General features: G+C 41.6%; 3 protein-coding genes across 3 annotated transcripts; 2 read left to right on the forward strand and 1 right to left on the reverse strand.

The window, feature by feature from the left end:
- Positions 1 to 30,526: 30,526 nt before the first annotated feature.
- DHRS7C (dehydrogenase/reductase 7C) lies at positions 30,527 to 41,668 on the forward strand. Its single transcript, XM_075720039.1, has 6 exons — positions 30,527 to 30,680; positions 34,687 to 34,799; positions 36,229 to 36,439; positions 37,013 to 37,105; positions 40,800 to 40,955; positions 41,460 to 41,668. Exons 1-6 carry the CDS (start codon positions 30,527 to 30,529, stop codon positions 41,666 to 41,668), a joined length of 936 nt encoding a protein of 311 aa, XP_075576154.1.
- Positions 41,669 to 55,934: 14,266 nt separating this feature from the next.
- Positions 55,935 to 68,449, reverse strand: GSG1L2 (GSG1 like 2). The gene is made up of 5 exons (XM_075719918.1): positions 68,134 to 68,449; positions 66,504 to 66,551; positions 63,941 to 64,093; positions 60,803 to 60,914; positions 55,935 to 56,190 (listed from the first exon to the last, which is right to left on the reverse strand). The coding sequence occupies exons 1-5, from the start codon at positions 68,441 to 68,443 to the stop codon at positions 55,935 to 55,937; spliced, it is 879 nt and encodes a 292-aa protein (XP_075576033.1). The 5' UTR covers positions 68,444 to 68,449.
- A 4,981-nt stretch (positions 68,450 to 73,430) lies between these two features.
- Positions 73,431 to 120,304, forward strand: GLP2R (glucagon like peptide 2 receptor). The gene is made up of 14 exons (XM_075719917.1): positions 73,431 to 73,535; positions 85,268 to 85,361; positions 90,531 to 90,635; positions 92,762 to 92,887; positions 95,356 to 95,458; positions 95,693 to 95,849; positions 96,787 to 96,946; positions 100,972 to 101,032; positions 102,264 to 102,333; positions 109,572 to 109,660; positions 111,250 to 111,388; positions 117,750 to 117,791; positions 119,966 to 120,179; positions 120,222 to 120,304. Exons 1-14 carry the CDS (start codon positions 73,431 to 73,433, stop codon positions 120,302 to 120,304), a joined length of 1,548 nt encoding a protein of 515 aa, XP_075576032.1.
- Positions 120,305 to 133,652: the final 13,348 nt, after the last annotated feature.

Here is a 133,652-nt window from a genome sequence, read left to right on the forward strand (position 1 = left end):
GCAGCATTGGGAGCTTGTTTATCTTGTGCGCAAAAAGAAATTAAAAAGTTCCTTCCCCCCAAATGAAATGCAGATGTAGAATATGCTGCTTTCAAGTCAGAAAATGAAGTATTAAAGACATCATTGACCTTTGAAAAGGAGAACTGTGAGAAATTGGGCACACGAGTAGATACCCTCATGACTGAAAAACAAAACTCAAAAACTGAAAATAGGGAACTTAAAATGCTATTAGCCTCAGCTGAAAGGCGAGAAAAACAACTGCAGGAAAAGTTAAATCTCTTACTAAATCAAATGCCATCCTCAGTCTCAGCTAAACAAATCCACAAATTAATACATTGTGCAGATCCTGAGACATGGGATGGAGACATCTGGTATGATAATGACAATGATGAACTGGTGGAAGGTCCTGATCTTACCCCAGACCCATACCTATACAATCAATGATCAAAATCAAAACCACAAATGAGGGAGACAATGATGTTTGTATTACTGTACAAACTGTCCCATGATCTCCTGCTGAATTAACAAAGTTACATGAAAAGTATTCCAGGTGTCTGGAGGAATCTGAGATGGAATATGTGTGGTGAGTCTCCCTTACAGAGGGGGATCAAATCTTATTAAGCAAGGAAGAAACAGAAGGCTATTGGGGCCCTGGAATGTTTTTAACCATTGCGCCGGGTGATCATAATTACTCATTGATTACATAGGCTGCCTATTGACAGCATAGACCAGCAAGAAAGAGGAGATTCCCTTGTTATTAAGACTTCAGGGTTCTCAGATTTGGCTGCATCTGTACGAAAGGCAGCCTGCATACACGCAATGTATGAGAGACGTGTTAAGGAGATCCAGTGCTAGCCCCTATTGATTCAGCAAGACTAACTCCCCTCATCCATGGCCTCCCAGATAGCCTGAAAACATATGTAGTTAATCCCCAGGACTGCATACAAACTACCTGTGCTATGAATGCTGCTACAGCTGCCACGCAGCCCCCACGGGAGCAGGTCCATGTAACCACCTGGAGCGAGTTTGTGCAAAAGATAGTGAATTATGGGCACTGCCTGGGTTGGATCAGATTGACAGGGAGCTTTTGCTGGGACTCAGGGAAAAAAGGGAGAGTTTACCACCTTTGGAAGAAGGGGCAGGTAACTCAAGAAGAGTACAGGGATCTTGTTAGGTCATGCAGAGAGGAAATTAGAAAGGCAAAAGGCCAGCTAGAACTCAATCTGGCCACTGTTGTAAAAGATAATTAAAAATGTTTTTACAAGTACATTAACAACAAAAAGAGAGCCAAGGAGAATCTCCACCCTTTGCTGGATGTGGGGGGGAACATTGTCACCAAGGATGAGGAAAAGGCTGAGGTACTTAATGCCTTCTTTGCCTCTGTCTTTAATAGCCAGACCTGTTATCCCCAGGGTTTTCAGCCCCCTGAGCTGGAAGACAGGGACAGGGAGTGGAATGGAGCCCCCATAATCCAGGATGAAGCAGTTAATGACCTGCTACACCACCTGGATGCTCACAAGTCTATGGGGCCAGATGGGATCCACCCGAGAGTATTGAGGGAGCTGGCAGGGGAGCTCGCCAAGCCACTTTCCTCTGTCAGCAGACCTGGTTAACAGGGGAGGTCCCTGATGACTGGAGGCTTGCCAATGTGACGCCCATCTACAAGAAGGGCCGGAAGGCAGACCCGGGGAACTACAAGCCTGTCAGCCTGACCTCAGTGCCAGGAAAGATTATGGAGCCGTTCATATTGAGTGCACTCAACAGGCATGTGCAGGTCAACCAGGGGATCGGGCCCAGTCAGCATGGGTTCATGAAAGGCAGGTCCTGCTTGACCAACCTGATCTCCTTTTATGACCTGGTGAGCCGCCTGGTGGATGATGGAAAGGCTGTGGATGTCATCTACCTGGACTTCAGCAAAGCCTTTGACACCATCTCCCACAGCATTCTACTTAGGAAGGTGGTGGCTCATGGCTTGGGCGGGCGTACTGGGTAAAAAACTGGTTGGGTGGTTGAGCCCAGAGAGTAGTGGTGAATGGAGTTAAATCCAGTTGGCGACCAGTCACGAGCAGTGTTCCCCAGGGCTCTGTTTTGGGGCCAGCCTTGTTTAATATATTTATCGATGATCTGGATGAGGGGATTGAGTGCACCCTCAGTAAGTTTGCAGATGACACCAAATTGGGCAGGAGTGTCGGCCTGCTCAAGGGTAGGATGGCCCTGCAGAAGGACCTGGACAGGCTGGATCGATGGGCTGAGGTCAGTTCTATGAGGTTTAACAAGGCCAAGTGCTGGGTCCTGCACTTGGGTCACAACAACCCCATGCAACGCTACAGGCTTGGGGAAGAGTGGCTGGAAAGCTGCCTGCCGGAAAAGGACCTGGGGGTGTTGGTTGACAGGCGGCTGAACATGAGCCAGCAGTGTGCCCAGGTGGCCAAGAAGGCCAACAGTATCCTGGCTTGTATCAGGAATAGCGTGGCCAGCAGGAGCAGGGAGGTGATTGTCCCCCTGTACTCGGTGCTGGTGAGGCCGCACCTGGAATACTGTGTCCAGTTTTGGGCCCCTCAACACAAGAAGGACATTGAGGTGCTGGAGCATGCTCAGAGAAGGGCAACGAAGCTGGTGAAGGGTCTGGAGCACAGGCCTTATGAGGAGTGGCTGAGGGAACTGGGGTTGTTTAGCCTGGAGAAGAGGAGGCTGAGGGTGGACCCTATTGCTCTCTACAACTACCTGAAAGGAGGTTGTAGTGAGGTGGGTGCTGGCCTCTTCTCCCAAGTAGTTAGCGATAGTACGAGAGGAAATGGGCTCAAGCTGCGCCAGGGGAGGTTTGGGTTGGATATTAGGAGAAATTTCTTCATGGAAGGGGTAGTCAAGCATTGGAACAGGCTGCCCAGAGAGGTGGTGGAGTCACCATCCCTGGAAGTGTTCAAAAAAGGGCTAGATGTGGCACTTTGGGACATGGTTTAGTCTAGTCTACCCTTGATTGGCTTAGTGTGGACTTGGTAGTGTAGGTTAATGGTTGGACTGGATGACCTTAAAGGTCTTTTCCAACCTAAACGATTCTATGATTCTATGTATGCTGGCTCCTCTAGGTGAGTATTCTCAGGCTTTTCATGATCTCAGTCACGCAGATGAGACTGAACACGTGCAATGTGGCACAGGAATAATGCCTCAGCATTCAGGGCCTGGATGCCATACCATGCCATTTCTTCCAGAATTAGGATCTGAGCACCAAGACTGAGGCCAACTGCAGTTTAACTATCCCTTAGAAAATCATGCGAGTCCTCTATAATGGTTTTGTTCCTTCTCTCCTCAATCCAACCCCATATCCCTTTGAAGTCTCTGTAGATATAGGCAGATCCTGGAGAGGGACACGCCAACAAGGGCCCTTGCTGAGAGCCCTGCCGCTGCAGGCTGCCCCTCTGGCTGGTGCACAGCTTGTTTCAGAGTGCAGCCAGCAGCTACAGGGGTCCTTTACTCTGGAAACTTGTCCCAGAGAAGTAAGAAGGGAGAGCAGGAAGAGGTACCTCCTAAATGTTAGTAGGATCCCCAAGGGATGAAGGTATAAAAACTCAAAGTCCAGTGATCACACTGTGCTCCAATGAGGGTTCCTGGTAATGCTGGCACTGTTGACCTCAAGACTTAGAGGAACAGAAGAGGAATGAGCACAGCTGCAGAGAATGGGGTGGATACCAGGGAGCACGTGAAAAACAATCACAACTATCTTTATTATCAAAACTTCTTCTGTTATAGTACCCTGTATTTTGTTTTTCTTTCTTTTTCTGTAATGATTACATCAGGATTTACAGTGATTCTTGGGGAGGACTGTTACCACTTCAATTATACCAACAATGAAGTCTTGGCCTTATATGTAAGATATGTTTCCCTTTGTGCCTCTAGGACGATTGTTTAAAATAACCCAGCCAGGATGTCTTCCACAGGGGCAGGTTCTGCTTGCTTAGCCTGACAGCCCTCTCTCAGGAGGTGACTGACTGTGTGCACAAGGAGAGACTGGTGGATCTTGTTTGCCTTGACTCCAGCAAGGCCTTCAGCAGAGATTACTACAGGATCCTGTAGCTGTATCTGTGAGGTGGGGACTGGGGAAGTGGCCTAACTTCAAGCCAGGCCACAGACATCTGTGTGAACTTGTTCTTTCACCCTGATGCGCCATAAGTGGCAGGGGCTGTCACTGCTGATGAGGGTGGCCAGTCTGTCTGCTGAGCCAGCTCCATGGGGCTGAAAGCAGAGCTGCAAACTGCTTCCACACAGCCAGTGGGCATGGCAATTCCTACAGCATGGCTTGCAGGATTTCTTCATGTGCAGAGCTGCTGTGAGAGGGGGATGCTGTTGCCCCCTTAGAGTCCACCAGGTTCAGCCCCTTCCCTGGTTTGTCCTGTTTAGGTTCTGGTGGTATATCTCCCATCCCTTCCCTGTGACTGTGTGGAGCATCAAGTCAAGGTCCCCATGGGGCCCATGGGATACTGGACATCCAGCACAGGCGTGACACACTGCTCCCAGGTCAGCCATCAAGCCACTCTGCAGTGTAGGGTTCACCAGGTGGGAAACACCATCCTGAAACCTCCTCAGCAGTTAACTAAGGCAAATCTTACTTCAGCCCATGCTCAGGGTCCCCTTAAGTCTGTTCCTCATGTATTTTTCAAATCTAAGGCCAATACCAAATCCTGTTTCTGACATCTGCTGAGGGCATGTGAGGTCAAGTTTTTCCTCTCAGGTGTCCTAATGGCTCTCTTGTCATCCACCAGATTGCACTTCGGATGTCTGGAGATCCAACACTATCAGCTGTACAGAGAAGCTGTCTTAGGTCACCCCAGTCCCATGCTGCTGCCCAAGGATCCCTTACCCGCAGTTAGCTCCTTACCCAGACTGCAGCAATGTCATTACTGGGGTTTAGTCCCTGTCTCTCAGGGCTGCTCAGGTTTCTTCTGTGATCAGTTCTTGTCTCTGAACTCTGCTAAGGGGGCACCTATGGACAAAACCTATCTCTTTGCCTCTGCTGCCAACAGGGGCAATCCTCTGATGCACACTGACTTTCTGGAGACATGGTATGTCAAATCTCCCTTCACTGTAGTGGGTGGTGGGGTCATCCTAGGTGAAACTAAGCTCCCATGTGCTGTCAGTGGTGTCAACTTCTGCGTCTGCAGGGTTCACTGGAAGGCAACTACTGACACAATCTCACACCTTCCTCAGGAGCCACACAATATCAGTCAGCCCAGGATTGCTGTGCTGGGGTTGCTGGAGGTTAGACCCTCCCAATTAGCAGCATGCAAGGGACAAAGCAAGCCCAAGTATGTTGCTAAGGGACTTTCCAAAGTCAAATGCTGCCTCTGAAACTTGCCTGAGGTCAGCTGAAATCTCAAAGCTCTTTAAAACTCTATTCCAGGCTCAAGGGATTGTAAAGGCAGGTCCTGAAGCAGCTTATGGCACATGAATGTCAGGTTAATTGAAAGCTCAGTTCCTGAGTATCTTGGTTTCGGCTGGGATAGAGTTAATTTTCTTCCTAGTAGCTGCCATAGTGTTGTGTTTTGGATTTAGTATGAGAATAATGTTGACAACGCAGTGATGTTTTAGTTGTTGCTAAGTACTGCTTATGCTAGTCAAGGACTTTTCAGCTTCCCATGCTCTGCCAGGTGCACAAGAAACTGGGAGGGGGCACAGCCAAACAAACTGACCTCATGACGTCATGCTCAGTATATAAACTGGAGGGAGTTGGCCAGGGAGCAGCGATCACTGCTCGGGAACTGGCTGGGTGGTCAGCTGGTGGTGAGCAATTGTATTGTGCATCACTTGCTTTGTATATTATTATTACTGTTATTATTATATTGTTTTTATTACTACTCCTATTTTACTTTATTTCCATTATTAAACTGTTCTTATCTCAACCCAGGAGTTTTTTCTCACTCTTACTCTTCCGATTCTCTCCCCCATCCCATTGGGGTAGGGGGAGTGAGTGAGCAGCTGCGTGGTGCTTAGTTGCTGGCTGGGGCTAAACCACGACAGTCCTTTCTGGCGCCCAACATGGAGCCCGAAGGGTTTGAGATAATAACAGATTAAACAGAGGGTATTAAGGAATCTGTTAACAGTTGCCGGTCACGATATTAGTTCATCTGATCTGCACCATGTTCTTTTTTTTGCAGTACATATTAAAGCTTGGTGTTGGTTTGTGCGGTGTGCTATGCTCTGCAGTGTTTGATCATATTTTGCTTGGGAGGTTCCTTATCAAAACCCTGACTTTGAGCATTCTTTGGTGTTTGAGTTTCATACAGAAGTCATTACTGTACTTCGGGTACCACTTCATGGAGAGAGTTAGCAATTATACTTCTTCCTCTGAGAGGTTTGTTGTGGAGGAAACATAGAATGGCACCTTCGCTGCTTTCTTCTAAATGTTTCCTCCTTCATTGCAACAACTTTTCAGTATCTTGAACATCCCTGGGCAGTTAAGATACTTCTATTGATACTTCTTGGCAATACTGTTTTGGTTTTGACAAAGGTTAGTAAGCAATTTAAGAATATCATCCAGAGATTTGCCCCAAGGCTGGATAGTTATGAGTGGCAGGGTGTGTGGGATAGTATGGGCAAGTACCTAGGACAGTGGGCACCTCCAGTGTTTTGGAACTTCACCCCTGAACAAGTGCAGAATCCTGAAAAACTAGTAAAGTATTTGGGAAAAGTATGTTGTCACCCTGTCAACTCGAGAGAGACACAAATCATTGCAACATGCTGGGGGCTGGCCCATGCCTATTGAGCCGTGGTCAACACTATTCAGTACCCTCAAAAGAAAGAGGGTCTCTGGATCTGATGACAAAACAACAAGCACTGTGGCTACTCAAACCCCCGCCACAGGCACTGCAGCTACTCCAACCCCGGCCACAGGCACTGCGGCTACTCCAACTGCAGCCATGGGCACTGCGACTACTCAAACCCCTGCCACAGGCACCTCTGCCACTCCAACCACAGCCACAGGCACTGCAGCCACTCCAACCCCAATGACAGGCACTGTGGCTAAACCAGAGAACAAACCCATGCCAGTATCAGTTGCCCCTGATAATAATATTATTGTGATTGCCCCTAACAATATTATTATTATTATTAATATTATTATATAGTATATATTATATTTAATAACAAAATTGTTATTTATCGATTTATTATACATTTATTATATTGATATTATACATTTTTATATTATATATTTATTATATTATTAATTATTATTATTATTATAATACTTAATTTCATTTATTAAACTGTTCTTATCTCAACCCAGGAATTTTTGTCACTCTTACCCCTCCGATTCTCTCCCCCATCCCATTGGGGTAGGGGGAGTGAGTGAGCGGCTGCGTGGTGCTTACTTGCTGGCTGGGGCTAAACCACAACACTGAGAAACATTGGAAGTGCAAGACAAGGTATCAATTGGGGCTTTCAGGGTAGAGGAGAAATAGATAAATACACACATTTGCACACATAAAATTATATACACACATACATATCTAGAATCACAGAATATCTCAAGTTGAAAGGGACCCATAAGGATCACACATATATACATACGTATATATAAAAGATAAAAAAACTAGCCTGACAGTAAAGACATAATTTTTCTCTGTTTTAAATTGATAGAAAATCTTGCTAGAAAATTAGGCAAGTATTGAGAGGGACTTTCCAGCAGAAGTGATACCAGCATGCAAGCTAATGTAACTGCTGGTATCAGTGGAACTACAGCTACACAGCACTGACAGCATGGTAACCAGGAGGCTGTAGCTGTTTGTTTGTTTTCTTTTGTTTTCAGTGATTATTTACTGCTCATTTTTCATATTGTTTCCTGTTCATTTTCTGTGCAATAATGTCTCTTTTGGCCACTTGCAACAGGTTTCGTGGGCGTGATGGTGTTGGGTTGATGGTTGGACTGATGATTTTAGAGATGCTTTCCAACCTTAATGATTCCTAGTTTTTACTTTCATTAAAAAGTAATCCAGCCACCAAGCCAGGAAACATGAAATTATTACTCTACCCTTAATTGTTTTAGTGGTGGACTTGGTAGTGTTAGGTTAATGGTTGGACTGGATGATCTTAAAGGTCTTTTCCAACCTAAATGATGCTATGATTCTATGATTCTATGATTTTGTGTAATAATTGCTGTTAACTCACAGCTTGTGTTGTGTCCCTTCATCTTAACCGCTCCTTCTGCTTATTAGCTTATAATTTAATTTTCATTTCATTTATATTTTTATTTATACTGTTGTTTAGTGGTGTTCCTGCTAGTTGGTCATTTCGCTCTAGCAAAGAAGTACTCAATATTTTATACACTGTTTTTTTGTTCATTTCTGCTTGAGAGAGTAGGATTCATTTCTGATGTTTGTGATTCATTAACAATGTTGCTCTTCATTAACACAGTACTTACTGGTCATGTATGGCACTTCTTGCTGTACTTTCTTTGCCTGATGCTTATTTTGCTCTTTGCTCTTAATCTTGCTTGAAACAGTTTATTGCTACTTGCTAATTTTCCTTTCCTTTTTTTTTTTTTTTTTTTTTTGAGTGATGGTCTTTGTTCATGTGCTGTCTGGTTTCTCACAGGGTGATCATTATCTCTATTTTCCTTTTTTTCCTGCTATTACCTGATTTCATGGTTAAATGCTTTCGTTTGTCTTTGCATCATTTCCTCACTGTAATTTATTTTGCCACCCACTAATTGCTCATTTTTCTCTTCATTTACTGTTCCTGTTATTTCAACACATATTTTTTAATCCTTCTGCTTTTATAATTGCTAGTAGGAATTTGTTTAGTATTTCTTGTTCTTCCTTACTGTTTTTGTTCATGTGGCTGGCCAATTACTCATTGCTTTTCAGTTTTCTTTAAAGTTCGAACTTTGCTATAGGCTTTCATTTTTTTTTCTTTTTACTTGTTTTGGGAAAACTGTTGTTCGTCTAGCCTACCACTCACTGCTGATCTTATTTGAGGTATTTGTTCAATATTTTTTTCTTGTCTCAATTAATGGGTTTTCTTTTTGCTCATTTTCTTTGATGCTGACTGGGGTTTCTCATCTCTTCCTTTTTCATTATGATACTATTTAGGTATTGATTTTATGAAGATCAGTATAAAAATATTTAAGATGGATAATTTCTTTTGTTTCTGATTAATTTTCTTACTTTTATATATACTCTTCTTTTTGTTGGTTTTGCTGTTATCACAGTTCTTCTCCTGTCTTTCCTTTCCAGTGGAATATTGTTCTGCATCTTTCTCATGTATTAGTTCTTTTTTTTCCCCTAATTTATGTTCATGGACTTTTTAGTTATCAGACATCAGCTTTAATTTTATATTTCATAGAACCATAGAAAGACTCAATTTGGAGGGGACCTGTTAAAGACATCTTGTGCATGAACTTCCTTTTTTTTCAACCACAGATATTTTATGCACGTATTTGCCCATTTGCAAACCCCACTGTTGTGCTGTAACATGTAAGCTGCATATGCAATATTGCTTTTCCTTTATTTGTATACAATTTTGGAACACTTACTCTCTCCCTGTCCCTCTTTATACAAAACTTCTCTTTAAAAAACAAGATTTGACAGATACTCATGGAACAGAAAAAAAAAAAAAAAAGAAAGAATTACCTGGAATTTTTTGAGTCATGCAGGAAGAAAAAAAAAAAAAACTTATATTTTAGCTAGAAAGACATGAGCAGATCCACATTGGTGGTGAGCAGCCACGTGCACGCGGGGAGTTCTGCAGATGCTCTGACCACAGATCTGTAATCTGATACTGTTACCTGGAAATAAAGCTCCCGAAACCAAAAATGGTTTTGAAAGGAGACACTTCTTTATTCTGCACAGGGTGCAAGGTGGAAGAATTCCTCAAATCAAGCACACCAAGTTTGGATTCTATTCCCTTATTTATACATTGAATATACAATCTCCACACCTTTCTAATATATAATCATTAACCTGTCTTCGTGCGCTCATCTTCATTGGTTAACAGTTTACTCACATAGTCTTTAAAGCTATAGTGTCTTTTTAATTCACAGGAGGGGGGGGGGGGGTACTTTCTTCAGTCCTTAGTTGGGTCGGTGGTTGCGATCTCCCCCTGCCCGAATTACCTCTTACCCAGTTTCTCCTATTTTGTGCATGCCCGTTTGTTTTACTGTCCCCTTATCTTTGAAGGTCAGCAACCAGTCGTTTAGCCATCCTCCCTTCCTCCTTCAGTGTAGCAAAATATGCATTACTTCACTACTACTCAAGGACTATATTTCATTAGTATAACAAGATCTACTGCTTAAAGGCAACAATAGCTGTCTGTGAGAACATACCTATACAGTTTCAAGCGGTGCAGGTAGCATTGTGGCACAAGTACTGTTTGCTATTTCGCTATGCAAAGAGTGCCCATTCTCATAATGTCTCATAGGAATTCTACATTTACTAGCATTATTGACTGACCAGATGGTAATGTGGTCAGGATCCACCTCCTTTTTAGAACCTAGTGCTGGCTCAGGGATTGTAGCCCTATAATTATGACACAGACATATACTCCTTAAGGCATGATAGAGGTCTGAGGCAAACCATACCCATAGATAATCATCAGTATTGGAGCAATTTATCTTGTTGGCACAATTCCATAGTCTGACTGGTCCAACAGTGTTGTATATTGAGGTCTTCTCACCCATTTTTTAAAATGTTTTTGATGATCCGAATTGGTCCATATGCAAGATGAATTATTAGATTGTGGGCCACATTCAGATCCATACTTGGAGGGAAAGTCAATACACTATTCAGCATTTATTGGGATACTATATTTGAATGTAATGGGTAGGCCCCAGAATGGTCAAGGAGGTTGGTTAAGCCAAGGCACCTCAGTGCAACTGATATTTGTAAGTGCATTGTATGAGTTTATCCAGCGGTTTTTTGGCCAATATTGCATAGTGCAATTGGTATTCCATATGTTGCTAAGGTTAAGGTCCAAAGGATATGTATAATTTAAAGTAGTAGTATTCTCTACACCCATCCATGTTAAGTCTTGTGTTAATGTGTCATTTCTTTTCCATAAATCAGATAGTGCTCCACTCAGGTCAAGTGGAATCACCAGAAAAGGAAGTCCCTCCACAGGGGTTGTTGGCATCATTAGGCAAGTAGTATCCTGGGTCCAATTCATCATCCTAAGAAATCCTTGTAACATCTTAAAAGCTGTATTTTCTTGCAGCATTTCTGAGGTTCTCTTACCTCTTTGATCATCATCTCTATGGATCACGCACACAATTACTGTACCTAATGCATGTTAAACATACACACCTTCCTAAAACTATTCACACATAATAATAGGCTCATACTGATGCACTCAACAATCAACAGTACAAACAGAACAACAGTAATGATAAATGCAGCTAACCTTGGAATATATTCCAAATTAACATCTCAGTAAACACAAGTTATTTCAACTATGGAAAATGGTGGTATTGCTTCTGATTCTCACACTTATCTGGAAACCAAAGCACCACACCTGGGGATTAGAATCTTGGCTTCCAGACAAGTATGAGGGCTAGAAACAAAAATGCCCAACAAATAAAAATTAGTAATCCTTGAGGGCACTCTAGATCAGTATAGGGGAGTCGTTGATTCCAGGTGCAGTTTTCTGGCATTTGGAGTACCTGTGAACACAAAAGAAGAGGTCCTCAGTTGTTAGTTAACTGGCAGACATTAGGTTAGAAGGAGGGTACTACCCATATAGTACTGATTCGATGGAGTTTTCCGGAGCTATCTTTCGCTTCCAAAGCGTAAATGTTCTTTGGGGTTGTTAATACCATTGCCACTGTCCCAATCTGAGGTATTTTAACCAGCACAGACTGGCCTGCATAAAAGCCAGTAGGGTATTCCCCCAGTTTATATCTGCCTTCGGCACCAAAATTGTGGCAGAAGCGCAGAAAGCTTTCATCTTTGGACAACCCTCTCTCTGCTTCATCTATTGTTTAATTGATAGATAGCATTGGACAATCACAGATGCCACCCAGATTCATGGGTTTTAGCAAATTGTTTGACCAATCCATTTGTTTGCTCAACAATACTGTTGGCTTGGGGGTAGTATGGAGTATGGAGTACTCATCATATTCCTTCTTCCTTTGCCCAGTCTTGTACTCTTGTAGCTGAAGAATGCAACCTGTTATCACTTGGAATCTCTTCAGGAAGGGGGAGTGTACTAAACCATTCCTTCAGACTACGGACTGTATTTTCCCCAGTGGCAGCTCTAACGGCTGTAGCCATGGTAACTCCTGAAATGAATTCCACTTCTACCAGTATGTATTTTTTGCCTCCTGAGGGCCATAGTGGGCCTATGCAGTTGATCTGCCAGGTATGCCACAACATTTTCCTGTTCTGGATATGCATGGGAGGTGCCTTACTTGGATGGTCTTTCTTAAGTCACAACCGATATTGTGAACAGGCAGTTACCACTTGTTCACACAGTTTTACCAATACAGGCCTTCCTCAGTCTATACCTTCTCGATACAAATTGGCTCGTCCAGTGTGGCCTCATTTTATGTGCAACCATTTGAGTAAGCGTTCCCATTCATGGTGATCACTCACAACATCAATTTTTTGTAGTCATGTGAGGCTATCAACTTGTTGATTAAACTGGGCAGCGACAGAAGCTGACCTGTCATGCCCTTTTACCCAACCAATATGCAGCACCCTTTGTTCCCCTATTTTCAGCAATTGTTTCCAATGGTCAGTTTGCCAGACTGGGACTCTTATTTACCTGCCAGTCGGCTGCCCAGTCGCCTACCCACTCTGTGGATCCCTTAAAAACAGTGTATGAGTCAGTATAGATACAGATGACCCCCTGTTGTACAGCTAGTAGGACTGCCCTAAGTTCCCCTACTTGTGCACTTCCCTTGCCTGTTTCGCTTAACTTTTCCCTCATCACCAATTCCAGTGCCACAGCCTTATAATTCCACTCATGGTTTTGCCTGTAAGATGATGCATTGGTGAACCATACCCCCTTAAGGTCACTGTCTTTCCTCAGAGGAGGTGCCTCCTGAATTGGAGATGGTTTGCTTGGCGGGGTTTGAAATAACAAAGTGTTGTCTGTATCTTTCTGCAGTTTAGATATTTTAATGTTGCCTTCTTTAAGGGGCATAATTTCATTGATAGGGATAGACTTACAGACTGTAGATTTCTGGGCAATACCTGCAGGTGGCGCCGTACCTTTGTGAACTGTATCTGGGAGACTCAAAGGCCTCCAAATGATCATGCACTGTCCTTTTCTTATCTGTTCCACTCGCTTCACTGCTCACACTAGGGACAGCAAGCCTTTTTCAAAATCTGAATATCTCATTTCAGTGTCATTGAAAGAGTGGGAGCTAAACTCTAGTGGTGTCTCCAGCCCTTCTAGTCCCTTTTGCCGTAGATTACAATGGGAACCATATTCACTGAATCCCCATTCTACATGGATAGGGTCGGTCAGGTGTATGGGGCCTAACAGTTGGAATAGCCTCAGTTCTCTTATTAATAATTCTAAAGCTTTCTCGTGCTGTCTAGTCCATTCCCATGATTTTTCTTTTCTGAGCAAATTGTATAAGGGACAGGCAATAATAGAAAAAACAGGGATATGTTCATGCCAATAGCCTAAAGTTCCCAGAACTTGCTGTAACTTCTTAATGCTAGATGGGTTCTGCTCATGCACTATTTTTTCCAGGGTATCTGGCGGAATAGAAACGGCTCCTTTGATCCACCAGACCCCCAGGAACTTAACTTCCTGTGTGGGTCCCTGGCATTTGGATGGAGGAATGTCTAGTCCCAAGGTTATCAATTTTTCTCATACACCTTTCATGGTATACCTGACTTTTTCTGAGTTTTCTCCTCCTGTCAGTATGTCATTGAAATATTGATATATCATGACTCCTGGTGGGGGTGGAAAATTGCTGTTAAAACTTTGCCAAGGCATTGTGGGCAATGGTGGTGGTGGGGGTGTTTATATACCTATGGCAGCCTGTTAAAGGTGTACTGTATCCCTTTCCAAATAAATGCGAATTGGACCTTATCGTGTTCCTGGAGTGGGATCATGAAAAACATATCCTTTACATCTAGGGTTGCTACCCATGAGTGAGATGCTCCCAGAATTTGAGTTACCAGTTCCACGATATTTGGCACAGAGGCAGTTAAAGGTGTGGTATTGGCATTCAGTTTCGTGTAATCAATTGTAAGTCTCCATTGTCCATTTCATTTTTTCACTGGCCAGACAGGAGAGTTATATGGGGAGTGTGCACAGGTAATGATGTCTGTTTTCTAAATCTTTCACCACCCTGTCAACACATGATAGTGTGGATGCTGGCAAGGGGTATGGCTTTATATTTGTAATTTTTGATGGGGGGAAAGGTATAGACACCTCTAACAAATATATAGTTTTAGGCTCATCACCCTCAAGCCATGCTATTCTTCCATCACTTCATCCAGCAAAACTCCAGACTGACCCATCAGGGAGTTTCCATGTTCTACCGTACAACAAACCAAACCCTAAAATATTGGTATTAGCAGCACCAATCTACACTTCAGCATGAGATAATTTCTGCTCACCAGGGAACCATAAGGTGATTTTTGCTGTGGGGCATTCTCTTATAATTCCATCGATCCCTGTAAATTTAATTTTACAGTGACCAGACCTTATATTTAGGTCCTTGGCTGTTTTTTTTAGTAATTACTAACATCTGTGCCCCTGTGTCAACAAGAAAGTCTAGAAAAATTCTCTTTGGTCCTATTGGGATGGTAATAACAGGTTCATGGTGTTTATCAAAGAGCCATTGTATAGCTAACACCCAACAGGCAGGGAGGCTCACTGCCCTCCCTGGGGATGAAAGGATTTTGTTAGGGTATCTGCTAGATCAATTAAATGTTGTTGCAGGGCTGAGGGCATCGGTCTGATAGTAATCAATTTATTTCCTGCCATTTTACTTTTCCCTGCTGAATCTATTCTTTTGGCTTAGCGATTGTACCAGAGCTCGGAGGTCAGTGGTAGATATGCCATACAGTAACTGTTGTGGCATTCCCATTGCCAAGGCTCTATGCCAAAGATCGTTGCATTCCTTGTCAAACTTTGGTTGAAAGTCTGGTTTATGCTTAGTGGTGTGGACCTGACGAACCCGTCGTGGGGGTTCTGGTGGTTTCCCAGCAGTCATAGAATCATAGAATCGTACAATCATTTAGGTTGGAAAAGACCTTTAAGATCATCCAGTCCAACCATTAACCTACACTACCAAGTCCACCACTAAACCAGTTAAGGGTAGAGTAGCAATTCCATGTTTCCTGGCTTGGTGGCTGGATTAATTTTAATGACAGTAAAAACTAGGAATCATTAAGGTTGGAAAGGACATTTAAGGTCATCAGTCTGACCATCAACCCAACACCACCATGTCCACTAAACCATGTCCCAAAGTGCCACATCTAGCCCTTTTTTGAACACTTCCAGGGATGGTGACTCCACCACCTCTCTGGGCAGCCTGTTCCAATGCTTGACTACCCCTTCCATGAAGAAATTTTTCCTAATATCTAACCCAAACCTCCCCTGGCGCAGCTTGAGCCCATTTCCTCTCGTACTATCGCTAACTACTTGGGAGAAGAGGCCAGCACCCACCTCACTACAACCTCCTTTCAGGTAGTTGTAGAGAGCAATAGGGTCCACCCTCAGCCTCCTCTTCTCCAGGCTAAACAACCCCAGTTCCCTCAGCCACTCCTCATAAGGCCTGTGCTCCAGACCCTTCACCAGCTTCGTTGCCCTTCTCTGAGCATGCTCCAGCACCTCAATGTCCTTCTTGTGTTGAGGGGCCCAAAACTGGACACAGTATTCCAGGTGCGGCCTCACCAGCACCGAGTACAGGGGGACAATCACCTCCCTGCTCCTGCTGGCCACGCTATTCCTGATACAAGCCAGGATACTGTTGGCCTTCTTGGCCACCTGGGCACACTGCTGGCTCATGTTCAGCCGCCTGTCAACCAACACCCCCAGGTCCTTTTCCGGCAGGCAGCTTTCCAGCCACTCTTCCCCAAGCCTGTAGCGTTGCATGGGGTTGTTGTGACCCAAGTGCAGGACCCAGCACTTGGCCTTGTTAAACCTCATACAACTGACCTCAGCCCATCGATCCAGCCTGTCCAGGTCCTTCTGCAGGGCCATCCTACCCTTGAGCAGGCCGACACTCCTGCCCAATTTGGTGTCATCTGCAAACTTACTGAGGGTGCACTCAATCCCCTCATTCAGATCATCGATAAATATATTAAACAAGGCTGGCCCCAAAACAGAGCCCTGGGGAACACTACTCGTGACCGGCTGCCACCTGGACTTAACTCCATTTGCCACAACTCTCTGGGCTTGGCCACCCAACCAGTTTTTTACCCAGCGAAGACTACACCCATCCAAGCCATGAGCTGCCAGCTTTCCCAGGAGAATATTATGGGACACGGTGTCAAAGGCTTTGCTGAAGTCCAGGTAAATGACATCCACAGCCTTTCCATCATCTACCAGGCGGCTCACCAGGTCATAAAAGGAGATCAGGTTGGTCAAGCAGGACCTGCCTTTCATGAACCCATGCTGGCTGGGCCTGATCCCCTGGTTGACCCGCACTTGCCTGTTGAGTTCACTCAATATGAACCTCTCCATAATCTTTCCCTTCTAGGCGTGTTTTGAGACAGAAAAATATCTTTGGCCAAGATGGTATTCAAAGCCATGCACTGTTTATTAGCTGTCACAATAACTTCTTGGCCATCATGTGTTGTTCCTGTCATACCACATTAGGACTCCAATTGTTTAGAGACCTGAGCTGGAACTGCCCCCCCTTTTGTTTCAGAAGAGTACACAAAAAGATGCTGAAGGGTCTTTGCTCTTCAAAGATACATTTTTATAAAGACAAACTAGAACAGAACAACACTGTAAATAGATAAAACTCAGATCTGAGGCAGACAGATTAAAATAAAAATGTCTGAAAATCATTATTTCTCTGCCATCTGGAGCCAATACATCAACTTGCACGCTTGAGCAAACTTAATTCAGTCATCACTAGGAACCTTCTCTTCCACTTGGCTGTAGTTTGGCTGCAAATCTGCCCTCTGCTTCAAATAAGCCCTTTGCTCTTCCTGCAATGTCCCAGTTGCAATCACACTGCAGCTCTCCTGTCTGCTCTCCCCTCACCTCCAGTCAGCCCAGTCCTGCCCCTTCACTCCCATGATGTGCCTGCCAAGCTGTTTTGGGGAAATCAACAAACTCCTCTCCCTCCACAGGGGTGGTTCAAACCCCCAAGAACAGCCAGGAGAAGCCAACCAGGCAGCCTCCTGTTTGTGAACAACAGCTTTTCAACAGAACAAGGATAGGATTTTATCCAGTCCACTCTAAGCAAATGCATTAAAAAAACATGTATTTTTTTTCCCAGGCCTGGCAGATTGTTCCTTTAACAAGTGCTCTCCTCATTTTTCCTGAGTGAAAGATGTTCCCTAATGCCATTAGGGTTTCACATCTATCTATGCAGATATCTATACAGATGGGGCGCCAAAAGTATCTTACAGTTGTGAGTTCTTCCTATACATCCAGTGAAATTATGATTATTATAAATGAAAATGAAAGCTCTTCAACTTTTGGAGGTTTATTGCAGTAATAGTTCACACAATTCACCTGCTAGAATTTTATGGTAAACTATGAGTAACTTTTTCTAATTTATTATAATAATTCCTGTAACATACCAAGTAGCAACTTGGTCTGAATGCTTCTAAATTTTACTACTTACTTTTATAGAACTGTAAATAACTCTGCTTATTCCAAGAATATTTACTGAGTTAGCCCAACAATCTTTAAAAATGTCTAAGACTGAAATCTTCCAGATTTACAGAAAGCTATGTTGACCATTCATGCAGAGTTCTGGGTAATTCTGAAAAATAAAAAGAAAGAGTATATGCTTGATTTATTCTAATTCTATGTTATGAAAGCCTCTGTATCTTTTAATTTTCAGCTGAGTTCTGCTCATCATTCTCAAAGAATGCTGCAGCTTCTGGGGCATATCTTGTCTCTCAATTTTTCCCAGGCCACTTGATACATGCAAAACATTTAAAAGCTTCTGAAGCTTTTGTGAATACTTTTCCTTTTCTTAGAGTATATTTATGCAGTTGTATTCATTTAAAAAAATATTTATGTTTTGCTAGTTCAGTATGACAGCACTTTGTCAGATTTTGCAAAGCTTTTACCTCTACCGTAGGCTAACTGTGTCCTGGGCTGCATTAGGAGGAGTGTTGCCAGCAGGTTGAGGGAGGTGATCCTTCCCTTCTGCTCAGCACTGATGAGGTCATACCCAGAGTACTTGTTCAGTTCTGGGCTCCCCAGTACAAGAAAGACATGGTCATACTGGAGAGAGTTCAGTAAAGGGCCACCAAGATGACTAATGGACTGGAACATCTCTTTTATGAGAGAGCTGGGACTGTTCAGCCTGGAGAAGATAAGATTCAGGGGGAATCTTATCAATGTATATAAATATATCTCCTTCTATGATCTGGTGATCCACTTAGTGGATGAGGGAAAGGCTGTGGATGTCATCTACCTGGACTTTAGTAAAGCCTTTGACGCTGTCTCCCACAGCATTCTCCTAGGCGAGCTGGCGGCTCATGGCTTAGGTGGGTGTACTCTTTGCTGGGTAAAAAACTGGCTGGATGGCTGAACCCAGAGAGTTGTGGCAAATGGAGTTAAATCCAGTTGGCAAGTGGTCACAAGCGGTGTTCCCCAGGGCTCAGTTTTGGGGCCAGGCTTGTGTTTTAGAGTGGTTTCGAGGATGCCCGGGGAAAGAATGGCACGCACACAGACTATCTAGCAGCACAAAAGACTTTATTAACTACACTACAAGCGTTTAGCAAAGCAATAGTCTTACTGACCTGAGGACTGTGAGGAAGATGGTCCATCCGTACAATCTTGTGCTGTCTTGCGCTGCAAGCTTGGCCCAGCAGTTGGTAGGTGCCAGCTTTACATGGGCGTCCCCATGGAGGCAATGGTGACCTCGCCGTACACCTGCCAAGCCCTCTTCAGTAAATCCCGGTATTTGTATGGCAGAGGAAACCTGTTTCGACACAGGTGGCCAGCGAGTGCTGAAAACACGCCTCGGTTGCAACAAAGGGAGCCTATGGCACATGCGCCCGCTGGCCAGGCGCGCTGCACGTGACACAGTCATCCCGTCTATTAGTTCATGGGATTTGTTCACACGGCATATTACCATAATCCAGCAGTCACGTATCGTCTATGCTCAAGCCAATAACAGGATGCTTGCAAAGCAAGCAAAATTGTGAGCTGTACCTTGTATCTTCACAGCTGCACATCCTCCCTAACATTTCTCTGCTTTTTATATCTATGGTCAGCATTTCAAACAATTAGTTATCTGTCTCTTGTGCTAACTGCATTCTTTGGCTATCCACTTCTCACCCAGTGTCCATCCATGAACCAAAATTGCATCTTTTAACCCTTCCATACACAGCTTGTTTAATATCTTTATCAATTATCTGGATGAGGGGATTGAGTGCACCCTCAGTAAGTTTGCAGATGACACCAAATTGGGCAGGAGTGTCGGCCTGCTCAAGGGTAGGATGGCCCTGCAGAAGGACCTGGACAGGCTGGATCGATGGGCCGAGGCCAACTGTATGAGGTTTAACAAGGCCAAGTGCTGGGTCCTGCACTTGGGTCACAACAACCCCATGCAACGCTACAGGCTTGGGGAAGAGTGGCTGGAAAGCTGCCTGCCGGAAAAGGACCTGGGGGTGTTGGTTGACAGGCGGCTGAACATGAGCCAGCAGTGTGCCCAGGTGGCCAAGAAGGCCAACAGTATCCTGGCTTGTATCAGGAATAGCGTGGCCAGCAGGAGCAGGGAGGTGATTGTCCCCCTGTACTCAGTGCTGGTGAGGCCGCACCTGGAATACTGTGTCCAGTTTTGGGCCCCTCAACACAAGAAGGACATTGAGGTGCTGGAGCATGCTCAGAGAAGGGCAACGAAGCTGGTGAAGGGTCTGGAGCACAGGCCTTATGAGGAGTGGCTGAGGGAACTGGGGTTGTTTAGCCTGGAGAAGAGGAGGCTGAGGGTGGACCCTATTGCTCTCTACAACTACCTGAAAGGAGGTTGTAGTGAGGTGGGTGCTGGCCTCTTCTCCCAAGTAGTTAGCGATAGTACGAGAGGAAATGGGCTCAAGCTGCGCCAGGGGAGATTTAGGTTGGTGTCGTGGTTTAGCCCCAGCCAACAACTAAGCACCATGCAGCCGCTACCTAACTCCCCCTACCCCGATGGGATGGGGAAGAGAATCGGAAGAGTAAGAGTGAGAAACACTCCTGGGTTGAGATAAGAACAGTTTAATAATTGAAATAAAATAAAGTAAAATAATAATAATAGCAATATAATAATAACAGTAATAATAATATACAAAGCAAGTGATGCACAATGCAATTGCTCACCACCCGCTGACCGATACCCAGACAGTTCCTGAGCAGTGATCGCTGCTCCCCGGCCAACCCCCCCCAGTTTATATAACCCCCCCCAGTTTATATACTGAGCATGACGTCATATGGTATGGAATAGCCCTTTGGTCAGTTTGGATCAGCTATCCTGGCTGTGCCCCCCCCTCAGTTTCTTGTGCACCTGGCAGAGCATGGGAAGCTGAAAAGTCCTTGACTAGCATAAGCAGTACTCAGCAACAACTAAAAACATCAGCGTGTTATCAACATTCTTCTCCTACTAAATCCAAAACACAGCATTATACCTGCTACTAGGAAGAAAATTAACTCTATCCCAGCTGAAACCAGGACAGTTGGATATTAGGAGAAATTTCTTCATGGAAGGGGTAGTCAAGCATTGGAACAGGCTGCCCAGAGAGGTGGTGGAGTCACCATCCCTGGAAGTGTTCAAAAAAGGGCTAGATGTGGCACTTTGGGACATGGTTTAGTCTAGTCTACCCTTGATTGGTTTAGTGTGGACTTGGTAGTGTAGGTTAATGGTTGGACTGGATGACCTTAAAGGTCTTTTCCAACCTAAACGATTCTATGATTCTATGGTTCACACATGCATATACACAGACATGAATATATATATATATATATAAAAATGGTATACTTGTTAAAAATTCCCCTCGAGTTCAGTGAAATACTCACATCAAATGTCTTGGCATTTCTCAACGGGAAAGGCTTGAGCCTCAAGGAGTGATGGGTTTCAGCCCAGGCTCCACTGTTGGTCTTTGGCAATGGACCTCTGATTTTTGAAATTTTAAGAGTTTGCTAGTTCTGAGAGGAGTCCCACTCAGAGGGAGGTGCTGGCGTAGCCCACTGCAGTCCAGGAGAGCTCAAAGGACCTCACTTAGGACTGCTGTTTTATAGGATCATGAGATGATTTGCTTTAGTCATTGTAAATCTCCATCCGAGCCACAATCCGGGTCAGTAATTACTGCTCTGTTTCAAAGCTGTCAAGGGTAACTTGATTGTTCTCACTCCCCACTTCAACCACGGAAGAGTTTCTCCTAAGGACAAGGCCTCTCTCCACTTCAACCATGTAGGAGTTTCTGGTACAATTAAGGGGCACCTAACTGACCAACTCACTACACAAGGTTGCAGTCTGGCAGGAATCCCTGAGGTTGTAAAGCGGTTGAAGAGAGAAAAGGTGGGGGGGATGCACCACCACAAGAGGTTGTGGAGTATCCACCCCTGGGGATATTCAGAAGCCATCTGGACATGGTCCTGGGCAACTGGCTCTAGGTGTCTCTGCTCGAGCAGAGGGATTGGACCAGATGACGTCTAGAGGTCCATTCCAACCTCAGCCATGCTGAGATTCTTAAAGTCTGTAATACCCAGACATCTAGGGGAGATCTGGCAATCTTTCTAATAGTAGGAAGTAAATAATCACAAAATACAATGGATTTACACCTTGAGATCAGACCTTTCAGTAATTCCGAGACAGCTGTAGCTAATTTTCTTTAATATTAGCCATATTTTTTTCTCTTTTTTCCCTTGACATTACTTTCAATATGTCATGTGCTGCACATGCCAGGGTATGTCAGTAATGTCACTAATTCAGGGGCATTTTGCTTATTACAGATTTATTCTCACAGTTCTTTCCATATGTTCAGATATTGGGAAGCTATTGAATTTACAAGAACATTTTTCCATTAGTCATGAAGAATTCTGGGCAGTTCTAAATAGTTACCTTTTTTCTAATGTATTCCAATAATCCCTTGCAAAAGCTAACATGATAGTTATTAGGTTATGGCGTGTATCTGTTAATATTTTGTAGGAATTCAGAACAATATAAAATACAGCTACATTTTAATGATTTAGTCCTATGTTCATTTATTATGATGGATAGCTATTACAGAGTATTTATTGTAACAGTGCATTCTTTCTGTAAGATGGGGATAAATGCTTTATGGTGGTAACTCTGATGTTTATGAGGCATATTTAATTCTTGAGCTTAATTCTTTTCGCTCATTTCCTGTATGTCAAGCACTACAATACTTTAAAGTTTATGGTAACATCTTCCCATCTTTTTGGGAAACCAATAATAATTCTGACTTTTCTGAGAAGTATTTGTAGTTTGCTGGATTTGTGTAGGCTACATACACAGAACATTTTCACTCGTGGTGAGTTCTTATTTTGGGCAATTTCAAGATCTGTTTTCCTCTTAGTGGTACACTTCTATTATCCTAATGAATACCCTATGAATAAGTCATCTTTCCCTGCAATGCATTAATTCCATAATTTCTATTAACCCAACTTTAAATAATTATTTCAATTCTAAACAGTTCGTTGTATTTCAAGGCTCACTTATGTTTGCCAGCTTGAATATGGCCATATTTCTGATAACTATGCTGAAACTTTTGAAGTTGTGAAGAGTTCTTTCTCCCAGCCAAAGGGATCTTGGACTAATTCTGACATGTACTTGGCTAGTAATAACACATCCCAGTTATAGGCACCCAGTTAGTCCTATGCAAGGAAGTATCTTGAAGTTCAAGGCAAATTTATCATATCATCCTTAAGAACTTATTTATAGCTATCTATTTTTTTTCCTGTGCCTTTTATGTCAAATACTGTAGTAATTTTCCCATTTGTTTTTTATTCACTCCCATGGAATTGTGAAGATTGGGCCTGCTGCTGACTCATTTCAACATCTGTTCGATAGCACATCATAGATATATTTTGTATGAGTTTTCACCTTCATTCCTCAAAAATGCCAGTAACTACATATATTGCAGCGCATACTTGCTTTTGCTGATTCATTTCCACATTGTTTATATCTTCTGGGTTTCTGGTGAGATTTTCTCTTCCTATCAACTTGGTAGAATTGGAGATCATTCTACCCATGGGCAAAAGCATACTTGTCTAATGATATTTTTTCCCTACAGAACATTTGCATATGCCAAGTATTTTAGCTCATAGTGAGTTCTTCTGTGCATGCCTAGATAATTCACAGTTATCAGTACTATCTCAAATATCCCTTCCAATTATTCTGTATTTGAAATCTTTTCCATAGCTGGATGAGGCCTTTACAGACACCAGGAAATGAAGAAAGCATTCAAGTCCTTTTTGGCATGGACTGAGACCTGCAGAAGATGCCACAGTGCTGTTTAAAAGATGTATGTGTTTTACAGGAACTCTCTGGGTATTACATTTGCACTGGGAAGATTTGAAAAAGCAACTGAAAACTTCATGAGAAATATAATACAAGCTTCATTTAATTGTTTTCTTAACTGTTGTCTTAAGGAGAAACGCAGGGACAGGAGAAGTGAAAGTAACCAGGACCTTAAACCCAAATGAGCGGTCTAAACCTGAGCTAGTCATCCTCAGTTCCTCTTCTAGTCAGTGGAGAGAAGGGCATCTCCAAGGGACTTCTTATCAGATCTAGCTTAGAGGCCTGTTCTTGGGTTAAAGAAATTGCTTTGATTAATTGAAGTTAACTGCATCACAAAAGTATTTTTAGATGGAAAAGCATTTTTTTCCTAATTGAGAATTTTTAATTTGACCTAAGAATAGGAACACCTTTGAAGGCTTTTCTGAAATGCCATGTCCTCCCTATTTTGCTGATTATGGGATCTGGGGTCACTTTTCCTTATGGGAAGCTGAAGGGAAAGGAAAGAATTGCTGCCAGTGTTCATCACTGAGAAGTTCTCAACACTTACCTTAATGGCTCTTGAAACACTTCTCTCCTGACCTCACATGTACTTCTAATAATATCCACTGAGGCACATTAGGAACATTCTTTAAGTACAATAATTAAAAAACTTTTCAAGAAATTTTGTCTATTAAAGCCCAATGCACACAGCAGCATCCGTATGGAGCTGTGTATCATTACCACAGAAAAATCATAGTCAATGGTTTAGCTAATTTGTTTACTGACTCTCCATTCTGTGTGCTATATGTTCACATACATGTGTCCTAGTGCTGCTGAACTCCAGGCCATGTACTCCTGCCTGCATCTCCCTAAGCTAACTCTGTCACCACACTGCAGAAAGCTTTTCCCACACTCATACTTGCTGTTCCTGGCACAGAAATGCTCATTCCAAAACCTAACCAGATATTACTGTCTGTATTGGCTAATGGCTATAAACAGTACACTGGTTTCTAAACCAGGCACCAACAGACCAAAAATACTGCATCACTACACTGCTGGGGAATACAGCATTGCCATCAGAGTAAGAGCCCACAGCTCTGTTCGGCATAAGCAAGACCTCAGGACTAAGGCTTGTCTGGCTTTGTCTGAAGTTGCCTTGCCTCCCGGGATCTTTCTTTTCTTTGGTTAGCTGTAACAGCAATTTTTGTAATCACCTGGCTATGCCTGGTTTGTTTTAGTTCTGCTGAAGCTTTGTACAGTATAGACATATTTTTATGCAGCTGCCAGTAACAAGTAGTCACTCTGCGTAGAATATTGATATGATATTGATATGATATTATGATATTGATGACTCCAGCACCATGATGCAGTGTGGAGGTACAGGCCCTTATTCTGAATAAGTAAGATACAGAATATAGACATAAATTATATTCTATGTGCAGAAAATACAGAATAAAGGCTGACAGAGAGCATGTGCCTGTACTCTGTTCCAGCTCCTGGTGTAGGAGTACAGGCCTCAAAGCAGAGAGCTGGTATGTAGCATAGAAGAGTATACATATGGGATCAGAAAAGGGACAGCAGGGATGAACACTGGACATCTCTAGGCACTAAACAATTCAGCAACAGTCAGTTAAGGAAATGCAGACCTCTGAGTGAGGCAAAACCATTTCTACCAGTAAAAAAAGAGAACGCAGGAAAGTAACTAGCAATTTTGAATATGCCATATAAGGTAAATTTTAATTTAATGTGGAGTTGCAAACCACTGAAGAAAGAAGAAAGGGTAAAGCATGTTTAGGAATGTATAATAAGATTGCTAAGCGGTCCCTAGGTGAGGAGGAAGAAACCACCACCAGGACTGGCACTGCAGGCCACAGGCCAAGACGGGCAGGGGCAGACACTTTTCTGTAATGATCAGATCAGTGGGATTTTTTTTGCTATATGTGCAGAGTCAGTGCTGTAGGATATCATTTGCTGCAAGAACCCAGTTCTCCAAGGACCTTTTGGCTTGACAGGCTGATCACCCAGGACTGGTATGGATGTGATCATGAATGTGTCCGAGTGAGGGTTTTCTTCCTGAACTCCATACTTTTCTTCCCTCTGATTTTATCAGCTACTCTCAATACAAACTACACTGAGCTGTGGCTTGTACCTGATTAGTTATTGTGTTGGATAATAGTCTCATGTCATTTTGAAATAAATAAATAAAATTCTTAAAGCTTTTTCAGCAGTGAAATCTCTAAAGCACCACCAGACCTTCCGGCTAATGTCAGTATTCTGCATTTTTCTTAAATGTACCCAGCTGCAAGAGTTACCAACTGGCTTGTTCTGAAAACTGAACTTACTTTCCAGATTTTCCAAGGAGGATATTCCAGACGCGGAGACCACCAGGTGCTTTTTTACAGCAGGAGACATCACTGTCTGTGAAGGTAAACAGTCTGCCTCTTGCCATCCTTCAATAAACCATATGACGGTTAAAAAACAAGACCAGAACTAACTTCCAAGCTCATGCATATTGGATAAGCCTCATGTATGCTAGTTCCTACACTTACTTGGTGTAGTGTGGAACTGAATTAAACAGTCCCTAAATATAGTATTGAAAGCACAGTGTGACCTGCAGTCTGGAACACAGTAGCAGAGACCATGTCCTGAACTTCTAGCCAAGATAGAAAAGTTTTTTAAAAGACGTGGAAGAGAAAGGAAGAGGAGGTTAAGATGATCTTTTTTTTTCATAGAGTTTGGGGAAAAAAAAACTCGAGGGAGAGGCGCAGAGCACTGAAATTCTTGAAGGAACGGAGACTTGGTTATACCATGGAAAAACACTATACTGCCAATCTACAGGTTTCCCATAGGTGCTGGTAGGTTATGAGAGACACCAGAATTTGAAAGCCATGAAAAATGTTTAGTCTCGTGCTGATAATAGTAGACCAAAAATACTATCTGACCGGTTATGACAAATTGTGCACAGTGAGAACTGATCTCTTTCCTTAAATCCATAAGATGGAGTCTGTGAGCAAAAATTCCTTCAGGCCTTATGACCAGCCAAACCCTGTGCAGGGAGCCATGACAGTGACTGAGAAAATTCCAGGGCAAGGATGCTGTCTGGTCACATCAGAGTATGAAAAACATATTCGATTGCTCTAGTGTGCAGACTGTCTGCAGCCAGGATACAAAACTCCTTGTTTTCAGATGAAACTAGGCAGAGGAATGAAGGCCACTGCTGTGGATGTGTGGGAAGAGAACATCAAATAAATAATAATTGCATGGACTGAGGAGTGGTTTTGACCTTGAGCAGGCAGTGTGTCTGACTTGAACTAGATGTTCTTCTGTTGACACTGTGTTTCTGATTCAAAGGTTTCTGGTTCTTGCATTGTGATCACAGGACTTTTCAAAAAGTTTTTGAGTCTGAAATTGTTAAGATTATTTTTTTTTTACATTGAAAATGGAAATACCATATGTATCTGCTGCTCCCAGGACCAAACATGGTGCTGACTGCTTTTTCGAGCAAGAATTTCTGTGCTTTGCAAGGCTTGAAAATATTCATAGTAGTATTATGAATATATGATGGGCTAATCATGAAACAACAGTTCTAGGAATAGGTGGAGACTATTCACCGATGGTTATGAAATAGGTATAAACATAGGAATAGAAATGCCAAAAATATCTTTTAGTAGAAACTGTACTGTCAGTATGCTCAGTGATCTCAAAGCTATCAGAAGAAAATATGAGGAGAATCAATAAAATAAGAATGGGAGTAAACAGAAACAATGGCTGAGGAAAAAAAGGTAAATTTCATCTAACTGTGAAAATAATGTTGTCACAGCAAATACCCTGCAATGTCATGTGGCTAAGACAAATGGGGAACACAGGACTTGCTACAGCCTATATGTGCCATTATTAGGAGCATAAGAAGCACAGAACTAAAGCACTTCACCTGACTACTGTTAGTATTAAAAATGTCTCTGGCTTTGAGTGCTAGACACATATCCTCTCAAAGTATATGAAAATCCATATGGCTTTCCATTTCTACTCAAAGGGAGAACTGTATTCTTAGATGTTAGGCAGCCACTGGTTAAAATAGTGAGCTATGCTGTGAACAAGAATATGGCCATGCATAGGGAGTTCACAACCCCTAGAAATGACAGCTGTAAAGCTAGTACCATCTTTTGGGGGCAGACATGGATTTGAAATCTTTGTTTCTTCTTCCTGGGTGAATGCTTTAATCACCAGTGCCCCTAACCATTGCTTTATCTATAGTGTGTTAAAGTCTTGATTCCTCCAATAAACAAACAAAACCAAACAAAACTACAAACAAGACATCAAAGAACACCCACCCACTCAATGCTATGTCCAGCATTTCTGAACAATGTGAAATGTAAGTAATGTAAATATATGTAAGTGCATGTTCATGCTCTCAGATAGCCTCTTGGGTTGAGCACTTCAGGGAATTAAGCCCTAGCTCTCCCTCAAGTTTCAGGTTTGGACAAACACTGTTCAGCTCTGGTGTCATCTGGGACAGTTCCTGGAGCTCTGCTCTGGACAAAGGAGTTGGGAATGTAGAGACTTTCAGAGCTAGCTGAGGGAGAGTGAGGGACTCACTTTTGTTCAAGTTTCCCTGCAGATGACTTACCCTTTCTACGGGATCTACCCTCTGAAACAATTTAGAATTATTCTTGTTTCTATGGTGTTTCCAATGGTGCTCTGTAGGTGGCAGTGCAGAATACATTTCTCTGGTGCTTCACCCGATTGAGAGATTTTTGTTTGGAAAGATTTGGGTGTTTTGGTTATTGCAGTCACTGTATGTCTGTATTTTTCCAGATGACTCAGGCAGTCTTCCTTTACAACTGTTCATTATTATTAATAGCCATGCTAGCATTTTATTATTACAATCTTACACATTGTTGGTTGTCTAGTTCTTCCAATTCACTCTTTCCTATTCTTGCTCTTACATTACTTGTACCATTGCTCTGGTTCATTTGGGAACAAAGCAAACAAATCACTTGGAACTCCTATAAATCCTTCCTTTTTAGTGTGCACTTTTTTTGATATTTCAGCTTCGCATAAAAATGTTTCCAGAACCCAGAAGAAATTAAATGAACAACACATCCTGTTCCATTTGACGTAATGTTTTTACATTCCCCTGTGGAAACTGATGTAAATTTCAGGACACCATGACCATTTTGTGTTGGAGAACAGGTATTTATTCATATCTGTCATTCACTGTGGAGTCGTCTTAGCTAGAAGTGTATACAATGCTTCAAACATTGGCACGTTATACAATTCTGTGGTTTGGAAATCTTAAATCATGGGTTCTTTGGCAGGCAACTTCAACTTTCACAGTCAGGAATATGCATCTTGATTCCCGATGTCATTAGCTTCTAGAGCAAGTTAGGTTTACAAACTATGTCTAAGAGTCTCCTCTTATGCCCTCTTGAATAACCTTCTATCCTTTCCCACCATTGAAAGCTAACACTGTCCTGGTACCTGCAGACCTAACCATGAAGTCTTTGTTCCTTGTTACAACACTCCAGTATCAATGACTCTCTACCATTTGTAGACTTGTCATTCTCTCATTGGACATGAAAATTAGAACATAGAATTTAGATGACCAGTTACACAGCACGAACAGGAGTACTGAATCTGGTTGTCAAAACTTACAGTTTTAAGACTGATACAATTTTTTGAAACAGCAAAAAAGGAATGATTTATGGTAAACCATTTGTTTCCCTAGAACCCCAAAGGGGAACATACAACTGTATTGTCAGGTTAACAGATAATATCTCTCTTCAGGAAATGTAAAAGTTAGATCACCTACCTAAAGTTGTTATGGTCCTGAAATTGCTGGGAAAGAGGCACATCTGCCTTGCAGATACCAAGAGTGGAAAGCAGCCTGTAGCACCTGGAAGCACAATATGCCAGCCTGGTCTGTGTTCCAGCACTTAGCTCCCAAGCAAACTTGCTCAAAGATCTGATCCTGACACTTACATACATCATTCATATTGCTGAACAGTGATTTTTTTAAAGTGGCAAATTCTTTATGGTACCTTTTGCTTGCTTTTGAAGATGACCTATTATTATCATGGAGTTTATACAAATGTTTTTATGTGTAAAGTTAATTGAAGGCCAATGACAAGAAATTGAGACAGTCCTACGAACAACTGCAACCGAAGGCAAGATAGAGAGATAGATTTTTTTTGTACAATTGAATTGATACTGTACTAAGCGCTTTTACATGACTGTCCAGCCTGTTGGACTAGATAGGTCAGGCATGCGAATCGCACTGTAGATGCTATATTTACTTGTAAAGTATCACTGTCACATGGCTATACATAGCCATTCTCATTCAGGGCAAGCAGCCTCAACAAAAGCAATGCTCTATGAAATTGCTAAAGGGCTTTAATCAAACCTGTAATATAAAAATTTACAAAAATATAAAAGAATGCTTTATCTGTACCCAGAGTCTTCATAGCCATAGTAAGTGATTCTATTTTCTCTATATTTTAGAACAGAAAACACTTCTATTATGTGTTTTGTCTGCAATTAGGGTTAAAAGCTTTTTATCTATTTTCTTACAGTAGCAACATAATTAAAAGTTCAGTGTTATATTTTAGCTTATGTTTTGCCTCAAGGCAATATTTGCACTAAAATTTTACTATGTTTTTGCCAATGTAGAGTAATTTTGAATAAAAGGAATTCAGATTTGGTTAGACCATGCAATGATGAGGAAAACAGACAAACAAACAATATTACCCTGTTTATTAAATAATAATATTAAGCCACTGATTGGAAAGCAAGCTTCCCACTGCTTCAAGCCTTTGGCATGTGATTACTAGATTTTCTATATATGAAAACATTGTTTTTATACATAAGAATAATTTGAAAAATAATGAATGTTTATTATGATTACTGTTACTCTCATATGGTCTTTTGTTTCCCTCAGAGATGGGTATTCTTGCTGTACTTGCTCTACCGTTGCTTCTCTTAGGGATCAGTGGATTTATTCATATTTACCAGTCAGTCAGGTGGCTATTGTCCAAGTCAGCCGTGCAAAACAAGGTGGTGGTGATCACGGATGCGATCTCTGGACTGGGCAAGGGTGAGTTGTCTCATTTCTTCTTGGTGTCAGAGAACAGAAACAGCCAGAGAACCACCCTCTAATAAATGTGCATACATTACCTTGTATATATTCATAACTGCCTGGATGAAACAGAAGTTAAGAAATATATTTTTAAACAAATCCTGTGATTTTTAAATGTACATTTTTAGTCTCAGCCACAGGGAGTGCTGGTAAACTTTTAGGAACTGCTGAGCTGTGTATTTATTTAATTCAATAGAACGAGAGGTTTTGTAAGCACATTAAGAGGACTATTATTAGCATGTTGCTACTATGAGATCTTATTACATAGGCAGTTGCTGCAGGGTAGCAGCAAATCGGTATAAACAGGTGTCACCTTACCCTTTACATGTTCCTTTTCAGCCCTTAAAGACTTCAACATTTCCTATTCCCTGTAAACAACAGTGCTCACTCTTCTGTCCCCGTTAATATCTCTGCCCCCTCTATCACCAGTGTTACTCCTCTTCCCTTGACATCCTCCAGTACCTCCAACTGGGCTGCCTGGCTATATGTAACGGTGGGTTCAGTGGACAGAAGGACAGGGTATGTGGTAATTTATCTATTTATATAAGCTGATTGCACGGGTGACCAGCCACTTAGCATATACATCTTGGCTTGTGTTTCCTGCCTACATGGTGCTGCCAGATTAAAGGTACGGGGTCATATATTGCTTATGTACAGTCCTGCTCTAGGTATCGCTCGAGGGGCAGTAGATGCAAGTGCCTGATAAAGCAAACATAGCTTGAGGCTACGTTTTGGCGTTTTCAATGAAGACTTGCTGTATGTTGGAAACCTTGCACTCCCAAGCAGAAAATAGATGGGGAAAGGGAATGCTCTTGCAGAATTTTTCCTTAGCAGAACAGAGCAGAGACCTGCAGTAGAAATACATACTATGCTGGAAAGGAGTGGTCTTTATCAGAGCCTGTTAGGACATGCTATGAAATAATTCTGACCTCCATATCCCACCTGGTCTTTCCCTTTCCCTGACACACTTCAGTTTCAGTTGAAGATAATATTAGCATGCATTTTCTTGGATTCATTGTATTTCAGTATTTTTATTTGGAGAGGCATGATTTAGAGTTCTCCAGCTGAGACTGGGTGTCTCATAGAATCATAGGATGCCTGGAGGTTTCTAGAGAAAAGTCCTGCTTGGAGCAGGAACATCATCAGTGCTAGATCTGGTTGGGTGTGGCTTGAAGCCAAATCTTGGAAACCTCCAAGGATAAAGAACATTTATTGAACATTTCTTCAGGTATCTTGCTCCAGCACTGCATGACCCCTGGGGAAGATTTTCGTAAGTTCAATTTCCTTCTTAAAATTTTTTTTTGTGACTAGCTGCTGCCTGTCTCTTGAAGCTACAAAGGCAAGCATCTCCCCCCCGCCCCCGTCCCTGCACCCTTTTTGACATAGATGAAGAAGGAGGTAACTCAAAGCAATTTTATTTTATTATCCTAAACATATCTACTGCCAGTATCCCATAGGGTGATACTGAGAAGTTATTTGCAGGCTTGAATTATTCCAAATCATGCAGAATTTACTGTGCAGTCCACTCATGCACATGTGATGGCCATTCATCCAGAGCTTTAAAATACCAGCTGTCTGGCCAGCTGCTGCATATTTGAGCTCTTAAGCAACAGCCAAATTCCTTTTCCCACATGCCAGAATTTCTGGACTAAAGATGACATTCATCAAAGTTAAAAAAGAGAAACAAAAACTATCATGATTGAAGATGTCTGCAATGGTTTATGGTTGTTAATTAAACCTGATTCTTGTTTCTTCTCAGTGCTATAAATCAGAAAAGTCCAGGATAGTTCTAAATGAGAACATTGTTGGTTTCCCTTTTTCCCCTTTTATTGCTGTTCACACAGTAGTCTCATTTTATTCACAAGGTTGCCCCAACTGTTATGTTTATAGAAAAAATACTGGTATAGTTGTTCTAGTACTGGCAAATAATCTTTTGGGCTTTAAATCAAAAATCTTTCTGTGCTAGAAAAAAGAAAATGAAAGACATTCATAAAATTACTGTTGTAAATAATGAAAAAGATTATGTAAATAAAAGTCTCCAGCTGCACAGGTTTACAAATATAGAAAAGTGGATCCAGAAGTGCTCCCATACAGATACTAAGAGTCTAACATGGGCATTCAGGAAATCTAACATGGGCACATTAGCATAACTGGATTTGCCTGTGAATATTGAAATCTGAAGAAAATGCTTTTTGGAGGACAGACAGCTATAGCACCAGGGTTGTACTGTTGTCCATTCAACAAAGGTCATAGGAGCTAAGACAAATCAAACAGACTTGAAAGGCATAAGAGTAATTGTAAGACCATATTCCTGTTCTTCGCATGCTGAATATGTAACTGTCATACAGATTTGATTTAGGGACCAAATATGGGGGCTCCAAGGCTGAGAGCTTTTTGGAAAACCTAATCAGGAAGAAAGCCATGAGAGGAAAAACAACTCTTAATTTCTAGTCTTACCAGCACACATAAACCACGGTCAACTGATTGTCTGGCTGCACCCAAACCAAATCTGTGGTTTGGGGCACAGTGGGCACATCATCAGCTGCATTCTCAGGCCTAGAGGCAAGACATTATTTATTCCAAGAAAGAAAAGGCAGGCAATTGTGTACTTTTCCTGGTCAGGAGGACAACCTTGACAGATTCCTTGGCTAAAAGCCAGTTTCAGTTCAGCTGAGCTAGAACATCCACCCTGTAGCAGCCTATAATAGCCAGAGGGATACAACTGACTATTAATTCCTAAAAGATGTCCATAAGATATCTATGCTCCATGTTTTTAAACGCCTTTCTTTAGTCAAACTGACAGAACAGTGAGGAATATATTCTCCCTCAACACCACCTAGAGAAGAAAATAGACCAGACACATGCTGTCAAGATGATCCAGCCTGGTATTCCATCACATGGATTGAGTGGATCACATACTACCATGAAGACCTAAACTAATGAGTTGGCTGCAGTCTTGTAGCTAGTGCTGAGGTGGGATGATGGGTAACATTGACTGCCAGTTCCTCTTGTTATACGAGTCCCCACTTTCAAAAAAGCACAATCATAGTTCACTTACATAAGAAAAGGAGAAGAATCCTCCCCAGAGACCTAGCTTAAACTGGGGTGAACCCCTAGCTCAGAATATCCCTGAATAGATGGAGAAAAAGCAGTGCCAGCCCAGCATACCCAGAAACTTCTCAGTAGCCTTCTCAGGAAGGCTTCAGGGAATGTAGCTGAAAAAGAGGCAGCTCAAGCTCGTCCCTGGTGCCTCTGCTGACTACTGGGAAGGTCTAATACTCAGGAGTTAAAGATCTTGGGATTGATTACATGTGAGGGAAGAGTCTGTAAAGGAAAGGCCTCTCTCATTGGTGCTCCATCTGTAGGTCAGTGGGTAGTAAGTTTCTCTGTATTGCTCTTTCACAAAACTGTAGACAAGTTTCATGTTGCCAAGAGTTTCATGAAGGTAGCGTACAGAGCTAGTTTTAGTATTTACTAGAGTTGCTTGGTTTCTTCGTTGTACTGCAGCAGACATGAAGATTTGCAAAAGATGCAGTTTGTATTGTAAAAACCTTAAGCGTATATTTTTGTATGTATTTTTCTTTATAGCAAGTGTGTCTGTGGGTGGAGAAAGTTAAGGAACAAAGATAATCAGAATAATTTTTCTAACTCAAACCCATCATCCATTAACTGGCATATTGTTCTTTTCTTAATTAAATTTGTATTAAATCCCATGACTAAACTGTACCATTGTGCTGTAACTGTGCATTATACCATTACATTAATTTTTAGTTTATTACTCATATATTATATTATTATATTAGTGCTTCCTTTTTTCTCATATATATTTATTCTTTCAAAATTAATGAATTTTAAAGCATAAATTCAACATCACTAGCAAAAACAACATCCCATTTCAAGCAAAATAAATAAAATCAGATTGTTGTTATTGTTATTATTTCTTTTGAACACATTTCTCTCCTAGAATGTTCTCGGGTGTTTCACACAGGAGGAGCAAGGCTTGTGTTGTGTGGCAGGACGCTGGAAAAGTTAGAAGCCTTGTATGATGCTTTAATTAGTGTGGCAGATCCCAGTATGGTAAGTATATCCTCACTCTGCTTTGAAAATTCACAATTTGAGGTAAACACCTTGTTCATGTACACAAAGTGCTTTTAAATCCAATAAAACAAGGTACATGAAACATGATTGATTATTAATGGTGATTTTGATCACCCAGGTAACACACCCAACACAGTCCAGAGAGAGAGAGAGAGAGAGAACCACCTCTGAAGGTCTTCAGAGCATGATGCCAGAAGTATAAGTCAGAAATCCTGCTCTCTTGAGCTAATTCAAGGCAGTTACTGTAAAGCAACTGAGTGGTCCTGCATTTTGAATAAGCCATCCAACTAGAAATGCTAGGCAGAATAATTTGCCTGTTAATTTGGATGAAAAGGATCCAAAGTGCTTCATTTAATCACAGGAACTATCACCCATTGTCCGCATAATTAGAGTGCTCAAGGAGTGGGAGATGAGTCTAAAGATTGAATTAATTTTGAGTTTCTCCTCTACTTTGAGAGAAGTCCCAGCTAGAAGGGCATGGGAGCATGTGAATAAGAATGCCCTTTCCTCATTACCACTGACTAGGTCACCATGCAAGTACACATGTAAGGCTGCCCCTGCTGCCAGTTCTTTGGAAGGTGTTTCTTTGATGCTCATGGGAAAGCTTTCCTTCTGTGACCAACAGATAGCTGACTCATTTCAGGGCACAGATGTTCTTGAAGGCATCACACAAATTCTACAGCCATTGCTCAGCAGACCAACAAATATTTGCGTTTGACCCTTTTTTTGCATCGAGCTTCATTCATCTGCATAAATAACCAGAAAAGTAGTGTGTTCATGTCAGTCTGTGCAGACTCAACTAGGAAAAAAATATTAAGTATGACTAAGGGGTCTGCATTACATCATCGTTGTAATACAGTAAGAGAAGATACTCAGAGTTCATTCCTCTGTCCCATAGCCGATAAAATCCACATCTTTGCAAAAAATGTACAAATGTAAACATTTGGATAACCTATACCTGAACAAATCATTCCTACCTTCCAATTGCCCCCCATGTATAAGTAAATTATCTGTCAAAGCACCATATCCTAGACTGTATGGTCAGCAAAGTTCTCCAGAGGGCTGCTTACAGAAAGACCATAACTTGGAGTTGTAGGAGTCACCCCTGTGTCTATTATCTGTCTCCACTGATTACAAGAGAGACAAACTCAATAGTAGAGCTCAATGTGTAAAGCTAGTCCAGCTTACCCTTCCCATGGTGTTCTGCCCCATCTGAATTTCAAAATCTATGAATACCCATTGCTGAACTACCTACTTTCTAGAGTAGGTTAAAAGAACAAATCAAAGTTTTGTGAGAATGATAAAAACACTTTCTTCAGATATCAAGGTAAATTAATTTATAAGACAAGTAAATAGAAATACATTTTTATATAACAGGTATCCTTGAAATAATTATTTTCTTTATTAGACATATGCACCAAAGCTCCTACTTCTGGATATCTCAGACATAAACAGCATTCAAGATGTAGCTAAGGAAATCCTGAATTGCTATGGCTGTGTGGATATACTGATCAACAATGCAAGTATGAAGGTGAAAGGAGCAGTGCAGAGCATCTCATTGGAACTTGATAAAAAGATAATGGATGCCAACTATTTTGGACCTATAACATTAACCAAAGGTATCTTAATTTTTTTTCCTGTTTTGCTGTTGCCACTTAAAGCTTGAGATCCAAGTCATTGGCATCACACTGTTTCATTTGCACTTATTTTTGCCTTCTTCACTATAATCAAAGACAATTCTGTGAAAATCAATGGACTGAAATTGAGGTGAAGAAGATCAAAATCAGAGTGCCTGGGTTTGGAAATAGATTGGTCAAGAAATATATAAGCAGATGTTTGAAAGACAAACATTTTTCAAAATGTCTGCTTATTGTATTTTGCATATGGTGACTCCTTTATTTACATGATTGCTGCCTTTGTTACAAAGACAATTGTTTTCAAAGCCCTTGCAAGGATACAGACAGGCTGACAATTAAATGTGATAATACTGCACCAAGTCTGCATGTAGAATCCAAGTGAAGTCTAAAGACACTCAATTTCCAGCTACTAGATTTTGTGATATTTTTAATTGCAGTATGGAGACAACCTTCACTGAAGTTTTGCTATCTACACTTCACTTGTCATTTCTTTTCACTAAATACATTGAGGTCCTTTACTTATGTGGCTCTTTCTTGTCTTTCTTTTTTTTTCAGCCATTCTTCCCAATATGATCTCAAGAAGAACTGGCCACATTGTTCTAATTAATAGTATCCAAGGAAAAATAGGAATCCCTTTTCGTGCTGCTTGTAAGTTATATATAGCAAAAATGTACATTCTAATGCATAAATTGTGAGTATTCCATAGTGCTGATAATAGGTTATAAAAAGTGTTAATTTGCATCCTAAGTCAGTAAACTATTAACACAGTATTTGGCTGAAAAATTTTCAAAGTAGAATTCAAGAAGAAATAGTTAAAATACTATCTTTGAAGTATGACTACTGCCTAAGGTACTTGAGGTACTTGAGGACAAGAGGATAGGAAATGTGACAGCAAGGTTTTTTTATGGTCTTAGGAGGCATTCAGGAAACAGCAGACTTGTAGGTCTAACATCTGTACTGGGCATATTAGTAGAAATCATAATGAAGAATGAAGTAACATACTGGTAGATACTAGCTACTGCTTTGTAAAGGGAGACTCAGGCACTTAATGGATTTATGTGCAGGAGTTTAAAAGGACATGTAGTAATTGTATTCTCCTTAGCTTTCCCGAAAATTTTCAAGGTCTTTCATCGAAAGCTCCTGATGAAACTAATCTGTCCTGAATTATGATAAGAGGTCTTGGCATTAATAAAATGCAAATGTAGTGGACAGAAAATATAGGATAGATGTAAATAGACATATTTAACTGTGACAGGAGGTCAGAGTATATGGGCTCTGAATTAAAAGGCCTGTGAGACCTCAGGATTGTGACTTACAGTTCCAAAACCACAGCAAAACACAGTGACAGAAACTGTAAGGAAAGCAGCAGAGAAAAAAATTGAATCCTGTGTTTATGCCTTTGTATAAATCTATGCAGTGCTGACATCTTGAAAATTGTGTGCAATTCTGGTCCCCCATCTCAAAAGAAGTATAAAGACTACAAAAAAGGCTCAGAAAAGAAACAGCACATTGAAGGGACATCTGGAATGATTTCCACCTAGGACACAGCTGATTGTGTCAAGATATATTGTATGTGTATAAAATCATGATCATGAGTAGCAGAAGAGCTAACAGAGAGAGTTTTTACAATGCCTCTACCAATATCTATGTTGCATGAAATGAAGCTGCCAGAAGAAGCAATTTCAAAATGCATGAATGGAGAATCTTCTTTCCATTCCTGGAGCCCACCTGCCTTTTTTTAGATTATATTATGCACCAGCTGATTTTCACTGCAAACTGAGTCAAATACAAAGTGGACAAGTACTTTGCAGCTCTGCTGCACTTAACACACAGTTCTGTTTTTTGGCCAAGGTTCACATACTATCATCCTTCTTTAATATCATTCTCAATAAAAAGGCATTAAGAGCAGATGAAAAAGTTCTTAACATTCATTTACTTTAAAACTAACTTTAATATTAAAAGCATCTTGGATTGCTGCTGCAGGGCAAAGGCCTAATTAGTTTACAAAATATTAGTACTCCTGCATTTCAGAAATGGACATGTATTGCACTGCATTTTATTGAGGTGTCATAAACTGCAGCAACAGATGGCATAGAGACTCGCCTCAGGGACAGCTGTCCACCCACCAAAGACATTTGTAAACTGTAGATATAATGGAATCATAGATTTGTAGAATTATAGAATGCTTTGGGTTGGAAGGGACCTTTAGACATCATCTAGCCCAACCCCCCTGCACTGAGCAGGGACATCTGTCCTTATTCTTTACAGCATACCCAGTATTCTGAAACTGGCACCTTCAATTCTGCAGATGAACAAAGCAGTTGCTAAGAGAGTTTGTATACACTCCAGTAGAAGCAGTCTCAATCCCTTGACCAGAACAGAAGGTCTTGATTCCTTCCATTTGTTTCATGTATTTCTTTGTGATAGAGATGTTTCTAACATATTCACTGACAGAGGAATTATTTCCTCTGGCCTTCTGCTTTTCTTCCTTTATAATAACTGTGGTCTTTTTACAATAGATTATTACCCAGCTTATCTTGTTTCTGGGTGCCACCAATGAATTTCCACCTCATCCAGGAACATACTTGGTTGGTGTCTACAAGATTTTTAAAAGATCTAATTTAAGCACCTTAATTTTTTTCTTAGCCTGCAGTTCATAAACACAGACTGGTAGTCTCTACCATATGCTCTTTCCTCAGGATTGTTTCTCACTGTGGTTTGCACTCATATAAGGTGCTGTATGCAGACAAGAGCTTTTAAATAATTATGCAATAGGACCCCCATCCTGACCAATTCTTAAATCTGGTTTTCACATGCTAACCATTCAAGAAGGTATGTGTCTTCTGCCAGATGTCTGGTAAACAAATTCACCCCACAAAATGCAAGACTTCTTAACCATATTTGGAACCCATGATTTCACATTCTGGCCCTTATTTTAACTTTTGACTCCCAGTTTGTAGACATTGATAATTCTGGGGTAAGTTGAAAGCAGGCAAAAAAAAAAAAAGCTTATCAAATCATAGAATCATAGAATCATAGAATCATAGAATCATAGAATGCTTTGGGTTGGAAGGGACCTTTAGAGATCATCTAGCCCAACCCCCCCTGCACTGAGCAGAGACATCTTTAACTAGATCAGGTTGCTCACAGCCCCATCCAAACTGACCTTAAATGTTTCTAGGGATGGGGCCTTCACTACCTCTCTGCGCAACCTGTTCCAGTGCTTCACCACCCTCATTATAAAAAATTTCTTCCTTACACCCACTTTAAATCGACCCTCCTTTAGTTTAAAACCAATATTCCTTGCCCTGTCACAACAGGCCTTGCTAAAAATATTGTACCCATCCTTCCTATAGGCCCCCTTTAAGCACTGAAAGGCTGCAGTAAGGTCTCCCCGCAGCCTTCTCTTCTCCAGGCTGAACAACCCCAACTCTCTCAGCCTGTCCTCGTAGGAGAGGTGGTCCAGCTCTCAGATAATTTTTGTGGCCCTGCTCCAGCAGGTCCATGTCCTTCTTGTGCTGAGGGATCCACAGCTGGATGCAGTACTCCAGGTGAGGTCTCACCAGAGCAGAGTAGAGGGGCAGAATCACCTCCCTCAACCTGCAGGTCATGCTTCCTTTGATGCAGCCCAGGATGTGGTTGGCTTTCTGGGCTGCAAGCGCACGTTGTTGGCTCATGTCCAGCTTTTCATCCACCAGTACCCCCAAGTCCTTCTCCGCAGGGCTGCTCTCAATCCCTTCATTCCCCAGCCTGTACTGATATCGGGGGTTGCCCCGTCGCAGGTGCAGGACCTTGCATTTGGCCTTGTTGAACCTCATGAGGTTCACACAGGCCCACCTCTCCAGCTTGTCCAGGTCCCTTTGGATGACATCTCGTCCTTCTGGCATGTCAACCGCACCACTCAGCTTGGTGTTGCCTGCAAACTTGCTGAGGGTGCACTCGATCCCATTGTCTATGTCATTGATGAAGATATTAAACAGCACTGGTCCCAGTTCGGACCCCTAAGGGACTCCACTTCTCACCATAATAGAAGTATTATTCCTTAATCAGGGCTTAATATTTCTGATTGGGAAATTCAGACACATGCTCTTTGACATGTATCGGGAGACTGACTACATACCTCATGCATAATTGTCCTGTACAAATAATTCTTTTTGTTTGTTTTAAATATGTCGCATGATAATTTCACTGGGTGAAATAATTCAATGTTCCTTTGCCTTTTGGCTAGTCATTCCATGCTCAATTTTCCAAACATTCATGTTTTATGGAGCTCTGTCATACATCTATATCCATGCATTCATATATCCAAACATGCGTATGTGGGTTTTTTTCTTTATTTTAGATGCTGCTTCTAAGCATGCTGCTGTAGGCTTTTTTGATTGTCTTAGAGCTGAAATGGAAGAATTTGATATTTCTGTCAGCACTGTGAATCCAACCTTCATCTGTTCATACCATCACCAACTAGCACCTGGCAACTGGGAGGCATCTATTTGGAAATGTAAGGTTTGATGCATCAAGAGAGAAAGTAGATGAGGCCCATATAGCAGTATGGAGGCTTTTCCCAGGGAGAAGAAGGGAGCATAGGGAAAAGAACGGAAATGACAGAAACGATGAACAGGTTGGGGGATCAAAAGAGAAGAGCGATTGGAGACATCAATTGACAGTGGTGAAAAGAGAAGAAACATGGAAAGGAAACATTATGTGAGAAAATAAATACACCAGGACATGGGGAGTGGAGGTAGAACAGAGCATAAAAGGTCCCAAGGGATACTTCTAGTGCGTTCAAGTTGCTCCTTCTCTTAGGCACTGTGAGGATTTTACTCCAAAATTGTAAAAAGATCTTAGGGACTTACTGATGAGGGGAAGGGAAGGGATAAGGGATTGAAAGTGTGTAGGAATTTAACTAATTTGGCCGATGCACTAGCTGTGTATCTTTTCACCACCATTCCCTCAGATGTGTGTCTGTCTGTCTGTAGCTCTCACTCCTCTGTTTGATTTACAGTCTTTTTCAGAAAGGTGGCATATGGTGTGCACCCAGTGGAGGTGGCAGAGGAAGTCTTGCGCACAGTGAGCAGCAAGAAGCAGGAGGTACTTCTGGCCAACCGTATCCCCAGAGCAGCAGTTTACATTCGCACCTTCTTCCCTGAGCTGTTTTTTGCCATTGTTGCCTCAGGAATTAGGGAAAAGCTGAAGACAGAAGAAGAAAATTGATTTTGTCTGGTTCTTTTCCCTGCTTTTGATCTGCAAAAAAGTTTATGTTTCAAATGTCAATGATACCTGCTTCTCACTATGGGCAGAATAAAGCAGGAGGCTTTATTAAACATGAACCAACAAATGTCTCACTTAGTGATTCACTACCATTGACACACATTCGTCTGTGGGACTTCTACTCTTCTGGATTTAGTGAATATGACAAGATGTCATTGTTTGCATTACAACAGTATGGTAAAAACTCTACTAGGAACTCTATCACTGTTATAAGAGAGTGATTGCCAATCTAAATAGGTAGATCAATGTTTGGGGACCTGCAGCAACTTATCAGAACAGTCTGTCAGTGCTAGGACTGACGGGAATTTACAGGAACAAAGTAGGGAGGTGTGAGAGAGAAAGGGGTAAAAATCAGTGGAAAATGGGATTAGAGCCTGTTCCTCAGATGTGCTTTTTGGAAGTACTTGCAGGATATGCAAATGGTGAGCCCAAATAAGGGCTTATCTAGTTTATAAGAATAGGCCAATAATATGGAGAGACTCCCTATATATACTCTCCCAGGTCCTGGTAATCTACTACATAGTGTGGAGCAGAATCTGTCTGCATCTTATTAAACTATCCGTTTTTCACACAAATTTTTCAAATTCCTATTTGAAACATTCCAGCCCTGAGGAAAGGAACTAATCAAATATAAAAAAAGACTTCCTTTTCTTTACTTTAAACCTGGTGTCTGGTAATATTCTCTGATATCTCCTACTTCTTTTGCTGAGAGAGACAAAAAATAACGGTACTCAATTCATTCACTCCCAGTCACCTGTGCCCATCAATCATACTTTCCATGCAGTTACCTCTTTTCCAAGTTGGAGAGCCCTGGTATCTATTCACTCTCTCTTTGTGAGAAGTCCAGATTATTATTCTTGTTCTTCTTTATATCTTTTCTTGGTTTACCTTATCTTTTCATTTGTTTGTTTTAAGATGGACAGGCCACAGCTGCACACAGCATTCAAGACAGATAAAAAATCAGGATTCACACAGGCATACAGATGCTTCCTGGGTTTTTCACTTCTTTTCTTCTTTTGCATGTCTTATGCAAATTCCTGGTTTTGAGGGATTTCTCTGACTGCTACTGAGCATTGAGTTCTCTTGTCCACACTGCTACATGTGGTAATTAATTATCATGTCCAACATGAGTGTGGCCATTACTCGTGTCACTTGTGTAAATTCCATATATTCCCAAAGTTATCTCATTCCTAGCCATTTCAGGCTTCTCTTCCCTATCACATTTTCCCAGTTCATGCTGAGGACTTACCCCCTTTTTGTCTGATCTTGTGAGCTGAACCAGAATATAAATAAAGCTAATGCAAGGGTGTCCTGATCTTCAGTTTTACATCTAAGAGCTTAAATTCTGTCTCCCAAACCCTCCCCTGGCCTGTCCTGTGTCATCAGTCAGTACTCACAGAGATCATGACTACCTGCTTTTTTGCAGATGCTGTCAAAATGCGTTCTTTGCAGAATACAAAGGAAATACCTGCTCAGAAAGCATGCAACCAAACTGCACTTGCTGCTACAAGTCCCATTGCTCATATAACTTTCAACACCATCTGCACTTATCTACCTCTTTCTCTCAGTAAAAATCACCAAACATGAAAGGAATTATCAGTGCAAGGAAATAGACGGTTATCATCTTGCAGGGACATTAACCTTTTCTTGTATCTCTAATTCAATTGTCCTGGCTTCAAGAAACATGCATGCATCTCCCTCACTCAGGGAGGTAGTTCACAACTAGTGAGAAGTAGCCAGTTCCTGCAGTACCTGCTGGAGCTCCGTCTATTTTCTGTTGTAGCACTGGGCTTTTATTGTTGTTTGAATGACTGTACCTTAACTGTGAATTCAAACATCCACTTTGTCCAGAATGTTCTTGCTCCTTACCAGAACTCTACTCCCTCAAACAAATGGGCTTTTGTTGTGGTCTCAGTTATACTTGTGTCTGTACCTCAGCAACAGCCAAGTCCTCCACAGCTCAAAACCAAGATACAGAGTAACTGGGTAATTTCATCAGAAAGGGATCAGGGAATCATAGGATATCACAGCTAAACATGAATCAACATTGTCTTGATTTGTTGTAAAAACAAGTAGATTGCATGTTAAAATAAGCTAAATAATCATTCTGCTCCATTTTGCACTTTCTAGATATCAGCAGAAATTCTTCATTGGTTTTGAGTATTACACTTTAAAAATGTGGAACAGATCAAGAAAACACAGTGAAAAGCAGTGAGTGACAAAAGTAAAATAACATCGGTGATCTATAAAGAAATTTTTAAAGAACAAATGTATTTTAATCTAGAAAATAGAATAAAGGTATATCTAAAGAGTTTTCAAATATCTAAAATGTACTGCCAAGAGGATAGAATTAAACCACTCTCCATTTCTCCCGTAGTAGGACAATGTGCTAAAATTACAAAGGAGATTTACAGGGAAAGAATTTTCTGCTAAGAATAGTTAAGCACGAAGGATAAATTGCCACAGAAATTTCAGAATGCCTGTCTTTGGAAGCTTTAAAGAAGAGATTAATGAAACATCTGTAAAAAAGCACTGTAGCTTTAGTTTATCCTGCCTAGAGGAAAAGAAGGATTAAGTGACCTTTTAAATGGGTCACACTTTTCTATAACTGTGTGGGTTTTTCTCATATTGAGAACTCATATTGAGTTTCTCCAGCGGTATTTCTGAAGTAACATATTTTTCTCAGGGGAAATCTAGTATTTAATCTGAAGTTTTCTATTTCATTTGTCCATCTCTGCCTCACTGTCTAAATGCCTGTGGATATATGTTCCATGTAAAAGTATTATGATAATAAAAAGAAATATTATGAGGAGTTCATTAAGAGATATTTTCTGTAAGCCTCACTCAGCCATATTTTAATCTATGTAGATTCCTTAATAATACATTTATAAATGACAAACTAGGCCTGCAGATTTAGTTGTAGAAGTCACAGAAGATATTCAGCTACAGATCCTTTAATTTTTTTTTAAGCTTCTTACATGCCTAAAGGGCACATAATTTTCTTTTAATGTAAGCTGCAGTTGTACTATTTTAAATTTACATTTTTTTCTGCTGAAATCAACTATTTCTTAGTGTTGGCCAAGAAAATTGACATTGCTGGATACAAGGGCCTTTGAAGTAAGGAAGAATTTAAAACAATGCTAAGACTGGAAAGTCTTAGAAGTGAGGAGACTCTTGTCTAATTTTAGACATCTGTCCTAGATACAGCCTACCAGCTGAAGGCTGGTCCTAGATACAGCCTACCTACTACAGCTAACCTCCCAAATCCCCTTCTTAAGAAGTGGAAAAAACCAGTTGCCTGTAACCTGTGATTTATCTGACATACAGCTTAGGATAACATGAATTGCATCGTAGAAGTGCCTATTTCTCTCATTAACTTTCACTGGACTGTAGGTAACCAGCACAACTGTAGATCTGTGTATCTGTGCCACAGGCATCTGAAGTTTACTGAGATGCCACATTGATTGGGTCAAATGAACTAGAATAAAAATGCCACGATATTTTCCCCTTCTGAGGGGAAATTATCCCCTCAGGATATTATAAGGGGAATATTATCCCCTTCTGAGGGGAATGGAGAGTCCAATATGCTGGGCAGACCCTTCTCATAGTGAAGTCCACTGACTCCCAGGAGCCCGGGTCAGAGATATCACTAAAAGACTTCCCAGCCTGGTACATCCCTCAGACTACTATCCATTACTGCTTTTCCACGTGGGTGGTGACAAAGTTGCAGTATGTAGCCCACGGGTGACTAAAAGGGACTTCAGGGCCTTGGGACGGTTAGTGAGGGAATCTGGGGCACAGGTTATTTTTTCCTCTCTCCTTCCAGTTGTCAGCGGTGACATTGGAAGGAACAGGCAGACCCAATCTATTAATAGATGGCTCCATGGCTGGTGCCACCATCACAACTTTGTGTTTTTTGACAATGGGATGGCCTACACAGCACCAAGCTTGCTGGTGTCAAATGGGAGCCACCTTTCTCAAAGGGAAAAGAGGGTCTTTGCTCAGGAGCTTGCAGGACTCATTGACAGGGCTTTAAACTAGATGTGAAGGAGCAGGGGGAATATATCAGGCTTGCCTGTGACAAGCTGTGGTACACTGGTTAGAGGGATGGAGTGCTACTATGAGTCCTCAACCTGTTGCCCAGAGGTGTGCTGGGAACACTGCAGCACAGTTGAAGTCTTGCAGAGGTGAGCTGGGGGCTCCTGAGGTAGTAGGAGCCAACAAGGAAACCTCTGTGAAACACCTCAAGGGAAACAAGGGGTGTTCCACTAAGAAGGTTGCATGGCCAACAGCCCAGATCAAATGCCTCTACACGAACATACACAGCATGGGGAACAAACAGGAGGAGTTGGAAGCTACTGTGCTACTAGAAAGCTATGACCTGATTGCCATTACTGAAACATGGTGGGATGAATCCCATGACTGGAATGTGGCTATCGATAGCTACAGGCTGTTCAGAAAGGACAGGTGCGGAAGGAGGGGCGGAGGTGTGTCACAACCCGAACTGGACTGTCCAGAGGGGATTGTGGAGGTTCTGTGATTCCCTTGGGCTAAATTAAGGTGGAACAACACCAAACGATCAATTAACACTTTATTGACATTAAACACCAACCTGAACTTGGAAAGCACCATGATATGCAGGGGTTGAGTCACAAGGTTCAGAATAGACCCCCTTGCTTTCTAAACTCCTTTCCAGACAGGAGTCTAGGTGCGGCTAGGTCTAATCTTAGTCTCAGACTTGGTCAACGGTTTATGTGAAATAAGGAGGCAACTCAAACCAGGAAAGCACCACAATAAGCAGCGTGGGTTCTAATCCAAATGCTTATAAAAGGAAAGGAAAAGGAAGGAAGAGGAGAGAGAGATACTACCACCCTTGGATCCTGCCATGTTGATGATAAACAACGACAGTCCTCCAGCAGTGGGTGCACTTCTGCCGGAGCACGGGGCCTCCGGCTGCACTGGCAGTGGGGGGGGGGGGGGGGGGGCAAGGGGCGGGGGGGGGGTAGGTGTGGGCTGGGGGGGGGGGGGCGGTTTGGGGCAGGGGCGGCAGCAGCGTGGGATCCTCTGATCGTGGGGTGCACCGCGTGGCTCCTCGAATTGTGTCTTTTATAGGCCAGTCCCTGCCTCTAGTCTCGCCCCCCTTGAGGCTTATTCCAGAATGTTCTCCAACTTCTGCGCAGGCACCACTGTGGGGGGGGTTGGTCGCAAGAGGTCTTTCAGGTAGTCGTGAGCCCCTTCCTCAAATGAACTCTGCATGACCTTTGGCCACCAGAGGGCAGAACTGCGAGTCCTCTGACACGCCTCCTGGCTCCGTGCCAACTCTGCACCAATCGGCTTCTCACCTGTGGTGCTATGCAGACCCCAATTTATCACTATGGAGACCTTAACTTGTCTCTTTGCAGACCTTAACTTGCCTCACCACAATGTTTGAGGCATTAACTCTTTCAGTCCCTCACAAGGCGTTGCCCTCTACATAAAGAAATCACTACAGTGTGAAGAGCTGTCCCTGAAGAATAGCCACGATCAGGTCTAAAGCTTATGGGTAAGAATTAGAGACAGAGGCAACAAGGGGAACCTTGTGCTTGGTGTCTAACTACAGGCTGCCTGATCAAGGAGAGCCTACTGACAAAGCCGCCTTCCTCCAGTTCCAGGAGGCTTTGCACTTGCAGACTTTCATTCTTACTTGGTTTAGTGGTGGACTTGGTAGTGTTAGGTTAATGGTTGGACTGGATGATCTTAAAGTCTTTTCCAACCTAAACGATTCTATGATTCTACTGGGGGACTTCAACCACCCCAACATTTGCTGGAAAAGCAACATGGCAAGCTCTAGGCAATCCAGGAGATTCGTAGAATTCATTGAGGACAACTTCCTAAGCCAGGTAATAGACACCCCTACCCGAGGGGATGCAATATTGGACCTGATGGTCACCAATGCAAGTGAGCTCATTGGTGACATCAAGACTGGAGGCAGACTGGGCTGCAGTGATCATGCGTTGGTGGAGTTCACGCTCCTGAGGGACATGAGAAAAGCAAGGAATACGGTCAGGACCCTGAATTTTAGAAAAGCAAGCTTCCAGCTCTTCAAGGAGTTAGTCAGAAGGACCCCCTGGGAGACAGTCCTCAGGGACAGGGGAACGGAACAGAGCTGGCAGATCTTTAAGGACACCTTCCATAGAGCGCAAGAGCTCTCAGTCCCCAAGTGTAAGAAATCAGACAAGGAAAGGAAGAGACCAGCATGGCTGAGTCAAGACATGCTGGTCAAACTAAAGAGTAAGAGGGAACTGCAAGAGGGCAGTGGAAGCAGGGACAGGTGTCCTGGGAAGACTACAGGGAATCTGCCCGGTTGTGTAGGGAGGGGATCAGGAAGGGCAAGGTACAGCTGGAGCTGAATTTGTCAAGGGATGTAAAGAATAACAAGAAGGGCTTCTACAGGTATGTCAACCAGAAAAGGAAGGTTAAAGAAGGCGTACCCTGCCAATGAACAAGAATGGTGACCTAGTAGCAACAGACGAGGAGAAGGCTGAGGTACTCAACAGCTTCTTTGCCTCAGTATTTACCGGCAACCTCTCTCCTCACCCCTCCCGAGTCGATAGACCACAAGATGGGGACGAGGCGGGTAAAGCCCCTCCCACCACAAGGGAAGATCAGGTTCGAGACCACCTGAGGAACCTGAATGTACACAAGTCTATGGGACCTGATGACATGCATCCTAGAGTCCTGAAGGAAATGGCTGATGTAGTTGCCAAGCCACTCTCCATAATATTTGAAAAGTCATGGCAGTCAGGTGAAGTCCATGCTGACTGGAAGAGGGAAACTTTGTGCCCATTTTTAAAAAGGGAAGAAAGAAGTACCCTGGGAACTCCTGACCTGTCAGCCTCACCTCTGTGCCTGGGAAGATCATGGAACAGATCCTCCTAGAAACTATGCTAAGACACATGGAAGACAGGGAGGTGATTTGAGACAGTCAGAATGGCTTCACCAAGGGCAAGTCCTGCCTGACCAACCTAGTGGCTTTCTATGAAGGAATGACTGCATCAGTGGACAAGGGAAAAGCAATGGATGTCATCTATCTGGACTTCTGTAAAGCCTTCAACACAGTCCCCCACAACATCCTTCTCTCTAAATTGGGGAGATATGGATTTGATGGGTGGACTGTTTGGTGGATAAGGAATTGGCTAGATGGTCATATCTAGAGGGTCGTGGTCAATGGCTTGATGTCCACATGGAGACTGGTGACCAGTGGAGTCCCTTAGGGGTCCGAACTGGGACCAGTGCTGTTTAATATCTTCATCAATGACATAGACAATGGGATCGAGTGCACCCTCAGCAAGTTTGCAGGCAACACCAAGCTGAGTGGTGCGGTTGACATGCCAGAAGGACGAGATGTCATCCAAAGGGACCTGGACAAGCTGGAGAGGTGGGCCTGTGTGAACCTCATGAGGTTCAACAAGGCCAAATGCAAGGTCCTGCACCTGCGACGGGGCAACCCCCGATATCAGTACAGGCTGGGGAATGAAGGGATTGAGAGCAGCCCTGCGGAGAAGGACTTGGGGGTACTGGTGGATGAAAAGCTGGACATGAGCCAACAACGTGCGCTTGCAGCCCAGAAAGCCAACCACATCCTGGGCTGCATCAAAGGAAGCATGACCTGCAGGTTGAGGGAGGTGATTCTGCCCCTCTACTCTGCTCTGGTGAGACCTCACCTGGAGTACTGCATCCAGCTGTGGATCCCTCAGCACAAGAAGGACATGGACCTGCTGGAGCAGGGCCACAAAAATTATCTGAGAGCTGGACCACCTCTCCTACGAGGACAGGCTGAGAGAGTTGGGGTTGTTCAGCCTGGAGAAGAGAAGGCTGCGGGGAGACCTTACTGCAGCCTTTCAGTGCTTAAAGGGGGCCTATAGGAAGGATGGGTACAATATTTTTAGCAAGGCCTGTTGTGACAGGGCAAGGAATATTGGTTTTAAACTAAAGGAGGGTCGATTTAAAGTGGGTGTAAGGAAGAAATTTTTTATAATGAGGGTGGTGAAGCACTGGAACAGGTTGCGCAGAGAGGTAGTGAAGGCCCCATCCCTAGAAACATTTAAGGTCAGTTTGGATGGGGCTGTGAGCAACCTGATCTAGTTAAAGATGTCTCTGCTCAGTGCAGGGGGGGTTGGGCTAGATGATCTCTAAAGGTCCCTTCCAACCCAAAGCATTCTATGATTCTATGATTCTATGATTCTATGATTCTATGATTTGATAAGCTTTTTTTTTTTTTGCCTGCTTTCAACTTACCCCAGAATTATCAATGTCTACAAACTGGGAGTCAAAAGTTAAAATAAGGGCCAGAATGTGAAATCATGGGTTCCAAATATGGTTAAGAAGTCTTGCATTTTGTGGGGTGAATTTGTTTACCAGACATCTGGCAGAAGACACATACCTTCTTGAATGGTTAGCATGTGAGAAAACCAGATTTAAGAATTGGTCAGGATGGGGGTCCTATTGCATAATTATTTAAAAGCTCTTGTCTGCATACAGCACCTTATATGAGTGCAAACCACAGTGAGAAACAATCCTGAGGAAAGAGCATATGGTAGAGACTACCAGTCTGTGTTTATGAACTGCAGGCTAAGAAAAAAATTAAGGTGCTTAAATTAGATCTTTTAAAAATCTTGTAGACACCAACCAAGTATGTTCCTGGATGAGGTGGAAATTCATTGGTGGCACCCAGAAACAAGATAAGCTGGGTAATAATCTATTGTAAAAAGACCACAGTTATTATAAAGGAAGAAAAGCAGAAGGCCAGAGGAAATAATTCCTCTGTCAGTGAATATGTTAGAAACATCTCTATCACAAAGAAATACATGAAACAAATGGAAGGAATCAAGACCTTCTGTTCTGGTCAAGGGATTGAGACTGCTTCTACTGGAGTGTATACAAACTCTCTTAGCAACTGCTTTGTTCATCTGCAGAATTGAAGGTGCCAGTTTCAGAATACTGGGTATGCTGTAAAGAATAAAGACAGTCTTTTCTAAGGATGAAAGGGGAAATCTTATTGCTGTCTACAGCTACGTAGTGTGATGGTGTAGAGAAGATGGAGCCAGACTCTTCTCACATGTGCACAGTAGAAGAAAAAAAAGGTATTGGACAGAAATCGGAACACATGAAATTCTGGTTAGATATTAGGAAATATTTTTTCCACAATTACAGTAGTCAAGCATTGGGACAGGTTGCCAATGAGGTCAGGAAATGTCACTTCTTGAATATATTCAAAACTCAACTGCTTAAGGCTCTGAGCAACATCATCTAATTGGTCTGGTTTTGAGAGAAGGAGGAGGGTCCAGAAACCCCCAGAAGTACCTTCTAACTTAAATTATTCTATAATTCTATGTGAATTTATAGGTATAGGTGAGTCTTGCAGCTGGTCTCCAGCCAAGATAATTTTGATATTAGTGAGAGAATGTGATTCTGTCAGTTTTCCCACTGGAAGGGAAAATTTGCATGAATACCAAATGCTAAAAATGCTGAAAATTAATGAAAGTGCAGATAAATTAGGCAGAGTAAAATACAAAATCAAACAAACCCCGGTGAAGGTACCAGGAGATGACTTTGGGTATAAATACCTGACTGACATCCTTTAGCAAGTCCCACAGTGCTCTGTGCAATAAGGTGTCAGCTGGTAGGACACAGTCTACCCCAGTCACTATTCAGAGATGCCACTTTACATTGTTTGTTTGTTTGGTTGGTTTTAAGGTGTTCATGAGTGTTTAGAAACTGGGAATATGTTAAATTAATAAGGATAATACTATGGCAATTGTTCTTTCTAAAGTTTGTGTGAATGAAGTGATGGTGCACAATGACCATAAATTAATCAATTATAAAGCTAGTGGACTGCATATAACTTATGATATCTCCACAGGATGTGAAAAGCATGAAGAAATTATCATGCTAATTTTAAGTTGTACACAGTCAGATACTGTTATAGGACAGGAGCCAACAGCTGATTGTAGGAAAATATAGGCTGATGAAAAGGAATTTCTGCTTTTGGGTAGAGGGACAAAACTTGAACCTTGAAAATAAAAGTTCATTCAGTATTTGAAGTGTACAGAAAGAAGCAATCAGTACAAAAGAGAACAGGAGAATGAGGTTCCAAATATTTCCAAATATTAGAATCAATTTTGGGGAGGCAGCAGGGGAAGGATTGTAGAGTAACTCAGGTGGGAAGGTACGTCAGGAGGTCTTTGGTCCACCCTCCTGTCAGCTATGAGGTAAGACCAGATCGCTCAGGGCTTTACCTAGTCAGGTCTTGAAAACCTCCAAGTAGGAAGACTGCACAGCCTCTTCTGGGCAGCCTGTTTCACTGCTTGACAGTCCTCATGATAAGAAAGTTTCTCCTTATATCTAGTCCAAGCCTCTCTTATCTGAACCTATGCTCAGTGTCTGTCATTCTCCTACCATGCACCAGTGTGAAAAGCCTGGGTCTGTGTAATAAATAACCTTCTTGTAGAAACTGGAAGTCTGCTAAACATTGTAGATATTGGCAGGCTTCAGGTCCCTCTGAAGTCTCCTCTGCAGACAGCAAAAGCCTCAGCCTCTTCTCATAACACATGTGCTCCAGCCCCCTCACCATCTTGGTGGCCATCTGCTGAACTTAATCCACTTTGTTTCTGTGTTTCCTGTGTTGTGGAGCCCAAAACTGGACACAGTATTGTAGATGTCATCTAATGAGTGCTAAATGGCAAGGAATAATCACTCTCCTGGATCTATTGGGTACGTTCCTGTTAATACAGCCCAAGATGCTGTTGGCTTTCTTACTGCCAGGCACATTTTCAGCCTGCTGTAGTCTCAGTTCAACAAGATTCCCAAGTCCTTCTCCACAGTTAATCTTCAGCAATCACAGCAGCCCAATTGTGCAACCACATCTCTTATTCCAGTGATATTGCAGCTCATTGACTGCATGTGGAGATCTAGTTCCTCCCACTTGTTTCCCAGGCTGTTTGCATTTGTGTACATACACTTGAGGTGGGTTTTTCTTTATCCTGTTTTATCATTGCTGGAGTCTCATTTTTTCCTATCACCTTGTACCTTTTGCTTTCCATCACTGTTGACTTCTACCCCATGACAAAATCTCCCTCCTCCATTATTCCTAGTTTAAAGTATTTCTCAACAGGTTGGCCAGCCTGATCACAAAGATGTTCTTGTCCAGCTTTGCAAAGTGCACCCTGTTTCTACCCAGCAGTTCCTCATCCTCTGAGAGAGACCTATGGTTGTCAAAGCCAAACCCCTGTCACCAGGACCAGCTGTGCACAATCAAGTGTTGACCCACAGGATCCATGTCCTACTCCCAAGCCTTGTCCTTGCAAGATCAATGAGAATGCCACCTGGGCCCTCATGTCCTACACCTTCACTCCCCCAGAGTAACTGTTACAGAATTACAGAATCGTTTAGGTTGGAAAAATCCCTTTAAGATCTTCAAGTCCAGCCATTAACCTAGCACTGCCAAATACACCACTAAACCATGTCCCTAAGCATATCTACACATCTTTTAAGTACCTCCAGGGATGGTGACTCAACCACTTCCCTGGGCAGCCTGCTCTAATGCTTGACAACCCTTTCAGTGAAGAATTTTTTCCTAATGTCCAATCTAAACCTCCCCTGACACAATTTGAGGCCGGCCATTTCCTCTTGTTACTTGGGAGAAGAGACTGACACCCACCTTCCTACAACCTCCTTTCAGGTAGTTGTACAGAGCGATAAGGTCTCCCCTGAGCCTCCTCTTCTCTAGGCTAAACAATCCCAGCTCCCTCAGCTGCTCCTCATAAGACTTGTTCTCTAGACCCTTCACCAGCTTCTTGACATGCCGAAGGTCTCCCCAATAGTATCATTGCTGTCCACATGGATAATCAACATGGAATCATAGTCTGAGTACTGGACAGGCTTCAGCAGTCTCCCTGAAATATCTCAGATCTAAGCCCCCAACAAACAACAAACATCCCTGGATAGCAAGTCAGGTCACCAGAAGTGGCCTCCAACCCCTGAAGGGTATAGTTTCCTGCTACTGTCACTTGCCATGCTCCCCCAGTTCTGCTTCATGTTTCAGGCTCAGCTGGCTCTGAATGCTCCCCAGACAGAGCTGGCAGCCTCTTGCCTGCTGCCAGAGAACAAAACTATTCTGCAGTTGTAGATCTGCCAATGCACAAAAAGTCGTCCTCTTGCCAGAAGCCACAACATCCAGTGAGAGTCTCCAGTGAGTGCAGTCTCTGGCTGCTCTTCCTTCTGTGCATGACAGGGGTTCAGCCTCTTATCTTTGCAGCATTTCTGTGAAGATCTTGTCAATCTCTTTTTCATCATCCCTTGTTCTATGCAGCTTTCTCACCTCCTCCTACAGCTCCTTAACTTCAATAGAGCTTCTCAGTCACAGCACACCTTCTACAGGTAAGGAAGCTGCCTTCACTTTCTCCAGCTTCAGCAAGTGGCCCCAGGCACTCCCTGCAGCCCCAGACCCAGAGAGTTGCATCCTTCCTCAGGAGGCTAGTCTGCACAACCTCTGCTGTGCCTGGGACAGTTGCTCCAGTTGGTGCTGGGGGCAAGGCCCACTGACATGTGCCCACTCACCACCACCAATGCTGAGCGCTCACATGCTGCCTTCAGCAGAGTTTCTGCTGCTTTGAAGAGCAATGCTTTGGGCCCTAGGCTTGCAGTCCAGCAGTCATATATCTCTCTCCCTGGCACTAGTGGCATAAGTGCTTGAAACTCTCTGATTGGGAGTCACTTTCTCCCACCTGCAACCTGGATCTGAGGAGCCTTGAACTTGCTCCCAGAAAAGCTAGAAGCAGAGCCCAGAACTTTTTCACAAACTGCAAGCACCAACAGCCAGGAAGAGTCCAAGCATTGTTTGAGGCCCCTGCCTGCATCCTGTGCACAAACTGACTGTCCTAAGGTCACAGCACTCCCAAGGGCCAGTTACATAGCAGATGGAGGCTGGGCACAGGTGCCTGCCACCGCTTAGTGGGCTTCCCGCCACCCACCACCTCCCTTCTGAGGAGACTGGCTTATGTGTTGCTTTGCTATCTTACCTTATTGTTTCACAGTTTTCCTCTCTTGCAACTAATGGCCCATGGTTTCCTTCTGAGCTAATTGTTTTTAATTGTGCTACTCTATGATCAGCTCCACCTTACCACTGGCCATAAACTGACCTACTGTGGATCCTGCTGGCATAACGAGTTCAGACTATATTTATGCTATAATTGTTTTGCCTGAAAAAAATGTATAGTGATTTTTCTAAAGCCCAGAGCTTCTTGGTATACTGTGTAAGGCCTCTGCCACCCAGCATTCACAAATGCAGATCCTAGCGGGCTCATTAGCTGGAGGACTCATGCAACAATGAAGAAAAAATGATGTCCAACAGAGTAGGCACACATAGCTCAGTTGCATGGGGAAGCTCCACATTGGACCTCAGAGTGGAGCAGCTGTGTATTCCTGATCTATGAGGACTGTAATAATTTCTACTTTCCCATCTTTAATGTGACTGTAGTTATTCTTCATGTATAATAATCACAAATCAAATTTTGATTTTTTTTCTGACACTGTTGTCAGAATGATACCTAGAGAATTTCATAGACGAATTGTATGCTGTCTACAATCATGTATCTTCCAGATTTCTGTTTGCCTTCCTAGCCATTTCAAATTAGTAGTATTTACATTGAAAGCCTCTTCCCTCTATCAGCCTTTCATTCACAGCAAATTCTACCGTTATGCATATCATGAAACTCTTGAATCCTAAGCTGTTAATACACAGATTTTCCTGGAGAGATTGTACCTTTAATAACAAACAAATTACCCAGCCATGCACCACATTTGGGCTGCCTTATTTTCTGCCCTGCTCTTTGTGGAGTTTAGTTTTGGGATGGGATTTTTTACAGTCTTTATTGAAAAGAATTAAGGTGGAAATCCATAATGCTCTAACAAACTCACATACTTTGTATTAGCATTAGAGGCTGCTTAAAAATCAGAGCAGTTGAGGACCTGTGTCACTGTCTTTTCTGAACTGAGACATCTGAATCTACTTTTTCAATACTAAGGCTTGCTTGAAACATCCATGGAAGTATCATTTCTTTATTAAGAAAAATAACTAATGCTACACAAATGTACATTTTTTATTAATTAAAACTGTTTCATTCTAATCTAGTATTATGATTTACAGGATGCCTTGAGATACGGTTGAAATTTACAGAACTGAAATAGTACCCAAGTGATGCAAGCCTTTTATTGGGTGTGCAGGGTCCTCTGTACTGTTGTGAAAAGAGTTCGCATATACATTGCAAGCTTTTTCTGGAGCTGTATGATCAGGAAACTTGTATTTAATCTTTAAACTCCTTTCCACTGTTTTTCTTTTGTGCTTGAATTCCAAAATAGTTTTTGTATATTTGTTAATAGCGGTGACAGCTGCAGCCATACAGCAAGCGAAGGAAGCCCACGCGAGGCTATAAACAAAAAGGTTTATCAGAAATTAGCAGAACATTTTCATATCCAAGTCCTTCAATTTTATTTTTTAAAATACTGCATACATGTGATTGTATTGGTGTATATTAGGGAAAGAGGAGGATGGTGGGGGAGGAAGAAAGATACTTGGTTAATGACCATCCACATAGCTGACTTATGTAGTTGACCCCTACATATTCATTGTAACATTCACATTTCACATTCTTGTTTGATGAAACCGTACCTCCAATTTCTCTGTTTACTCAGAGCTTAATATCATAAAGAGGAACTATAAAAAATGGAGATGCATAAAAAAATAAAAGATGTGGTTATTGAGACTACAAATCTCAGAGGTGACACTGAGAAAAATGTGTGCCAGTTCTCCAAAAAGGTTAAAAAGAAAAGAGAAGGCACAATTAAATAGCTGCCTAAAGCAGGCTCAGAGCACTGAAATGTGTTCTTGAGAAAATACAGGTCATGCTTAAACAGAGAGAAAAGGACATAAATTCTGAAATGTTAAAAGTAAAACCATAAGAAGACAGAACTAACAAGTGATGTTGAGGTACAATTTGCTAAAAATATGTGACACTGCCAGACTACTGAGTGGGCAGTGCATGCTGGAGGCATAAAAGTAGAATGCAAAAATATGGCCACAGTGAAATGAATTGGAGTCTACAGCGGAGGAACTTACTCATCAGAGCCTTTTTTAACATGGCAAGGTCATGATTATCTACGAAAACAAGTGCTTTGGTGGAGATGTCAGTTTAAGAAACTCCTGCTTATCTCTCCTCTCCCTCAGAGCTGTTTGTTCCACATCCTTGCTGTAGTTCAACAAACAACAAACTCATTTAGGTTTTAAAATAATGCCTCTTTTTTTTTTTTTTTTTTTTAATTGAGTGTTATTTTTAGCCAGGATTTTTTCCAGGGTGATCAGACAAACCAATGTGTTGACAGAATGTGAGGGTGGTGGAGTATGGCATGTAGATGTGAAGGGCTCCTAGAAGCAGGAAGAAGGGCATCAGCTTAAGCTATCTTTCCTCCTAAAGTCAGTCAAACTACACCCTGACTAACTCTCAAATGTGGGAGCTGCAGAAGAGCTCTTATAACAAAGAGATAGCAAGAATAGGGGAAAATCACCAGAAGCAGATAGATTTATCTCCCCATGCAACTGGAGCAAGAATGGGACAGCAGACCTATGGTGGTATGTAACCTGTGGATTAAGCCAAACATGGTAGAGAAGAACTGAAGATTCAGCTTCTGGAATGAGATAAAAGTGGGAGGTCTGCAGTAGTCCTGACTCATGTAGTAGGCATTTTTGGCTGCATAACTTAAGCACAGTAGCATTAGTAGACAAATTGATAGAACGGATATTATGAAGCACATCTTTTGTTGAAGGTGCTTTTCCTAATCCATCTGTTGAAACCCTTTGAAGGACTCAAGTGACATAAGGGTAAGAAACTGATTTCAAGAAAGCTTCTATAAAGGCCTCTTAGCAAAGACTGGAAGAAATGAATCTCTTATGAGCAGATTCTGTTGTAGACCGATACTGTGTTAAAAGAGAAGAAACAAAGGACCTAAATGAATGGTTTCCTTTGACAATACAAGAAGGTTATCATGTGATTTTCAAAGTTTTTGCCAGAAATGTTGCTTTTCCATAAACAATTTGGAAAAAATGAGGAGTCCTCCATATGACTGGAGAGAACTGAGGAAGGAAGTGAGCAAAGTCTTGTCACTGAGAGAGCCAGAGAATAAAGGGCAGTTTGGCTGCAATGGAAATTCAGCTTCAGGAAGAGCATTCAATTTGAATTCTGCCCAGAGACAAATGACAAAAGGGGAAATCAAACCGGTCAACTCAACAAAGAAGCAAAATCAAGCAACCAGTCATTCGTCTGCATAAAAGAAATGCCGATGGAAGCTCAGCTGGATTATGGGTGTTCCTTTTACTGCATGGAGCATCCCATATGAGGTGTCTTATGGGAATTTAGTACAGGGAAGGTCTATAGAGAGAAAATGGTGTCTCTTGATGTGAGGATGCCTCAATCTGAGAAACACAAGGAGAGTGAGAGATTCACCAATAATAGAAAGATCTTTCAACTTCCAGGAAAGCTGCTGAAGAAGAGAAAAGAGAAATATGGAGCCATGTATTGAAGAGATGTTCAGGGATACCACTGAGTGGGTGTACCCATCATTAACAATTCCAACACTGTAAAGGAAAAAGAAAGGTCTTCATGCTTCGTAGGCCAGGTGGAAGAAAAACTCTGGCCACAGCAGCTGGATGTGAGGGCAGAGGGGAAACTGTGGCAGGTAGAAGATACATGGGAGAGGCTCAGTAGTTCTTGCAGGAATAGCTGCTCTACTCAGTCTGGTGATTGGGATGAAAAGCTGCTGTCATGGGACCAATTCTTTGTTTTCTTTGGCTACTAAGGAGATGATTACAAGTCCCAATGAAAAAGCAGCAAAGTCTTTGCCTGTGCCTCTGCCTGCCCATGCCCCTGTCATGGTCTTGGTGACATTGTTGGCCCCAAGTGGATGCTGAGGTAATTCAAGGATCAGTTGTAATCATTAATGCCACTTTTTTGGGGGATCTGTTTGCTTTCCTCTTGTAAAAGACAAATAGCTTCAGCATCCTTCCTCTCACTATTAGATGAGATTCTCACGTGCAGTCAATGGGAGAGCAGCTAAGGGAGGCTGAAGATGAGGGTTCATACAACAGGAAGGGAGGTGCTAATGTAGGTTATCGGAAGAGAGAGACAACATTATATATGAAAGGAGATAAGAGGAAAGAAACCAAGGGAGACAGCTGGGAGGAGGGAGTGAGGCACCTGAATGTATGGCTTGCTTTATTTTTAGATTACGCTCAAACAGGGTGATGTAGCTGCCATTCATTCTGAGAAAAGGAAATAAAAAGTGAATGTTGATAGAAAAATGGAGCACACAACTGATTAGAAGAAAAGCACCACACAGATCATCCTCCTCAACGTCTTCCTGTATGCAGGTACTGATGGCTTGGAAAGTCTTGTGTTGGTAGAAGCATTTCTTTGGGCATTCAGTGGCCCAGGCTGCACTGAATCATTAGAGGGCAGTCATGAAATCCTCAATTCCTGAGTGCATGCCACATGGTGAAAGTCATTAGTCCGGGTGCTCAGGAGAAGGCTGGCTGCAGTGGCAGCAGTGATGACATCAATAATGAACATGACAATGGTAGTGATAGTGGCATCAATGGAGTTGTGTCAGTAACAGCAATAGTAACAGTGAACACTCCCCCTCTTTCCACTGACCATATTTTTTACTAATTTTAGAGTGAAAACAGGCCTAATCCCATTCATGAAAGAAAGGGAGACACCTCCCAGAAAAGAGGTCAGAGCCCCAAACCAAGGAAACCAAATTATTACTGCAAGAACAAAAACATGAATGAATGGAAGTAATAAGAGTCAAAGAAGCAAAAAGTATCTAAATCAGAAAGGAGGGAAGAAGGCACTATCTGAGGATCCTGCACAACTCCTATGATTCCCATTGAGGATATCCAAGTAGCCCCTGGACATTGTCCAGGGTGTTGTCTGGATACTTGGTATTGGACCTTCTCACATCAGTTCTTCCTGACAGAAGGGGAATCACCCTTTCCACTTTGAACAAGTGGGTGACATATGCGTGCTGGGCCATCTCATCTGCTGGACAAACAGGATAAGATACACCATTTGTGTAATAAAACAAAACACAAAAGAAACCCCTATTTCACTGCAAAAATCCCTAGTGAGTCTGCACTGTAAAGACTATATGAAGCTATAAGCTCTTGTTCAATAATGGTACAATGAAAGTAGAAAGAGCAACATGAATGAGTGACAATGACCTGTGATCTCAGCTGTCAGAACACATATGAAGGAGACAATCAGCTTGACCTCTGCTCTACTGACCCAAAATATTGGTCCTCATTGACTTTTGATTTAACCCAATACAGTTGTTCCTATTCTTCTTCTCAGTCACAGCTGGGGAAATAGCAGCAGTTTCCAGCACCTGAACATTCAAATGTTCGCTATTGATCAGATTTGATAGAATTTCAAAGACATATCCCTATCACAAAAATGCTCTGAACAGCCCTCTTCCTTAATAAATTTGCTAGATCTCCTCAGAGGGTATGTTGCAATTATTTACAATGCCAAAATAATGTGGTTTTACCTAAGCCTGTTTTCAAGAATTTGAACCATCTTGTTTGAAATGTTCCAGATACAACAAACTGAAGCATATATTTGATAAGGAAAAAGTCAACCTAAATGGCTAAAGCTGGAAGAGTTTTAAACTTATGCAAGGCAGTTGTTCTGGGACATGAGGGTACTAAATCTGGGTCTGATGTGTATGGATAAGAACCTCTGCTTCAGGCAGAGCAGCTGGAGGTCTCTGTAATCTTTAAAGGATGGCAAATGCAAAACTCACAAGCTTATACATTCTATGCAATAACCTAAGACAACTGAATTTGGAGAAAAACAGCTGGTTACCAAACTGCATCCCCAGGAGTGAAATAAGGTAGACATATTCCTTATAAATTAGGTATACATCCCTTGATCATAGGGTGAAGTGACTTAAATGTAATGGAAGAACAAAATATAAACCAATATGTACCAATAGGACCAGCCATAATCCCATGTGTGGGGTCTCCAGTCTTCAGGACCAAGATTTACAGTCATTTGAAATACAGTTGTGTACATCATGTGAGCAACCATGCCCAGAAGACCTAAAAAATATAATATCATAAGAACATTAGAAAATGTAAATTGAGGACATTCTTCTTTGTCAACTTTTTGCAGCTGTCCCTTAAGCTCCTGACAAATATTTTGTGAAGTATCTAAATTCTATAAATCACTCAGAAATACTCGACATTCTAATCTAAGTGTATTTATGTGTCGTGTTTGCCAATACAATTACTAATACAGTCCCTTGGCAACTATTCTATATGCTAGAAGAATCTAGGGGAGCAATGGGCCATGCAGCCCATAGATTTTAAAAGGCAAGTTGATTGGCTCTCATCCTCTGAAAACTTCTTAGTAATTCAACCCTGAGCAGGGATCAGCCATTACAACAAAGTATTGCTCAGTTGCATTGCACAGGACATGTTTCCCAGTTTCCTATTGTTAAATGGAAAGATTTTTCAAAGGCATGCAGTCATATGCCCTTTCCCAGTGCCTTAAATGCAGCCAGATTTATCAAGATTACATAGGTGAATGAAAAAGTGAACAAACACTTAATGGCCATTAAAAAGCACTGACAGTCTATATTATGAAAAGGACTTATATTTAACCATTTCATTTTCAAAATTGCTACTAGGCTGCTGCCTAATCCTAGAGTTATCTGTTTTCCTTTAGCATTTTATCTTTGAGTAGTGAACTTCCCCATGAACATCTATTTTTTTTTGTTTCCAGATTCATTTACAAATCCATAAATACCCTTGCATTATCAACTATCCCACTGTCTAAAACATGTTAGCTTCTCAGAGCAGAGGGTCTCCCACCAAACTCACAAGACCCAGTTTGTTAGGTATTCCTCAGGTAGGTCTGTTTCATGAATTATTACAAAACTAGCTAGCTAGCACACAGTACGTCTCAGTCTAGGACATGTGTCCTCAGGCATAAGAAGTCAGGGCTGACAATGACCTGGCTTCAGTAATCACTGGGAAATGGTCTTCCCTGAAATACTGGTATTGCCTGAAACACTGGTATTGCCTGAAACAGCATCAACAGGCAGTTAGGAGAGCTGTTTTATGTAGCACAGAGCCAAGAGGCTTCACACTGTGAAACACAGCATTCAGTAGTTAGCTGGCACCCTGATAGCACATTCCTTAATAAACTGTTTGGAGAAAGTTGTTTGACTGTTGACGACATGGCTATTAGAGAATGGAGACCAGTTGCCCATATGTCACCAGAGAGGTGGTATGTTATAGCCACTTCTGAGTCACACGAATGTCTGTTCTGAAACCTCCAGTCTGGCTGCCTAGAAATACATATAACTAGAGTGTGAACATGAGCTTATGTGCTGGAGCTGTCACTCTTGTACAAGGATTAAATGCTAGGTCAGGCTCAACATTTCAGCATTTCTTTTAGGATACCCACCTGCAACAGAGAGCAGATGATTCCTTCCTCTTTGCAGTTAACTTTTACACGTTTGAAGATTGCTCTCAGCAGCCTGTAGTCCAGAGAGCCGTCCCCAAACTTTGCTGCCTATGAACTCTGAGAACATGCTGCTATATCTCCTTTATTCTGAATGACTTTCCTGGAAACTGTCCAACTAGCTAAAAATCTCTATTATCACCAGTTCTACTAATTGCTCAAAAAAGTGCCCCATTTCTCCTGTATCTCACCAAACCTCATGATCCACTGTCATGTCGATTTCCAAAGAAAGAGTAGTGAGCTTTATTCAACTCTTTAGTTGCACTGCCCTCTAGGAATATTGTGCAAAAAACTATAGAGAAAGACTAGGGCAGCAAGAGTGATCAGAGGTCTTAGAAATACATGTGAATTCATATGACATTTCTCAATCATTTCTTTTGGACAAGATGAAGGAGAGATGTGATAGTCGTCTTCAGCTATGCAAAGGCTTATACAGAAAGGAAGAAAATTATTTCTTCCCCATTATCACAGTCAGACATTTAATAAACTTGATTTATTTAGCCAACAAAAAGGAGACTGGCAAATGAATTAGAAGTGTGATTATATTTAAGAGGAAAAAGTATAGGAAAAAAATCTTTAATTCATTAAGAAAGGCACAACAATCACAAATGCATGAACACTAAATCCAGAAATATTAGGATTAGGATATAAGCCCAAAATTTTGACAGAGAAAGACAATCTTGAGATTAATTCTTTGCCATCTGCCAGGTGTTTGACTTGCAATTAGATGCCATTCTGAAAGATATGCTTTCACCAAGTATAAATCACTTTGGACTCTAAACAGTCCTGACCATATGAAGCACAGTGGCATGTGTTCCACAAGAAATTATAGTAAACAAACACTATGATTCCTTCTGGCTCTAAAATTAATAACTCTATAAAACACTGTTCATGTTACCTGTAATTGCTGTTTTTACTGCAACATTCTTCAGTAACAATTCTATAATAAAGACAGAATCACAGAGTACTTCAGGCTGTAAGACCCTCAGAAGTCTCTGGTCCAACCTCCTCCTGCTGAACACAAAGTCCACACTGAAGTCAGACCAGGTTCCTCAGGTTGGACTAGAGACTCTCTGAAGTTTCTTCCAAACGGAATTTGCCCAGGATCCTATGATTAAATAGTAACAAGTAATATGCAGAAAATTAAAGACAATTTTAATGACAATTCTCTACTAACAATTATCCAGTTACATTTTATTCTCCCTTAAAAGAGCTATTTTAATTTGGCTGTTGCTAATTTTATAATTAACATGCTGGCAATAAAAAAATAAAGTTATTTGTAAGAGTATGTTATTTTTTTTTTCTTTGACAACCAACCTGACAATGAAATTAAAAATTATAAAGTTAAAATAATGAAGTTAAAAATAGTAAAACCTATAAATATATAATATAAAATTAATCATATTAAGAAATAATTAATTGAAAATAGTATTTTCCATAAATTTTTGCTGCATCTTGTATTGTTCGTGTCTCCACAGGTATTGTAGTAGTTTTGAAACTTGGACACTGTTATTAATTTTCAAGTAAATGTCAGGTGGAGTTCAGGTGGAAAATGTTGCATTTTCTGGATGTAATAAATAGAGATCCTTAATTGTACCTGCTAATACGGTGACTACTGCAGAAAACATGTTGATCTTTAGCCCATCAATGGCAGTACTGTAGTAGCACATTTCTACTGACATAAGAATGGCTCCAGTCAGAAGCAGAATGATGTACAGAAGCTCTGCTACAATAGACAGCCATAAAACCCCTGGAAAACCAAATCAATAGCACTAATATTATAAGCAGTCATTCAGTATTTTCACCATTTCTTTCTTCATTTAATTGTTTACATAACATTCAACAAAAGCTCAAAGGCTATGAGGATGCTATTATAACATCTATAGGAAGACTTCAAGGTCACCCTAAATTATAATTCCTTCTAGTGATTTGGCCATTTAGTGGAAGAGCATTTGCACATTCCTGCCCTACACTTAAGAAGCTTACAGTACAAGGTGGGGCAGTATGGTTTTATACTCAGTAGCTGCCCTAAAATTGCCATGAACGAAAGTTAATATAAAAAGAATTTCTACCCAATTATCTAGTTGTTGACATCACAGTGGCTGAGTCGAGAGAGAAGTGTACCAAAACAGAAGACCATGTTACCCAGCTAACAAACTGCAAGGCCATGCACGCAGCCACATGGACTGAGAGTCTAGTCGTTAAATAAAATCTTCCATGTGGGCTTAATTTTCCACCAAACAGGTTCTTGATTTTTTGGACAGAGAAACTTTCATGAGCCCAGACGCTCTCCAGGTTTCACTGAGATTAATTGCTCTGGTTATCTGGTAATTCATCTGTTTCTGGATATCTGTTAATTACATGTTATATGCAAGAAGGTAATCTTCCCATTAAAGTTTCTCAGCCTGGTGTTTTACGTTAGCATGCTGATGTCCCACAGTCAGGAGCAGGAGGTCTTCTTGCGTCCAGATCACAGCAAGAACTGGCCAACAACCTTCCCAACCCTTATTAAAAACAAATAAGTGTGTCCTGAGACACCTGGCTGTAGATTAAAATAGTGATTTCATGTGAAGGTATATACTAACAATCATAACTTAAAAATAGAAACATTGCTAAGAAATGTAATTGAATACTGAACACTACATATGGCAGTAAACAGTGTTCGTGTGGTAAATAACCCCTACTGCAGGCTTTGACAGTGTCTGTGGGACTTCTCTGATTCAAAGGCCATTTAGAGATTAAATTCTTTGGGCAGACTATGTGTGGGTGTTCCTGGGCAAGATTTATTTCTCCAGCAAATCCTTGTCTCAGTAAAAGATTCTGATTTTGTTCAGGAGTTCCAGATGTTAAGATGCCCAACAGTATTGGCTGCTCCAGCTATGACAGCTTGCATCTTAACATTTTTGATAAGTGAGCCATCACTACATGTGCACTGAACAACTGTGATAATGCCTGTGTATGATGCCTAGGGACGATAAGTTCAGGAAGGGTGATCTTGATGCATCCTGAGTTTTGTGCACACAGCAGCCATATGCATGTGCAGTACACAAACTCACTCTTCTCCTGTGCAGAGCAGGAGTTTATTTCCACACAGGATTTCACTACCCAGGGAGAGCTTCTCAGTGTGGTTATCAGGTACCTAGATGCTGTCTTAGGTGTCTTGATCTGACCTGCAGGTGCCTGTGGAATTTGCCAATGCTGTTCACTGGTTTAGTTTCAGCACTATGCCCACCAGTGGTTTCCTGTGTAAGGAACTCTCAGGGCAGGGCCCATGATCCACCCCTCCTTTCTGAGGACTGTGTCTCTGTGACTAAGAACCACATCTCATATATATATATTTTTTCATATTATGAAAATCTTGTCTTATTTATGCACAGTGACAAGCTGCAATAGAAGGAAGGAGGACTAGCCTTCAGATACTGAGTCTTCTTCCCCAAGGGGCTGAAACTGCATATCCAGGAAAGTACTCCAGTCCAGTATCCGGGACATACAATTTTAACCCCCTGGGGAAGAAGGAAGACATTTTTTTCTGGATCAGCCACTTGCAAAGTGATTGGTCTAACCATGTCAGTGATAGGGTTTACATTGGAGGGGGAGCACTTAACAGCATCTGCAGGCAAATTTTATAAGATCATGAATTGTTCTTTGAAAGAGGGCAGCTCTCTGCTTTCAGGAGAACGGAAATTCCTCCTTACAGCTCTGTGTAAGGTACAGGGAGGTGATTCAGACTGCCATCAAGATTGGTTTGGTCCACAACTTGTCTCCCCCAAGTCCTCTCACCATACTGCCTGCCCTTGTTCACCCACTGCCTGTCCCTCTGCAGGTCCCTCCCAGGCCACATGGTGCAAGCCACAAAATTCCTGACTCTGTGAATATGGAGGTATGAGGAGAGAGGGGGCAAAAACTTACAAATCTTGACTTTCAGTACCCATATTCAAAGTAATTTTAAAAAACATTTGTATTCAAATGGAGTGTTTTCAGAAGACATAGATTCATACTTTAAGTTATGTGGACTTCATTTTGAAGTTGAAAAACTAAATAAAGGACAAAAAGCTGTGTGGGATTAAAGCAAGCATTTTTAATATCAAAATACAGAACATTTATATTGGTAAATGTGATCAGGAAAGTTTTATTTATACAAAGAAAATATGCATATCTACCTCGATCAGCAGCTGGAGTCAGACTGATGAAGCTTCTACATTTCTCACCTAAAAAAAAAAAAAAAAATTAAAATAAAATTCAGGATTATTTTGTATTCTGTAATGATCCAAAGAAATAGATTAATAGAAAGCAGAAAATGCAAAATCTATCATAAAAGCATGAACTGAGATGGTCAGGAGAAACTATTTCTGATGTATGTTTGTACACACAAAGTCCCTTGTACATTGACCTACTCCTGAAACTCAGCTAGAGAATCCTTCTACACTTTTTCAAGGCAGAGTCAGAGTCTGGGAGACTTAGAGAAGGACTATGAATTGATTTCCAAAAGGTTGTAGCTGTGAAACCCATAATGGGAAAATGAAAAATTCCTTTGAAAGACCGGTAGCCTGTACGCCACCTTCCCTGTGAAGGAAGACTTGTTCTCCTTAGAGCAACAAGGCTACTGCTCACACAAATTTCTTCTAGGCTTGATTCCAACTTCTTTCTGTAAGCTTTGATTTTCAAACCCATGTGACTTCCTGACCCCCACACAGATGCTGTGAACAAAGCTCTTGGAATTAATTCTGCTCTGCTCTGAAAATATAGTGGTTTTTTTCAGCTAACTGCACCAAGTTGGAAAACAAGAACTGCTATAGCAGATGCACAAATGAAACAACCCCAGTATCCATAGAAATCACCACCTGAAAGATGTCTTTTGGAGATATATTTTGCTGTGATCTTTGACATTTACCCCCTTTAAATTGCATAACTTACAAGACCTTCTGGTAGAACTGGACTTTCAGGACAGGTGACTGCAAAAATATTTGTATTTTATAGCACAGATGAAAACTGATTTGATTTCTCTGAAGTGTTGTTCTAGTTGTCATTTGTAAACTGATCAGGACAATAAGCAGAAAAACTTAGTGTTGATCTGGATTTACAATAAATGCCCTATTTCTTGAACCAGCAAAGCAATTCCCTTATACAAAGATCCAAAATTAACTAGCAGCTTTCTTTAATGGCAAGCTAATTTCATTCTACTGATACTTACATACCACAGTGAAACTCAATTAAATGCCACCACTCATGACTATAAGTCTCCAAATTATATTTTAGCTGGGTGAAAATAATCTTCTTCTGCTTTGATTTAGGAAAGGTAAGATAGCAGTAAGAAAGTAGAAATACCTGTGGTTAAGAGGAAATCTATGAAATAACTTAGATCTCACATTTAATTGTTCAAATTATTTTTAAAACAAAAAAACCCCACTTTGTGCTTTTTATGTTGCCATAGGGGATCATAAGCAATCATCTAAGGCACTTTTCACTTTTGCCTAAACGAATAAAAACATCAGAAATATAAAACACTTTCCTGTTAAAGTAACTTAACTTGCTGCTCTGGTTAGAAGAAAAAAAAATCATCTGTACTATAGCCTGTCACTCTAAAGTTCTTTGCAGAATTTATTAGGAATTTTTAGGAATTGACTAGATAGTACCCTCTAAGATTCCCCCTTCCCAGAGAAGAGCAACTTTTTAAAGATAGTTTTTCCTTTCAAATACATACATGATATTGCAGCTAAGAGGAAGGTGACACCAAATAAGTAGGAAGAACTCCGATTACTTTCTTAAGTAAATTTACATGGTTTTACTCACCTTCTTCATTTATAATTTCTTCACAGGAATACCAGATCCCAGCATGAAACTTCTGGTCAATGAACTTGTCATCTCCTGTCTCCCAGATATACTGCACAGCATTGCTGTTGTTGGCATCAGCACTATTGAAGCGGATGCAGTGATCCCCTTTGCTCTGCCCTGTACAGAAAGGTTTGGCAACTTTTCTTGTCCCTTCACACCAGTAACTGCTACTGAATGCTGTAACAGAGAAAACTAAAGAGAGAAAACTGAGAGAAAATGCTGCTGAGGCTCTCTGCTGTCTGTCTGCAGCTAGGACTGAAACTGGCATCCTCCAGGACTGCACTATCAATTATTCTAGAAACAAACTTTGTTATTACAAAGTTATGTATTTATCTGCCTGGTGAAACACCTGCCTGTATTTACCATCCCATTCTTCCTTCCTCTCAGAAAATTGTACCAGCTTAGTACTTAAGAGAGAAAACAGAGATATGGGCATGACCAGAAATCATGTGGCATGAGAGATTAAGGATATAGGAGAGTGTTGTTTGGCAGTAATGAAATATGAGGAGATGGGACAATAAATTATAGTTTTCCTTATGAATCACAGGATTAAAGATACACAGAACACAGAAGCATTGGAAGTACCCAGGTATGCAATCAGAAAAGTTTTATTTATATAAACAAAATACACATACTTACCTTGATAAGGAGGTGGAACCAGACTGATGGAACTTCTCCATTTATCAGCTAAGAAATAAATAAAATCTTGTGGTTCCAAATGCTCCTGTTACACTGAACACTGATTAAATTGAATATAGTTGTGAATCTTACTATAAAGAAATTCTTCAGGAGATAAACCCAGTTGTTAAATTAGGGCATTTCATAGCATTACAGCACTTCCCAAGACCACTGGGGAGGTGATTGCATCTGTTCAAAGTTCCACCAGTGACAAATGAAAGTCATGTTACATGACTGTGCTGTTGATGGGCTTCTAGGCACTGTGCATTCTGCCTCCATGAACACATAATAGAAGTCTTGCACAAGTTAGGTGAAACAGTAGAGAAAAAGCTGTATTATCCTAATTTTTTCTCTCCATCTGTTCTCTCTGTGAAATAACATTTTTTTCCTTCATCTAAGAAACATTTCCCACCTTGATTTGTTATATATGTTGCTTTTTCCACCTGTTTGATAATGTAAATAAGTGATGCAAAGAACCAGAAGGAGCAGGAATTTTAGTAAATGATTGCTTCATTTTACAGCTGTAAGGTCAAAACACATGCCCTAAGGGAGAGTGGTACCACAGTACAGACACTGAAGTCACATATGTATCTTTTAATGAAAACCATTCTGATTTTTAAGACAGCTCTCTACCAAGAAGATATCAGGATTGGAGAAACATGTGGCTAGACAAGTCCCAGCATGAGACTCAAATATATGGGATAAATGCCTGCTTTAGTCTGTTACAAAGATCTCAGCTTGAAGAGCTGGCCAGCGACAGAGTGAAAGATCAAGCAGGTATCTGGACTAAAAAGGCAGACCAAATCTCAGAACCTGAAAAGCAGACCCTAGATTAAGCCAGGAGTTATTTTTTCCTACAGCTTTGTGTTACTGTGTTTTCACAAGGATGTAGAACTCGTGAACTCCACTTGAAGCCTCTGTGCATTGACTATGCTTCTGGACAGCATTACCAACTGCCTAGCAAGTCTGAGAAAAGGATTGGTGGGAGGGAAGGAGAGAGGGAGAAAAGTCCTTTTAAAGATTAAACACTTATCTATGTCCCTATTCCCAGAAGTAATCTGCATATGGCTGTATTCAAACATATTTTGAGGCCTGTGAAAGCACTGACTCAAGGCAGTTGAGTTCACTTAGGAGTAACACTGACACCTCTTCAATATGTACAAACTTTACAGTTTTGTGCCCATTACAAAATTTAACCAGCATAAATGTCATAGCATTGTTGTCATCTGACTAAACAGGCCTTGTACCAGACTATGAATTAGTCTCTGGAGACTTCAGAAAAAGCTCTGTCAGTTGATATCTTCTGGTTGACAACTGCAGTCTGAGATTTTTCGCTGAGCCAGTTTTCTGCTTATGCTCTATCAATGCTGGTACCACAAACTTTTAAATGAATTTGCCATGTGTGGTGGGTTGACCCTGGCTGGACACCAGGTGCCCACCAAAGCCATTCTATCACTCCCCTTCTCAACTGTACAGGGGGGAGAAAATGTAACAAAAGACTCATGGGTCTAGATAAGGACAGGGAGAGATCACTCAGCAATTACTGTCACAAGCAAAACAGACTCGACTTGGGGAAATCAGTTTAATTTATTACCAATCAAATCAGAGTAAGATAATGAGAAATAAAATCTAAATCTTAAACCACCTTCCCCCCACCTCTCCCTTCTTTCTGGACTCAACTTCATCCCAATTTTCTCTCTACCTCCTGCCTCCGAGTGGCGCAGGAGGGTGGGGAATGGGGGTTGCAGTCAGTTCATTATGCATCTTTGCCGCTCTTTCCTCCTCAAGGGGAGGACTCCTCACACTCTTCCCCTGCTCCAACGTGGGGTCCCTCCCACAGGACACAGTCCTCCATGAACTTCTCCAACGTGATTCCTTCCCACAGGCTGCACTTCTTCACAAACTGCTCCAGCGTGGGTCCCCCACAAGGTCACAGCCTCCTTCAGGCATCCACCTGCTCTGGCATGGAGTCCTCCACCATTAACCTCCATGGGCTGCAGGGGAACAGCCTGCCTTACCACGGTCTTCATCACAGGCTGCAGGGGAATATCTGCTCCAGCACCTGGAGCACCTCCTCCCCTTCCTTCTTCACTGACCTTGGTGTTTGCAGAGTCATTCCTCTCACATATTCTCTCTCTGTGGCTGCTGTTGTGCAGGGTTTTTTTTTCCCTCTTCTTAAAAATGTTGTCACAGAGGCACTACCACTGTCACTGATTGGCTCGGCCCTGGCCAGCAGCAGGTCTGTCTTGGAGCCAGCTGGCATTGGCTTATTGGCTTCTACCAGCTTCTCACAGAAACCACTCCTGTAGCCCCCCTGCTCCCAAAACCTTGCCACACAAACCCAATATATCATGTAAGAATGCTCTATGTAATAGGAGAAATGTATTGCATGAGCACTTATTAGTTAGAGCTGTCATACTGTGAAAAAAAGAAGGAAAATAAAAGAGGAGCAAATAGATTAGCTGGACCTTTCTTCAAATAAGGTGTTATATTCAGTGATTTTTGCTGGAGTAAAGTTGAGAGTGAATGAGGGTGGGCAGCTGTGGCTAGCATTCAGCATTATGACCTTCCTGATTTATGTTGTTCTAGTAAGAACTCTGAACAGTAACTCAGAAATTCAAACTTCAGCTCCGCATTCTGTCTTTACCATCTAGTGCCACAATTTATTAGTGTAATTACAATATAGGGATACTTTAACATGGGTCTCCTGCATTGACCTAGTCCTGGGTAGCGTTAACTCTAGAGGGACTACAGAGCTCATTCAAGTATAAACTTCAGATGATTTTTAAAAGTGAGCAAGTAAAAACTAACAACTTGTAGAAGTCAAAAACTGAAAACAGAGCCTCGGCTTCTGGGTGCTAGCTAGCAGTGGAGAAGATGAGAGGACTTGTGTGCTACTGAGCAATAGTGAGGATGTACCACAGGAGACTCTGTGGATCTGCTTATCTAGGGTCTAGGCGGACCTCAGGGTTTCTTGAGCACTAGGACATTTCTTATGGTGATCTCAGAACAGCTCCAATGCCAGAGCACTATTCAGGTCTCCTGGTTTTAACCTGCTACAGAGCTGATCTTACTCATAGGGCCATTAGAAAATGTGCTTTTTTCCCTTGTAACAATACACAGATGAGCGGTTGCTACGGGGGCTTTGAAGTGCCTCTCCCTGTTCCCCAGAGCTGCCTTTAGGTGTGGCAGGGAGGGATATCACAGGATGCACAGTAGTGCAGAGCAGCCAATGCCCTTACTGACAGGCCTCTAGAATGGGCTGGATGCATTTCCACCCTGAAATACTTGTCCCCAGAGCACTTCCATACCCCATTTGCCAGTACTCTTTTTTACCACATCCAGACTTTATGTAAAGATGAGACATGGGTACACATCATGCCCTTCCACTTCCTGGATTCCTCCAGAAGAAAGTTTTGGCACATATGTGGAGAGGGAGTCAGGTCACATTGCTGGCCAGGTTGATGGGGTGTGCTGCATGGTGTATCTGCCACACAGTTTGGTTTTAGCTTACACCTGGCATTGAAAACTGGGCTGCTGCTGGCCTCCACAGTGCTAGTGTTGCACCTCTGCCTGTTCTCCAGCTTAGCTGCTCCGGATGCCCATGAGTTCTGGGAAGGGCACGAGCCATCCTGTGGTATGAATAGCTGCAAGTTTAATTTCTCTTGGAAATGGAGGAGGCAACATCTTCTTGGGTTTCCATATTGCCAACTCAAAGCATGACAATAGTAAGCTAGACCCTAAAATAATAATTTTATTAATTATTAATAAATTAATAAATTAATATTGTTAATATTATAAATGGTTTTATTCCCTGAGCCTGTATGATACATTGATTTATTAATGTTTTCAGGCTTTTCTCCAAAACTAGAAAAGTTGCAAACAATTTTTTGAAAATTAAAGCTGAAATTCATTGTCACTTTCTCCAATTGTGCAGCTGAAGCTGTGAAAAAACCACTGAATGTCACAAGAATTGTAGTAAAACTTTAACTGCTGATAACATAATTTTTTGTACATTTAGATTGTCCCCGATCCTTCACTGACTATGCATATTTGACAAAATATGATCAGAAAGGATAAAACCAGCTATTACTGAGCTGCTTCCTAACAGCCAGTTGGATTCAGCAAGCTTCCTACACAAAGTTTTCCTATGTTCTAGGGCATCTTTTAATGGTTTCATGAGGTGTATATAAATATATATATGTATTTGTGGAGCTGGATTGCATTCTTGCAAAACCACTGGCAACATTCCCATGGAGTTTCAAGGGAACAGGATGAGCCCTTTAATGTTTTAATAGTTTTCTGACTTCTTATTGGCTAAAGGACAAGCTACAGTAAGCAAGCTTTCTGTGAAGTTTAGAGTAAATTCTCTCTGCCTTTAATCGGAAAAAACAAAATGTAGTTGGAGCCTAGCAAGCCTAGACATTTTAGTAGACTTCCTCACTTATTTGTAAGAAGATTCATGAAACAGTTACACTCATAAAAGAAGACATTTTTACTTTTTTTCACAGGACAGGGTGATATAATTGACCCATAGTGGAGTGACATAGCAGCATATTGGGGACAAATTTATTAGAATGGGCATGGTGACACTTTTTGGTCTCTGTTCCAGCATGGGACTCTGGTCCAGAATATCTCCCGCACCTGCCAGCTCTGTCATGATATTGTTTCTAGTGAAACAGGTAAGCTAATTCAATAATTAATAATGGACAGTATAAAAGTGGACTCATATCACATAAGATTTTAACCTTCACAAACAACATGTTTGTTCAAAAATAGATCTGACATAACAATTTTTATTTATTAAAAATTAGTCATGAGAAATGTTGACTGAGAAGCTGTAGAGGTTTGTATTAGAACTCACTCTGACTAGGTAATTTATTACAATTTGCTTCTATTAATGCTTGTTCATACAGTGAATAAATTGTATTTACATCCTTTTATACAATCTCTTTTCATACCAATATTGATCAATATTGAATTATATTTATTTTTCAATTTTCCTACCGCATATCAATACCATTGTGAATCATGTTTATTTTCTACTGTTTTCCCCCGTTCTAAAAATAGCTTTGCTTTGTTTCTAGCACTATCTTTTAGCCTTTGACTTGTATGAGGGGTGAGCATTGATTCTCACATTTGTGAAATCTGGTGTTATTGGTTTCATTTTGCACCTCAGCTTCTTACAGAAGGCTAGTAAATCTGCATGTGATTTCTACTTTTATTTTTTGTAGACATCTGCTAAACTTTTTTTCTAAACATATAGAAAAAAAAACCCGAAAGCTTACTTCTTTGTCCATATTGTCTTATAATTTGGAAGACTTTTAGAAATTTGATGACAAAATATCTCAGTGTAATTCACTTCAAGGAAGTTTTCACTTATTTTTCTAATCATTATTATTTATTTATTAATATCAACCTTGATTTCAATTTTTTTTTTTTTTTTTAAATTACTAAGATGTAGTAAATTTCAATTCATCTGAATACAATTCACCTATAGATTTAGGATACATTTCTATGAAATAAGTCTACACAAAAATAAGTGTAATTGACAGGCTTACTTTAAACTGAAAGTAATAAGGTATTTCTATCTACTCATCCTCCATTTAGCTGGGTTACTAAGGAAGTTGGTTTGCATGTGTATGTGCTGTAAAGACTGTAGTTATGTTCCGAGCTTTTTTATGAAGAAAAAATTACCAGGAGACACATATTCTGGGGTTTGTTTTTAATAGAAAATACTCCTAATACTTCTGTATAGTTCAAATCTAGAGCTTCTCTCACATAAATGAATATAGAACTGAAACAACCCTTGGGTTTGTGAGACACCTTAAATCTGAAGGACAGCTTGACTGACTCACTGGTTTCATCAAAGCTAACAGAAAATCTCCCAATGACTTCCATGAGATCAAAACTTAACAAGACTATAAATCACAGTGAATTACTTTGTCATAGTTATTCCTGCAACTGGTTTGAAGAAATATGTGTAATATTTCTTTATATTTTGTTTAATAAGAAAGAAAAATTTAAAAAATAACAATCATAAATCACTATATCCATGTTTTCTAGCAGACAACTATATAGATATGAAAAATATCAATCAGAATAAACCACGATCATAGCTGAAAGAATGAGTAAATATTTAAGCTCTTATTTCTAGTTTATACTTAAATTGAAGTTTTTTAATGCCCATAATAGCAAAGTCAGAATAAACAGAAACATTTCATTTCACCATTACCTTAGTATAAGAAACTAAAAGGGTGAAATCCTGATTATAAAATGGTAAGTTATGAAAAAAATAAATTTAAACCAGTCTGCAACCTTGGATATTTATTATTATAATCCACTTCCTAAGCAAGAGCTTCAGGCAGTGTTTTCTGCTGCATCCAACATATTTTTGAACAGTGGTGTCATCTTGGTACAGTCTGTGGGCTCTGAGCAAACCAAATTAATTGGAAGACCCTTCCAAGGAAGTTTGATTAAATTTCAGTACAGGTGACCTTTGGTGCAAACTGGGTGCCAGGCTCTCAGGCTGATGTGGTTCATTTGCTACTAGCAAAACTTCAGATAGCCTGAAGTGAAGAAATGTCCAGTGTAGGGCAAAAGGCCATGGACTTTCTGAGCTTCTGTCTTGGATGTTGGAGTTTAATTTCTTCTGAGTCAGAAGCCCTGTTTAAATGCTTGTGTCTGAATGTCACCTGAAACATAAAACTGAGGTCAAAAGCCATGCTGGGCTGCATGTTGCCACTGCTTGAGATCACAGTAAATTTATATGAAAGCCTGTATTTCTATTGTTAAGCATGCATTGTATCTAAATTTTGATAGCACTGAGTAGCCCAAAACTAGATCATAATAAAACCTCACTGGGATCTGTAATCACAGACCCATGTCAGATGCAGAGAGGAATTTGTTGGTACTTCTCAGAACATACCCACAGGACTGGGCCTTCTCCCAAAAGTGGCAAAAGCAGGAAAAGCCCCTACAATCTCAGCAGTGATTGCTGTGCTCTTCACATTGAGCCAGCCTGCAGACGCTTGTCTGAGAGAACCTGCACCCTTCTCTGAAGGATAACAGTGACACGGATGTAAGATACAGAAGCAAGCCGATCTCTGATTTTTTTGTTGAATCCTTTTCACTTAGTTAATCAGACATACAACACCAAGGTGTCCCACTTCTTTAATTTCCCCTTCCCTCTTAAGTCTAATGTCTTATTCCCAGCCCACACCATTTGCCTTCTCACTGGATAGCTCTCTAGTGCACTTAATGCAGAAGAATCTTAACAGGAGTCCCACTGCAGAAAACACTGAAGTCTTCTGTCTGGGGCACCTGCGTCAATCCCTTTCAAGCCAAGAAAGGAAAGCAAGCTGATTGTCCTCATTCGAAGGCACTGCCAGCATTCTTCAGCCTTTCTCTGTACATATGTTCTTATAGATTTTCCCCAGAGAGCGGAGACCACTGCAGACTGAATAGTCATGTATGGATAGCAAGCTTGCTTTTTTTAGCTACTTTTGGTAGTCCTGGTGCAAGTAGCTGATGATCAATTCACAAATTGCTGCCATTCAAATCATCATGATTTGCTGTTGAATATCTGTTTATCATTTCTTTGACAAGATAAATCTGTGGGGATTTCTTAGTCTTTTAGTTTAATGATTAAGGCCACTCCAGCACTTTCCTTACAACTTGCATATTTATCGCCCTCTCTTTTCAGGTATGCCCATCTGCGTTAGCCATACTATCCAGGCAGATTTCCACCAGGGACAAATACTACTCACTAATACTGCCTTGTAGTCCTTTTCAACATACTCCCTTGTATGTTCAACGCCAGAAATGTCAATAGTCTCCTGTACTGCAACATTGTCTACAGGTGGCTCATGTTACTTCATTTCTACAACTAAATATAAAGTCTCAAAAAGTCCTGACATACATCCTCCAGCTGTGGCTTCTAGGAGTAAAATGTTGCATTAGGTCTATCATGGTGCATGCTCTGCAGAGGGGTTCATGTTTCTCTGTGATCTAAATGGCCCTTATTAACTCATCATTGTCTGCTTCCCTGTTAATTTCCAATCATCTGCACATTTTTTAATTAATAATTTAAACTATTTTATATGTTATTCTAACTATATTTCAAATTAACTTTTGAGGTCAGCTGACAACTCTTAATTTTTTTTTTGTCAGGTGCAGGTCTGATTTGATATAGACTTGATTTGTTTTTTTCATCAGAAAGTCTTATGGTAGAAAACCAGGCATCTCACAGATATTACATCAATAGTGACCAGGTATTGGCTAGCTGAATCTGCCTGTAGCTTTGCAGAAACTGACAATTACCTAAGGAAGTGATATTAAAATGTCATTTATGCCTAAACTGCTCCTCACTCTTGTTGACTGAGCTTCTTCATGACTGTATGTCAGCCTCATCTCCAGGAATGGAACCAAACAAGCAACCAGGTAGCTGCTGTGAGGTTTTCCTTGTATTTCCTTGGCTGTTTAATGCACTTGTTTATTAGAAACTGAAGTGTTACCCTTTAAATCAAGCAGTCTTTTCTACAAATGCGTCATCTCCATGTCTTTGCCTCTTCAAATGAGGTTCACTGACCCGGGAGTATCTGAAGAATCTCCCCTGGCTTCCAGCATTTTGAGGCCTACATGAGGGAAATGTCAAGATCCTTTTTTTTTTGGAAACATGCATTCCTTTCTCATGGCTGCTGTAAATATTATCTCCTTATCTTGCAAGCCCATCAGAGGAAGTATAATGATAGTCTTTCTACTCCCTGGAATTTAAAGTAGGGTGTCTGGAAATTAGCTGAGAGACTAAAAGCAGAGTATTGGGCAGGCAACATTTCACATAGCAAAAACATGCATGAAAGAGTAGTCTTATATAACAGCCAGCTAATAGTCTCCACTGTTCTTGTTTTGAAAATAAATAAATATGTTTTGCATTATTTTTTCAACAAACATAGGTTCAAAGAAAAAGATACAGGTAAAGTTCACAGCCATACATTGTCCTGGTTATTTATCTCAGCCCTTGGCATATCACCAGGCTCAGACAAGCTCAGGACAACTACACATGTGAAAGGCAGTTTCCAAAAAGGGTCTAGTCCAGACAAAAAGAAATTAAATCAATTTCCCTGGAGAGCTGAAAACCATTCTTTCGTATAAGGATTGTTGCTTTTTAGAAAACTTACATTTAGTCTGCTCTCCAAAATTTGGTCATTACAGTTGGTAACATTTTCAACCAGTAGTGAATTTTTAATTTTTGGTGACTTACAGTGACAGTGGTTTTTGGCCTCTCAAAGCCCTGGTTTCAGGAGACCAGCTGGCATATTACACGGAGACAGCTTAGGCTGATGTCCTTTTCCCTGGATAAATAGTGGTCAAGTCATTATGCTGATACTGAACTGTAAGCAGTATCTAGCATTATCTTTTCTCTACTGCTCTGCTCCTAATTGGGCATTTCTTCAACAGCCCAAATATAATATGACACCAAGCAATTTTGCATTTAACTCTCCTATTTTTAGCCATTCCTTTCCTAAACCTCCTTCTTTGCAGTCACCAAGGCGAAGGGCTCTGGAGCGGACACTCGTGCCGGGGCACCCTTGCTAAGGCGGTAAAAGCGCAGGGAGAGAGCGGGCAGCCCAGCTCCCTGCCTAGAGCGGGAAAGAGTGGGAAAGGGCGAGCTGCTGAGGTGCGGCAGCTCTGATGCAGTGTGGGCGGGGACAGGAGTGACAGCGGCCAAACCCCCCCACCTATAAAAGCAGCCCCCAGGGAGCGTGAGCAACCAGGAGTGTGGCGAACACGACGGACAAACAGGGTGTGGCACGTCAGGAGGCAGTGGCGCGTCAGTTTGCGCAGCAGTTCGCGCGAGCAGGGCGAGCGGGGAAGGCCAAGTCCCCCCCCTCCCTAGTTCCAAAGGGAAACTCAGGCAGTGGTCATCGTCCTCCCAGGAGAATACCCGGCAGCTATGGTTACCACTCACCCGAAAGCCGCCACCAGAAGGAATGTGGCGACCCAGACGGAGCTTCCGCACAAACATGCAGCCGTCCAGGTCTCTGGCTGCAGGGAGTGCCTAAGCCTGTCGCTTGTACCGGAGGGCAGTGGAGACAGCAAATGTATTTGGTGTGACCAGGTAGATGATCTCCTCAGCCTGGTGGCAGAGCTGGAGGAGGAGGTGGAAAGGCTGAGGAGTATCAGGGCATGCGAGAGGCAGATAGATTAGTGGAGCCACACCCTACCCTCCCTGGGGCCAAGGCAGCAGATGGAGGCCCCACAAGGAGCGGAGGATCCCCTACCCTCTTGCCAGCAAGCAGAAGGAGGGGATCCAAGAGACGGGGGGGAATGGAAACAGGTCCCTGCCCAGGGAGGCAGGCGAATCCCCTCCCGGCCTCCCTCACCTTCCCAGTCACCCTTACATAAAAGATATGGGTCTCTGGAAGTTGAGGGCCAGGCAAGTGGGGAAGTAGGTGAAGGTGAAGGTCCAGCCAGGGGGTTGCCGAGGGCCAGTCAGTCACCCCCACGGATTACGACTGCCCCTGTTAAGAAAAAAAGGAGGGTAATTGTGGTAGGCAATTCCCTCCTGAGGGGGAATTGAGGACCCAATCTGCCATCCGGACCCATCCCACAGGGAAGTCTGCTGCCTCCCTGGGGCCCGGGTTAGGGACATTGCTATGAAACTCCCTGGTCTCGTAAGGCCCTCCGATTATTACCTGTTGCTGGTTGTACAGGTTGGCAGCGATGAGATTACAGAGAGCAGTCCAAAAGCGATCAAAAGGGACTTCAGGGCACTGGGGTGATTGGTTGCAGGATCAGAAGCACAGGTAGTGTTTTCCTTTATCCCATCAGCGGCAGGGAAGAATGCTGGAAGGAACAGGAAAGCCCAGCTGATTAACAGGTGGCTCAGAGGCTGGTGCCATTGGTGGAATTTTGTTTTTTTCGATCATGGGGAGGTTTACATGGCACTGGGCCTGCTGGCGGCTGATGGAGATCAGCTGTCTCCAAAGGGGAAAAGGATTCTCGCTCATGAGTTGGTGGGGCTCATCGAGAGGGCTTTAAACTAGGTTTGAATGTGGAAGGGGATATAACCAGGCTTGCTAGTGAGGAACCCAGGGGCAGCATGGCAACGCTGGGAGTGAAATTGATAGCCCATCTCAAGTGCATCTACACCAATGCACGCAGCATGGGCGACAAAGAGGAGGAGCTGGAAGCCCTTGTGTAGCAGGATAGGTATGACTTAGTCACCATCACAGAAACATGGTGGGATGACTGTCATGACTGGAGTGCTGCACTGGATGGCTATAAGCTCTTCAGAAGGGATAGGCAGGGAAGGAGAGGCGGTGGGGTGGCTCTGTATGTTAGGGAGTGTTTTGACTGTATAGAGCTCGACAGTGGTGATGATAAGGTTGAGTGCTTATGGGTAAGGATGAGGGGAAAGGCTAACAAGGCAGATGTCCTGTTGGGAGTCTGCTATAGACCACCCAACCAGGATGTAGAGATAGATGAAGTGTTCTACAAGCAGCTGGCAGAAGTCTCACAATCACTAGCCCTTGTCATCTGCTGGAAATAAAACATAGCAGAGAGGAAACAGTCTTGGAGGTTCCTGGAGTGTGTGGAGGATAACTTCCTGACACAGCTGATAAGGGAGCCTACCAGGGGAGGTGCCTCACTTGACCTGCTGTTCACATACAGAGAAGGACTAGTGGGAGATGTCGTGGTTGGAGGCTGTCTTGGGCTTAGCAACCATGATATGACAGAGTTCTCAATTCTTGGTGATGTAAAAAGGAGGGGCAGCAAAACTGTTACCATGGACTTCTGGAGGGCAGACTTTGGCCTGTTCAGGACACTGGTTGGGAAAGTCCCTTGGGAGGCAGTCCTGAAGGGCAAAGGGGTCCAGGAAGGCTGGGCCTTTTTCAAGAAGGAAGTCTTAAGGGTGCAGGAGCAGGCCGTCCCCATGTGCTGCAAGACAAACCAGCGGGGAAGACGACCAGCCTGGCTGAACAGGGAGCTTTTGCTGGGACTCAGGGAAAAAAGGGAGAGTTTACCACCTTTGGAAGAAGGGGCGGGCAGCTCAGGAAGAGTACAGGGTCTTGTTAGGTCATGCAGGAAGGAAATTAGAAAAGCAAAAGGCCAGCTAGAACTCAATCGGGCCACTGTTGTAAAACATAATAAAAATGTTTTTATAAGTACATCAACAATAAAAGGAGAGCCAAGGAGAATCTCCACCCTTTGCTGGATGTGGGGGGGAACATTGTCACCAAGGATGAGGAAAAGGCTGAGGTACTTAATGCCTTCTTTGCCTCTGTCTTTAATAGCCAGACCAGTCATCCCCAGGGTACTCAGCCCCCTGAGCTGGAAGACAGGGACAGGGAGTGGAATGGAGTCCTCATAATCCAGGACGAAGCAGTTAATGACCTGCTATGCCCCCTGGATGCTCACAAGTCTATGGGGCCGGACGGGATCCACCCAGGAGTACTGAGGGAGCTGGCAGGGGAGCTTGCCGAGCGACTTTCCATCATTTATCAGCAGACCTGGTTAACAGGGGAGGTCCCTGATGACTGGAGGCTTGCCAATATGACTCCCATCTACAAGAAGGGCCGGAAGGCGGACCCGGGGAACTACAGGCCTGTCAGCCTGACCTCAGTGCCGGGAAAGGTTATGGAGCCGTTCATATTGGGTGAGCTCAACAGGCATGTGCAGGTCAACCAGGGGATCGGGCCCAGCCAGCATGGGTTCATGAAAGGCAGGTCCTGCTTGACCAACCTGATCTCCTTTTATGACGTGGTGACCCGCCTGGTAGACGATGGAAAGGCTGTGGATGTCATCTACCTGGAGTTCAGCAAAGCCTTTGACACCGTCTCCCATAGCATTCTCCTTGGGAAGCTGGCAGCCCATGGCTTGGACGGGCGTACTCTTTGCTGGGTAAAAAACTGGTTGGGTGGCTGAGCCCAGAGAGTAGTGGTGAATGGAGTTAAGTCCAGTTGGTGGCCGGTCATGAGTGGTGTTCCCCAGAGCTCCATTTTGGGGCCAGGCTTGTTTAATATCTTTATCAACTATCTGGATGAGGGGATTGAGTGTTCCCTTAGTAAATTTGCAGATGACACCAAGTTTGGTGGGAGTGTCGATCTGCTGGAGGGTAAGATGGCCCTGCAGAGGGACCTGGACAGGCTGGACCGATGGGCCGAGGCCAACTGTATGAGGTTTAACAAGGCCAAGTACTGGGCCCTGTACATTGAGGTGCTGGAGCGTGTCCAGAGAAGGGCAGCAAAGCTGGTGAAGGGTCTGGAGCACAGGCCTTATGAGGAGCAGCTGAGGGAACTGGGATTGTTTAGCCTGGAGAAGAGGAGGCTGAGGGGAGACCTTATCGCTCTCTACAACTACCTGAAAGGAGGTTGTAGTGAGGTGGGTGCTGGCCTCTTCTCCCAAGTAACAAGTGATAGGATGAGAGGAAATGGGCTCAAGCTGCGCCACGGGAGATTTAGATTGGATATTAGGAAAAAATTCTTCACGGAAGAGGTAGTCAAGCATTGGCACAGGCTGCCCAGAGAGGTGGTGGAGTCACCATCCCTGGAGGTGTTCAAAAAACAGGTAGATGTGGCACTTTGGGACGTGGTTTAGTGGGCGTGGTGGTGTTGGGTTGATGATTGGACTGATGATCTTAGAGGTCCTTTCCAATCTTAATGATTCCTAGTTTTTACTTTCATTATAAGTAATCCAGCCACTAAGCCAGGAAACATGAAATTGCTACTCTACCCTTAATTGGTTTAGTGATGGACTTGGTAATGTCAGGTTAATGGTTGGACTGGATGATCTGAAAGGTCTTTTCCAACCTAAACGATTCTATGATTCTATTCTATGATTCTATAAACAGTAATTATCAGCTACAGCCCTCTTAAAGGCCTCTGCTGTCAGTGTTGTATGATAAAGGTGTGTCAGAAAGATGGATATTTACAGAAAGCAAGTTAAAATATGAGTGCCCTCAGGAAAATTGCAACCCTTACATTGATAAGGTGCAAGAGACAGATGTCCACCACATCCTAAACACATCAGTCACTATATATAAAATCATTATTAAAATCTGTCTATAGCTGGGAAATTTTATTTTTTTTAACAGCAGAGCAAATTTTATATTATAAGTAATTTCATCAGTGGAGACAAATCTAATTCTTCCCTCTGTGCTAGCAACTGTTGATCTATATCCCTGATCTCATCCTTTCGTGCTAACATCTAGGTCTCTCTCCTTTCTGCTTCTTGTTGCCAAGGGAGTGACTCAAGGTCAGCATGTCCAAGCAGGGCTCCTAAGCCTCTTCTCTCATTCCCTTGTTGAACACCAATGACAATCCCCTCAACCTCTGTGTTTCTTCTGTGTTTCTGTGGCCTCAGTGCCATCCATGTCTTATAAATGCAGCAGTCCTCTCCCATACAACCTGCCAGAATTTGTCCACCAGAGCAAGTGCCCATTTAGACACCAACACACTTTTTTTGCTTTGTGTTCTCAGCCTATCTTCACCCGGAAAAGAAGAGACTGGGTGATGGTTCCATAGGACCCTGTGGATTGAGGGTGGATTGTTCTTGTCTTTAGAAGCAGCAGAACATGTTTGGGGACAGAATCTTCCAGAACACAGCACAGGGTGAGCAGGCAAAGGGAAAGAGCTAGAGCAAGGAGCCAAGAGCCCACAGTGTAGGAGCAGCCAAGAGGAGCAGGCAGCTCTTGTAATCATGGGATAGTTGATTTCCAGACACCAGAAAGGATTCCACAGAATCTGCTGTCATTAAACTGGCTAACTCCAAAGCTGAGCCTGTCTTCAAGGCTACACTAGTAAAAGGGAGATTGTTCTTGAAGTGCTTTTATTTCTATTCTCTCTAAACAGATCACATTGATGCAATTGTTCCAGATCATATTCTCTCCAGAAATCTAGCTTTTCAGAATTTAAATTAATTCTTGATCTCCTCTGGGTTCATCACTGTAACAGGAAGGCCTAGGTAAAACCAGCTTTGAAAACATCTAAAGCAAACAAAAAAATGTACCTACAAAAACTCAGGACATCAAAATCCATTTGTGTGAGATGTTTTATATGGAGAAAATTTTGGCGTGGATAAAAATAATGCTCCATTTCACTATGTGAGAAATCTTGAGGGCAAAGACTCTTCTCCCCTGTGGACACAAGAGGAGAGCAAAACTGTGCCCTGTTCAGGCAAAAAAGGCAACAGAGTTGCTGCAGGTGGGCAAGTAAAAAAAAGATTTACAATTGTGTTTTCTCAAAAAAAATAAGGAAAAGAAAAATGTCTATGGCACAGTTGCAGCTGTTGGAGAAAGAAGTGGTGTTTGAAGTGCAGGGCAGGAGTACAGAATGCACTGGAGAAAAGGTTTTAGTAGCTAAATAGTATTGCTTATTCACTACCCTTTTATTCAATTTTTTACTGTACTATTCAGCGAGGTGTGCTTGATTATCTTTAAAAATGCTCTATAAATAAACAGCCCTCAAAATTATCATCCATCAGATTCCTAAATTAATCTAGCACAAACATAAATACACGAGAAGTACTAGCTGACCTTGGCATAAATTGACTGTAAAAAGCCTGGAAAGACTGTAAAATTTGTGAAGATAAGCACCCATTTTCTACAGTGGAGGAATGAAATGCCAATGGTTTTGGTGCACCCTCACAGGTCCTAGCAATTAAATATCTGCGTGGATTTTTTAAAAGGGACTTTACACAAGTTGAATAGATTTCTGTGGTAATATAGCAGCATGGCAATACATCTCTTGCTCAGGCAAAGACAGCAACTGAAGAAATTTCACTAATAGTTTCCTGGAGAAGGAAGGGGTCTGCCTTTACCTCCCTGCTTACCTACCATTCTTCTCTTCTCTTCTCTTCTCTTCTCTTCTCTTCTCTTCTCTTCTCTTCTCTTCTCTTCTCTTCTCTTCTCTTCTCTTCTCTTCTCTTCTCTTCTCTTCTCTTCTCTTCTCTTCTCTTCTCTTCTCTTCTCTTCTCTTCTCTTCTCTTCTCTTCTCTTCTCTTCTCTTCTCTTCTCTTCTCTTCTCTTCTCTTCTCTTCTCTTCTCTTCCCTTCCCTTCCCTTCCCTTCCCTTCCCTTCCCTTCCCTTCCCTTCCCTTCCCTTCCCTTCCCTTCCCTTCCCTTCCCTTCCCTTCCCTTCCCTTCCCTTCCCTTCCCTTCCCTTCCCTTCCCTTCCCTTCCCTTCCCTTCCCTTCCCTTCCCTTCCCTTCCCTTCCCTTCCCTTCCCTTCCCTTCCCTTCCCTTCCCTTCCCTTCCCTTCCCTTCCCTTCCCTTCCCTTCCCTTCCCTTCCCTTCCCTTCCCTTCCCTTCCCTTCCCTTCCCTTCCCCATTTCTTATAATGGAAAGAAACTTGCCAGTAAAAGACCACAGGGTTCTAACTGATTTTCCTCCTGTTCAGTATTTTCACTCACAGGCCAAAGGATCTCTGCTGGAAAAAACCACTACTGGATGGAACAAATATAAACAAGAATGCTTGAAAATGCTGCGGGAATCAACCATAGATACTGGTAAAGAAACAAACAGCACAATAAAGCCACATGTTAAGTAACATTGATGAATATGCAAATATTTTTTTCTTGCTTTGCAGAAGTGTGTGTCTGTTTATAAGTTCTAAATGTCGAACAATCAGCTGTAATGAGACATGCAAACTTGCAATCATGAAGTTAATGGCTCTCTTTGCCCTGAAACATATTAGGTTCCTGTATGTACAACCAGATTGTATACAGAAACGAACCATTGAACAGCTGGTGCTGAGCTACCACTATGGTGCTGCTACCCATTATTGGTAAGAGCTACATTATTTGGATCAAGACGACCACTTTTCACTTCCTTTTTTCAGCCTGAAGGAAGTCAAACCCATATTCCTGGAAAATACGCTAACCACAGGAGAACAGACCATCCAGGGAAAAGATGTCTCCCATTTCTATACTTTAGAAACCAAGCCATGGCAGACAAGAACACAAAACACATGGGCTAAGACAGAGTCTGGTTTCTGCCTAGTCAAGGCAGCTGGGGAGTTGCTGTCTTCTCATAGGACTGCTTATGCATTTTATGATACAGTCATTAGGTTAATAAGTTAAGACACAGAGACCAAGTTGCCCCATGTTCACCTGACACTTATAACCATTAGCTTAAAGTCCCTTATTTGTTCTCTTGCCTCCACAGCTTTTGGACTCTTGGCTGAAGAGTAGCATAGCTTCAGAGGACAGTGAAGACATAGGCTCATTTCTAAACAGGGCAGGGAAACTAGTCACTAATAAAGGAGGATCCAGGAAACTACAGGCCCATTAGTCTTACTTCAATCCCTGGGAAAGTAACAGAACAAGTCCTCCTAGAAACTGTTGCTAACCAAATGAAGCAGGTGATTGGGAAAAGACAGCACAGATTTACCAAAAGCAAATCATCATGCCTGACTAACCTGATCACCTGCTACAACAAGGTAACATCTGCTGTTGACATGGGGAGAGCTCTGGATGTTGTTTATCTGGACTTCAGCAAAGCATTCATCACTGCTTCCCACAGCCTTCTCCTGGACAAGCTGGCAAGGTACAGATGGTTGTGAGATGGGTAGCAAACTGGATAACAGGCCATACTCAAACAGTGGTGAAAAAATGGTTTTGACTCAGGCTGGCAGACTGTCACAAGTGGGGACCCCCAGGGTTCAATACTGGGTCCCACGGTGTTCAACTTCTTCATAAATGATCTGAGCACAATGACATTGAAAGCACCCTCACCAAATTTGCTGATGATGCTAAACTGGGTGATGAGATGGACACAGCAGAAGGTAAAGCCTTCTTACAGAGAGACCTGGACAGGCTGGAAGAGTGGCTAGCAAGAACTGTATGAAGCTTAACAAAGACATAACCAAAGAGCCCTAGCACAGGCTAGGATCTGTGTGGTTGGGGAGAAGCCTTGCTGAAAGGGACCTGGGGGTCCTGGTGGACAACAAGCTAAATGTAAGTCAGCAGTGCACCACTGCCTCAGCAAAAGCAAATCAGATCCTGGGCTACATCCACAGGAGCATTACTAGCAGAGATGGAGAAGTGATCATCCCACTCCACTGAGTGCTTGTCAGGCCACATGTGGAGCACTGTGTCCACTTCTGGTCCCCACAATTCAAGAAAGATGTGGACAGACTGGAAAGGGTCCAAAGGAGGGCCATGGAGATGATTGAAGGGCTGGAGAACCTGCCCTATGAGGAAAGACCAAAGGAGTTAGTTCTTTTTACCCTGGAGAACAGAAGGTGCAGGGGGGACATCATCAAAGTAAAAGGCAGCTACGAAGAGGATGGAGGCTCTCTCTTCACAAAGAGACACATGGAGAGGACAAGGGGCAACAAGTATAAGTTGCAACCGGGAGAGGTTTCTTCTTGATATGACAGACATTTTTTGCAGTGAACCATCATTCACTGTAACAACCTCCCCAGGGATGTGTTGGTTTTCAACATGAGATTGAACAGGGTGCTATATAATCTCATCTAGGCTCCCTTTTCCATGGAAGATTGGACCAGGTGATCTTTCGCGGTCCCTTCCAACCTGGGCTGTTCTATGATTCTATGGTATTTCAGGAAAGCATGCTAACCACTGGGCCACTAGTGGTGCTAAAGGAGATAGGATAATTCCCACTGTAATATCAGGTTCGAGACCACCTGAGGAACCTGAATGTACACAAGTCTATGGGACCTGATGACATGCATCCTAGAGTCCTGAAGGAAATGGCTGATGTAGTTGCCAAGCCACTCTCCATAATATTTGAAAAGTCATGGCAGTCAGGTGAAGTCCATGCTGACTGGAAGAGGGAAACTTTGTGCCCATTTTTAAAAAGGGAAGAAAGAAGTACCCTGGGAACTCCTGACCTGTCAGCCTCACCTCTGTGCCTGGGAAGATCATGGAACAGATCCTCCTAGAAACTATGCTAAAACACATGGAAGACAGGGAGGTGATTTGAGACAGTCAGAATGGCTTCACCAAGGGCAAGTCCTGCCTGACCAACCTAGTGGCTTTCTATGAAGGAATGACTGCATCAGTGGACAAGGGAAAAGCAATGGATGTCATCTATCTGGACTTCTGTAAAGCCTTCAACACAGTCCCCCACAACATCCTTCTCTCTAAATTGGGGAGATATGGATTTGATGGGTGGACTGTTTGGTGGATAAGGAATTGGCTAGATGGTCATATCTAGAGGGTCGTGGTCAATGGCTTGATGTCCACATGGAGACTGGTGACCAGTGGAGTCCCTTAGGGGTCCGAACTGGGACCAGTGCTGTTTAATATCTTCATCAATGACATAGACAGTGGGATCGAGTGCACCCTCAGCAAGTTTGCAGGCAACACCAAGCTGAGTGGTGCGGTTGATATGCCAGAAAGACGAGATGTCATCCAAAGGGACCTGGACAAGCTGGAGAGGTGGGCCTGTGTGAACCTCATGAGGTTCAACAAGGCCAAATGCAAGGTCCTGCACCTGCGACGGGGCAACCCCCGATATCAGTACAGGCCGGGCAATGAAGGGATTGAGAGCAGCCCTGCGGAGAAGGACTTAGGGGTACTGGTGGATGAAAAGCTGGACATGAGCCAACAACGTGTGCTTGCAGCCCAGAAAGCCAACCACATCCTGGGCTGCATCAAAGGAAGCATGACCTGCAGGTTGAGGGAGGTGATTCTGCCCCTCTACTCTGCTCTGGTGAGACCTCACCTGGAGTACTGCATCCAGCTGTGGATCCCTCAGCACAAGAAGGACATGGACCTGCTGGAGCAGGGCCACAAAAATTATCTGAGAGCTGGACCACCTCTCCTACGAGGACAGGCTGAGAGAGTTGGGGTTGTTCAGCCTGGAGAAGAGAAGGCTGCGGGGAGACCTTACTGCAGCCTTTCAGTGCTTAAAGGGGGCCTATAGGAAGGATGGGTACAATATTTTTAGCAAGGCCTGTTGTGACAGGGCAAGGAATATTGGTTTTAAACTAAAGGAGGGTCGATTTAAAGTGGGTGTAAGGAAGAAATTTTTTATAATGAGGGTGGTGAAGCACTGGAACAGGTTGCGCAGAGAGGTAGTGAAGGCCCCATCCCTAGAAACATTTAAGGTCAGTTTGGATGGGGCTGTGAGCAACCTGATCTAGTTAAGGCTGTCTCTGCTCAGTGCAGGGGGGGTTGGGCTAGATGATCTCTAAAGGTCCCTTCCAACCCAAAGCATTCTATGATTCTATGATAACCCTTGTTCAGGTTGACCCACTATACAGTGGGCCAGTATGATAACATCCAGCAGTGATAGCTGGGGGAAAATAGAAGTTCCCGTCCCAGTTCTCTGTGATGTTTATGTATTTTTTATGAGCAGGCACTGATGAAAACAGGAGTAATCTGGGGTGTGGAACTTGTGTTTTCAGCACTCTGGGGACATGGAGGTTCTGGATTCAGTTTCCACCAACTTACAGGAGCGTAATAAAGATTAATGAATTGTATGAATAATGGTCCTGCAGTATGCTATCCATTACTATGCAAAGGAGGAAAACCATCAACAATGTTTAAAGCCAGTTCTGCCAGTATGCATGTCTATACTGAGTACTTAGAATCTGGGATTGTCCATAGTTTAGGGACTTGCATGGATAGCACATCATTTCTGAGTCCTAACCAGTCTGAGGCAGGAAAACCAGGCAGTTACCTCTGTCAAAACTGTTATGCTTCTAGTACAACATGGTGTCAATTTGAACACATAATGAAAAGTCTGTCAGCAGTGTGGTGCATCTGGGCTGTCTCAGGTCCCCCAAAAACCCAGGTAGGCAGGTTTTGGATTTGTTGCCTTGTAAGCAAGCAACTAACTTATCTGGTTACCATGCAGGATGTTACCATGTAGGAGAGTCATGGTACCAAAAGCACATGCAGGAAGGGTCAGGGTGTCACTCAGCTGAAGCATTCCGTTATCTAGTTCTTCATTGTCCACTTCATCATGCTAGATTTTTATGTGATGATAAAATTATACTTGTTGCTACATGCTGACAATCTAATTATATGTTCTCCTTCTGTGTTGTGTAAATCTTTATCTGACTTCAAGGTTTCAAAGGTGAATGACCAGAAGTCAGAAAACATAGTAATGCAGATACACAGTAGAAATCTTAAGCAGACTTCCTTGGAAAGAAATATGTATATGTGACAGAGGGGTTATCAGAAGAGCGTGTATGGCCAGTATGATAACAAAGCTGAGTTAATCTTACCTCCGATAAAATCCACCTTCTAGGAAGTCTGATCATCCCTAGATGAGTCACTACCCGAGAAGCTGGCAGTGGTCTGAGCTGAGAACCGCTGTCACAGGGGTCATGAAAAGTGTAATGTCTTCTATTTACCAGCAAAAAGTCTGCAGCATGTACCAAAAGAGTGAGTGAGAGCACAGCTGTAATCTGTCTGTTACATTTGGACAACAGAGGCCTCAGGATGATTTGAGCAATACCCTTATCTCATAATGAAGCATGTAAAACCTGCTGCTGTTCAACAGATCCAGGGAAGAAGGGTAGCAGCCATTTCTGCACTGTGCACTGAACATTGCACAGTGAATGCACAAAGTTTATCTGCTACATCTTGTAAATACTCTGGAGTAGTTTGCAGGTTACCTGGAACAGTGTACAATGGTTTTCATGATTGTCCATTGTCTGAACAACTTTTTGTAAAACTTCTATTTGCTTCTCTCCCCAGGAATACATTGTAATGGGACATTTGATCAATTTGTTTGCTGGCCTTACTCACCCCCAGGAAATGTCTCTGTTCCTTGTCCTTCATATTTGCCATGGCTGGAAAATGGTAATGTGAAAGTGGTAACCTCTCTTTGAGTTTATGCTGGGAATCCAGCTAAAGGAGGGATGGTGCTGGTCTGTCTTGTCCCAGTGTCCTTTGAAGGGTCTAAGGGCTTTCTTGTCTCACCTCTTTTCACCTCTTTTCTGAACTGAGGAACAAAATTGTTGTTGATATTTAATTATTTACTCTTTCTCTCCATCTGTGCTTGTTACAGCTCCATATTGTCTGTTATAAAGCAACATTTCCAAGATTGTATAACGGTACAGCCAGGCCTTTATTGGCAGTAGAAGATTTGGGGTTCAGCTTCTGAGGTTCAACTTCTGGGGTCCCCACTGACCCCCAGCAGCTCTCTGCCAGAAAACTGGAAGAGCCAAACAAGGCACTCCAAGCAGTCAGCCCTCCAGTAGGACATACTGCACCACCAGCAAGTGGTGTGGTGAAAAAACAAGCTTTCCAGGCAGCCTTTTCCTGGAGGGAGTGGAGCAAGGAGCCTCTCAGGAAGGGAAAAAGAATAACATCTGCAGCAACAAACCTGTCTAAAAGCAAACAACATTCACTTTCTCCTAAAGAAATGAAAGGACACTCCTACCACCTCAGCCTAGCATTTCTGAATCCTGCTACACAGCCTTTCTTAGCCACATGTGGCTTTCTTAGCTGCATTTCTAATACCACTTGGAAGGACCAGTTGTGTCTGAGTCCTCTAGTTTATGGGAGACTATTATGAGCTGCTTATCCTAGCTTTCTCCAGTCCACCCCACACATGTTTTTTTCTGTAATGTCATAATTTGTCTTTCTTTTTTGTGCTGCTAAACAGAAAGAGACCCAGCTGCTATCTAGTCTACCAAACAACTGCTTCTGCCAACACTTTAGAACAAATTCAGCTCTTTATAATAAACATAAAAGCATCTTCATTCCCTCCATGTAATGAAGATTCTTTTTTTCTCTTTTTCTGTCTAAATTTCTAAAAAAGCAAGATGTAAGACATTGTACCAGGTTATGAAGCTTTTAATTGTGTTCACAGTGGACTGCTGTGTTACAGCATCATCTGGCATTCTCATCCATACCACAGCACCTTAGGAGAAGAGACATTAGAGACAGCAGAGCTGTCTGTTTGTCCTAGAGATTTTGTGGGACTGGGGTTTGGGTTGCTTGTGGTCCCCATTTCCATTGCTGATCCCATTTCTGAGGCATAGCTGTGTCTGTCTGGGGACACCAGTGGACTTGGACCAGAAATGCTTGGAAGCTTCAGGTAAATTTATTGTGGTTTGTCATCATTGCCAAGCCTGAGCACTGAAAAATTAGGGTAGTCTAGAAATAAGATTTCTGATCACATTTCATAGATGCCTTCAGACTTTTTTTCAGTGTCTGGTCTCCACACAGAGCTTCTGCTCCATCACAGCAAACTGTGCTCCCAAAGCAGTTCTGTCAGTTCCAGTTATCCTGAGCAAAATGAGATATTCTGGTTGTTGCTGCAGCCCTTAAACACTTCCTAATTAAAAAATGAATGAAAAAGCTCATGTCTGATTAGAAATAAATGAAAGGCAGTTGTTGAGGACAACAACAAACAAACATCAACCAGGGTCCCCATAGCATTATTCTAATGTTATGGGCAAATTCTTAAATAGTGTAAACTAGGACAATGCAGTGAAAGCCAAGAAAGCTTCACTGGTTCACACCACCTACTGATCAGGCCCCAAAGCACGTAAATAAAACACCAGCCACAGGTGTTTCAGAGAAAGATCATTCCCTAATCAAACCATACTTTTCCTCCTATAATTTTGACTGCACAGCACAGGTAATGTGCTACCCATACTTGATGGAACTTATGAGCTTAATGAGGAAAAGGAATAAAGTGAGAAGTAGGCCTTTCTTTTGGATATAGTAACTACGTACTTTTTGTAAATACCAGGTACATTCTGGGAATTTTTTTCTGCTAGATTGCATTCCTACTTTGTCCTATCTAAATATAAAAAGCATATTGTCAAGGACAGAAGAAAAGTGTTTTTTATTTTTTTGAGTGGGGGTGGGGTGGCATCTATTGCTGTGGGGTAAGGGAGAAATCTTTAAAATGTGTATGAAAAATGAAATCTTTTTTTTTTGACCTTTCAGACTAAACCTCTGTTTACTTTCAGGAAGTGTAGGAAATGTATACAGAGTCTGCTTGGATGAAGGGACTTGGCAAACAAAGGAAAACTCCACAGACATTTGGCGTGATAGTTCAGAATGTTCTGAGAAAAATAATTTAAAAAAAAAAGTAAGTATGTTTTATATTATGGTTTAATACTTTAATCTTCTTAATCCCTTCTTAAGTAACTGATGAAATATTTCCACTGAATACCTGCAAAAGATGTTCAGATTTCATTTAGATTACCAAATGGAAACCTGTTATTTTATTTAGAAGCAGCAGAGGAGGAAAGATTAAGGAGGGGGATTCCTACTTTAGATGCCACAAATTATTTTCTGTTCAAGTCTGATGTTCACATGTGCTGAATTTCTCCTAATAAAGTTGAAAAAGACTGCAACTTGACTAGCAAATGATTTAAATTCAAAGCATCCCATCATCGGCCCCAAATCACTGTAGTCTGCCAAGGCCAGATAACTTCATTCCCTGCCCCTTCCTGAGCCTTTTAGCATTTAATGAGCCGTTGACTGGTCCTTTCAAATTTAGCTAGTCACAGACTGGAGGATTCATCATAATGCAAATGCCATCCTTCCCGGTCTTATACAGCATGCAGCCCAAGTGTTAGGCTTTGTCAGCAGGGGAATGGCTCTCCCGAGCTGAATAAAGAGCAAACTAGATACTTCACCTCGACAGCTCATATCTCTTTGTACTGAAGATAAAATGAAAACAATTACTGATCAGCTCTGGTTTGTGAAGCTAGGAATCACATTCTTGCTCTGTATCTGCAAAGAAGAATGGCTCGTGTTCTCTGTGAGAAGGCAGTTTACAACCAAGCAAGCTCACTTCCACCACCCGATTTAAGTTTGCGGTAAAGGACAGTTCAAGCAGTGAAACAGGGATCTAATCCTGTTGCCTGCTTGCACAACTGAGCAATGACTTTGCAACGAATGCAGCAGTTTCAGATAACATTAAAGAACACAGCTTATCTGGTTTCAGCTTCTTGTAACTTCCTTTGCCATAGAGTCCAGCTTAGCTGATGTCAAAATTAAGTCTCTTAGGTAAGCACTATTACTGTTAATTATTTTTCACTTTTTAGTACTTTATTGGGAGAGCACTGTTACTGTTTATTACTTTATTGAGTAACATTACTTTATTATTTTATTAAACACTATTAGTTCAGGATCCCCATGTACTATTAAGTTTTTACTAAACTTTTTATACAGTGAGTACATGAACTTCCAAACCTACAGTTTATTTATACAAGTGTGATAAATATTCGTAAGTACTGAGAATTTTCCATGGTTTGTTGACCATTCTGGATCACAAACTTGTGGGTGGGAGACATATTAATTCATCTTGTGTGACAACAGACAATTTCTCTGAAAGCTTTAACCAGCTTTCCTACCAATGCTAAATGTGGTTTTGTACCTGTTCGTTATACTTAGCGGAAAGCCCCAAGATGTTAGAAATAACCCAGAGCTGGTATTTGCACACATTGGTGGAATCAGCTTGATTTCATTTACTTCAGTGTTGCAAAATTGTCACAGCCAAGGTGATAACTCATGCTTTTTATTAGGTTCATGCCTGTTTGAATATTTTCATGGTGGAGCAGAGTGACTCATGGCTGTGCTGTGGGAATCTCCTGCACCCACAGTGCTCTCCGTGGACACTTTCACCTTCTCCAAGAGAGTTTCTACCAGCAGGCACAGCTCACCCGCACTATCCAGATAGTACTCATTAGCATAAATTGATTAGAGACAACTACTGGCAGGAAGACAGTGCTAAAATCCCTGGGGCTGAGCAGTAAGACAATTCACAAAGAAAAGTACAAAATCACTGAGGAAAAGACACAGGTTCCAAGAAAAAGTTTGCAGGCCAAATATGGATTATGGAAGTCATATATCCTCTGTCTCTATGTCCCCTCTGCAAAGAAGCTTTTCTTCAGCTAGAAAAGCAATATGAAGAGATGAGAGGTAGACATAAGAGGCTAAATGGAAAAACTTAGCATGAAGAAATGTTAATGAAGCAAAGTGGAAAGAAAGTGTGAGTGTCCCCTTTCCTCCTCTGAGGTCCTACTCATCATTCAAAGATATTCTAGACAACTCTGATTAAATAATTCCATTTTTTTTTCTTTGAAATCATGGCAGAAGTCAGTCTATTTCAATGACTCTAGACAGAGCTGGCTTTCAAAATTGTACAGACACAACTGATCTGTAACTGTGTTCCCCAGGCCACACACACAGTAATTGCACTTGTACGAACAGGTTGAGTGAGTTGATCTCTGCAGTTGTTAAACCACCAGGACCCATTTGGTGCATGTATTCATGGCAATGATTAGCTGTAAATCAGACTATGAATGGTGTGTGGTAGGAGCAATCTGGAAATGAGACTGTGAGTGCCTTCGAATTTAAAAAGAAACTAAGGCTGTCTGCAAGTCATGCAATGATTCACGAGGCAGTGCAGGGAGCAGGGAGCAGGCATCAGAAACCTCCCCTGGCTACCTTGCAACACAAAGAAGTTGGACTCAAAAGTTCCTGACCTGTGTTTCTGCTCTGCCCACCTGCCTGCCTGTATAACACGTTTTCCTTCTTTGTTCCTAGGAAGAAGAACATAAATTACTTAGCACAGTGCAGCTGTTGTACACTATAGGATATTATTTGTCTCTCATCTCACTTGTGTTAGCTCTCCTTATACTTTCTTCACTCAGGTTAGTACATGCATTTTAAAAGTACAGATGCCAGTATGCGCATTCTTCTTTTCATGTAATTGAATTTATTTCTTAGCTTCTGATGTAAATAACTTGTATTTTCCTAATAAGCATTATGAAAGTGGTTCTTAAGCAAAATCCATTGATTGCAACAATATGAATACAACAGTATTTTTTTATTTATGCAAATGAAATATATTCCAGAGGATTCATACATTATTTTTTCTCCTACAGAAAACTTCACTGCACAAGAAACTACATCCATATGAATTTATTTGCATCTTTTATCTTGCGCGCCACAGCAGTTCTTATAAAAGACACTGTATATTACAATATTTACTCCAAAAGACCAAATGATGAAACTGGATGGATATTATACCTCAGTCCTGAGGTAACTTGTTAGTTCATTGCTAAAAGTAAATGTGTGCTGCTAGTGGCCATAACAGTTACAGTTTTGGAAGTCTGCCATATGGCAGCAAGTTTTGAGGTGTGTGTTAGCTGAGCTTTGAATGCTGAAATTTTGCTGATAAAGCTTGGTGTAATCAAGAAAAAAAATCTGATTTGATAAATTGTAATAGATTGATTTTTATATGAAGCCTTGCATAGAAACAACAAATTAATCAATAGTTATATTTAGAAACATCCAATTAAGCAAAACAACTTACACCTGTAGTTTTTAGGAAGAAATCTACGCATTTATTTGGCACTTATATAACACTATTTATTCACTCTTGGAATGCATAGCACAATACAATGCACACAAATCTTGCTTTAAGACAATGTTATCAAATGATGTATTTGCTGTGAAAGAACACTAAGAGAGAAAGAAAGAGTTTAAAGGCTTTTCTGTGCTAGGAAAATGTACTAATTTTCTTACACTTGTTTAGATAACGGAATAACAACATGTCTCATTTGTGACCACTGTGGATAAATTATACTTGTATGATGTTGTATGAATATAGTTTGCCTGTGTCAACAAGCAAAATTGCCTGCAAGGTGTTAATAGTGACCTATTTTAATAGGTCATCAGTAAAAATTCTGATATGCAGATCACATAGATCACAAAGAACACATACCTCAGCCTACACTGTCACTGGCTTTTACTACTTGTCATCTCCACTCAAATTCTCTGAAAACCTTTGAATTACTGCACTCCCCTCCAGCCTCTCCCAAGCAGCAAGGAGAATCTTGTGAGATATGTGACTGAACCACAGTTATATCACAACTGTGTGCTAGTTTTAAAATGGTTGCTAAGGTAACAAGAGAAAACCAGGATTTGTCAAAGCTTTTATGTATTAAAAATAATTCCTGGTTTCTCTTTTCTACAGATTGTAATCATCTGCAGGACTGCCCAGTTTTTCATGCATTACTTTGTTGGGGCAAATTATTTTTGGCTATTAGTAGAAGGAATTTATCTGCATACATTACTAATAACTGTTGTACTCTCTGAAAGACGACTGCTACAGACATATATTGTGATAGGATGGGGTAAGTATGTAAGAATTTACAAGTTCTTGATTCTGTGGTACTTTTTTTGAGTAAGTGGTGGATAATTTGTAATGAAGAAAGAAAAAATCTGAACTCTTTTTTGTTTGTTTGTTTGTTTTGAAGTCAACGATTGTCAATAAAGGTATACCAGCAGAGATACATTTGTTGCAGTTCAGCTTGACTTGCAGATACAGGAAATGGGTGAATTGTTTCATAAGAAAACAGTAGCCTAGTGGACAGAGCAAGAAGAAGTTTGACTACATTTGGCTGTATTTTCTGTCATCACTGAATATTATGGTACTATCAGCAACTTAATTTTCTTCCTTTGTAATAGAGCACCTACATAGCAAAGATGTCTAAACATTAACAATTTTCTTTTGTATGTTCACCTTCCTAGCTCGCCTTAAAGTTCTAAAGTATGCTTTAAGTCAGAGGACAATCTGAAACTCTGCATGACTCAGGTCTTATATTTCAGGCATTTTTCATGGAATAAAGACAATGTAAAGTTGCTTACATGCATTTGAACAATTTTGTATAAATTGTCATGTAATCTGACAATAATGTTTGTTGCTTATTCAAAGAGCATAATTCTGTATCTTGCCCAGACAAAGAAGAAAATCAAGGTTTCCCAAATCCCAATAATCATTTAAATACCTGTACAACTTGCAGGCCTTTGAAGGTTTTAAATGAAGATAAAAAATGTACTCTTAGACAATATGTAGGTTTGTTGTGAGAGTTACTGATTCAAATCCAGGTGATAATCCAAGTTGAGGAGGATAGGATGGATGGCCATAAGAACTTCTGACTGTAAAACTTCTATCAGTGTACAGTTTTACAGTCTGGTTCACTCTAACCATGTCTATGTCTATTGAACTATATTGTCAAATGTAAAATTGTGTATCCAGGACTGTGGGACTATAGTGTATAACCCACTTAAAAAAAAAAAAAAGAAAAGTGATTTTTAGAAGGGTTAGATTGTGGTGGATGATTATGTAGTTGTAAATAAATTATTCCAAAGTTGAAGTACACAAGATAATTTAGGGCAAAACTGTCTGGTCTGAAAGAATAAAGATCCTTTAAAGAACCCAGAAACCTTAACTCTCTTTTTATAGAAATGGCTTGTGTTTACTACTACTGACAAGATTAAAAGAGATCTGACTTTTGTCTCTCACAGCATTTGAACCAGGTTTTGAATACGTATGAGATAGTATTGTATGCATTGTTCTGAAGATGTCAGTACAACAGATTGCTTCACTTTGTACGTTGTATAATCCTGTTATCAGAGATCAACAAAAAAGTACTCAGACCCAGTAATTTTGGCAGTGGCACATTTGATTTTGGAGTATTAAATCAGTTAGTTACAAGTGAATATAAAACTCATAGTTGACATTGTGCCAATTTTTTTCCTTTTGTTAACAATAAGAACACCTATGCTCTTTTCTTCTTGTTTTACAGTTTTAAATCCAAAATAAGATTTTATTTAGCTTCCTGTAACAACAGAACTCTAACAGACCTGTTCAGTGCCTCACACCTCTTAGTTCTTTAAAAACCAGATAAAAACTAGCGTATCTTCAGAAGTTAAGAAAGTCAGGTGGTTTTAGTCTCGGCTTGCTAGAAACTGAGGAGTTCTGAGGCCCTGATGATAAATGTAGAGCCTTCACTGCTGATCAACACGACAACAATGTGACGTTATTAAATAACATGGAAAGAATTGAGAGTATAGAACAAGGATTAAACAGGAGTGTTTGCAATGGGAACATACATGTTTTCAGAAATGTCAGTCCATGCATACAAAGCAAGTGCTGTAACCTTGGGAAAGTTTCATTTCTCATGTTTAAAACAAAAAGGTTGATCTATTGTTTAAATCAAAATTATTTAATTGTATAGCATAACCTGATATTTTGACATCAGATCAGAAAGGAGCTTCAGGAAAAATCATTGCTTTTCATTGAGGAAGCATGTACAATGGGGAAAGGCATGTTTTATTGCATACTTGGAAAAAACAGTTATTTTTTTTCACATCTGAAACAGAAGTATTGATCTTCAAGTTAAATTGAAGTTTAACTTCATCAAGGTAACATAGTAAACAATTTGATGGAAATCGGTATTTAATACCTATGATAAAAGAGATTAGGAAAGCCTAAAAAAACTAATCATCAGTCATTTGGAACATGGTACCTCAAAGTCAATACTAGATACTCAAATGCAGTTCTTCCAGGTTCCAAGGCAGATGTGAAATTCCATATACAAAATCTTTTTTTACCAACTCCACTCACACACGTACTTATATGCCAGTATATTACAGCTCAGATTTGTTGACTAAATCTAGGCACATATTGCCACATCTTTGTGGAGGATAATGTTTTGTCAGGACAAACACAAAACAGAAACTGGAATATTCAAATATTATATTTTGGTACCTAGATAGAAATTTGCTGGTTAGAATTGGCTCAGAAAATTGGTCTTGTCCCAAAACAAGTCTAGTTTCTCAGGGTAAAGGGTCTTGATAAAAAAGAAGATAAAATACATTCCTATACCCTTCTTTGCCCAGTCAATGATGAATTCCAAGTATTCCAGACCAAATTCCTTATGTTTACAGGGAAATCAAGTAGTTAATAATAAAAAAATTAAAACTTTCCTGATTATCTAACTATGAAGTCAAGCTCCATGTGACTAAAACAGAATTCTTAATTTTTTCATCCTCATGTCATCTCCCAACCTCTGTCACTCCTCTGCTCCTCCAGTATGAATTATGCTGTGTTCATTGAGTGCTCTGAGTGGTGTTTTCATATCAGACTTCCTGTGGGTTCTTAGAATCAGGTAGTGCTTAAATCTTTAGTTTAATATACCTGATGGAGGAGGGGATTCATTTTATCTAACAAGGTTAAATTTAGGTAACTGAGACTCTCTCTAGAACCCAAGGAAGAAGACAAGTACCTTTGAAGAGTGAATTATTTCAATGTTCAAAAGAAGTGGGATATTACCTTAATCCTTTCATGCAGCTCTAGATATAGTCACATTGGAACTTGTCTTATTTCCTACAGCATCCTTTTCTTTGGCCTTACCTGTGTTCATCCACTCTGCTGCTGTGAAGATTATTTTTCAGGCTTGCAGTTTTGAACATACTTTAGTTGCACATCTGCCATCTCCCACCCAAATGAGACCCTTTCTATCTCTTTCCCCATTTTACCCACCCAGAGCTCTATTATCTCTGAGAGTGTTTTGCTTCTGGCCCTTTCCCTGTATTGCCACACTCCTGCTCTCCCCATGACCTTATCTAGTGTCCCAGAATCCTAAATAGATGTTGTTCTGGCCCCAATGACCCACATCTCTTTTCCTTTCTACCACACCCACCAGAAAATCTCCTCTGTGTTAATGGGCTCAGAATCCAGCAAAACACCTGGCTTTTTTAGATCACATGCCTAGTGCTTGTGGTTGAAGCTCGTGCCTGCATGTTTGTAGACCACTGGAATAGTGTAGTAATCCTTTATTTCAAGGTTTTTTTTCAGTCTGCAGTCTATGATCTCCAGGAGGGGGGGCAACAATAGGGGAATGGGGACTACAGATTATCTTTAAGGGGTCCAGAAAAGGTAAGCCAGGAAAACAAGCCTTTGTCTGTTGTTTTAATTAACTAGACAGAGTTCCATGTGTCCCCTGAATACCCTTTAAGGTTCAACAAATAAAAATATTAACATCTGGTGCCTCAGGTAGTCTGTGACACCTCAAGTGGAAAGTATTTTGAGTTCTCAGGGTCAGGAATTTAGAAGATTTGGGCAGGTCAGCAGTGTATGTGTATATATACATGTATATATCACTCTGCAAATGCAATATTCAACTATACAATGAAATTTCATTTGTTATTTGAACTACAAATGGGGAAAGCCAGGATCGGGTTGATTTTTGTACAATTCTAAATAGAAGACTGAAAAACATTATGTCTTTGCACCCCAAACTGCTGTAACATTGCTGTGTTTTGTATGAACCATTCTGCAATCTTGGCTGTAATTGACTCCTTTTCTTTTCAGTTGTTCCTATCCTGTTTGTGGGCCCTTGGGGAATAAGCAGATCAAAACTGGAGAACACAGGGTAGGTCACTAAATAAAATGTGTCTTAGAATACTGGCTTTCTGTTTGCTTAATTTTTCTGAAAGTCCTTGACAGTAATTGACGCAAGTATTGACTACTAAATTATATTAAGATTATACAGCACCTATTAATACTTGTTACATTTTCTAGGTTCATTTTAGTACTTTTACATTAAACTACTTCTCGGAATTCTCAGATTTACTTATGCATAAAGTAGAATGAATGTTCACTGTTCCTGAAATGAAAGCTATTGCATCCAATGTTCATCCACTCACATGAAGCAAATTGTCAGCACAAACATCTTCATGGAAAGCATCTTGTTAGTAAGAAAAGGAGACCAGTGCTTTCCTTGGAGACCATCTACACTTTGAGTTTAGTTATTACTCACTACCATTTTGAATAAAAATATTTGTTAGGGAGGATAATGACAAAAACTAATATTCACTAAAAGCTGATATTAAATGAATGTGTTCCGTATTCAGTGAATGAATCAGTAAGAGTAACTTACACTAGTAAGCATTAGTTTTCTAGTCTTCTGGTCTTCAATGATGCTGTTAATGGCATCACATACACTTTGGGGTTTATGTATGATTTCTTTTATTCCCCTTTTTTATTCATGGTTCCTAAGGAGTTTTGTTTGGAACACCAATACAGTTACTAAGCAACAACATCAGGAATCAAATCAAAATTACAGTCTCATAGACTTAACTGTTATATAGACTGTAAATGACAAGCCAAGATCCTGAAGTTTCAGGCTAGTTAGCAAGAAAGAACATGTGCGTAGGACAAATTAGAAGGTTAGAGCAAGAGAAGACAGCTTCAAGGAAACCATATGCATACTTTTTAACAGGTCAAGAACCATGGTCACAATTCATAGTTTGCCCATTTCCAGTTTCCAGTTTCAGATAGATAATTTGAGTAGGATGAATTCCATTATGAAGGTTTGGTACCATGTACAGTTGTTTTGCGGATTCAAAGACTGAGTTTGCCAGATAGTTCTGAAGTTTGCAGTCTAGGGAAACCTCATTCAACATTCTGGTGGAAAGATCTTCAGAATAAATATAATTACAGTTGTTGGTGAGACTCTTCCTAGTTTTATTCCGTTTCTCCTGAGTGCCACCTGAAAAAGTTTAACTTTGTCAACTTCCTTTTGAAATATATACATAGGTTATGTAAGCTTTCTCATTTTTTTCTATCAAAATAATGTGATTATACTTTAAATTATTGTTCAGGTGCTGGGGAACAAATGAACACATGGGAATCTGGTGGATCATCCGAGGACCAATGTTGTTTTCCATTGCAGTAAGAATTATTTCATCTGTTCCTAATATCACACACAAGTGTGATTGTCTTTTGTGACACTTTATCCAAGTATAATCCAATTCTTGGATTAGAAAAGATGAGACAGAAAACATTCTAAATGAAGTTTCTTATTGTAGGTGGATGGGCATAGCTTCCTTTCTGTCTATCTACAAACAACAAAGATTTCAGTGTCAACCTCTCAAAACACTGCTGTTTATCTGTGCAGTGAATTCTGCACAGCTTCATCTATATCAAAGATGAAGCCTTTTGCTTCTCATTTTTTCATTCTTATGTTTTTACCCTCATTTTCTCAGTGAGCAGATTACTTAGGAGAGTGCTACCTTGTGGTGAGCACCACTAGAAAGCTCCAAATTCTCTACAGAGGAAGATCTTATGATAACAAGGATGCAGAGATGTAGGAACAGAAGCACTGATGGTCATGGGGAGAAAGCATTCACCTAACGAAAAAAAAAAGCAGCATAGCATGACAAGACTGAGATACGAATTTTTTTCTTAAACAAATGCAAAAAAGTGTGCACCTGAAATGCGGTGATAATGAAGAGATGGAAATAACATAACCAGAGCAACTCATGAGGACATGATTATGAAAACAGAATTTTGATAGGTGGGACTATGGTGTGTGTCCAGAATATGTTAGATTCTCACATAGTCAGCAAGGCATAAAAGGATTAGAAGAATAAGTGATTTGGTTAGCTAGACAGATAGCCAATGTTGTAGAGAAGAGATGTACTTTACTCATGCAAATGTGTATGGGGAATAAAAGGACTGCTCCAAGTGTAATATTGAGAAACTGAGACATTCAATGCATCAATTGGAAGGGAGGGTATTAGTTTCTCTCACACTACAGAAAATATGTGGAAATTAAAACTTTAGAGTAGAAATAATGGAGTTTGTTTTGCTGCTACTGAGTTGGAGAGAACTGTGTGAGAGAGAAAGTGGGCATAGCTGGGACTGATCTGTGAGACAGAGAAATACACTTAATAGCCATCAAAAAAAAGTAAATTAGAAGGACAGTGGACTCTTTGCACCACCACCACCACCACCCCCCTCCAAAGAAAAAAAAATCCAGTGGAGAGAAGAGCCAGAAAAGAAAGCAAAAATGCCTGAAAGGTGAGAGGATGCAAAACCCAAAAGAGAGCATTAAGAAAGACTGAAACTGTCCCAAAACTGAGGGAAATGTCAAGATAGATGAATTCCAGACCTGAGGGGATCTGAACCAATTTCTTCCTGGATACATCTAATTCTGAAAGAAGACTGAAGTTTACTTTTTGTGGGCCTGAGCAGAAAATACACAGCTAGTGGCACACGACCAGCAGAAAGAAATAATAGCTTTTCTCTTGTATCAAAGAGAACAAGTGTTTTGCTTTTGTTGTAAGAATATTAAGCTCACTGATGTTAGTATGCTCAACCCAGAGCAAGCCCCCTGAATAATATGAAATTAAACAGACCTAAGAGGCAGAAATGCATTCCAAAGTAATTTGAAGACTTGCACTTGAATGGAGACAATCAGTAATTTAAAAATACCTTTTAATTAAGCTATTTCTGCACAAACTCCTTTTAGCCAGTGACTCAATAGGGCATAATCTTTGCTGGTGTAAATCAGTGCAAAGATCTGAGGATGTGAACCACTGTTTATAGCAAGAGAAGTAACGTCAAGATTGCATGTTACATCAAGAACACTGCACATTGGAGGAAGTGATTATTCCTCTCTGTTCAGCATTTGTGAGAGCCCATCTGGAATACTATATCCATTTTTAAGACATTAAGATACTGGAGACAGTCCAGCAGAGGCCATCAAGAGCACATGATGTACAAGAAGCTGAGAGAACTGGGTTTGTTCAGACTTAAGAAGAGAAAGCTAAGAGGGGATCCAATTACTGCCTTCAGTAGCAATAACAATGGGGGTATATGGGGCCAGGAGGGTACAGCAAAAGGATGATAGGAAACGGACAAGAGCTGTAACATACAAAGTTCAGACTAAATATAAAGAAATTCCTAAGGATAACTTTCTAACCTTAATTCAGATGTTCATGTCATTACTTGGAGAGCACCTGTCATCATCACCCAAAACTAGGGGAAAATACTTTTTCCTGGTTTTTTCCCCCTTCATTTTTCATAGTAATTAGTTCAATTTTTGTCCCTTGATATTTTGAAATAAATAAGATACAGTTTCCTAATACAGACCAATACACAGAAATATCAAGGTGGATATAAAGTGACAGAAGAGATAAACTTTTGTTCAAAAATCCTTCTAACTAAAGTTGGCAAAAAGAGAGTTCACCTTAGATTTGTATATAAATAGATAGATACACATGTATGTTATTCCTCTAATATAATTTTTAATCCCTGCTTTTTTATATTACATTTAGGGATCTTCTGCCTTGGTGCTATTTCACAGATTCAGATAGCCCCATCAGTTTAATTTATTCTGAGTATGTAGCCTCTGATCATTACCAGTGCTTATAGACATTAAATATTAGAAAATACAGAAAAAGTGTAAAAGATACAGCATTATCAGTTAGACTTTATGGACATTTTATGGAAGCTGGTGAAGGGTCTAGGGAACAAGTTTTATCATGAGTGGCTGAGGGAACTGATGTTGTTTAGCCTGGAGAAAAGGAGGCTCAGGGGAGACCTTATCACTTAAAAGAGGTTGTAGCAAGGTGGGTGCTGGTCTCTTCTCCCAAGTAACAAGTGAAAAGACAAGAGGAAATGGCCTCAAGTTGCACCAGGGGGGGTTTAGATTGGATATTAGGAAAAATTTCTTCACTGAAAGGGTTGTCAAGCATTAGAGCAGGCTACCCAGGGAAGTGGTTGAGTCACCACCCCTGTATTTAAAAGATATGTAGATGTAGTGCTTAGGGACATGGTTTAGTGGACTTCACAGTGCTAGGTTAACAGCTGGACTTGATGATCTTAAAGGTCTTTTCCAACCTAAATGATTCTCTGATTCTATGACATCTTTATACCGAAGAACAATCAGCAGCTAGAGGACAGGTGAAGCTGTTTCACCTGCCAGCAATGTGTATAGAGGACCAGGCTCAGCTTCTTCCTGGGATGACTTTCTTAAACCTAATTGCCTGTCTGTTGAGTCTTGTAGTATTGAGTCCTTGAAGTGGTGAAGGAACTCATATATCTTCACCCATTGCTTCTTACCTGTATATTTTGATACCATTGCTCATTTTAGAAGAACCCATAAACTTTCTGAATAAATGTCACTAAGACCTCCTGTTGCTGTTAGGTTGCAGGACATTCTGTCTGTGATTGTTCCTCAGAATCACACTGAGTGACCCTTACTTGGAAATTACTTCTAAGGCAAACAGGAAATATATGTGCAGACCTGATATCACAGAATCCAGTTTGCCAGTGTGCATGATGGTGGCCAGCAGTGGAGTTCAATGTGGTTAGATTCCTGCTGTGGCTTGATCAGCATCGGCATCATTCCACCACTGATGCCATGGGAGAGGCAGGGAAGGAATCAATAAGAACTGAAATTGAAAGGTTAAGCAAAAGGGATGATATCAGATTGCAGGAGAATGGAACATCATATTTGACTAGAAATGGTGAAGAAGAAGAAGCAAAGAGTGATGAAGAGGAATTAAGAGGATGCTTAGCAAGATAAATTGGATAGATGGACAGACACAGTATGGAGACAAGATAAATACATAGTGGGCGAAAATGAAGGGGTTAGAAACCCAGAGCCAGATCATGTAATAACCAGACAGGATGTTCTCAATATCCTGTTCTTGAAAATAATTCATCAAACTTATCTAAAATCTACTGGCAAAATGTGTGTCAGCGCTACCTAATCATGTTGTGCATGGATTATAACAGCAGGTAATGCAGCTGGACCTTGTCCTCATAAAGTTTAAGTTGGTGCACAGGCTAAGAGTTCCTCACCTTTTTCTTGTGAAACATCAGAAATGCAAAGTTCATGTTTCCTTTTCTTTTTTTTTTTTTTTTTTTTAATCTTATTGAACCTTATTCTACAGTCCTGTTTTGTTTAAAATAAAATGAAAAGAATCACAGGGGAAGTACAAAGCTAGTTTGTGTGCTGCTATTTCCTGAGCAGCTCTATTCATGTATAGTCAGCCTGGAAAGGAATGATGGCGCCTCACTTTTATGTATATTATTGCCATCCCAAAATTTCAGAGTACTTCAAAATGGAAGTTGTTATCTGAGTTTGGTGGTGGAGAACTGGAAGAGACTGTGATCGATGTAGTTCTTAACACTGATCTTAAAAACTCCATGTGCCGTTTTCATTTCTTTGTCCCACATTAGGTAAGAAATAAAGTATTTGTGTCCTTGCTTATAGCTAGTGTTTTAGGTTTTATATTGAAACAACTGTTTCTAGCTGTAATCCCAAGTTGCTGCTAAGTAGTTTTAAATTTTTAATGTGAGGTAGGAGCTAGTTTTCATAACATCAATACTTATGATAGGATCACCCTGCTGATACCTTCAAAAGCACTGACATAGGTACCATGGCATAGTCATTGTAATGACCAATTCAATGTATGTCTTGGATGAGCAGACAGTGAGGTGGATAGAAAACTGGCTGAATGGCCATGCCCAGAAGATGGCACGAAGTCTAATTGGAGGCCAGTAACTAGCAGCGTGCCCGGTATTGTGTCCAATCCTATTTAACATCTTCATGATGATCTGGACAATGGGGCAGAGTGTACCCTCAGCACCTGTGCAGATTACACCGAACTGGAAGGTGTGGCTGAGATGCCAGAGGGTTGTGCTGCCATCCAGAGGCACCTTTCCAGGCTGGAGAAATGAGCTGACAGGAACCTCATGAAGTTCAACACAGAGCAGTACGAAGTCTTGCAGCTGAGGAGGTACAACCCCAGACACCAGTATATGCCTGGGTCTGCCTAGCTGGAAAGTGGCTTTGCAGAAAAGGACCTGGGGGTTCTGGAGGACACCAAGTTGACCATGAGCCAACAATGTGCCCTTGTGGGGCAAAGAAGGTGAGTGGTATCCTGGGCTGCCTTAGGTCAAGGGAAGTGATCCTTCCCTTCTGCTCAGCACTGGTGAGGCCACACCTAGAGTACTGTGTCTCGTTCTGGGCTCCTCAGTACAAGAGAGACATAGACATACCGGGGAGAGACCAGCAAAGAGCCACAAGGAAGATTAAGGGACTGGAGCATCTCTCCTATGAGGAAAGGCTGAGAGAGCTGGGAATGTTCAGCCTGGAGAAGAGAAGTCTCAAGGGGTTCTCATCAATAAATACCTGAAGGGATGGTGCAAAGAGGATGGAGCCAGGCTCTTTTCAGTGCTGCCCAGTGACAGGACTAGAGGCAATGGGCACAAACTGAAACAGGAGGTTTCCTCTGAATATCAGGAAATGCTTTTACAATGTGAGGGTGACTGAGCACTGGCACGGGTTGCCTGGAGAGGTTGTGGAATCTCCATCCTTGGAGATATTCAAAAGCCATCTGGACATGGTCCTGAGAAACGTGCTTTAGGTGGCCCTGCTTGAGCAGAGGGGTTGGACAAGGTGACCTCCTTGCCAACCTTAACCATTCTGTGATTTTGTGATTTTGCTTCCGTATTCTAGTGCAAATTCTGTCTTTTGTATGAAACATCAAGAGTAAAAATAATTCAGTCTTATGGCAGTCATTTTCAATGAAGTTTTAGTGTTTCCTGTGAAAGGATGAAGTTCATAATGGGAAATAATTTTTTGAATAAAACACATTTTCCAGACAAAAGTAAGTTTGGATCGAAATTCTAGCTAGCTCTACTTGGGAAGAACCTTACTGGGTTGACTATGATGAATTCTTTGTATTTGGAAAAACAAAAAATTATAGTAAAAGGAGAAGTCAAATTCTGAAAGTTAGGAAAGACCAGAAGCAGAGTCATCCATTTAAAGATAACTCACCCCTCTTGTACATGTGCACCTCTATATCTCCCCTAAATTGTCCAAAGAGATGCCCACAGAAGAACTACTGCTGCAGAATAAAACAGGACAGCACAGTTTGCAAGACATTCACAGTCTGCAAGACAGAGATGTGTGAATGACAAATGGGCGCTTCATGAGGAAAAAGGATGATCCTGAGCTTAAGGTAGTTCAATGCTGCCTCAGGAAATTGCCTTCCAACTCTGTCTCTGTCCCCAGGTTCATACACAATGCTAGGCAAAATATTACAACTGGCTACTAACTTCTGTTTTTTGCTTTCTGGATGTCCAGACAATTGATGGGGTAAGGGCTGAGGACTTGCAGTTGCAGCTGAAGTAACAAGTATGACACTCTCAGTAACATAATGTTGATGCTAGGTACTCTGCAAAATCAAACCATAGCACCTCCTGCTGGTGAGATCTTACACTCAGGACCTCCATCTATTTATGCTTTTGGTTTTTTGGTTTTGGTTTGGGGTTTTTTTTTGAAGGGAATAATATCCATTTATCACCCTGTGATGTTTTAAAGACACATCTGCACATTTTAGGAGAACAGCATGAAAAGTGTTCAATTCTTTACACAGAACAAGAACTAGGGTTCCAGCAGTAATACCTACACATCAAAGGAAGACAAGGACAGTAGTCCTGAATAATAGTCCACCCCCAAAATGAGGAAGTAGGGTTCTGTGTTAAAATTAAAATGTAATTTTGTACTGGAAGATCATGTACCATGTATCATAATGTATACGTAAATCAGGCTGAATAAGGCAATACTAAGTCTCTCAACTTTGTGACCTTAGTAGCTTTTTTGCATAGGGCTTTTGGTTTGTGGAAGTGAAATAGTTAACGTCTCATAGGCATTTGCAGGCCTCATTAGAAAAGAAATATTTGCAGATTGGTCTTCACCAAGTCAACACAACTTAATTAACAAAGAAGTGAATTATTTGTAAAAATGCCCAGGGCTTCCTTGTCTGGTTGTCTAGAGCCTCTTTAGCTGAAGAATTTCAATCACCGCTGTTTTTTACCACATCTTGTCATGGCTTGGTGAAGAGTTGTATGACTTAAAGGTATATGAAATCTGTTAACTGCCTCATTTGGAGAGAGTTGATACCGGCAGTGTCTGTCAGTGCTGCTCTGTGCTCTCTGCTGCAGCTATGGTAATAGCCTGCTTCTGTTCTGACCTGATCACAACCGCATTCCGGTTATTCAGTGACAGGTTTTACAAGTGTTTAATATCAATTTTACATTTCTTTAACAGCTATATGAGTAGTGTAATAGCATTTATTGTAGATAACCCATATGTATTTTCTTTCAAGGTTAACTTTGGCATCTTCTTAAAAATTCTCAGGATGCTGATTTCCAAACTAAAAGCTCAGCAAATGAGCTTTCATGACTACAAATACAGGTATGTAATAAATAATAATGAAGTCCTAGTCCTTTTTTTTTTTTTTTCTCACAACATCAGAAGGTTGCCTATTTGCCCTTGCAGATCATACAGTTACGCACCACCACCAGGTGTAACATATTCAGGCTATGATATAGGAAAGCCATCTGGGCAAACAGGGTCCACAGATCTTTTCTTATGCTGAGTATTATGGGCATTTTCTTAAGGACTTTGCAATGCGGTAAGATCTCTGCTCTCAGGTATCCTCACTGTACACCTGTAGCCTCTACAGCTGTGACACATTTTTAACTTGAGTGTGACAAAAGGTCCTCAAAAGAAAAGGAGGTGTAGAAGATCTGTAGGACATTCCTAAGTGACATTAGCATTTCTGACCTGCCTTTTTTTCACAGATGCAGACACTGTTGACTCAAGAATGTCCCTGGTCATCTTGTAAACCCAAATGAGAACATTATCCTTAGCCTGCAGTCTTGCAGGCCCTGGCATGGGCTCTTTTGGCCAGAGTATCAGTGGTATATCACGTCTTACATAAAGTCCTGGAGTTGGCCTTTGCACAAACTTCTTCCCATTTTGTGGGGACAGCAAGGGCAGGCTGCTCTGCAAGGAGCTAAACGTGTGGTGAAAACTGCACTTAAATCAATGGGAACCTGAGGATTTAAGTGCTTTCCACATCCCAGTTCTTTCCAGTTCTTAGTATGTTTAACCAAAGCATTGTGAATCCCTCTCTGCTACTACAGTCCTGCCTTACTAAGATGAATTATTTTATTGTCTAACAGGACTGGGCAGGTGGAGGGGGGATGGAAATTCCGCTACTAATTTCCTATGAAATTTCAGTATTAAATCCCTAACAAGAAGTGTATTGCCATTTTCCTTCAACATTCATGGTCCAAAAGATCTCAGCTGTATTCTCTGGATTGCTATAGGAAGATTGTCGTGATGACAGTCACAAACAGCAGTGCCTATATTTAACATTGCCTAATGTTTTGCATTATATTCTCTTTTCTACTGCTTATAATTTTGCTAAACTTTCAAAGATTCAAACCATTCCTCACATTGCAAGTCTTCCTCACAACTCACTTTCTTTTGAGATCTCTTCTTTTATCCATGCAAACATGTTACCAGACTTGTTAAAGAACATTCTCTTCCATAAAAATTATTCTGGTTGCATTTTTTAAAAAGTAAGTGACTACTGACAGTACTGCAGAAACTTTCTATGCAGCTACATAGAGTTTTCAGCAGTAATAGGAAGGTCTAAGAACCCTGTTAACAGATCACTCCTCTTTAGCTATATAAATATTTTTCTGTTACCTAGCAGCATAAGTTTTATGATAGTGGCCTTCCTGTTCAACTTCTTGTCCCTAACTTTTCATCTTAAACCCAAAGCCAAGATTCCCTCCTGTACAGACTTTTCTGATAGTGTGCTCCAAAATTCGCATCTGGGAATTTGTCCTCAAAATCACTGAATTACTAATACTATTCCAGAGTCAGAACATTGAGGGAATATTTCTGGAATAATTTCTTTGTAGCTGAATTTTTGATTTTTACACCAAGGATGTTGAAAAAATACTATAATCAAACATTTTCTTTTTAAGATTGGCAAGATCTACACTTGTGCTGATTCCATTGTTGGGGATCCATGAATTTGTATTTACCTTCATCACTGATGAACAGGTGGAAGGACTTTCAAGACATATAAGACTTTTCATTCAGCTGACAATGAGCTCATTTCATGTAAGTACTGTTCTGCATTTGCTGTTTTTAGGGGTCATAGATCCACATATATATGTTGCTCACCTATAGATACCACAGATACACAGTATTCTTATTTAATATTATGCTCCATCCTGTAATGTTTCTAAATACACTATTACAGTGACAAGATAAAAAACTCACAGACTGCATATTCAAAATATGGTAGTCCCAAAGTCTAAAAAAGGAGTTTGACATCTTCAGAAACAGTGTGTCCTGTGTTCTCTGGTAGCGGGTAACCGTTCATCACAGACCCCTGTTCTGAAAACAGGATTAAAGTGGTCTATTTAAAATATGTGTTTCACATAAGTTAATTCCTGAAAAGCACTGGATGGCTTTTTTTAACAAGTTTTTCAGGTGATCTGTTGAATTTTCAGTCACATTGAGGAGAGAGTTCGTTCTGGACTTACCTTTTTCAATGCGTAGTACATGTCCAGCATACTTCAAACACACCACGATGACCTTGTCATGCCACTGTACAAAAAAACCCAATCAAGACTCATTGTACCAGGACATACAAAGATCAGCTTCAGTTTAGCTTGGCTACTAAGGGCAGTCAGTTCATGACTAACACATCACTGACGCAGTGGGCCTGTGGGGCAGTCCTTACCTTTTAGGACTGTTTCCAAACAGAGACGAATTTGAACTACATGGTATTTAGGGCAGTTTGATGAAAGAAGATGCAGATCTGAATACTGTGAGAACAATGAGCAGAGTTAAAACATTTGCTGTGAGGAGAAGCATGTGAAAGAATAAGCAGGAACCACTTTGTGTGTGGTTCCAGCCTAAAGGACACACTCTGGGTACACTTACCAGACTAATGCCCTCGAGCAAGTGCATTGAAGACATGTCTTGTACAAGAACTTTTTCACGGCCATGAATCACCTGAGTTGTGTGCTGTTCAGCAGTTGTAACAGAGGTGCTTCCATTCAAGCCTAGCTAAAACCTAAATTTTTAATGCCAAAGCCACACCTACATAGGTCTTTTGAGGACCTCAATTTGGGGCTTTTTTCTCTTTGATGGGTTTAAGTATAAATTCAACAAAGCACTTAATACATCAGAAGTAAAACACAGAAACCCACCATGGATTTGGTGAACAGGAACCAGTAAAAAAGTCCACAGTTTCACACTAGACCCCTGATTAGTACACTCCTGTGGGAAATGGAGACAACACAGGCCCTGGTTAGGAGATGGTTTAACCCGTGCCAGGGAATTGCCCAATGAGGCTTATGCAGCACCGTTTCCTCCTGCCCAAACAAAGCTGTGTAAGCCAGCAACCAAAGATGCAAAATGAACTGAAAGGAAGGAGGATGAAAGAAAATCTGAATCTGTGGCTTACTGGTTAGAGCAGCTGGTTGGGAAAGGGACGCTTTGAGACCTGGACACCTGCCCCTGAGTGTTGATGCCATTTACATTAAATACCTATAGATTTTAAAAGGTGAGAGAAAATTAAAGTAATTAGAGGACCAAGGAGTAGAACATCTCAGCACTTGCCTTAGCCTTTACTTCCACTCATGGCCTCGTAAGACATGGCAGTAGTTGATATTAACCTGCCTTGGTTCAAGAAAATGGTTGGACTGGATGATCTTAAAGGTCTTTTCCAACCTAAACGTTTCTATGATTCTGTGATTCTAAGAAAAGGTGCAGATGTGCCTCCACCTAGAGAGGCTGGCAGCTGGGTGACTACTCTAGGGCATGGCTGTGCCTGTGGTGAGGTACTAAGTATTTCTTGTACTTCCAGGTTACTGAACAAAATATGGGATATATCACAACAGCCAGCTTCTCCTCCTTTGAAGAAAAGCACATTGACCAACTGACTAAGCTACACCTTAACACAGGTGTCCAAGTCCATGCAAGGAATAACTGCAAGCAGTTGCATTTTCTGCTTTTTCATTTTGTTCTTGGTTGCTTTGCATCCCAGCTTCCATTTACTGGGATATTGTGAGTCCCAGTCTAGGTGCCCAATACCCCATTCTCCACCCCATTCAGTATATACAGGAGCTTAGCACTTAACTTGACACTTGAGAAAAATGGCACTTGTGTAGGCCTGAGTATTCAACCTTGGGTCACAGCATTTAATTCCCCACTGAATATAGTTTCCTAACCCTTAAATGCTTATATTTGCCATGTTCCTACTGGTTAAAGGACTTTGGGTATTTTCTCCCAGCAATAAAAAGATCACCTCTACATTTTCCTCCCATGGTTCCCAAGATTTAAGTCTGGCAAGGTCAACACCTGTAAACCTGTGTCTCATGTCTAATCCCATATCTCTACAGGGAGCTGTTCTTCCTCCTGGTAATCATTTCACCTTGACCAACAGGAGAACTCTTCCCATTTTGGTTACAAATAACTATAAAAGGAGACTCCATAAAGTTCAAGTTCTTATGAGATGCCATTCATAAACTCTAACTAAGATTTTAAAAGAGTATCTTTTTAACGGAGTTGCCATATATCTAGTTCTCTCAGAAGGCACGCAAGGTAAATTAGGTAGCAATTTAATTTTCCTGAGCAGAGAAAGAGCCTTCTTGCTGTCTTCTGAAAGAACTAGGCAGTTCAGGAAGTACCAACAATTCTTCAGGCAAAAGAATAACAAACAAGGTTCATTCCTGCAATACTCCATTTGAAGTGTCTGTGTATCAAGCTTTTCTACCCCCCCAAAAATCATAACTATGAGAACGTCTGTCCTCATCCAAAGTTTGGGCTTCATTTCCCTAAAGGATGTTTTAATTCACCATATCTGCAAAGTGACACTATGGCATCCTATATGTACACTCACAAAAAGTACTGTACTCACGAAAAAATTTCTAGAGCTAAGAGAAAACTTGTCAGACCACTGTTGTGGTTTAACCCCAGTTGGCAACTAAGCATGGACACAGCTGCTCACTCACCCTCCCCTCCCCAGTGGGATGGGGGAGAGAGTCAGAAAAAAACAAGTAAAACCTGTGGGTTGAGATAAAGGCAGTTTAATAGGACAGCAGGAAGAGAAAATAATAATGATAAAAGAATATACAAAACAAGTGATGTACAATGCAATTGTATACCCAGCCAGTCCCTGAGCAGTGATTGCGGCCCCCCGGCCAACTCCCTGCAGCTTATATACCGAGCATGATGTCATATGGTATGGAATAGCCCTTTGGTCAGTTTGGATCAACTATTCTGGCTGTGCCACCTCCCAGTTTCTTGTGCACCTGGCAGAGCACGGGAAGCTGAAAAGTCCTTGACTAGCATAAGCAGTACTTAGCAACAACTAAAACATCAGTGTGCTATCAGCATTCTTCTCCTACTAAATCCAAAACACAGCACTATGCCAGCTACTAGGAAGAAAATTAACTCTATCCCAGCCAAAACCAGGACAACGACTCACGTGGGTGGAACAGATAGATGGACTAGCATCTGTAGGTGGAAAAGAAGTTTCTCACCTATACAGTCAGCAGAGTGTTTTAGAGATATTTATGCACTTGACTTGTCTGCTTCAATCTGTGTTCTGCAGAGTTGCCGAGTAATAACTTTTTCAGGTAGTAGTCCCTTTAAACTACCTGCATAGCAAAGTTGTCCTTTACCTTTACCTTCCTGCCTTGACCTTCTTGGTGAGACAGGACAGCAGTTTCCAAGTATCCTTTCTTTAATGAAGTACCCATCAATATCTCTGGCTAGAAGTCCTTAGTACTCACTAACTCGCTACTTTGACATATGTCTGCCCTCTTCTACAGTCTGAGACATGAAGTCATCAAAGCATTATTGCACTTTTCCTGCAATTTGTGCTGATCCTTGTTTTTAACCTATATGTATGCATCAGTGCTTTGACACTGTTATTGAGGCTCAAATAAAAAATTTCCACTGCAGCTTGAGGGGAAACATGTCCAGGCAAGCAGAAGGGAGTTCATGCAGAGCCACCACCCTAAGTGGGCCTGCTGACATGGTGTTGAAGTACATGTTCCTCAGTTAGACATATCCTTACTTGGAGATATTGCAGTGACTAGATGTTATTTTAAGAAACACAGAATCATTTTAAGTGAAAATTTTGTTTACTGGCTTGTACAAAGAAATCTGATACAGAAGATAGTTTACTCATCCCTGCTAGAAAACACAAACTTCATTCCTTTTAGAGGAACGTGCATGCACTTGGCTACATGGCATGCTTTAGAAGCAAAACTTCTTTTAAAAATACCCAAAGATCTTAGACAATGTTTACTGCAGATTCTCTTTTTTAGCTACAGCATTATTTGTGAAGGGATTAGCAAAAAAAAAGCACAGAAACTGTACACAATTACATTTGTTTAGTCTGTAAATCTTCTCAGTCATTTTAAAAAAACAGTTCAACTGTTTTGTTAAAGGAAAACTATTACCTCTGGCATCTCATCTGGAGGTTTTCACTCAAACATTTTCAAGGAGCACAAAATTAAAATCTAAATACAAGTTCTGCTGTAGATATGATGCTTCTTTGCTTTAGAAAGTGGAGCAATCTAAATACCTTGGCTCACTGGTGCATGCAAATTGTTAGCCACAGGAAAAAAATACTGGTTTCTGGTCAATAAAACCCAGTCATTTAACGAGTAATTTATCATGTTGCCATTGTCAATAAAACTAAAGAACAATTGTGAAGCTTGCACATTCATCTATCCTTTCCTATTGGTTATTATTCTAGTGGAACAGAGGTTCCACTAGTAGTCACAAAGTCCTCTCCTAATCTGGTGAATTTCTACAATTCTGGCAGTGGGTATCATCAGGCTTAGCAGTCACAGGTCTTAACAGCACCATGTAGTTTAGATCCTATTTCTGCTTATGGTGCATGTGAGGACAAATTTAAAGCTCATGCTCAGAATACAAAAAAACCCACTCAGTAGAGACATTTTCATGGACTTTCTACCCAAAAAAGAGAACTATCTCCAGCTGCAGAAGCTGTTGTGCATACAAAAGCTTTTTTAAGCTACTAAATTTGTATTTATCCATCAGAACCTCTGTCCATGGTTTCTGAGTCTTCTATAACTACTATTCTAAAATTTACCCCCACAGTAAAATATTATCTATTATAAACTCTAATGACCACAATGTTTTGTGATTTTTTTGCATATTTCTGAGAAATAATTCAGATGCAGAGGATTATTTAAGTTACATTGATAAATGACATGTCAAATATTACCTATATCTTGCTACTATAACCCAGGTGAAGCATGAAATACAGTAGAAATAAAATACATGGAAAAAGCAGTTGTGATTGCTATTTCTCCTGCCCTGATTTCCACTGGTGTGGCAGATAAACTGTTCTTTTTTGTACTTACTGCACATATGCTTAAGGAATTAATGGCTCCAAACTTTTCAGAATTGCTAGAAAACTAACAGTAGGCTCAAAATGCTATTGGTTAATGCTAGATATAATTAAAAATATCTTAAGCTGCTGTGTATGTGAATTTCTTTTTAAGTTTTTGTCAGAGAAAACCAGAAACATTTCTGGAAACGTATGAGTACGAAAGCAATTGAATTATGTCAGCTGTATTATATATGGTTATGACACCTTTTTACTTGTGATATGAACATTGCCTTGGGACTCATAGTCAACAGTATTCTTTTCATCAGAACCTGTGTCATAGCTGTGTTTAGACATACCAAAAGAAGTGCATTTCCTGAAGCAACACTAATAAATCTGCACATCTGTGCCAGACTGTTAGTCTGAGATGCATGCATGTAAGCTGTTTTGATCTGAGATCAAATACAGATAGAGAGGAGGAAAATGGAAAGAGCAGTTTGGGGGTTGGTTTAAAACAAGTTTTACCTCTAGGATTTTTTTTTTAAAGGTGCTTATTTAAATTAATTTCAAAGGAAGAATGGTAATTCAAAATAGTCATAACACTTAATACAGCTGAGCCTTAAACTAGCACTAATCACTTAATATATCACTAATTTTTAAAAAGCACCCAAATGAGATCCCTCTCAGTAGTCTCATTCACAAATTCAAACAAGCACATGCATAATATGAGACCCCAAACCACATTTTTTTTATTTTACCATGTTTAGAAATAACAGTAGTTACAGTATAACAGCAGTAGTTTGAAAAAAAAAAAATCACGTGGTAGCAAAATGAAGATAACATGGAAGATCAAACTGGGTGGTATAGTCTCTCTTCGTCAGCATCTGTACCAAATGTGCTCTACATTTGCTAAGGCACCATATGACAACAAGTTAATGGATATTTCAATAATAAGTAAATACAGACAACTAGTTTCCTTTTTGAAAATTAAGAAGCATTGTTTATTCTTATGGCTTTAACATTAATATCGTACTTAAACTAAAACTTCAGGTATTTCCTGTACACTAACTATTTCCTCCTACTGTCTTTCTCTTACAGGGTTTTTTTGTAGCAGTTTTATATTGCTTTGCTAATGGAGAGGTAAGAGACAATGCTATGACAAAAGGTTTTAGTTGATTAGTAAAGTATATTAATGACACCAAGAAGAAGGAACACACTGACTAGCCCTGCTTATTTTGAGAGCATTGAACGTCTGTAATTGTTTTGTAAGAAGAGAACAGCAAGACCTCTCACAGGTTTGGGGTTCAAATGCCAAGTATTTCCACTGAAGCCTGAATGGCTATAGCACTGTGGAGGTATGGATACCCTGGGGTGCCTGAAATACCAGTAGAAGCTTATGGTCAGCCACCTAAACCCCACTCCTTTAACCAGTCTGGAATCCCAGACTTCATGTTTGACCAGGCTAAACCCTCTCTCAGTTTACCACTAAAGTCCATATGAAGTGACCAATTTGGGGTGCTTTAATATCTTAGACAGCAACATGTTGAAAAAATAATTTCATGCATGCACTGCTCGGGACGTCCCCAAACTTGATGTGAGGGGATCCCTTGTCTGGAAGTTGTCTCCTGCTATGCCTCAAGGGACAGTTGGGGGTTCAATTTGCTCCATGCCAGGATTTCAGCAGATCAGTGATGGCTCTTATGCAAGGAGATGACAGCAGGAAAAGCCAACCTCCTGCCCAATGTAGGGTGAAGGCTGAATTCAGACCAGGTTGCTCAGGGTTTTGTCCAGCTGAGCTTCGACCCCCCCACCCCCCCAGGGACAGAGGTTTCTCCACTTCTCTGTTCCTCTGTTCCAGTGCTTCAATGTACTCAGGAGAAAACATCTTCTCCATATATTCTATTAGAACTTCCCCTATTTATTTCAATTTATGATCACTGTCTCTTGTGTCCCTACCAAACACCTCTGCAGAGTGCCTGGCTCCATCTCCTCCATGATCTCCTCATAGGAAGTATTTAGGCCTCCAATGTGAACAAGCTCCATTCATTCAGCCTCTCCTCATAGGGCAAGTGCTCCAGCCCTTACCTCTGCTAAGTTCAAGCTTATCAATACAGTTCTTTTACTGGAGGCCCAAAATTAGATGCAGTGTTCAGAGGTAGTCTAACAGTTACTGAGTGAAGGAGAACAATCATGTCTCGATCTACCGGCTCTGCTCCTGCCCATACAACCCAGTGCCTTCATCACTATCACAGCTGCATGCTGCCTTTACCTTATCACACTGACTTGCTTCAAGCTACCTCAGAAAATGATGCTATGTAGGCTGTGGAATTTAATCTCACCTAATTTTAAATGTTTTCTAAGTTGAATCTCACTGTCTGTACTTCCCTTATATTTGGTCTGGGTGCAGAGCTCCACTACTTGCAATAAACTAAAATGTGTCCAGCATCAGTATCACTGAAGAGCCTGGCACAGCCAGCTGGCATGGTACACACTACACTGACACAGGTACATAAATTTGGACACATTCTTAAAGGCACCAAAGAAACAAATGAGATGGGCTTTATACAAAAGGTAGGCCATATGTTTCTAATATTTAACAAAGAAACCTGGAGCAATTTTGGAACTACTTAAAAAAGAGCTGGCACTTGTCTGTAATACAGGAGTAGTTGTGTAACATTTTTGAAGGGCACAGAACTGCTTGCATCTCTCATTAGCAGTTAAAAGTTGCTCTTTTGGCCTTCTACCTCCTGGTCCAGTTGAGTTCCCAGGCCAAAGGGCCTGCTGGTTAAAGCAGGGTCGCACCCTGCTCCTCTGTGCAGGCCTGGAGCCTGCCCTCTGTCTGCAGCCCTGGCTTGGGTGATGCAAGCAGCAGGACACTCAGTGCAGAGGATTTAAGGCAGGCTGTCAGGCAAAAAGCTTTAACAAAACAAACTAGATATCCAAGCACAACACTCCAGCAAAGCTGCATGGTCCTCATTTCCACAGCCCTTGGGCTTTCCTCCTCCTCACTTCATCAGGCTGTAAACATGAAAGTCACTTGAGCTCACCCACACACATGCATTAGGATCACAGTGTATCAGAGATCCAGGGGCTAGGAAAAACTCCTAAGTTAGAGTGAAGAGGGTGGACTCTTTAAGACTGACTTAGCAAACAAGTCTGTTTCTACCCTACAAGGATCTTGCCAGGTGCAAGGTGCACCCCAAAGGGGCAGGAAGCTCAGCACTTCCACAGTCCCTCTCATTTTACAACTAGCATTTGGGTTAGTGGACTGCAGGGCGGTCACAAGACATCACTATATTTTCTTCTCCCCCCAGGTGAAAGCAGAGCTCCAGAAGCAGTGGTCCCGCTTCCTGCTGGCAGATCCCTTTGGCTATAAACTCTGCTTTCTTGGGGAAAACATAAAATACCTCAGGAAATGTTCACAGAAACGAAAAAAACAGCACCTCAGCAGCAAACACCACTTGTGCCTGGAGGCAAGTGAGCCCAGGGGCATGCAGCTCCAGCAGGTGCTGGTGAAGCAGAAGACAGATCTCAGCCCAGAGCTAGGCTGTGCTCTCCCATCTCATCCACGAGCAAGCATGTCAGACAGCAGTGAAGGAGAAGTCACCACTGGAGAGACAACTGAGGAAGTCTTCGAAGAAAGAGAGATTTAGACAGCTGTCCACTAGGACAGCACCTTCCAACAGCCACAGTATTTTGAAAGATCTTCTCTCACCTCCTGACTGTACAGATCTCTGGGATGTGCAATGCAAGGAGGAAGCAGTTAATATCCCAATTGTCCCAGTTTTCTTAATCTGAGAGAAATGTTGATCTGGATGTTGCTAACCTGTGTGGCTGGGGTAGAGGAGGTTTGCTGGATCAAAACATGCTTTGAGTTGCCCAGTCTTAAAGATAACTGATGCTGAAAGAGATGTACACAGGGGAGCAGGATGTACTCTGGAAATTAGTAGACTCTGGACACACACATTGTGTCCCAGCAGCTTCATCCAGGCTTGACTACCATTCTACTCACATAATAGAGAAGTTGTTTGTTTTTCTCTTTCATAAGCGTGTTTCATAAATAGAGATATGTGTGTAGAAGATTATTCTCTCTGCAGAGTGAAATCATCCCCCATCTCAAAAAAGCAGTTTCAGGCCAAACCAGACACATTTTGTTTAAGCAAAATTAAAAGATTTCTATATATTTTAAAAAGAAAAAAAAAGCTTGGGAAGAAACAAACTTTTGCTTGCATTTCTGAGCATCTTCACTTAAAGTTTAATGCTGGAAATGTCATTATGAAATGAAAGACCAAAATGTTTTCTTTCGAAAGTGCCCAAATGAAATGTTTTGATATAATTTTTCTTTGCTCATTTTTGTTTTCACTATTTTTTTGACACAAGCCACATATTTTGATGCATCTGCAGGTTTGCCCTACCTGTGGCCCAAATGTCAAAATAGATCAGTGGTAAGTGCTTCCACCTTCCTCCCAGAGGACCCGAAATGGATAATGACATAGGATTGTGACAGCACCAGAAGAATATTGTGAAACCCTTCTCCCAGCATTTAAGAACCATGATGAAATTTTAATTGTTACATACAGCTCACCCACAGACCTATGAAGCTCAGTTTAGTTTGTTAATAATCTATTAGCCAGTTTCTGAACTTGTGAACATGAACATGGCATACTGAAAGGAAAAAGGCAACAGAAAGATTAATGGGCAATACTTACCTACAATACAAATGTATACCCCAGACACACACATGTGTAACTATCTAGCCTGCAGGTAGTTACATAGCATTTGTTATGAATTTTTCCTGTAGTTTACTGGCAAGCACTCTATTTTAACCTAAATGCCTGCAAATGTAATAAAACATATCCTGGGCAACTGGCTCTAGGTGGTCCCGCTTGAGCAGGGAGGTTGGACCGGGTGACCTCCAGAGGTCTCTTCCAACCTCAACCAGTCTGTGATTCTGTGAAAACACTGTATGTCAAACAAACAATTTTCAGGGCTGCTCATGGGCTCTATTCACACATCTTCTCTCCACCAGGTGTCAACACTGTGGCTGCCCTTCTGGCTTTCCCTGCTTCTACATCTCCCCATGGGGTGGCTTTGTTCTTAGACCCCTGCTGTCAGCTTTACAACTGCAAATGGCACTTTTTTGAGATAGGTTGCCTATATCTTCAATATGTTGTTTGAGCAGACTAGGTTTATGCAGCTTATATAACTTACCAATGCATTTAAAAATTATTTATCAGTCTGCAAATGTTTAGACATGTAAACTTTACCGGTTATGACATACTGTTTTCTTGCAAAGAACAGATAAATGGCACTTTTTTGAGATAGGTTGCCTATATCTTCAATATGTTGTTTGAGCAGACTAGGTTTATGCAGCTTATATAACTTACCAATGCATTTAAAAATTATTTATCAGTCTGCAAATGTTTAGACATGTAAACTTTACCGGTTATGACATACTGTTTTCTTGCAAAGAACAGATAAATTCATTGACTAGCACTAGGTCAAGAACACATTTGAGCTATCACAGTTCTGGTACTTTTCAAAAAGTATTTCTTTTACAGTTCTGTCAGTGTTAAGAACTTAACCTATTTAATCAATACAAGGTTGTATATTTCAGTAAAATATTAATAAAATGTAAATATTTGATCCATTTTAAAATATATCTGCAGTTTTAAAAGGCCTTTACCAGAATGTGCACTTTGCTTATATGGCATTTTACTGTAGTGGATTTCTCTACCACGCATTATAAGCACCACACACTACATATATGTTGACTGTGTCTTCTCCAATTCAAAAAAGACTGATTTCTTTTAGAGCTCTTGTTTTAAATATTAAAAAGCTTGAAGTGGTTTAGAATGTGTTTTACTTGGGTGCTAAAAATGTGAAAATTGTAAGATTTTACTGTATCTCAGTAAAATACTTTACTTTTTAATTGCATTTTAAAGTATTTCAAATGGTCAAGAAACCAGTTTTCTGTGCTCTCAACAGCAGTCCCTGCTAAGTGCATTTTCCCCACTCTATTATGTGTATGGTCTTTTTGCTTCTTTCAGTTTATAAAAATCAACTTTTTTTATATAAGCTGACCCTGGAAGCCTGATGAAAACAATCATCACATGGATTCCTTCAGAAAGCATGCTTGTAAGTAGATAAAACAGCAAGTTTCATCATAAAAATATAGCATTATTTATTATATCACTGAAGTACAGAAGTTGTTAAATCTGGCTGGCCACACACATGATATATCTTTACAGAAATATTACAAGCTCCTAATTTCTAAATAAAATATTAAGCAGTCTAGAAGATAGCAGCAGACTCAACAATTCAAACATGTTAGTAGAGTCAGCGAAAATAGCTGACTCTCCTCCTAAGAAGGTGAAGGTCTGCAGCTAGGTGTCCTCCTGAGATTTTCCTTCCACCAGTTGTGGAGCTCTGGGGCTGCAGAAAGGACACTGCAGCCAAAGGAGCTGATAAGAAAAGCTGCAGCAGGTCCCTGGGTTGTGAGATAGAAGCTAGATGACTTGCCAGGGTTCCTACAAGTGCACAGACTGGAGAGACAGAAACAGTTGGGAGAAAGGACAAGAAATATGATCTTGCTCTGAAGAAACAGGAGGCGGAGGACACAGATCGACCCAAATTGGTGTTTGTTTGCAAGTGATATGTTGCGTAAATTACTTCATCCAATTTACATAGATTAATTATCAGACAACAAAAACTTCATGGTTATCCCAGGGTTTTATGCTTGTGTAGAACTAGTAACAAGATTTTTTTCTTTATCAATCAATTGCTCACCTTTACTCCCCAGATTTCCACTGCCTTCACTTTATGAGAAAGACTGGCGTGAGTTAAAGGCTTCTTCCCTCTTGACAAGAGAGCCCACCCTCCCATGGTCCTAGTGAGTTTGGTCTCTGCTGAGTCAGTCCATTAAGTAAGACAAAGTGGGATATTCATGGTCAGGACATCAGAGACAACCCATGCTAAAACCTGACTCCCTCAGCTTTAAAGTTATCTTTGGAAGGATTTTGCTTTACATCAAAACTTGTATGACAAAAAATTGAATTTCAAGCCAAAAATAGCTTGTGGGGTTCAACGGAGCTCTCCCATTAGATGTAGCATGATAACTGACCTGATCTGTACAAATAAGGTTTATGGAATCTTAATAATCTGCTGTGAGACATGCTATAAATTTTTGTTTTAATGCATATAAAGCACAACCTCCCCAACACAATGTCTCCTTCTATGAACAGGGTTGTCAACTATATGCTAATTATAAAGGTGTACTTACATTCTTTGTTTAAATATATTGCTTCTACATACCAGGGTCTGTGCCTCAAAGGATCAACTAGTAAAGCACAAACACTCCAGTCTGGAGAGCTCTCTGTCAGTTATGCTTTGGAATCAATAATACTGGTTTGTATTTTTTAAAATATGGAATAAACCCAGTAGATTAAGAGAGATGTGTCAGTTCTGTCCTGTTTGATGTGCTCACTTCCCAAGGCACCAAATAGAAGTGAAGTAAGGCAGAGAGTCACACATGTGCCACCTCATTGAATCCTATGAAAAAGACAAGTTTGGGAAGGTTGGATGTCTGGGAGACACTCCAGTGCCCATGTTCTGGTTTGTTCCAGTGCAAACGAATTAATATAACAATCATTTTTTTTTTAAAGAGTGAAAAGACAACTTTATTAAAATAGATAAATGAAGTATCCTATTAACAACTTGTTCTTAAACTACAGTCATCTTTTTTCTAGGATGTTGAGGTTTGGATGGGAGGACATCTATCTTACAAAATTATGGCATAGTAATGGTATCCCTACACCTCCAGCCTCAAGTACAGGAGATGAAAAAGGTGATGCTGCACCTCTGGGTCTATTTGGACATCCCATACACCTGTGCCTACTACCAGAACTGGAGGAAGGGAAGTCATACCAGCAGGCATGTACCTTCTTCAGCACTCTTGATCTTTGTGATGCTCATTTTTCAGTGGAAATTTAAGACAACCTCAAGTCTGTGGGACAGCAGCAGGGTGAGAAATGCCAAATCATGACATACCTTCTGAGGAGGCGGTAGGCCACAACTTCTTGGACATAATCCCCTCACTCCAGGCTGATGTCAACTTCTTCACCTACATGGTAGAGCAAACCACTTCCACTTGACTACATCTGTGTTTGGCAACCTGTTGTCTTTTGGTCCACTCCTCTGGAATCCCTCTAGCACCAGCATCTGATGTTGCTGGCAGTCCCCATCGCAACGGTCAAAGCTTCTCTACTGGCACTTCCACAATAGCCTGAAGGCAGAAGCTGCATTTAGGGACTTGTGGTGTTCTCAGTTCACTAGCTGTCACCACCTTTGGGTCACCCATAGCACTTCTCACTTCTCACTACCCCAGCATTCCCACCTGCCATTGCTATATGGGCTTATTATTGGGCTGGGGTACCAGGTTGTTAGGCAGGCTGCATACATGCCTCAACTTTGTAGGAGCTGTCCTTCCTTTCATGATACAGCTTCTTCCTTTCATTTGCTTCAGGAATTTTCTCACTTGTTCCCATCAGTCTCAGTTGCCAGTAAGAGGAACTCTGTGATCTGTAAAATTCTTCCTGACATTAGTACCTTTTTTTAAAAAAAAAATCAAGAATATTTTACTGACATCATCTTTTTCAGCTTTCATAGCAACCACAATTCTGGATTTTTAATTATTTGCCGTTCCAAATCTCACAAACCATCTGCTGTGGTAAATGTCATGTTGTGTTTAGGTATCTTAACCATCATTCCTGGAGCCACACAGAACTACAGTGAGAAGCAGCTGCTTGTAAACAGAATCATTGCAATTAGCTCCAGGAAATGAAATCTGAGCCACTGCATAACCAGGCCTCAAAGGCTTGAAGGCTCAGTTTCCTTGTGTATCATGTGAACATTGTAATGATTATTTTCTCCCATCACAGCCAAATTCTCACCGCTCTCCCTGTTTGCTGTTCAGCTTGTGTCTTTCCCTTCTCTGGAGTCAGCTCTGATTTTAAGCCCAGCAGCACCTCTGCAGACACAGATGAGCAGCCATCCTGGGCTGTTCACCCTCTCCCAGAGGCTGCCCTCTTCCACCTGTGTATCCGAGTCCCTCTGGGGCTAACTGAGAATCCCATCTACCCAGCATGCCATGTCTGTCCACCCACATGCCCTGGAGGTTAACAAATGTGACACTCGTCTACAAGAAGGGCCAGAAGGAGGATCTGGGGAACTACAGGCCTGTCAGTCTGACCGTGGTGCCAGGGAAGGGTATGGAGCAGATCATCTTGAGTGCCATCACACAGCACATACAGGACAACCATGTGATCAGGTCCAGTCAGCGTGGGTTTATGAAAGGCAGGTCCTGCTTGACTGATCTCCTTCTATGACAAGGTGACCCACTTAGTGGATGAGGGAAAAGCCATGGATTTTGTTTACCTGGACTTTAGTAAAGCCTTTGACACTGTTTCCCACAGCATTCTCCTGGACAAACTGGCTGCTTATGGCTTGGACACGTGTACTCTTTGCTGGGTAAAAAGCTGACTGGATGGCTGGGCCCAAAGAATTGTGGTGAATGGAGTTAAATCCAGTTGGTGGCTGGTCACAAGTAGTGTTCCCCAGGGCACAGTTTTGATGACAGTTCTGTTTAATATCTTTAACAATGATCTGGATGAGGGGATCAAGTGCACCCTCAGTAAGTTTGCAGATCTGCTTGAGGGCAGAAAGGCTCTTCAGAGGGATCTGGACAGGCTGGATTGACGGGCTGAGGCCAATTGTATGACATTCAACAAGACTAAGTGCCAGCTCCTTCACTTAAGTGATAACAACCTTATGCTATGCTATAGGCTTGGGGGAGAGTGGCTGGAAAGCTGCCCAGTGGAAAAGAACCTGCGAGTGTTTATTGACAGTCAGCTGAATATGAGTTGGCAGTGTGCCCAGGTGGCCAAGAAGGCCAACACCATCCTGGCCTGCATAAGGAATAGTGTGGCCAGCAGGAGCAGGGAGGTGATTGTCCCCCTGTAATCGGCACTGGTGAGATTGCACCTGGAATACTGTGTCCAGTTTTGGGCCCTCACTACAAGAAAGACATTGAGGTGCTTGAGTGTGTCCAAAGAGCAATGAAGCTGGTGAAGGGTCTAGAGAACAAGTCTTATGACAAGTCTTATGAGAAGCGGCTGAGGGAGCTGGGGTTGTTTAGCCTTGAGAAAAGGAGGGGAGACCTTATTGCTCTCTACAAGTACCTGAAACAAGGTGGGTGTTGGTCTCTTCTCCCAAGTAACAAGTGATAGGACAAGAGGAAACGTCCTCAAGTTGCGCCAGGGGAGGTTTAGATTGGGTATTAGGAAAAATTTCTTCACCAAAAGGGTTATGCAGGACTGGAACAGGCTGCCCATGGAAATGGTGGAGTCACCATCTCTGGAGGTATTTAAAAGATGTGTAGACGTGGTGCTTAGGGACATGGTTCAGTGGAGGACTTGATACTCTCAGGTTAACGGTTGGACTCAATGATCTTAAGGGTCTTTTCCACCCTAAATGATTCTATGATTCTAAGGAGACACCTGGCCATACCTCAGTCATCTCAACTCCCCATAGACTTGTTTAAGCAGAAAGAAGCCCTGTTCTCTGAGTTGGAAGGGAATCATGGTGTCCTCCAGCCAAGACCCCAGTCTTGGTGTCTGAAGAGGCTCAGAGACACCAGTCTGCAGAGGCCTGAATGCCAAGGACCTTAGGATGTGCCACAGCACATCAACCCCTCAGTACTGAGGCAGCCTTTGTAATCTGTGGGAGGCCCTTTCTTGTCAACTTTTGCAGTACAAGGAGCCTTCCAACCTGAAACAGCATCTCTTGATTATCCTCCTGGGACAATCAGGTGCATGGGGCAGGCAGTGAGAAACTCAGATGTGGTCCACTGCCCCTGCAAACTAGAGCAACCTGTTGAGCTGTACAAATACAGAACAGATGAAAGTCTTGAGTGAATGGGATGAGGAATGAGAGGTGTGCAAGAACAGTGTTGTAAGTAGTAGGTCTAGAAGGGACATGGGTCTAGAAGAGACAGCTATGTTGTCAAGGCTTTTCTGTATTAATGTGATGGTGAATTATGCAAGAGCTTGCCTAATGACAGACCAACAGAGGAAAGAGATAGGGAATGAGCCACCAATAAAATGCAGAACTGAAACAGTCTGAGCAGGAGAAATGGTAGAAAGAGGGAGATAAGGGGAAAGAGGAACCTGTGAAGGCTGACAGAAGAAAATAGGGATGCAATAGATGAGAGAGACTAAGTGTAATGCAGTAAGCAGAGAGAGCAAAGAGCCACAAGAGACCAGGACCAGTTGTGATCAAGAAACAGGCAGTCAGCAGCTTCCAGATAGAAGAGAAAACCAGCACAGAGCAAAGATGAGGTCCAGGTAAAATCCATGGGAGAGACAGAGGTCTGGGGGTGAGCAGGAGGTAAGATTTTCCTATTGGTAACCATTGGTTTTAGTTTATGGCTGGAAGAAAGAGGCTGGAGCTCCACGTGAAGAAGAATGTACTTTATTGAGTGAGGCAGCTTTGGGGTGTGGGGTTTTTTTTTCTTTTTTTTTTTCAGGCATGTGCATCTGGAAGCAATAAAGAGCGGAAGAAAGCAAAGGGCCAAAGTAACGGAGGGGAGGAAGGAAGAATGGAGTTGAGGTGCATCAATGCCAGGGTGAGTGGAACAGAACAAATGAAAAGCAAAAGAAAAATTCTCCACCTCTTTGGGGACAGAATAGTTCAGTGTGACAGAGGAATGAAACAGGAAAGACAGGAGATCAGGGAAGGAGATGGGTGGATTTTATTGAACTTAATTTGAAAAAGGTATCACAGGAGATCACTTGATCAATCACTGACTGATCTGTCTGTCTAGCTATCTGTGCATCTGTCGCTTTATCTGGTAACTTGGGTATGGTCAGAATATTATGCCCCCTCGAGCATATTAAACATGGAGATCCCCAGCACATGAGGTGTCCCGGAAAGCATACTGTTCTGCCTGGGGCTGCTGGTGCAGCTCTGCACAAAGAAGGGCAGTCCTGTAAAGGCAGGAGCGAAAGCCAGCATAGAAACAGCAGCAGTTGTAGATAAGGCTAAAGTCTGATGGTGTTGTGGTTTAAACCCAGCCAGCAACTAAGCACCACGCAGCCGCTCGCTCACTCCCCCTACCCCAATGGGATGGGCGAGAGAATTGGAAGAGTAAGAGTGAGAAACACTCCTGGGTTGAGATAAGAACAGTTTAATAATTGAAATAACATAAAATAGTAAAGATAATAATAACAATATAATAATGATGATAATAATAATAATATACAAAGCAAGTGATGCACAATGCAATTGCTCACCACCTGCTGACCGATACCCAGACAGTTCCCGAGCAGCAATCGCTGCTCCCTGGCCAACTGCCCCCAGTTTATATACTGAGCATGACGTCATATGGTATGGAATAGCCCTTTGGTCAGTTTGGATCAACTACCCTGGCTGTGCCACCTCCCAGTTTCTTGTGTGCATGGCAGAGCATGGGAAGCTGAAAAGTCCTTGACTAGCATAAGCAGTACTTAGCAACAACTAAAAACATCAGCGTGTTATCAACATTCTTCTCCTACTAAATCCAAAACACAGCACTATGCCTGCTACTAGGAAGAAAATTAACTCTATCCCAGCTGAAACCAGGACAGATGGAAATGAAGAAAGTGGATTTGTGGTGAGGATTTATGGAATTGAACTCTCCCAGGAACAGGAATGGATGTTGCAGGATAACAAAGCAGACAGAGGGAAAGGGTGCAGTGTGGAGAGGGAGACAGCAGCTGAAGGAACTCATGGAATAACCATCATTGCATCAGCAATTCAGGTGGGAGAAGAGGTGGTTGGAGATATGGCTGAGATGAGAAGATGCCACTGGATGAAACTAAGTGATGCATGGTGGGAGAGAAAGCAGGAAGAAATAGGGAGGTCAAAAGGAGAATCATTTACTGGAGGCAGAGTTGTGGGAAGTGAAGGGGTTGACTCTGAAATGAGACAATGAGACAGAGCAGTGTGTATGGTTGAGGCAGAAACTGAGGGGCCTGAAGAACTGCTGAAGAAATGATTGCCAGTGGCCAAAGGTAGCTCGGAGGGTAAGGTGGAGTGATGTCTTTGCTGGGTGGGCAACAAGTAGGTATGATGGTTAAAAAACAGTACAGACCAAAACCAGCAGAGGCAGTATCTGTGCAGGGAGAGCGTTTACTCTGACAAGAGCATCATTGTGCTGGAGCCATTGCCTAGAGTCAACACTTTGGTGGTTACTTCTCTGATAGCTTCACACGTGGATGGTAGAGAGGATTTAGTATCTTCACTGTTGTAATCACCTCGCTTTTACTACTAGCTTGTGCCAAAACTGCTTCTCTGGACCATCTTTCCTGTGGCAAATCAGTAGAAGTTACACCTGTTTTCTTTTAAGTTTTTAGAAGATACAGATCTTTCTCCAGATTTCAATGTTACTGTATGTAACAGCATCTGTAAGCATTGCAGAACAAATTACATGCAAGAAATTCAAAGCACTATTTTCTTATAGTTGTTAGCTAAAGTTCCGATTAACTCTGAGGCAAGGAATTGCAGAGCACAGGAACTGTCAGAAGAAAAACAAATAAAAAAGTGCTATGGATTATTAGGAAAGAAATAGCCACTCAGCATTATGTTATCCTCAGTGGGCCTACATCTTAAATACCTTGTGTTGCTCTGTTCATCCCAACTGGAGAGGACAGAGCAGAGCTAGGTCAGGCACACAGCAGGAGGATTTTGGGATCAGAACTGCTTACCCTGAACAACAAATTATTGGGGCAGGAGAGAAGGAACACGATAGTGAGCTGTCAGATTGTGGGTTGACTACAGAAGGCAAGTAGCTGTCTCTTCCCATGTAAGAACTAAGAAAACAAATTAACCTGGAGAGGCACAGATTAGTAGGAAGCAGAAGGAGATGCTTCATATCATACATCACTGTGCTGTGCAGCTGTTTTCTACACAATGTTATGGGAAGTTTATATGAGTTCCAAAATCATCTCACGGGAGAAAAAAAATCTGTCAAGTGCTGTTTAAATACAACACTGCCACTGTCAGGGAAGACACTCCCTGAGCAGGGATCACCAGGGGGTCAAAGCATAATCTAGGGATGAATTGCAATCTGTTTCATTACAAAGCTTTCTTTTCTCATCCTTCCCTAAAAAACTGGTACTTACTGGTCACTGTCTGTGCCAGGATACTGGACTATATGGACCTTTGGCCTAACCCAATTTTGGCCCTGCAGAGGGACCTGGACAGGTTGGACCGATGGGCCAAGGCCAACTGTATGAGGTTTAACAAGGTCAAGTGCCGGGTCCTGCACTTCGGTCACAACAACCCCATGCAACGCTACAGGCTTGGGGAAGAGTGGCTGGAAAGCTGCCTGGCGGAAAAGGACCTGGGGGTGCTGGTTGACAGGCGGCTGAACATGAGCCAGCAGTGTGCCCAGGTGGCCAAGAAAGCCAACAGTATCCTGGCTTGTATCAGGAATAGTGTGGCCAGCAGGAACAGGGAGGTGATCATCCCCCTGTACTCGGCGCTGGTGAGGCCACACCTGGAATACTGTGTCCAGTTTTGGGCCCCTCAACACAAGAAGGACATTGAGGTGCTGGAGCGTGTTCAGAGAAGGGCAAGGAAGCTGGTGAAGGGTCTGGAGCACAGGCCTTATGAGGAGCGGCTGAGGGAACTGGGATTGTTTAGCCTGGAGAAGAGGAGGCTGAGGGGAGACCTTATCGCTCTCTACAACTACCTGAAAGGAGGTTGTAGTGAGGTGGGTGTTGGTCTCTTCTCCCATGTGGTTAGCGATAGGATGAGAGGAAATGGGCTCAAGCTGCGCCAGGGGAGGTTTGGGTTGGATATTAGGAGAAATTTCTTCACGGAAGGGGTAGTCAAGCATTGGGACAGACTGCCCAGAGAGGTGGTGGAGTCACCATCCCTGGAGGTATTCAAAAAAGGGCTAGATGTGGCACTTTGGGACATGGTTTAGTCTAGTCTACCCTTGATTGGTTTAGTGTGGACTTGGTAGTGTAGGTTAATGGTTGGACTGGATGATCTTAAAGGTCTTTTCCAACCTAAAAAAAAATTTTTTTTTCCTTTTCATAGACTCAGAAGGTAAGAAATGAATTTGTTTCAGCAATAGAGAAGACTGAGGAAAAGCATAAAGCAACAAAGGACGAAAAGCATTGACTACACATCTTCCTTCAATATATATAAGCACCACAGCAACCATGAAGTTAATTATACTCTTAAGCATACAACTGTAACACATTTGCAGGCATTTTCATGATAATGTGAGCCAACATAAAAGATTCCTGAGAATTGTGAGCAGTGCTAAAAGGGTGTCCTGACTTGACTCCCACATTTCCATACTAACCACAGCATCATCCAGCAACCTTTCTCCCTTTTGGACTTGCTGGAAAGTTAAAGAGCAGTAAGAAGAGCTCCTGAAGCCTGGACCTGTGAGCAGAGAGCCATTATTGTCACCGTGTTGGAGAAGTCAGCTTAGTCATCTAAGCAGCTGATACAAAAAGAGAGTCCTAATCTCTTTGAGCAAACAAGCAAAGACAAATGATACAGTCTTAAAACATTTGCTGTCTACAAAAAAAAAAAAAATCATAGCTCTGTAAATAAAAAGACTATAACTTAAGCTGTAGCTCCAGAAGAATGAGTGTTTGGTTTTTTCTACTTTATACAGGAAGTCAAAACAAAATCAGAGCTAGATGTTCTCATCCTCTACTTTCAGGGACATGCGAAAAAACCAGCGCAAACAGATCATGCAGCATTAACCAGTGAGGCTGGACTGTTTGTCCTGACAATAAATACTTTGCTAGAGCATGTTTGTAATTTTTTTTCATTTGTATAAGGACTGAGACAGTAATTTATACAAGCAAGACTCTTTGAGTAAGAAATGTGACCATTTTGTGGTTTGAGTCAAGATAGCAGAGTGCTGAAACTTCACTTGTGTGTGAGGTTAGTTTAATGCACGGTGAGCAAACAGCACTCCTTGGGCCATTTTGTCTTGACCATCAGTTCAGAAATTGACATTTGTCCTTCTTTTGGCTGGGATGGAGTTAATTTACTTCCTAGTAGCTGGCATAGTGCTGTGTTTTGAATTTAGTAGGAGAAGAATGTTGACAACGCAGTGATGTAGTTGTTGCTAAGTACTGCTTATGCTAGTCAAGGACTTTTCAGCTTCCCATGCTCTGGCCAGGTGCACAAGAGACTGAGAGGGGGCTCAGCCAGAATAGTTGATTGAAACTGACCAAAGGGATATTCCATACCATATGACATCATGCTCAGTATATAAGCTCCGGGGAGTTGGCTGGGGGGCAGCGATCGCTGCTTGGGAACTGTCTGGGTATCGGTCGGCTGGTGGTGAACAATTGCATTGTGCATCACTTGCTTTGTATATTATTATTACTATTATATTGTTATTATTATCATTACTATTTTACTTTATTTCAATTATTAAACTGTTCTTATGTCAACCCAGGAGTTTTTCTCACTCTTACTCCTCTGATTTTCTCCCCCATCCTATTGGGGCAGGGGGAGTGAGCAAGCGGCTGCGTGGTGCTTAGTTGCTGGCTGTGGTTAAACCACGACACCACTGTATTTAATGAAACCACATGAGAGAAATGGTAGTTGGCACCTGTTGTAGCAAACCAGGAGAGATTACAAGAGCTGAGTTAAACCAATTGCTTCAACTTTGTACATAGCTTTGCTTTTAAGGACCTCATGAAGGACATATGTCACAATGACCTGTGAGGGTTCAAAAACACTTTCAGCCCATTCAGCTTGTAGAATAAGTTTAACTTCTTCATTTGACTCACAGCAGTAGTTATGACTGCTCCTATTCAATGGTCTTGTGTGAATCCTTCCATGAGCAGTGCAAATCACCATGAGCATCTTTGACCTTCTGCAACCTGGTTCTCTGTCCATCCTAAGTCCTGCAAAGCAGAA

The sequence above is a fragment of the Pelecanus crispus genome, chromosome 12 (genome assembly GCF_030463565.1).
Source record: "Pelecanus crispus isolate bPelCri1 chromosome 12, bPelCri1.pri, whole genome shotgun sequence".
Taxonomy (NCBI): domain Eukaryota; kingdom Metazoa; phylum Chordata; class Aves; order Pelecaniformes; family Pelecanidae; genus Pelecanus; species Pelecanus crispus.

Excerpts from the sequence above, each read along its gene's own strand:
- GLP2R (XM_075719917.1), top strand. The coding sequence starts at position 73,431 with ATGGGCATGGTGACACTTTTTGGTCTCTGTTCCAGCATGGGACTCTGG. Across the intron at positions 73,536-85,267 it reads TATTGTTTCTAGTGAAACAG|GCCAAAGGATCTCTGCTGGA; the intron begins GTAAGCTAATTC and ends TTTCACTCACAG. Across the intron at positions 117,792-119,965 it reads ATTGCTTTGCTAATGGAGAG|GTGAAAGCAGAGCTCCAGAA; the intron begins GTAAGAGACAAT and ends TTCTCCCCCCAG.
- DHRS7C (XM_075720039.1), top strand. The coding sequence starts at position 30,527 with ATGGGTATTCTTGCTGTACTTGCTCTACCGTTGCTTCTCTTAGGGATC. Across the intron at positions 34,800-36,228 it reads GTGTGGCAGATCCCAGTATG|ACATATGCACCAAAGCTCCT; the intron begins GTAAGTATATCC and ends TTTCTTTATTAG. Across the intron at positions 40,956-41,459 it reads GGAGGCATCTATTTGGAAAT|TCTTTTTCAGAAAGGTGGCA; the intron begins GTAAGGTTTGAT and ends TTTGATTTACAG.
- GSG1L2 (XM_075719918.1), bottom strand. The coding sequence starts at position 68,443 with ATGCCAGTTTCAGTCCTAGCTGCAGACAGACAGCAGAGAGCCTCAGCA. Across the intron at positions 66,552-68,133 it reads AGAAATTATAAATGAAGAAG|GTGAGAAATGTAGAAGCTTC; the intron begins GTGAGTAAAACC and ends TTTTTTTTTTAG. Across the intron at positions 64,094-66,503 it reads GACTCCAGCTGCTGATCGAG|GGGTTTTATGGCTGTCTATT; the intron begins GTAGATATGCAT and ends TTGGTTTTCCAG.